Source organism: Arachis stenosperma, chromosome 2 (assembly GCF_014773155.1).
Source record: "Arachis stenosperma cultivar V10309 chromosome 2, arast.V10309.gnm1.PFL2, whole genome shotgun sequence".
Classification (NCBI taxonomy): domain Eukaryota; kingdom Viridiplantae; phylum Streptophyta; class Magnoliopsida; order Fabales; family Fabaceae; genus Arachis; species Arachis stenosperma.
In genome coordinates, this window is record NC_080378.1 from 99,045,259 (window position 1) to 99,189,437 (window position 144,179).

Genomic DNA, 144,179 nt, shown 5'->3' on the forward strand with positions numbered 1-144,179 from the left:
GCACTATAGGAGGGTATTGGACGATCTGCAAGAAGGACAAGTATGTGATATTCAGTTGTCTTTATATTTCTCATTAGAAGTATTATTATCTGGTGTGTAATACTCTGTTATCTTCAATGTGTTCAGTTTATTTGGGAGGCTTATGCAGTTGAGCGCATTGAGGCGGGTCTGATTCCGGCTGACATCCTCCACCACTCGGTTATTTGGAGTGCAACCGTGCCGCTGATCTCTTTTGAATGCATTGAGTGGCATGCGTCTGATAGGGTGAGGAGACAGTTTGGTTTGAGTCAGGGTGTGCCTCAGCAAGAGCAGAACCTAGGTCATGCACATGGCGAGGTGTTGACTGGACCTAAGAATGAAGATTGGTCCAATGTGCATTCATTATGGGTCATGCAATGGACGAATCGGTATAGTCACATTCTTTCTGATCCACTGGTTCCATTACATAGTCCCTTGGATATTTACATGCAATGGTATCGGGGGGCATATGGTGCCCACTTGCAACTGACAGATCTCGCATTTCAAGAGATTCTAGAGGGCCACCCAGCAGATCATCAGGAGAACCAACCGCCGCCTCCATCACCGCCCCCACCACCACCCCCAGTTTCTCAGCCAGAAACACAAGAGGCACCTCAGACATATATTCCTCAGAGTCAGCCCGCGGTTACTTTACTCCATCAGTTCCATTACATCAACAGTATTGGGGTGTTCCACATTTTGACTCAGGAGAACAAGCCTCATTTAGCCAGTTACTTGGATTCATGGCTCCGCAGGATCCGAGTGGTCTTGCTTCAGGTAGGATGTCGTTAGACTCGAGAGCTCGACACCACACATCCTCGTCACATTCTGGTGGTCGACATTCTATTGATTCGAGTCGGAGTGAAGTTGGCATGGGAGGTATCATACAGAGCGGGAACCCACGACATATTCCGATGAGTCTAATTCATGAGAGTAATAAGGCAGCTGCTGATGAGGCTGATGACTACCTAGTAGATCGTCTAGATGATGAGGATGATGATGATGACGATGATGACGATGAAAATGAGGATGATGATGAGGATGAGGAAGGTAATGCGGATGATACAAATGGTGACGATGACTCCGACGGCAACGATCCAGCGCCTAGTGCATGTATGATTATTTGAGAAGACTCGATGTAAGACACGGATGTCAGGAACCAAGTCATCACCCTGGTACGCAGGCATTGTTTCAAAGTGAACGACCGCTGATGGCTCTTTGTGACACATGGCCTCAAACCATATGGGCAAAGCTTCATACGAAGCTTCCCACCCGCCGAAAATTGACTCCACTGCCTTCTGCTTTGCTAACCAGGCTTTCCAATAACTTACAGTGTAATTAAACTTCGACTGTACCTCCGCAATGACTGATTTTACTTTTATAGATGGGTCAACTTCTACCAACGGCTTAATTGCTTCTGCAATTGTGTCGGAACCCAATTTGGAATGATCTTGAGAAATGCATGCTCGAGTACACGTGTGACTACCATTGTACCTCCTTACCTCCCAACAGTACTTTCGGGACATTTTACTCACCCTGATCAGCCAGTCACAACCGGAACCATACTGTGTATATTTAGCATAGAATGTTGTTGGCTCCGACTCGTACACCCGATAATCCACGCCTCGACGGATTGTATAATCTTTCATCGCCTTAATCACTGCCTCCCTAGAACTGAATTCCATCCCCACCATAAATTCACCATCCGCTACAACAGGAAGCTCTGCTACATTCACACCAAAAATTATGTACTCTAATTAATAACTATAAATTGGTCATAGAAATATAAATAAGTAATTAAATACATAAGAAATAAAAAATCAACCAAAAAACTAAACGCTAATTACCGCAGTTATCATAACCGAACCGGTCATCAACCAGGTCAAATGACCGGGTCACTGGTTTATCCGGTTGAACCGGTCATAATTAAATCAAATTATTAAATTATAAGAATAAAATTAAGCTGAACAAAAAAAATAAATAATAACACAATCAATATCAATATACCAATGTCGGAATCGGTTTGGTTTCAGCCGGACCGATTTGGTTCGAACCGGTCCGGTTTGGTTCGAAACGGTCCGACTTGGTTCGAACCGGTCCGGTTTGGTTTGAGCCGGTCCGGTTTGGTTTCAACCGGTCCGGTTTGAATCGGACTAATTTGAACCGAACCTAGCCTGTTCGTCATGCTAACTGATAAATCTGTCATATTATTCTATCATACATTGTATCAAAACTGCATACCTGCATTCATATACTCAGGAAATTTTGGTGTATGCATGGCCTCCAAGTCCAGTGAGCGCATGAAAGTAGGCTCCACAAACGGATGCTGGTTTACTAATGCATTTGCCACATCGGCCACATCTGCCTGCATAGTGTCCTCGGCCAGATCTCCATCTCCACCCGGATCAAGGCATTCATAATTACTTTCGAACTCCTCCTCACTATCACTATTATAATTTTCCATCTCAATATTCCGGTCTGTTTCCGACTGCTCAAACTCAATGTACAGCTCGATGAATGATATCTGTGAGCGAGTTTCCATGTACACTGAAAACATATCTTGCATGCTCGCTTCATCGGTTACATATTTGATTTGAAACTGAACGAACCCACCAAATACAGATACTGGGTTCCTGTACAAAATGCACGATATTCTCCTACATATTTGAGAATCCATCTTCTCACAAATTACACCTTTAAATTCTTCAAATGACAATGTAAATGGAATAATAATATCCAATGGATTTTCACACACAAATTTTACACCTTCAGCTGTTTGTAATAAATTCTGCCCATGATAATAAATCTTTAACAATACTCTATCATCCATTATGATGTACTCACAGAAAATACTCTCAAACTTGATGCAAATAAGATCTTCAAACAATAAACATGAAAGCTGCTGCCGAAACAATGAACAAGAAGAAGAAAGAACTAAAGGGGTTTCAGAAGAGAAATTTCAAAGACTAACAAAAAATGGAGACTTCGGGTAATGCTGAGGTATATATAAAACCATAAATCGGACGGTCCGACCGCATGCCAACAGTTAACTTTTGCTACGCCCTGAAATCGGACCATCCGATTTCAGTTAACTTAAACAAAAATATCTCAGCACCATGTAATCGGACGGTCCGATTACTATGCTCGAAATTTTCCCTCACCCACAAATCGGACCGTCCGATTTGTGCACCCCCTTCTCCAACAAAGAAACTGGACGGTCCGATTACTAGCCCCTGCTCAGCTAACTAACGCCGTCACATTACTGTATTATCTCCTCAAACCATCATAACGTTGAATAACACACGATACTTTCTCATATGAAAATTAATGAGCCAATATTATTGGTATTTTGTAGCTACTTTTGACAATGATTTTAACATCATTGTCTTTTATGACTTTTGACAATAATTTTTTTTGTAGTTATGTATTTCTTTATTTCTAATGATTTTCTCAGGTTGCATTAAAATTAGCATTCTAACTTTTTTTTCTAATTTAGTGTCAATAAATAACTTTAATTATTAAAATCAAATTACTAAAAAAAACTAATAGAACATTTACCATCAAATTCGATTCATAAAGCATTCTATAAAATTCACATACATTAAATTATTATTCTAAAATACCATAACACTAATCTAAGTCATAACAACCTTTAACTATATCATCTTTGCAAAATATTCAATAACAAAAAGAGTTGAAGTAATTAAGTAATATGTAGCTAAGTTTATTATTATGTCCATAATTTCATGACTTTTACTTTCTGACATTTGATCTTCAAATTTTATAACATTAATCAAGGTTTTTTTCTCTTTAAAATGATTTTTTTGAAAACAAAATAAAAAATAGTAAATCAAATATAAAACTACACCTTTTTAATGCTAATAATACTTGCTTAAAAAAAAGAAAAAATTATAACTTATGAAAATGAGATTAGGTGCATGCTTCAAGACATAGGATACAAATCACTAGATAAAAGGAACAAGTGTTTATGCATGAAAACAGGGGTGCTGCATATATTTAGTTATAAAGGAATTGACATCTACGGAAATTAATAGTAGAAATTAATTACAGTTTTATAAAGGCAATAACAGCAACAACATTAAAATTCAATCAAACTATATTAAAAGCAATGAAAAACAAGATATTAAAATGAAAAAGAAAGAGTTATCGGGATACTAAATTACTAATACATAATTAACAAAATAATAAATTCAATTTCAAAAAGGCATAACTCAAAGTCATAACACAATTATTAACACCAAAACAACTTGTTTTTCATACTTAATTTAGTCTAGATGTTCCTTACTTAATTATTTCAGTACTCAAATATTGAGAAAGGCCATATCTAATACTGCTGTTAATAAAAAAACCTTGATACCTAATACTGCTATTGCATCTTTTAACTAAATATACAACAAATCATGTAGTAGGTGTATGATCAATATGCCAAAATAAATATAGTGTGAAGTGAATTTAAAGGGATTTGGGATAATTCATTGCCTACTCTCTTCCTCGAGCTCTCTCTTTCACTGTCGCTCGACAATGACGGCAAGGCTGACTTCAACGGCATCGGCTAAGGCTCCTTCTCCTCTTCTCCGTCCGTCGCGTCTCTCCCTCTCGTGACAGTAGTGGTGACGACGCTCCTTGCCAACACCGCACCATCCTTTCCTTCCTCTCTTCTAATCTGCGCATATGTGTGGGTGGAGTGCGTTGTGTGTGAGCAGGGACGAATTTAAAGGGGCAAGTGATAGTTTGGCTGCCAACAAATTTTAAATTTATATTATTATAATAGATGTATTATATAGAGTAAAATTTAATAGTGTAATAATAATAAAAAGAGTTAATATTTTTTATGTATTAGAATTTAAATTTTTTTACATACATTTATATACATTTATATTATTTGTATTTTTTTATTTGATTTAAAGTTCTTTTTATATTTATTTTTTATAATTAATTTTAACTTTTATAATTATATAAAAAATACTTTAATATTATTTATAATAATATTATTTTTTTAGTTGGAAATTTAGTTGTTTCTTTTTTATTATTTTTCTATTACTACTTTTTACCTCTATTATTATATAAAAATGCTTTAGTATATTTTAAATTTACATAACAAAATTGTTAGTAAGATTAATTTATATTATTTTATGTCATATTTTATAATTATATAAAACATAAAAATTTAATTCGTGGCACATAAATACTTATTAAAGTAAATTAATTAACAAAATATTTTAAAATAGATAATTTTATATTTTATTAAATGTAAAATCATAAAAAATTATGAAAAAATTATAAAGATTGAGATCATTCTTTTTTATTTGACAAGTATTTATTAATTTTTTAATTAAAAATTAATTATAATTATATTTATTATCAAATATATAATATTATATTTGATTATAGAAAATTTTAATTTTCGACCCTCCATAATTAGATTCCTGAGTGGGTTCCTGTATGTAAGTGAATAGGAGTGAGTCTGGCAGCTGGGGTGGGTTAGGATTAGGGTGTATGAGAGAGAAGTTTAGGATTAGCGTTTTTAGGATTAGATAAAAAGAGTAATGTAGAGTAGTAATTAAAAATCAAATATAGTTCGATATAATTATTTTTGAAAATACTATTTATTTAAAAATTTGTCAATTAATTTTAAATAGCTATTCTAATTTTTAAATTAAAAATAACATAATTAATTTTTTTAGTACATAAAAATCAATTTAAATACTTTCAATAAAATAATTTTTCATAATAAAAAGTTCAATTTAATAAAATAAAACACAACTTATTCATAATTAAATTTTCCGAAAATAATGAGTGTTACACACTTTGCACGAAATTAAAATAAATTAATTGTTATATATAAAAAATATTTAATAAACAAATCTTAAAAATTAATATTAAATAAATATATTTTTATTAAATTATATAAAAAATTGTATTTAATTAGAATTACTATTATATAAATTAACTAATGGTTTATATTTGTAAAGTTAAAGGTAATAATTTATGCTATTGGCTTTTTGTAACGTAAAAATAATTATAATTAGTTAGATAAATATTATCAACTATGGTTACTCATATAAAAAATATTAATAATAATATCAATATATAAATGCAATTGAAAAAAGAAATAGAGTTGCATTTATATTTGTAATTATACATAAAAAAATTAAAGAATAAAGTATATCAATTACTGCATAAAATAAATAATTTGTGAATTTAAATATGATTTTAGTAAATATAAATGTGTATGTTAATAATGATTAGTTTTAAGAATTAGAAAAAAATACACTTTGTGAATAAAAAACTTTAGTGTTTATTAAAAATTATATATTTTTCTATAATGCTTCTAAATTGATTTTTCATTAAAGTTTTATTTTTCTATCTTGGTAAAATTTTGTATTTAAAATTTTAAAATATATTAGTAATTTTTATCAAAAGAACATACATATTAATAAATTGTGAATAATTTTTTGCCGAAAAATTTTAGAATCACAACTGTGTTAAATTGATGTCCTCTTGTTTAATTTGCGTCTTTATTTCTCATATTTTTATAATAAAATCCAGTTTAATTTTTCTAAAATAATGATCATTTTCAGCAAAGAAATGAATTAGCAATATAAACTTTCTTGTTATTTTTTAGTATCACTGAATAATTATCCTTTATATTAGATTTTAATAAGTATTGTTAATGTTAATTTTCTCATAACCTATTATCATCATCATTAAAATTCACCCTGCTAAAAAGAGTAAATGAAGTAAAAGGAATCTTAGTATCACTAATTAGAATCACGTTTTGAAAATATTAAAATTGAAAATGTATACATAGAATATATAAATTAATTTAAAATTCAATAATTTTAAATAAAAATTTATGCATAAATTGATCTATAAGTAAACTTTTGAAAATATTGAATAGTTTTTTACTCAGTTGACTTCGTATAATCTTTATCTTTGTTTGTTTTAAATAATTACTTTTATTTATTATTCTCTTTTGTCTTTTTAGCTTACATTTAAATACTACAGTACAAAAAATAAAAATATATATTAAACAAAATGCAAGTATAAATAATATTCAATTTCTAATTTTATTTTTCATAATTTATGACATTATATATTTTTAATAATATTATTATAATTAAAAAATATAAGTTATTGAAAAAAATTGTAATATATAGGTGACAACTGATAAAGATACGATTAGGCCAAAAATGGTAAAACAAAAAAAATAAAATTATAAGGAAATTATATATTTTAGTGCTTTAAAGAGTTTATTACTTAATATATATGTCTATTAAACTTAAATACTATAGTGCAAGAATAAAGTTATTAGATGTAATACAAATATAAATATAATATTTTAATAATTAAAAATAATATCTATTTTTTCATAAATCATGAAATTATGCATTTTTAATATTATTATTGCGATTAAATAATTTTAAACATATTAATTATTGAAAAAATGATATATAAGTGACAAAAACAATATATAATTGATAAACATAATTAGGTAAAAAAAGAACTTAAAAAATTATAAGGACATCATACAATATAGTATTTTAGGAATTCATTTTCCAACATATAGTGAATGTTAATTTATATAGTAACTATAAGAAGAAATGGAAATAAAAAAGAGAATGAATTTGGTTTTATTAACCAATTTATTTTATTAAAGAAAAATAACATTACTATTAAAGGCAAAAAGTAATTTACATAGAAATAAAGAATAAAAAGAAATAAAAATGTAAGACTAAACACTATGTAGGAGGAATAAAAAGTGATGTGATGATAAAAAAAATTATAAATGACAATTTTACTAAAATGTTTATATGAAAATATTAAAAGCTATTTATTATGTCAAGAGTTTATTGTGTCATTATTTGATTCTTATTATATATTATTCTTTAAATAAGATATATAGTATTAGAATTTATATCATTGATATGAATTAACATTGTTTATACTACAATTTTTTATAGAATTAGATAATTTAAGGTGTGAAATTATGAAATTAATGCTAGATTAATGATATAGATACTAATTTTTATGACAGTATAAATATAATTTTAAGATAGTTATTTTTTTTATGTTGTTGCAAACTAAGTTTATGGATGATATACGATAATTTTATGAGACTTAAAAATTTATATATTATTTACTTATTATAACACTATTTTAAATTTTTTTTATATAATTATATTAAGTGTATACTAAAATTAGTTATTATTAATATAAAATATAAGTTAAAATATAAAATATATATTAAAAATAATTAAATTATACATATATTTATTTATAAATACATGATGACTAATTTTGGTAATTAATTTTAATGTACAAAATAAATTTTCGCTTTTTATATATTATAATAGATAAATGATAGACGGATAAATAGATTCATAGTGCAGGTGCATGTACGTAGAAAATGTGAGAATGTAAAGAATTTAGTATGTTGGTCAATTATTGAGAAAATGTTGGTTTTGTAGAATTTCATAATCATATATATGTTGCCAATGCAAAGTGGTAAGTGTACCTCTTATATCTGGTTTATATTTTACAGAAACGAAAGTGAGGCTATTAAAAACATAACTAGAATGAGACCCGCGCATCGCGCGAGACGATAAATTAATGATAATATATAATAAATATTAAAAATTATTATATTTTGTAGAAATAAATTAAATAAATGTAAATTAAATTTAAATTTAAAAGATGTTTTATTTTAAATAATTTGTAGTACAAAAGATTTGGATGTTGAAGTTGTACAAAATGACATTTTTATTTGGTGGTTTGATTTTTGTATTTATTTTGGTTGATGGACTTAGTCATCTTATGTGGCGCTCGTCTTTCTTTTTTTTTGTTGTTTGTTAGAGTTGGTATTTTCTTCTTTTTGTCGTAGGTTCTTGCGAAGATATGTTCTTTAAGAATTGTTAAGTTTGATGTACTTTTTATTGTGTTATTTGGTTCCATGTTTGTATGTATGTTCTTCTTTCAAATATATGTTTTGAATTTGTATAGTTTTCTTTCTCCTTAATCTCTTGATGGGGTGGTACTTCAATGTCATTATTTTTCTGAAATGTCATTAGATTTGAAGCAGTTGTGCCCAATAAATTTTTTGCGTCGCCATCAAATAGTACAAAAGTTGTTGTAACACTTTGATTTAAAACCTTTAATTGAATTCTGAACCTAAAATAAGTATTGGACTAACAACTAATAATTTGATAGATGAGATTATGAAAAGTATATAGAGTTACCTTATTGTTGGATATTGTGGTGTTTGATTACATGTGCCACAAATGTAGTTGTTTCTTTTTTTTATATGCTTTCTTCTGACACTTTTTACATTTAACATAGTTCTATCCTAATTTGTCATCAATTTCGTTTATAGTTGCTAAAATTGTAAAGATCTTTTTCTATTCTAATATTTAATTTATGTTATCATTAGGTATATGGTATTTGAGTAAGTATGAATGTATGATGCATGTTGTGATTTTTTTTGTCATACCTGATCATCAGATTCTCATTGCATGGCCATTAGAACTTGGATAGTTATTCGATTTCTAATCGTTCTGCTCTGAAAGAATGATGCTTTATTGAGTAAGTTTGAGATGTGCAATTCGAAAATGATTTTTTTGTGCTAAATTTGATGTTATGTGAAGGAATAGTGATAAGAGACTTATATATGTAGTTTCAATGGTATGGAATTTAAATACTTATAACGTAAAATTTATTATGATTAATAATATTATTATGACATTTGTAATATGGATGTTTATTACCTTTAGTGAGTTATTTATAAAAATTAATAAATTAATTGTTGCGATTATAAATTTATTATATTGTTTATAACGATAAGATATAATAAATATAGGAATATGAATTCAATGTATTTGGAGGTTACAAATTTATTGGATTCTATTTTTTAGTTTTTTATTTGTATATTTTTTTTGCTAATTTAAAAATAATAGTTGATTTGACAAGAATTGAGTGGTTGATTCTAAAGTTGTGCCAAATAATAATTATTCTAAAGTTGGCAATGCAATTGACGTAGTCAATGACCTAAACTTATGGAGTTGCGGTCAACATAATTATTGTAATAATTATATATTTAGATTTGTATCCATGCATGATGCATCTTATATGTATAAATATATGCAACAAAAGCTAAAAGTTAAACATTTTTAGTAAAAAAAAAAGAAAATAGTTAATTAGTGTTTTGAGGTAAACATGCATGCATGATGCATTTTATATACTACGAATGTATCTAATATGAAAATGTATGTCTAATATCATATGTTTTTTGGTTTCGTTTTGATACTCTTTTAATAAATTTTTTTTAGTTTTCAAATATTCTTTTTAAAATTTATATTGGTAAAATAAAATAGAATTTGTTTTTAATAATAAGTAAAAACTACAATAATAATTCTTTGTACCTAGTGTTACTTCTAAAAATTAAAATGATTAATTTTTTACCAAAAATATAGAGACTCGAACTCGCGACCAATATGGGAGACTATGCCATTTGAGGTATAACTCATTGGCAAAAATTAAAATGATTATAATAATAAAATATAATTTTCATTTTTTAAATTTTTAATTTATAAATTAATTGTTGCGGTTATAAATTTATTGTATTGTTTATAATGGTAAGATATAATAAATATAGGAATATGAATTCAATATATTTGGAGGTTACAAATTTATTGGATTCTATTTTGTAGTTTTTTATTTGTATATTTTAATTTTTTGCTGACTTGAAAATAATTGTTGATTTGGCAAGAATTGAGTGATTGATTCTAAAGTTATGCCAAATAAGTAATATTGCTGACATGATATTAGTAGGAAAAAAGAAATGTATCAAAAGTAATGTAGTGCATGCTTATGTATTGAACAAGTCACTCGGATGCTAGACATGAAGGACCTGTTTGTTGCTAACCATCCAGTAGGGAGTAGAACTTCGGGTTGAAGAGGTGATTAAAATGTTGAGGAATCAAAACACAAAAGATCCTCTATTATTAGGGATATGGGGCATGGGAGGGATCGGTAAAACAACTATTGCCAAAGCAGTTTACAACAAAATTTGTCGTGAATTCGAGGGTCGATGCTTCCTCTTAAATATCAGGGAAGTTTGGGATCAAGATAATGGCGGAGTTCATTTACAGGAACAACTTCTCTCCAGTATATACCAAACAATGAAACTAAAGATACAAAACGTGGAATCTGGAAAAGTGATATTAGAGGAAAGACTTGGCCAAAAGAAGATACTCTTTGTACTTGATGACGTGGACAAATTGGAGCAACTGAATGCTTTGGCTGCAAATCGTAAATGGTTCTGCCCAGGGAGTGTAATAATCATCACAACAAGAGATCAACGTCTTCTTAATTGGCTTGGAGTTGACAAGGTATATAGGCTGGAAAAGTTGAGTGACAGAGAATCTGTTGAACTTTTTAGTTGGCATGCATTTAAGGAACCATTTCCTATTGAAAAATTTGTCGGGTTTACATGTAAAGTGGTCTCCTATTGTGGGAGATTACCGTTAGCACTTGAGGTTCTTGGATCACATTTGTTTAAAAGGGGAATACAAGAGTGGATAAGTGTTTTGGAGAAACTCAAAAACATTCCCAATGAGCAAATACAAAAGAAGCTGAAATAAGCTTTGATGGTTTAAATGATGATGAAGATAGGGAAATATTCCTTGATATAGCTTTTTTCTTTATCGGAATGGACAAAGACGAAGTAATTGATATATTGAATGGCTGTGGATATTCTACTGAAATTGGGATCAGTGTTCTCAGGGAACGATCTCTTGTAACAATTGACTCTAAGAACAAACTTAGAATGCATTATTTGTTGCGAGATATGGGAAGAGAAATCATTCGTGAGAATCTACCTTTACCCGAAGAACGCAGTAGATTATGGAATCCAGAAGAAGTGCTTGATGTCTTATCAAAAGACATGGTATGAATCTCATGGATTTTATTTGATTCTTGAATTGTATTTTGATTCGTCGAAAATCATTTCAACTCACTAGAGGCTACAAATAATTATCTAACCATGACATTTCGTTTTTCTGTTTATTTTATTTTAAAGGGAACAAAAGCTATTCAGGGACTTGCTTTGAAGTTGTCAAGGATGAAACCAATTCATTTGAAGACCAATGCTTTTAGGAAGATGAAGAGACTAAGATTGCTTCAACTTGGTGGTGTACAACTCGATGGAGACTTTAAATACCTCTCAACCGATCTTCGATGGTTGTCCTGGCATGGATGTTCTTCAGAATATACAACTATAGGTTTTGATCAAGGAAATTTAGTTGCCATTGACTTCAAATATAGCAATCTCCAGCTAGTATGGAAGAAGAGGCAGGTACGATTAATAAACAATTAGGCTAGGTGTATTTTAAAATCACCTATCAAAATCAGCCACCAGTGTAGTATAGAGCAGGTAGCTTCTTCATTTATTTATTTATTTATTATTGAAATTTTTGCAGATGCTAATGAAGTTGGAAATTCTCAATCTTAGTCATTCTCAATATTTGATAGAGACTCCTGATTTTTCAAACATTCCTAATCTTAAAAAGTTAATACTCAAATATTGTTCAAGGCTATCTTTGGTTTCCCATACCATTGGAGATCTTAAAAAAATTCTTCTAGTCAATCTGAAAGGTTGCACAAGCCTTCGTATACTTCCAAGAAGCATCTACAAGTTGAAATCTCTGAAAACTCTCATTCTTTCTGGATGTTCAGAAATTAAAAAGTTGGAAGAGGATTTAGAACAGATGGAATCTTTGACAACTTTGATGGCCAATAAAACTGCTATAACACAAGTGCCGAATGCATTGATAAGATTGAAAAGCATTGTATATGTTTCTTTGTGTGGCTTTGAAGGATTGTCCCGTGAAGTGTTTCCTTCAATCATTTGGTCATGGCCCTCCCCAACAAATAACCTCTCACCCCAAATGCAAACATATGCAAATGTTTCATGTCTTGTTTCTTTAACTATGCCAGATAACAGCTTCCATTGTACATCATCCATTATCGGAGAGCTCCCAAATATTCAGAGTATCAGGTTAGAAAGCGGTTCACAAATACAAACAACCGGAGAATTTACCTTGGATGCCATCAATATAAAAAATTGTAAGGAGCTGGAAGCACCACCAGCGATATCACATGTTTCAAATATGGATACCTCAGCCTTAGTTGATTTCAGTTTTATTTTAATTCAAATGGGAATGAAATGTCCTGTCACAAAAATACTCAGAGAAAGCATTTCACAGGTTTGTGATATCTGTCTTCATACTATCAAATTTTGTTTTTTTTTTTAATTTATTTCGTTTACTATATAGATTCAAAAGTAGTATTACAAGATATTTATAAGGCATTTCTCAACTCTTAAACTAACTCTTGGAATTAGTTAAGTAAACTCAATTATAAATTTATAATATATAGTAAAATTGGAATTAATCTAGAGAGTATTTAGAAAGAGAGAAAACAAGAGCAAACAAAAGACCTTAGGCACAAATATTATTTGCAGAAAACTAACCAATGAATTGTTTATATGAACAACTGCAAAGAGAAATTAACACTTAGATTTGCAAATCATTAAAATTTACTCTGTCATATCTTATACACTTATTACTTGAACAAGTGAAATTTGTATTCTTAACCAAGCATATGTTATTGTGAATCATTAATCATACAGAAACTGGCTGCCAGTACCAGTGATGTGGGAGAATGTTTGCTCCCTGGTGACAACAATACTGATTGGTTAAGTTTCAATGGTGAAGGTTCTTCTGTGATTTTCGATGTCCCTAAAGTGAAAGGGCATAATTTGAAGGCAGTGACATTGTGCATTGTTTATTCCTCCCCAGATATCATGATATATGAAGGCCTAATTCTTAAAAATCTGTTGATCATTAATCACACAAAGACCACTCCTTATCTATATGAGGGAGATACCTTGCTTTCACTTAGAGATGAAGATTGGCAGAGTGTCATATCAAATCTTGAAGCTGGTGACAAAGTTCAGGTGGTTGTTGTTTTGGGGGATGGAATCATTGCGAAGAACACTGCAGTTTACCTCATTCATGATGAGTCGATCGACCAAAACATTGATGAATGCCAAGAAGATGTCATTGTGAATAGCATGGTTGTTGGTAAGAAAGAAGATGCTTCTAATGTTGATGATATGAGAGATAAGAATTTCAGTGTCCCTGCTGTTGATGCTACACCTGCAATCAGTAATAAGATTCCTGTTTCCGGCACAGATAAAAAAGTAAGTGTCATGGATGTAAGTTTGTTACGTTCTATTTTATGATATAAGCATAATTGTTATCATTTTGGTTGTTGTAGTTCAAGTTGTTGGACAAATTGAATTGCTTCAACTGCAACAGAGCAAAATTGTTACAAGTTAAGATCTAATTTTCAAGGTATGATGGCCTTCCTATGCTGCTTTACTTCCCAGTTAGGCAAGCCCCTAGCCGAGCCTGGGTTCTCCTTGGGCTCCTTGCCTCATAGCCCTGCTGCGCGTACAGCGCGGTTCTTGTATCATGGATTTTCGCTATGAATCTAACAACAAGTAAATAAACAAGCTGTAGTTTAAAATGAGAACGATAACGATGATTTCAGGTGTCTTATCACCTTTCTCTATCCAGATGGAGCTCGTTACTTGTGTCTTGGCCTTCATGAATCTAATTCAGAAAAGACTTAATGTGGGTTGTGCTTATTTGACTATTTGATGATCATACTCCCTGGAATTTTCGTTTTCCAAGTGAGTTCAAATTTTTCTGAAAATAAGATATGAGCATTAGTTTTACGCAGAATCAGCAGAGGAAATGAACAAAATAAGTACCAAAACATAGAGAAAGTAAAAGAGGAGAGAACTAATGTGTAATTGAATATGAAGTTTCAACAATTACATACTTCTTTATAGTATAGGCGAGTGTGAGCATACTATATAAGGTGGCAAAATGAATAAATGTACTTTTACATTTTTAATGACAGCAGAAAAGAAAGGTAGTAGTAGCATAAAATATAGGAGTCAAATAAAAATGCAAATATAACCAGGTCCTTAAAGTGCAATTTTGCTTTAAAAACTCTATCAAATTTAGCCTGCAACATAACATGGACAAAATAAATTGTATACTTTAAAATAATGTTCCTAGATACTTAGACAATTAGCACTTACATTGTTATCTCCACCATGAACAGTGAAATTTGCATATGCTACCATATCATCAGCACAAACAATACCTCCAGCTTGTTGATCTGCATATACGAGATAAACTGCTGTCCTCTTCACTGTGAATCCTAACCCCGCAACAACAACAATCTGCACTTTGTCACCAGCTTCAAGGTTTGATGTTACCTTCTGCCACTCCTCATCTTTAAGTGAAGCCAGTGTATCTCCATCATAGACATAAGGGGTGGTTTTTGTGTGATTTATGATAAACAGATTTTTGACAATATGGGCTTCTGACGGTACATTGTTTGGGGAAGAAGAATAGACTATAGACAACAACACTGTCTTCAACTTACGCCCATTCACTTGAGGGACATGGAAAGTTACAGAAGAATCTTCGCTACTGTATGCTAACCAATCAGGATTCTTGTTGCCAGGAAGCAAACAATCTCCAGGTACTATGGCACTAAATTTCTGCACAATCAAAAAAACATACTTTAGAATTGGAATGTAAATATAAGGTGCAAATCTCATACAGTTAAAGTTTGAATCAAGTGAATGGGTTGACAATAGAGACAAACCTGAAAAATATTCTCTCTAAGTACCTCTGTGACAGCACAACTCATTCCCATTTGGATTAAAATTAAATTCAAGGAAATTTCAGCTTCAATAATGTCATGTTTGCTGCAACAACCAGCTAATGATAAGGTACTCCTTTTTGAGACATTTGAAGCACTTGATGTTACTATCATTTCATTGCAGTTTGTGACCTTAAAAGTATCAGAAGCTACATCTGCTATTTGAAGTTGTGAGCCACACTCCAGCCCAACATTATGAACCTGTGGAAGCCCTCTGATGATGGATGATAGGCCTTCAGAATTTCTATTTGGAACTATTAAGGAAACAATATTTGACAAGTCCAAAAATGTTTGCACTTGGGGTGAGAAATTATTTGTTGGAGAGGTCCATGACCAAATGATTGAAGGAAACACATTGCGCGATAATCCTTCAAAGTCGCACAAAGAAATATACACAATGCTCTTTAATCTTAGTAGTGCATGAGGCACTTGTGTTATGGCAGTTTTATCTGCCATCAAAGTTGCCAATGATTCCATCTGTTCTATGTCCTCCTCTAGCTTATCAATCAATGAACATCCTGAAAGAATGAGAGTTTTGAGAGATTTCAACTTGTAGATGCTTCTTGGAAGTACACAAAGCCCTGAACACCCTTTCAAATTGATTAGAAGAACTTGCTTGAGATGTTCAATGGTATGAGAAACCGAAGTCAACTTTGGGCAATATTTGAGTATTAACTTTTCAAGATTGGGCATATTTGAAAAGTCAGGAGTTTGTGTCAAATGTTGAGAATGACTAAGATTGAGAATTTTTAGATTCTTCATCATCTGCAAGAATTTTAAGGAGATGAATTCAAGAACTAAAAAAAACTAGATTTGAATATATGAAAATTCACTTGAATTGTTTTTAGAAATTTGTCAATAGGTATATACTTTTTTTATAAGAATTTCATTAATATGAGAAAACAGAAATACAGAAAAGGTGGGGGAATAGGGTTCCCATATAAAAAAACAAAACACAAAACAAACACCTATAAAAAATGCAAAGCTCTCCAATCTTTCAACATGTCTAAAAAGATCATGAACTTTGTTTTTCTCACTTGTTCTTGAAGTTTTCTTTGTTTGAGGTTTGCTATGTCCAACCACAAAAGTAAATAAAACTCAGAATTTATACCTGACCCTTCTTCCATACTAGGTTGAGTTTGCTATATTTGAAGTCAATGGCAACTAAATTTCCTTGATAAAAGTTTGCAGTTGTATATTCTGAAGGACATTCATGCCAGCACAACCATCGAAGATCTGTTGAAAGGTATTTAAAGTCTCCAACAAGTTGCACATTCGCAAACTGAAGCAATCTGAGTCTCTTCATCTCCTTAAATGCTTCTGTCTTTAAGTGGGTTGGATTCAGTGACTTTGGCAGGTTCAAAGCAAGTCCCTCAATAGCTTTTGTTCCCTATAAATTATAGGAATCAAAAAGTAAAATTGGATTAAGGGTAGCTAAAAGAGCACTAAAAACTTGAAAAGATAGTCAAATAACTAAAACTCCAATCAGGTGGAATGATAAAAATTCAAGAGAATAGAATAAAGTTCCACTCCCTTGTTTGAAAATATAATTGAAAAGGATGAAACAAAAGTTTTCACAATATATCATTGTAGTTATATGAATTTGAAAACATACTTGAAATTCTTACCATGTCTTTTGATAATACATTAAGCACTTCATCTGGATTCCACAACCTACTGCGTTTCTCAGGTTTCATTGGCAAACTCTCGCGAATAATTTCTCTTCCCATGTCTCGCAGCAAACCATGCATGCCAAGTTTCCTCTTAGTGTCCACAGTAATAAGGCATCGTTCCATAAGAACATTTATTCCAATTTCAGCAGAATGCCCACAGCCATTTAATATATCAATTACATCATTTTTGTCCATTCCAATAAAGAAAAATGCTACATCAAGAAATATTTCTCTATCCCTATCATCACTTAGACCATCAAAACTTATTTTAAGCTTCTTCTGTACATCATTGTTTGGAATAGTTTTGAGTTTGTTCAAAACACTCCTCCATTCATATACTTTCCTATTAAATAGATGTGACCCAATTACCTCAAGAGCCAGTGGCAATCTCTCACAATATGAAACAACTTCATTAGCAAGTGAAGCAAACTCTTCTTTTGGACATGGTTCTTTGAATGCATGCCAGCTAAAAAGTTCAATGGATTCTTTGTCATTTAACTCTTTCATACTATATAACTTGTCAATTCTAAGACAACGTAGAAGATGCTCGTCTCTTGTTGTGATGATTATTATGCTACCGGGACAGAACCATTTACGGCTTGCAGCTAAAGAATTTAGCTGCTCCAATTTGTCCACATCATCAAGTACAAGAAGAATCTTTTTCTGGCCAAGTCTTTTTTCCAATATTGACTTTCCAGATTCAATGTTTTCTACCTTTATTTTCGTTGTCTTGAAGATAGAAGAAAGAAGTTGCTGTTGTAAATAAAGAATTCCATTATCTTGATCCCAAACTTCTCTTATATTTAGGAGGAAACACCGACCTTCAAACTTGCGGAAAAGTTTATTATAAATCGCTTTGCTAATGGTTGTTTTACCACTCCCTCCCATGCCCCATATACCAAGTAGGAGAGGATTTTCTTGCTGCTGGTCTTTTAACAGTTCAATCACCTCTTCAACACGAGATTCAACTCCTACCGGATGATTAGCAACAAACAGTTCCTTCATGTCCAGCATATGAGTAATATGTTCAACAATGTTCTTAATATCCTCACTTTCATTCCTGCACCATAGGTACTAGAGATTATACAGACAGTAGGAGAAGATTTACAACTTTCTCAAGTTGTTTTAGTTTCATTGTAAGTATAATGTTGCTTAAAGTAAATAACATGCTAGTAGACAAAATTAAGTTGAATTATATCAGTAAGAATTTCATAGGCATTTATATAGAAGTTAAAGAAAAAGAATTTTAATATGCAATTCCAAAATTTAGAATTTATACAAACTTGCTAAAAAAAACTTTACATATTTAAACATCTGTTGAATAGAGATTTCTCCAAAATGTGAAGTATATTAATTAATTTACCTGGATTTTCGGATGACAAACCCTGCAATGCACCCGACTTCACGGAGTGCTTTCCTCCAACTCTGCTCCTTGCCTTTTATTTTATCCGGATATCTTTTCATAAGGTTATCAAAAGCTTGTCCAAACTTACCAGTTTGATTTCGCACTTCCGAGGGATCTATATGGTAGAATACTGGCAGCACCTTTTGAGTTTTGTTTTTACAACAGAGCATGATGTCTTCCAACTCTTGCAAGCACCATCTTGAAAATGCATAATTTGGTGACAAAATAATGATAGAAGTTTTAGACTCTCCAATTGCTTTCAGAAGCGAGATTGAGAGAGTTTCCCCTCTTGCTAGCCCGTTTTCATCCTTGAAAACATAGATACCAGCATTTTCAAGAGATGCATAAAGATGTGAGATGAACTTTGAGCGAGTTTCTTTGCCTCGAAAGCTCAAGAATACATCATATGGCCTTTGCTGCATAAGTTTTTAAATGTGAAAATAAAACACACTGAACTAACTTTTGGACAAGTATTAAATCTATGCAGCATACACTATAAACTGAATTAAAAGTTTTTTATTCCATAGTAGGATACATTCACCTTAATTAAAAGTTTTTTAACAATTTATTATATTAAAAAATTTATTTTTATTATTAATGAATTTATTTTGGTAAAACGGGTGGCTGATTCGTGGCTGATTTTCAGTACGCACCAGGATTAAGGGAGTTGCAATTCTTTTTCTTTCTTTGTTATGTTCCAAAAAGAGTTTCAAAAACAAATGGCAACTATAAATCAATTTATGTGCTCATAAACCATAACATCCTACAAACCTGAGGCTCAATCGATGATTCCTGCATATATATTTCTCTTCCGATGACTTGTAGTAAACGATTCATGCGAAGCTTGTCCTTGTCAAACCACACAAGACTATGCTCTTCAATCCCTTTAATTGCTCTCGATGCATCGTGATGTCCTGCTCCTTCTAATATCTGACATATATCATTTCGGTCCACTCCAATAAAGAGATGACTCAAATAAGCTAGTTCAATAAATATTTTCTTTTCTTCAGATCCAACAGAATCTATGTTTTCTTGTAAAACCTGCCATACATCTTCAAAGGGGAATCTTTTGAAGCTGTCCAATACATTCTCCCACTCTTCTATACCTTTTTCAGATACAGCAGAGCCAACACACACAAGAGCCAGTGGCAGTCCATCAGAATATTCAATTGCATAATTAATAAGACGAGACAAACTTCTTTCAGGAGTGGCTTTGTTGAATGCGCTCCAACTAAAAAGCTCAACACATTCGTTGTAGTCCATTTCTTTCACTCTATATATATGATTAACTCCAATCTCATGAAGTCGATCATGTTTAGTCCTTGTCGTGATGATTATTACACTCCCTGGACCAAAGCATTCACAAGTTACTGGCAAAACGTCCAGCTCTCTTTCACTTCTCACATTATCAAGGATAAGAAGTACCTTTAAGCAACTAAGTCGTTCCCACCATATTTTTCTTGTTGAGTCAAAGTTATGCGCTTTTGTTTTAACTTGGTCTCTCAAAAACAAAAGAAGCTCCCTCCTTATATAATCCTCCTCCCTATCCTGGATGTCTGGGACAAATTTCTTCACCTCGAAATTGTGGCTAATTTGATTGTAGAGGGCTTTGGCAATTGTAGTTTTACCTATTCCCGCCATTCCCCATATTGCTATTATGAGGACACCATCTGCTTTCTGATTGTTTAAGAGTTGAATCAAATCTTGTACACGAGAGTCTACTCCCACCAGATGCTTTGCAATGAATAATTTCGTTGAATCTAACAAGGATGTAACATGTCCAACTATATGGCTCATAACTTTACTGTTGTTCCTGAAAAAACATAAATATAAAGCATAATCATTAACCAATAATACAAATGATCAGGGATATTAGTTAAGGATTAATTCTCCACATCCAAGCAATTTTACATCCAAGTTTATCCAAAGTGATTTGAGTTAAGCGTTTTTTCCCCGTTTTCTTCCCCCTTGCGCTTCTTCTTCTTCTTTCAAATTCAGGCTTCTTCTTCACTCCGGATGCTACGTCTTCTTTTCTTCTCCTCTTTTTTATTATTTTTCAATTACATTACCGTCGTCACCAACAACACCACCTCTTCCTCTTCCTCCTACTCCTATTGGAATTTCATCTCTTCTTTCCTTTTCATCCTTCTCATCCATCATCATCATCGTCATCATCATAATTATCGTTATCGTCATTGTCTTCTTCTAATATGTATCGCGGTTGTCGTTATCATCGAATTCAAAATTATATAATGGACAATTTTCGGTTCATTTGGTATTATATAATGGTTTCGTTTTGAGTTAATTTTCGGTTCATTCGAGACGCAAATGTTTTTGAATTCGAATTTATATAATAGACAATTTTTTATTCATTTGGTATTATACAATTATTTTGTTTTGAAAGCAGGTGTTTCTGAATTCGAATGTATATAATGGACCATTTTCGGTTCATTTGGTATTATACAATGATTTTGTTTTGATAATATTTTCGGTTTATTCGATCACCACAGAGAGTCAGAATCAATAAAAGTGTTAGCAAAATGTTGGTGTTGTTGGTGATGACGATAATAATGATGGAGGAGGAAGAAGAAAAGGAAGGAAGAGATCAAATAAATTCAAATAAAAAAGAAACAGGATGAAGAGGAGAAGGAGATAAATATGGTAGTATGATGGTGGTGACGATAACGATAATGAAAAAAGATGAAAAAATAGAAGGAGAAGAAGAAGAAGCCCCCGACATAAACTAAATGACTTGGATGATTTTGGATGTAAAATTATTTGAATGTGTAGCGAGACTCTAAGTTAGAGAAAGTTTGTTAGAAATATTTATAGCTAGGTAGTTATGTCATTGTTAAGTTAGTGGAACCCTAATCCCTCTATAAATACTAACAACCCAACTTGTATCAATCACTTTCGAAAAAATATAGGTAGACAATGAAAATATTAAATAATGTGAACAATAGATATATTAGATGTTCAATTCACTAGGTGTGTAGATAGTTATCCTAATATTAAGATTTAGGTAAATAATTTAGAAATGTAGTGTGTTTTTATTTTATTGGACCAATTTTAAAGTCTATTATTCATATTGATTACAAAAATCATTGTCTACCTAACAAAGTCCATCACTTTTCATCATCATCATCCTTAAAATCAGATGAAAAATATTAAGGCCAACACTTTTTATGAATATTAGCCAACACTTTATTTTTATAAAATTAGAATGGACTATTTGTACAATGTGTACCTATTGAGTTATAAAATGAACATCCCCTATACTATCTGAGTACAAGGAATAATAAACATCTTCTCGAAAAATTTCGGATCTAGCGCTTTAATACCGTGTCATGATATCACTCATCCCAAAAACTTTAGCTGATAAAAACATGTAACACTAGTGATTATATCTCTAATACTCCATAAACCTCCATTGTACACATTGTATAAATATTTCATTGGCTCCTCATACTTTCCCAATTAGAATTTAGGATTTAAAATTTAATCTAAAATTAGTCAAATATTTGCAAAAAAAAAAAAAATAATTTTTTTTACGCATGTTTCTCTCCCAAGTCCCAACTCTCTCTCTCTCTTCGAACCCTCTCACTCTCTAGTACCTTCACAAACATTGATCAATATGCACATTTATCAGAGGAACAAGATAAGAATTGAATAAGAAAATCACGTTCCACTCTAGTCTCCAACAAGCCAAAGATACTCAAAAGGTCATGGCTGATCAAGAATAAAGATCAAAGCATTAAAAAACATGGGAGAATTTAATTACCAGATATCTGGAAGAAACCTGGGTAAAATGGAAGCAGCTTGTCGAAGGGCGGTCTCACAACTCAACATCCTGTTTTCATCCCTTGAGATTCCTTGCAGAGTTCGCGACAAAATCTCCCCAAAATAACCGCTCAGATTACATACTTCGAAGGGATCTAAGCCATAGAACACGGGCACAACCTTCTGATCTTTCCTCCGATGACACTCCATTATTTTCACGAGTTCTTGCAAGTACAAGGTTGATTCAGCATACTCTATTGTGAAAACTATGATAGAAACTCTGCATCGTTCGATTGCGCCAGATAATAAAAGTGTATTAGTCTTGGGCTCGGTGCGGTCTGCTAAAACATGCAGTCCAACACTTTCGAGTGCATCATAGAGATCTGAAATAAAAGGATGAAGGAACTCCAATCCGGAAATAATGTACGCATCATATTCTTGGTTTTGGGAAGGCATAGCAGCGATTGGTTAAAAGTGATGCTCTGACTCAAGTCATATACAAGCTGAGGCTTAGAAAGCTTATGGAGGAGGCTGGAAGATGTTTTGTCAGTTCGTAGGAAGTTAGAGAAGAAGTAAACAGACTTGATACCTTCTTTGTGAAGCAAATCAAGTCAATGATAGTAGTCACTACTCACTATGACACGGTTCGGACTCGGGAATGCGATGCTGACTTTATAACACATTAATATTATAGGAAAATTATCACGTGTACCAAGTACTTTTATGGAACATGGCTGTTCCAATAAGCAAAAGGTTTCCATATTAATTTTGTTGTTTAGTAACTTTTTAAAAGACTCTAAAATCCTCTAAATTAGACATTAAATGACATAAATGGGCAGCTATAAGAGGTTCGCTGCCCCTTGGATTAGGGGTGTGCATGGCCCGGTCCGGCCCGAAGATCCGGCCCGGTCCCGAACACTTTTGGAGCTAATTTGGTGTGATTTCATCGAGTCTAGGGTCGGGCATGGGTCTCAAAAATAGACCCGGTCATTATTTCGGGTCGGGTCCGGGCCATAGCTCGGGTCACCCGAAATCGGCCCGGTGACCCGGTCATCATACACAATTAATATTTTGTGTTATTAGTGATGGATAATGGCTATTATTATGTGAAATTTAAGTATTATAAACCTTAATATTTTGTATTACTAGTCATTATATATAAAGCTATAAGTTAATGTTTTATATTTAAAATGCATAAGACTTTAGACTAATGCATAATCTTGTGTTATTTGTATTGATTTAAATATTTGGTGTTATTAGGCAATATTTGTATTGATTATGGTTATGTTTTAATTTTAGAGAAAAGTTGGTTCTTATTATATTTTCCTAAGTGAATTTTACCATGTCAAATAATAGTTGGAATCTTGAAAATTTGGATATTTTTACATGCTAATTTACAAGAAGGTATTAAGGTAATATAATGTTAACGGCCCGGTTTTCACCCGATTTTTACCCGGTATAATCGTGGCCCGAAAGTGTATAGGTTTCATCGGGTCTAGAGTCGGGTTCGAGTCTAACAAATAGGCCCGGTATATATTTCGGGCCGGGTCTGAGTCACATCAAACCCGGTTTCACCCGGCCCATGCACACCCCTACCTTGGATTGCTGGCTTTCAATAACTGACTTAATTGTTTGTAAAAGTTATCAATAATATTTTATAAATAATAACTTTATAATTTTTTAAGACAATAAATAAATAAATTTCAACCTAGTAATGATTTAAAAAATATAAATTCTAATATTTAAAACATTTGTATCTATTTATGAGTATCATTTATCATCAATAATTTTAAAATTTGAATCCGTTATAATATACTAATTAATTAAATTTCATACTTATCATCTCAATTGAATTAAAATATGATAGTTAAATATAATTAATATTTAATTAAAATAGCTATAATAAAAACTTTTAATTATAAATATTCAGAATATATAATGTTAGATTTACTTAAACATATTCAATAACACTTTTATCAATATTACTCTATTTTATATCTTCTGGATCAAATAAATTATTTAAAATATCTCTAAGTATGTTTAGCTTTAACACAACAACAAATACTTATTTGGTATACATTCTAATATATTATGATTAATAAAGTTTATTTATACTTCTATATTATATTTTTTGTATTTTTATTCTTAATCATTTTTTCTTAACTCTTTTCTTTAATTATTTCTAAACATAAACTAAAAATATTATAATTAAAATTCAAAATTATACCATAGAATATCATCTTAAAAAAATATTCACACCAACAAATAAAAATAAATTTATCTGCTTATAATTGAGTATACTAGATAATTATATTATCTATTACATAAAAAAATACACATAAATCAATATGGGCCAAAATAACATTATGGGCAAAAATACTAATTTTGTAACTAAATTCTTACTGTGATAAAAATGTTGAAATTAACGGAATATTTTATTAAATTATATAAAATATTAAGTCAAATATTAGACATATTCGTTCTATTTAATAGAATATTATGTTAATTCTAGTATTTTTGTCATGACAAGAATTTAATTATAAAATCTGATATGGTATAATGACACAATCGAAAAGAAAAAACAATATATGGAATTGAAAATTCAAACTATAAGGATTGACAAAATAATTAAACCAATAAAATATAGAGTTTAATTTTTGATGTTCGAACAGTGTAAAATATTTTACACATTTATAACTACATCCATTTTTTTGGATAACCATTCATGTGATCAATAAAAATAGTAATTATTTTTTATGATGGATATTTGTGATTAGATGCACATGTAAAATTTTTTACGTATCAATTAAATTCTAAAATATATCCATAATTTAAAGTTATCTTTTTATATTTGAATATAAAAATTATTTGTTACATTATACACAAATTAACGTAAGCAAATATGTAAATATTTTTTATTTGAATTTAAATAAAATACTAATAATACTTTTATAATATTAGATAAAATATATGAAATCTTAAGTTCAAATTTCACCATTATCAGAATCTTGTTCTAATTGTTATATGTTACATTATTTTTAAAGGTTATTCGAAAACTAAATGAAGCAAAATATATAGTTTAAATTAGCATATTTTAATTTCACGCGATTTCACCGTCTTTTATATTAATATTTCATTTGAGTCAAATAGTATATGTTATTACTAATATTATAAAAGTTTTAAGACCTGTTTAGAAAAAGATTACGTAATACGCAATTTTGGCTCGTATAATTTATTTAGTAATGACTGAACTCAGAAAAGAGTCTTAAAAATATTTTATCAGAGAAGAATTGGATAAGAAAACTACCAATTAAAGACCACCTATAAATCACTCAAATTATACATCTACAACATATTTTCCACCTCCATCTTGTCCGTTAATATTTTTTATATTTAATCTGAATAATTAAATAAATTAGAACAAAAAAATTTCGGATTCGTAGAATGGAATAGGTGATAAGCTTCCAATATTATATGTCCGCATTATGTATGCTGAGTTTATAACACATTAATATTATATATCCGCATTATGTATGTATGCATTATTATTATTATTATTATTATTATTATTATTATTATTATTATTATTATTATTATTATTATTATTACATAGCATTCAGCATCAATATCTTAAATTCTCAATAAAATAATTTAGAATTACATCAATATTAGTATTTGTAGATTTTAAATACAATAATCTATTTATATAATATTTGATATTAATTTTTAAATATTTGTGTTTAAATATTATGATATACAATATATTAAATTATTTTATAAGGAGTAAGTCTTATTAATGGTCATCTTCAGTTATATATATATATATATATATATATATATAATTTTAATTAATTTTTTAATAATATATATAAAATTTTAATTAATTTTTTTATTAAAATAAAAAATAAAAAAAATATTGGCTTCCACTAGATCTCGTCAAGCTTCATCCCTGACTTTGTTCTTCTCTTTCTTTACCATGAGTTTTAATGGAACAATCTTAATGGTAGAAAAACAACAAACAAATATCTAAATTAAATTCTAAAAAAGTTGATGAACAAAAGTAAAACTTAGACTCGTTTGAAAAATTTTAAAAGTAATTTTTTTTAGTTGTTAACTTACAAAAAATAGTAATATTTCACGTTTAAAAAGTTTTTAAAGTAATTTTTTTTAGTTGTTAACTTATAAAATATAGTAATATTAATGTTTGGTATAATTTTTAAAACCAAATTGCAGTTTTCTAAAAAGCTATTTAAAATCTTATAGAAAAATTTAAAAAAAATGACTTCTCTCATAATAAAAATTTATTTTATCACATTTCTTTTAAAATAAGTACTTTTAAAACTAAAAATCCAAACACAAAATAATTTATTTATAAGCTACTTTTAATATAGTCATTTATTATTTAAGCTATTTTTTCAAAAAATTATTCTCCACATACAAAATTTTTTTCCATACAAGTCATTTATATTTACGCGCGCACGTTCTTCTTCTTCTTGCTGCACATTCCTCCTCCTTCTCCTCCTCGATTCTACTTGATTTTTTCGTTAGTATTTTATGATTCTGCAGTTGAATAATATTTCATTGTTGATTTAAATTGAATGTAATGTAAAAGTTTTGCATTAAAAAAAAAATATTTTTTTATATTTACAGCAAATTTTGGGTGTAACACGAAGATATTTGGATGTATGTGTGCTGGTAAATTCTGCGTAATTCAAAACTCTTCTTCTCCATCCTCCTCATCTTCTGCTTCTTCTTCTTCTTCTTTTTCATGCTCATCATCATCATCATCATCATCATCATCATCATCATCATCATCATCATCATCATCATCATATTCTTTATTTTTTTTATTCATCTTTTTTTTTTATTTTACTCTTTTAATAAGAATAAAAAAATTAAACAAAGAAGAAGAAACACATAATGGTAGAAAATTACTTAGAAGATGATGAACTTACATTCACTCAACTAAAAGAAAGAAAGAAATAAGGAAAAAAAGAAGAAGAACAAAATGCAGCATTAGAGAAAATATTTTTCTGTATTTGCAGCAAATTTTTGTGTAACACGAAGATATTTGGGTGTATTGTTTAAAAATTTTCGGTGTATGTGTGCTGATAAGTTCTACATAGTTCAAAACTTTTCCTCTTCCTCCTACGCATCTTGTAAGAACCGGCATAACCGTTTTAATAAAATAATAATTTTTAAGTGCCCGGAGTAGATTTAAAATTTAGAAGTTTTAATTTGAAAATTTAAAAGTGAAATTTGATTTCAATAAATTCTTCTGGGTTGGAAAATTTAGAATAATTGATTTATTAAAATTGAATAATTCATTTTTATGAAGTTTATACTTTTGGAACTATACATGAGACCATATATATTTTTGATGAAGTTTTGCATTATTTTAAATTGTTTGATCTTACTTGAATATCTATTTTTGAGACCATATATATTTTTGATGAAGTTTTGCATTATTCTAAAATGTTTGAATTTACTTGAATATCTGTTTTTGAAGTATTGAAGTATTTGTTGGTATTTACTTAGTTTAAAGATTGTGAAATATATTTGAAATGTATTATGATTGAAAAAGATTCTGATGAGAAAGTATAATATGATTTGATTTGATTTGATACCTTATATTTTAAAGATTAAAGATTTGTTGTATTTGAAATTATATGTTTTAAATTGGTTTGGGAGGCTTGTATTAGAAAATCGTAGTTAACGGCGGTTATGACGTTAACTTAGATGCATCTAACTCAGACCTCAGCTAGCAGGGGCGTTGCTAGCCTAACATATAGGCCACACGTCGGATCTGTTATTCCGTACGGACACACTAGAGGAAAGGACTGCCCAGAGAAGTGGAGCCGCCCAAGTGTGGACTTTTGATTTGATTTCTGTATGAGAACTTCCTTGTTAATTCACTTATTCATATAAATTATTATTTTCTAACTAAAATCATTTTTATAATAATGTTTATATGGTTTCATGTGAATTATAGAAGTACTGTCTAGTCATTGGGTTGCAAAACTCACTCCGTTTTTTTTTTAAATATTATTCAGGAATAAATATTTGATATGTGAGCATTTCTATCCAAGAGTAATGATCCGCAACGGGTATCTATTCTTTGTTGAGTTTTTAGACGTCATTTGCTCTATATGTTACAGGCAGGATCCAACTTTTTTTTATTTTATTATTTTAATTTTTGTTAAAAATGTATAACTATTTATTTTAGAACTTGTAAAATATTTGTAATATTCTTATTCAACTTATATTTGAGTATGTTAGACTTGTTATGAGATTATTCTCTTGAGCGTCGATCATGGTTCATTTTGGGCCGTGACAGAACTTCTACTAGCAACTAATGGATTTAGTGAGAGTAATTTAATTGAAAAGGATGGATTTGGATCTGTATATCAAGGGAAGCTCTCTGTGGGTTGACAGTTGCAATCAAAGTGCTTGATTTGGATTCAGAAGCAACAGCAAACAGTTTTGAAGTGGAATGCAATGCAAATGCTAAATCTACGCCATCGAAATCTTGTTAAGATTATTAGCAGTTGTTCAAATGATGATTCAAATCCTTGGTGATGGAGTTTATGCCAAATGGAAGTCTTGATAAATGGTTGTACTCACATGAGTATTGTTTAGATTTCACTAAATTTTTTATTTTTTAAGTAATTTTTGAATTTTTTAAGTTTAATTGAGTTTCATTTGAATTCAAAAATAAATTTGATGTGTTTTTGTTGATGATTGAATTTTTTGACTGCTTGTTTAAATTTAAACTAATTTCGGTTCATTTATGTATTGATTGAGGTTCATTTAATACTGCTGATATAACACCCATGTTCTTAAAATTAAATTTTATACTTTGAATTTAAAAATAAATTTAATTTAATTATGACTTATTCTATTATTTTAAATTATCTATTAGAAACTATATTGATAGTTACCGTCTAAATTAAATTTTATAAATATTATTATTATTATTATTATTATTATTATTATTATTATTATTTAGTTATATTTATTTGGCCGAAGCCATTAAGATTTGTATTATATTATTACAATATTATATTATTACTTGTTTATAACATGACACATGCTCTCTTTTTATATATAACCAAATGAAAGAATTAGAAACGTGGCTTATGTGCTCTTGTGCATATATATATATACATATATATAATTATTACACATGCCACTCTTAATTATTAATCAATGACACCTAATGAAGCATTAGCCACCACAATTATCCATTCATTCCTATCAGCCTTATCACTTTCATTTCTTTACTCTCACCACCGAATTGAACTTGGCAAAAAAAAGAAGAAAGAAAGGCCGAGAGAGAATGTGAGCTTTCATGGAAACCATGAGTTTTTAGTTTCAATTTCTTGAGATCCGTAACTCCAATAAAAAATCTAATCCGGTAAAAGTGTTCGTATCTTTCTCCTCTACGTGTTGACGTTATTTTTGTTCGGTGGAAGCTGACGGTAATATAGCTCTCCTTCCTCTTGAGTTCGGCCAATTGGAGTTCTAGGAGGCACAGACAATTCTTGACGTTTTTCTCTTCAGCAGCTCGGTCAGAAAGTTTTTCCGAAACTTTTGTTGATTTGATTTCATACAGAGGTAAAGGATTTCGTTTTGAAATTAACTGTTTTTAAACTATGAATGCCATGGAAGTCTAGTGGGTATTTGTAAATAATTTATGATTGTTTGAAATGACTGAATAATGAGTTTGAGTTGTGTTTGTGACTGAATTTGATGAATATGTATTTGATTTCTCGATTGAAAAGAGGTTGAAAATGGTTCAGTTGGGACCCGAAAAAGGGTGGCTAACCCCGAGTTTTAGGGGAAGTGCTGGCGAAATTTTATAAAAATCTGAGGTTTTATTTGAAAAGTTATTTTAAAAGATTTGGTTTTGGAAAATTAAATTATTTGAGATTTATTTAGTTGAGAAAATGTGTATTCTATTTTTAAACTAGATTTATTAAGAAAAACATAATGTTTTAAATCCAATTTTGTAAGGAGAGATTTTGTTCTAAGTGTTACTTTGAGCTTGGTTTTTTTAAGAAAAGGAATCTCTGTCACAGGAGAGCAGAGAACAAAGATTAAAGGAATATATTAGTTAATGAAGCGTCTGCCACAGGAGAGCAGATGTGACATTGTTTGGGCCTTAGTGCCAAATGTAAAGTGTGGACGCCCACACACTGAGAACTGTTTTCCAGATGTACGCTTATTGATTTGGAAAGTCACACTGATGCGGCCTAGCCGTACGACTTATAAGCACACTGATGCATCTGGAAAGCCATATCTGGGACTTGTGCCCGGATAATGTCGGGAGCGGGTAGGCAACCGACACATGAGCTCATGGCCTGCGTCAGGGATAGACATGCATCATGTTGTTTGCACATTTGCATTTGATTGCGCTTGCTTGTTTTATTACTTTGTGATTGTATTGTTTGTCTTGTTGTGACTTGCTTGTACATTGAATTGAATCTCTTGCTTGCACTATTTGTTTGTGAGTGTATTAAAGTGATTACGAGTTGACATTTGACTGAGGATTAACTATGTGACTGAGAGACAGAAAATGTGACTAGTTTTATATTTAAAATTTGTTTTGAGTTTAGAAATTTAAAGAAAAGTAATTATTTATCTAAAGTAGAAATAAAAGTATTTCCAAAGGGTTAACAAAATAGTTTTACTAAGTAAGTTAATTATTTGCATTAAATTCATTACTTTTACGGCATTCCCATTCCCTACTGAGAACGTGTGGTTTGTTCTCACCCCAAAATCTTCCACCCTTTCAGTGACACAGGTTCGAAGATTCAGTTAGAAGATGCAGACGACTAGTAGATTTACTTGTGATTCCTGTTATTTTTATAGAGTTCCCTCGTCCTTGTTGCTTTAAGTTTTATTTTATCCAGAGGGATAGGTATTGTATTTGAGTTTTATATTGAATTCATTTGTATAGCATTTATTATTATTAATAATTGTGTGATTTTAATTACTACAAATAATTTTCTGATATTTTCTTATAAACTGAAACGCGATATCGACCTAAAGGCTCAATATTAAATAGTAAATAAGGAGAACAGGTTAGTAACTCCTTACTTTTGGTACGATCATGACGTGCTAAAGGTTAAGGTGTTACATTATGGTATCAGAGCAGTTCGTTCCTATTAGAGCCTTGGGAATGGACTGATTATGCTTCACTGCATACTCTGAGTGTCTGTCATGCAATAGGACTTGTCCTAATGATAAGAGTTTGAGTTTTGAGATGCATGACTGTCTGTTGATTAATGCTGTTAGCTTACCATTACATACCTCATGGTAATAAGTCTGGCCAACTTAATACTAATGATTTATGTATATGAGAGTACTAACGGGTTATCATAGACGCAATAGAAGTAATAAGTAACGTAAATTACGGGGTTTGGGAACGTTAGAAGTTAAGTTTAGGGGTTAGCTCCGTTTCAACGCATAATCCTTATTCGTGCTAATGTGAATCTCTTCCTTGGTTGTTTGCCGTAAGACTTTTTGTTTCAAACTTCTTTCATCAGATATGGTTTCTTTCACATTTGCAAACTGAACATGCCACACTTCTCTATTTGTTCTCACCCCAAAATCTTCCACCCTTTCAGTGACACAGGTTCGAAGATTCAGTTAGAAGATGCAGACGACTAGTAGATTTACTTGTGATTCCTGTTATTTTTATAGAAGTAATTATTTATCTAAAGTAGAAATAAAAGTATTTCCAAAGGGTTAACAAAATAGTTTTACTAAGTAAGTTAATTATTTGCATTAAATTCATTACTTTTACGGCATTCCCATTCCCTACTGAGAACGTGTGGTTTGTTCTCACCCCAAAATCTTCCACCCTTTCAGTGACACAGGTTCGAAGATTCAGTTAGAAGATGCAGACGACTAGTATATTTACTTGTGATTCCTGTTATTTTTATAGAGTTCCCTCGTCCTTGTTGCTTTAAGTTTTATTTTATCCAGAGGGATAGGTATTGTATTTGAGTTTTATATTGAATTCATTTGTATAGCATTTATTATTATTAATAATTGTGTGATTTTAATTACTACAAATAATTTTCTGATATTTTCTTATAAACTGAAACGCGATATCGACCTAAAGGCTCAATATTAAATAGTAAATAAGGAGAACAGGTTAGTAACTCCTTACTTTTGGTACGATCATGACGTGCTAAAGGTTAGGGTGTTACATTATGGTATCAGAGCAGTTCGTTCCTATTAGAGCCTTGGGAATGGACTGATTATGCTTCACTGCATACTCTGAGTGTCTGTCATGCAATAGGACTTGTCCTAATGATAAGAGTTTGAGTTTTGAGATGCATGACTGTCTGTTGATTAATGCTGTTAGCTTACCATTACATACCTCATGGTAATAAGTCTGGCCAACTTAATACTAATGATTTATGTATATGAGAGTACTAACGGGTTATCATAGACGCAATAGAAGTAATAAGTAACGTAAATTACGGGGTTTGGGAATGTTAGAAGTTAAGTTTAGGGGTTAGCTCCGTTTCAACGCATAATCCTTATTCGTGCTAATGTGAATCTCTTCCTTGGTTGTTTGCCGTAAGACTTTTTGTTTCAAACTTCTTTCATCAGATATGGTTTCTTTCACATTTGCAAACTGAACATGCCACACTTCTCTATTTGTTCTCACCCCAAAATCTTCCACCCTTTCAGTGACACAGGTTCGAAGATTCAGTTAGAAGATGCAGACGACTAGTAGATTTACTTGTGATTCCTGTTATTTTTATAGAGTTCCCTCGTCCTTGTTGCTTTAAGTTTTATTTTATCCAGAGGGATAGGTATTGTATTTGAGTTTTATATTGAATTCATTTGTATAGCATTTATTATTATTAATAATTGTGTGATTTTAATTACTACAAATAATTTTCTGATATTTTCTTATAAACTGAAACGCGATATCGACCTAAAGGCTCAATATTAAATAGTAAATAAGGAGAACAGGTTAATAACTCCTTACTTTTGGTACGATCATGACGTGCTAAAGGTTAGGGTGTTACATTATGGTATCAGAGCAGTTCGTTCCTATTAGAGCCTTGGGAATGGACTGATTATGCTTCACTGCATACTCTGAGTGTCTGTCATGCAATAGGACTTGTCCTAATGATAAGAGTTTGAGTTTTGAGATGCATGACTGTCTGTTGATTAATGTTGTTAGCTTACCATTACATACCTCATGGTAATAAGTCTGGCCAACTTAATACTAATGATTTATGTATATGAGAGTACTAACGGGTTATCATAGACGCAATAGAAGTAATAAGTAACGTAAATTACGGGGTTTGGGAACGTTAGAAGTTAAGTTTAGGGGTTAGCTCCGTTTCAACGCATAATCCTTATTCGTGCTAATGTGAATCTCTTCCTTGGTTGTTTGCCGTAAGACTTTTTATTTCAAACTTCTTTTATCAGATATGGTTTCTTTCACATTTGCAAACTGAACATGCCACACTTCTCTATTTCTTTTCTTCGATATTTTTGAAAATGGAGTTGATATGAATCTTTTCCATCTTATATCAATTTTCGAGGGCGAAAATTTTTATAAGGTGGGTAGGATATAACACCCGAGTTTTTAAAATTAAATTTTACGCTTTGAATTTAAAAATAAAATTTAATTTAATTATGACTTATTCTATTATTTTAAATTATCTATCAGAAACTATATTGATAGTTACCGTCTAAATTAATTTTTATAAATATTATTATTATTATTATTATTATTATTATTTAGTTATATTTATTTGGCCGAAGCCATTAAGATTTGTATTATATTATTACAATATTGTATTATTACTTGTTTATAACATGACACATGCTCTCTTTTTATATATAACCAAATGAAAGAATTAGAAACGTGGCTTATGTGCTCTTGTGCATATATATATACATACATATAATTGTTACACATGCCACTCTTAATTATTAATCAATGACACCTAATGAAGTATTAGCCACCATAATTATCCATTCATTCCTATCAGCCTTATCACTTTCATTTCTTTACTCTCACCACCGAATTGAACTTGGCAAAAAAAAAAAGAAGAAAGAAAGGCCGAGAGAGAATGTGAGCTTTCATGGAAACCATGAGTTTTTAGTTTTAATTTTTTGAGATCCGTAACTCCAATAAAAGATCTAATCCGGTAAAAGTGTTCGTATCTTCCTCCTTTACGCGTTGACGTTATTTTTGTTCGGTGGAAGCTGACGGTAATATAGCTCCCCTTCCTCTTGAGTTCGGCCAATTGGAGTTCTAGGAGGCACAGACGATTCTTGACATTTTTTTCTTCAGCAGCTCGGTCAGAAAGTTTTTCCGAAACTTTTGTTGATTTTGACTTCATACGGAGGTAGGGGATTTTGTTTTGAAATTAACTGTTTTTAAACTATGAATGCCATGGAAGTCTAGTGGGTATTTGTAAATAATTTATGATTGTTTGAAATGACTGAATAATGAGTTTGAGTTGTGTTTGTGACTGAATTTGATGAATATGTATTTGATTTCTCGATTGAAAAGAGGTTGAAAATGGTTCAGTTGGGACCCGAAAAAGGGTGGCTAACCCCGAGTTTTAGGAAAAGTACTGCCGAAATTTTATAAAAATCTGAGATTTTATTTGAAAAGTTATTTTAAAAGATTTGGTTTTGGAAAATTAAATTATTTGAGATTTATTTAATTGAGAAAAGTTGTATTCTATTTTTAAACTAGATTTATTAAGAAAAACATATTGTTTTAAATCCAATTTTGTAAGGAGAGATTTTGTTCTAAGTGTTATTTTGAGCTTGGTTTTTTTAAGAAAAGGAATCTCTGTCACAGGAGAGCAGAGAACAAAGATTAAATGAATATATTAGTTAATGAAGCGTCTGCCACAGGAGAGCAGATGTGACATTGTTTGGGCCTTAGTGCCAAATGTAAAGTGGGGACGCCCACACACCGAGAACTGTTTTCCAGATGTACGCTTATTGATTTGGAAAGCCACACTGATGCGCCTAGCCATACGACTTATAAGCACACTGATGCATCTGGAAAGCCATATATGGGACTTGTGCCCGGGTAATGTCGGGAGCGGGTAGGCAACCGACACATGAGCTCATGGCCTGCGTTAGGGATAGACATGCATCATGTTGTTTGCACATTTGCATTTGATTGCGCTTGCTTGTTTTATTACTTTGTGATTGTATTGTTTGTCTTGTTGTGACTTGCTTGTACATTGAATTGAATCTCTTGCTTGCACTATTTGTTTGTGAGTGTATTAAAGTGATTACGAATTGACATTTGACTGAGGATTAACTATGTGGCTGAGAGACAGAAAATGTGACTAGTTTTATATTTAAAATTTGTTTTGAGTTTATAAATTTAAAAAAAAGTAATTATTTATCTTAAGTAGAAATAAAAGTATTTCCAAAGGGTTAACAAAATAGTTTTACTAAGTAAGTTAATTATTTGCATTAAATTCATTACTTTTACGGCATTCCCATTCCCTACTGAGAACGTGTGGTTTGTTCTCACCCCAAAATCTTCCACCCTTTCAGTGACACAGGTTCGAAGATTCAGTTAGAAGATGCAGACGACTAGTAGATTTACTTGTGATTCCTGTTATTTTTATAGAATTCCTTCGCCCTTGTTGCTTTAAGTTTTATTTTATCCAGAGGGATAGGTATTGTATTTGAGTTTTATATTGAATTCATTTGTATAGCATTTATTATTATTAATAATTGTGTGATTTTAATTACTACAAATAATTTTCTGGTATTTTCTTATAAACTGAAACGCGATATCGACCTAAAGGCTCAATATTAAATAGTAAATAAGGAGAAGAGGTTAGTAACTCCTTACTTTTGGTACGATCATAACGTGCTAAAGGTTAGGGTGTTACAGCTGATAAGTATTGATCAAATTTTTTTATTTTTTAAATAATTTCGGTTCTTTTCTTAATTTAATTTAAGTTTATTTGGGTTCAAAAATGAATTTGATGTGTTTTTGTTGATAATTGAGTCTTTTTTTTAGCAAAAAATAATGAAATTATTCATTATCACTTTATTCAATCGTATTAGATTCTATTTCATTCCATTCAATTTGTCTTGAAAGTCATCCCAACCATTGGAAAAAATTGTTCATTAACAACACATCTGATCTGCAAATGAATCGAGATATTATTGTAACAACACCATTGTGCAATAACAAATGAATAAAAAATTGTGATATTATTGTAACAATACCATTGTGCAATAACAAATGAATAAAAAATTGTGCATTCTATAAATTCAGAAACTATTACATTCTATTCAAATTCAAATTCATAAATAACATTGTTCTTAGCAAATAATGATAAAGTTATTCATTATCACTTTATTCAATTGTATTAGATTTTATTCTATTCCATTCAATTTAAAATTGTTGAAGATGACGATAACAAAAAGAGAAAGATAACAAAAAAAGAAAAGAAGAAGAAGAAGACACATCATCATCAAAGGAGGAGGAGGAGGAGGAGGAGAAGGAGGAGGAGAAGAAGGGAAGAAGAACCTATGTGTGCGAATTTGGAAGAAGAAAAAGAAGAAGCGACAACAGAAGCGCAAAAAAGCATGCGCGCTTGTACGTAAATAACATGCTTCGACTTGGTTGCTAATATAACTTAGATGCAAAGTATTATTATTATTATTATTATTATTATTACAAAAAATATTAGAGTCATTAGAATTTATTGATTTTAGTCATTATATAGCTATTAATTCAATTTTTTTAGTCTATTAATTTAACAATATATTCTATTTGATGAACTTTAGAGGATCTAATGCTAACGGGAGGTTTTTCCAGTAACTCGCGAATATTTTTATCCTTATTTAATATATTTTTTTGTTATTTACGATAATTTTTTAATTTTGTAGAATGAAGACTAATTTATTACAGATCTAAACTCTATTTAAAGATTTATTACAAAATAATGAGTTATTGCATATATAAAATGGAATTTAAATTTTTGACACTTCTTTAAGAAGATAAGTAAGCTGACCAATCAACCAATTCAAATTAATTCTCTATTTAATATTAATAATACAAAAACTGATGTAGAATTATATTTTATGACAAATAGATCATAAATAGATATTAAATAGAATTTTTTTAGTAGAAATACTCTAATTTTAAACTATAGATTATAAATTCTAAATTTTAAATTTTTTAAATTAAAAATTCATTTCCGATATTTATGTAGTAAAGCACTGATGACTCGTTTGAAAAGCTTCAAAAAAATTTTTTTTTTGAGTTTTTGACTTATGAAAAATAGTAGTATTAATATCTGATGCAATTTTCAAAATCAAATTGTAGTTTTCTAAGAAACTATTCAAGTGCTCATAGAGAAGTTAAAAAAATGGCTTCTCTCATAATAAAAAGATTTTTATCACATTTTTTTTAAAATAAATATTTTTAAAACTAAAAAATCAAACACAATAACTTATTTATAAACTACTTTTAATATAAATATTTATTATTTAAGTTATTTTTTTTTTAAAAATTAATTAAGCAATCTACTTAAATTGGACCTGAATCAGTTCACCCAACTTTTGTGTGTCTCGGCCGTGCAATCTACGCTCTAATAAGTCATTTGTGTATCCTATGAACCACGGACACTTCGTTAAATTGTCGTATTCGCGTGTCGGACACATTTTGGACACGACACTTACTGACACTAATCCGATACGCGTGTCTGCTGTGTCCAAACCGTGTCTTAATAAAAAATAAAAAATTCTTCATTGGACACGTTTGGACACACCTAAATACCATTACGTGTCAGCGTATCCAGTCTTATTCTTAACATATATTCTTGAAATAAATTTAGATATAGTATATATTATTATTTATTAAAATAAAAATATTTTAAATACTTGATATAATTAAAATAAGACATTAAAAAATAATTTATATTTTAATATCAATAAAATATCAAATACTATTATGATTTATCTAAAAAAATACTTCATATTTTATATATATGCGTATCCCTGTATCTTATAAAATTTTAAAATTTGAATGTCGGTGTGTCTCGTATTATGTTATGCATCATAAGTGGTATTTGATATGATTTAAATTAAATTCCTCAATTTACATATATATAGTCTAATCATTAATCAATGGAAAGGGAATTTTTCGTCGGGTTAGGTGGTAGAACCTGTTGTGATAAGATTTGTTATGTGGATGCCCATTTATGAAGGGCGGTGTAGTATTCTTAAGGAAGAATGCTTTTAATAAGCATTTGAAAATCTATCCTATGTTCATCTATAAATAGAGGTTCAAGCCTCTGAAAGTTATATATAACAACAGCAATAAAAATATTCTCTTTCTTTCTCTTACTATAAACAAATGCAATTCTCTCTCTTTTTACTTTTAATACTTCTTTCTATCTTTATATATATATTTATGCAATTCTCTCTCTCTTTACTTTTTATACTCCTTTCTATCTTTATATATATATTACACATTACAACATATAATATTATTATTATATATATAGATCATTATTGAACTAATTATTGTAATGCTAGAGTCTTCTATTTATACATCTTTATTTTATATTTAATATATCTTTTATTTATTTTATAACACATTATCAGCACGAGACTCTGATCAAATTTTTAGGAAGACTCAGGTAATATTTTCATTATGTTGAAGCTCTCTCATCTTGAATTCAATGCTTTTGATATATCTGGAAACAATTATTTATCATAGATATTAGATGCTGAAATCCATCTTGATTCAATGGATCTTGGAGATACCATTAAGGATGAAAATAATGCATTCCAGAAGGATAAAGCCAAAGCAATAATTTTTCTTCGTCGTCATCTTGACAAGGGATTGAAAAATGAATATCTCACATTAAAAGACCCTGCAGATCTTTGGAAAGACCTTGAAGAAAGGTACAATCATCAAAAAACGGTGATACTTCCTCAAGCTCGATATGAATGGACGCACTTGCGTCTACAAGATTTTAAATCTATAAATGAATATAATTTTGCAATGCTTCGAATCACCTCACGAATGAAATTATGTGGGGAAAAGATAACTGATCATGATATGTTGGAGAAAACTTTCTCAACCTTCCATGCCTCGAATGTGCTCCTGCAGCAGCAGTATCGAGAAAAAGGGTTTAAAAAATATTTTAAGTTAATTTCTTGCCTTCTTGTTGCTGAACGCAACAATGAGTTGCTCTTAAAAAATCATGAAGCGTGCCCAGCTAGTGCCGCCCCATTTCCTGAAGTAAATGGGGCAAATTACCCCAGAAGAGGTGAATGGCAAGGTTTTAATAACAAGAAAAATTATGGAAGGAAAAGAAATTATATTCAAAAGAGAGGATCTCACCAGAAGTGGAATAAAGAAAGAAATATCTGGCAGAATAAATCAACAGAGGATAAGTGTTTCCGTTATGGTGGAAAGGGCCATTGGTCACGTACCTGCCGTACCCCAAGGCACCTAGTCGATCTTTACCAGGCATCCTTGAAAAAGGACGACAAGGGAAAAGAATCGAATTTTGTTTCGAATAATGCTGAAAATTCCACCACTCATTATGATGTATCTGATTTCTTTGAGGATCCTGAAGGAAATATTGGTCATTTGATCAATGATGGAATAGTTTAATATGTGAGACTGTTAAGTATCCATGTAAATAAATAATGTAAAGTACTTATTATTAAGGTTTTTTTTTTTGAGTTTCGACTATGATGTATATAAATAATGAAATATTAATGTTTATGACTTTTAAAATCATTAAATGTGTCATGTTTTAAAATAAAATTTTAGTATATGACATTATTTTTATGTGCAGTATTTCTTAGAAAAAAAATTTCGATCAAGTATTCAATTCAACTGTACATGCTACTTATTTCATTATTATTTGTCTTTGAAGAGAATAGCAAGGATATGTAATGAAGATGTATGCCTTGCAGATAGTGCAAGTTCGCACACTATTCTCAAAAATGATATATATTTTACCCATCTGGTGCCAAAAGAAGAATGTGTTAATACTATTATTAGCTCAGGCAATGTGATAGAAGGCTCCAGAAGAGCTATAATTTTGTTTCCTGGAGGAACAAAATTCATAATAAATAATGCAGTATTGTCTACCAAGTCTCGAAGAAACTTGTTGAGCTTTAAATATATTCGCCGAAATGGATATCATATTGAGACTATGAATGAGGGAAGTCATGACTATTTATGTATCATAACTCATGATTTAAATAAGAAATTTATATTAGAAAAATTACCCTCACTTTCATCTGGGTTATATTATACCAAGATTAGTGCAATTGAATCACATGCCACTGTAAACCAGAAGTTTACTAGCCCAAATGAATTCATAACTTGGCACGACCGATTGGGTCATCCGGGAACAACCATGATGAGGAGATTTATTGAAAACTCTCATGGACATTCACTAAAGAACCAGAAGATTCTTAAATCTAGTGAATTTTGTTGTGCTGCATATTCTCAAGGAAAGTTAATTTTAAGGCCATCACCAGTAAAGATTGGATTTAAATCCCCTGAATTCCTGGAAAGGATTCAAGGTGATATATGTGGACCTATTCATCCACCATGTGGATCTTTTAGATATTTTATGGTCCTAATAGACACATCTTCGAGATGGTCACATGTGTGCTGATTATCTTCTCGCAACCTGGCGTTTGCGAGATTACTGGCTCAAATTATTCGATTAAAAGCACAATTTTCAGAAAATCCAATAAAAGCAATTCGTCTTGATAATGCTGGTGAATTTACTTCTCAAGCTTTTGATGCTTATTGTATGGCTAATGGAATAAGTGTTGAACATCCAGTAGCTTATGTTCACACACAAAATGGGTTAGCAGAATCACTTATTAAACGCCTCCAATTAATTGCTAGGCCCTTACTTATGAGAACAAATCTTCCAACCTCAGTTTGGGGACATGCTGTTTTACATGCCGCAGCACTTATCCGTTTGAGGCCAATGAGTTATCATCAGTTCTCTCTTATGCAATTAGCTTTTGGCCAGCAGCCAAATGTTTTTCATTTAAGAATATTTGGGTGTGCGATATATGTTCCCATCGCACCACCTAATCGCACCAAAATGGGACCCCAAAGAAAATTGGGGATATATGTTGGATATGATTCTCCCTCTATAGTGAGGTATCTTGAGATGCAAACTGGAGATGTATTTAAAGCCCGGTTTGCGGATTGTCATTTTGATGAATCAAAATTTCCAACATTAGGGGGAGAGAATAAGCTTCCTGAAAAGGAGCTTAACTGGAATGCATCATCGTTGATGCATTTAGATCCTCGATCAGGGCAATGTGAACTGGAAGTTTAAAAGATTATACATTTGCAAAGAATAGCAAATGATTTGCCTGATGCATTTTCCGATACAAAGAGGATAACTAAATCTTATATACCAGCGGAAAATGTCCCAATTCGAATTGATGTCCCAGTAGGACAAGTAGCCACTGAAGCAAATTCACACCAGAAGCGTGGCAGGCCTGTCGGTTCCAAAGACAAAAATCTTCGAAAGAGAAAAGAGGTAAATAATATTCCTGTTGAAAAAGACATAGTAGAGACACCTGCAGTTGTCCAAAATTCTGAAATAGTGTTAACGCCAGAAGACGTTCAGGTACCTGAAAATTGTGAAAATGACGAGATCTTGATAAATTATGTCTTTACAGGAGAGAAATGGGACCGAAATAAGACAATTGTCAATGAAATATTTGCATATAATGTGGCATTGAATATCATGCATGAAAATAAGGATCTTGAGCCAAGATTAGTCAAAGAATGTCGAAAAAAGAATGATTGGCCAAAATGGAAAGAAGCCATGAAAGCTGAATTAGACTCACTTGCAAAACGTGAAGTCTTTGGACCTGTAGTCCGTACACCTGAAGATGTAAAACCTGTTGGATACCGATGGGTATTTGTGAGAAAACGAAATGAGAAAAATGAAGTTGTGCGCTATAAAGCCCGACTTGTGGCACAAGGTTTTTCACAAAGGCCCGGTATAGATTATGAAGAAACGTATTCCCCTGTAGTGGATGCGATAACATTGCGTTATTTGGTTAGTTTATCTGCATATCATAAACTGCATATGCATTTAATGGATGTGGTAACAGCCTATTTATACGGCTCATTAGATCGGAATATTTATATGAAAGTCCCTGAAGGACTAAAGATATCTAAACCATCTAATGAATATTCGCAAGGGTTATACTCAGTCAAATTGCAAAGATCTTTATATGGTCTAAAGCAATCTGGACGAATGTGGTATAATCGTCTTACTGAGTATCTGGCCAAAAACGAATTCAAGAATGATGATATCTGCCCCTGTGTTTTCATAAAGAAATCTGCATCTGGATTCATTATAATTGCTGTGTACGTTGATGATTTAAATATCATTGGAACTCCTGAAGAGATTCCAACAATTATAAAAACTCTAAAAGAAGAGTTTGAAATGAAAGATCTTGGAAGAACTAAATTTTGTCTCAGCCTGCAGATCGAGCATATAAAAAATGGGATCTTTATTCATCAAACAACATACACAGAAAAAATCTTGAAGTGATTTTATATGGATAAGTCACATCCATTAAGTACCCCAATGATCGTAAGATCTTTGGATGTGAAAAAGGATCAATTCCGTCCTAAAGAAGAAAATGAAGATATCCTTGGTCCTGAAGTACCATATCTTAGTGCCATTGGAGCGCTAATGTATCTTGCTAACAATACAAGACCCGATATGTTATTTGCTATGAATTTACTAGCAAGATATAGTTCCTCTCCAACCAGAAGACATTGGAGTGGAATCAAGCAAATTTTTCGATATCTTCATGGAACGGTTGATATGGGATTGTTTTATCCCTATGGATCCAAGTCACAATTAGTTGGCTATGCAGATGCTGGATACTTGTTTGATCCACATAAAGGGAGATCTCAAACAGGATACCTGTTCACATATGGTGATACAACTATATCATGGAGGTCCACAAAACAGACGATAGCAGCAACCTCTTCTAATCATGCTGAAATACTAGCAATTCATGAAGCTAGTCGCGAGTGTTTTTGGCTAAGGAGCCTGATTCAATATATTCTGTCGTCATGTGGATTGATTGATCATAAGATAGCTCCAACTGTCCTGTTTGAAGATAATACAGCATGCATTGCTCAGCTTAAAGGTGGATACATCAAAGGTGATAGAACAAAGCATATTTCTCCCAAATTCTTCTTCACTCATGATCTTCAAAATCAAGGGACAATTGATATCCAACAGATCCGCTCAAGTGATAATCTGGCAGATTTGTTTACAAAGTCACTCCCAAAATCCTCTTTTGAAAGATTGGTAAATGAGATTGGGATGCGCCAATTTCGAGACATTAAATGATATCGGCAAAAGGGGGGAGACTGTACTCTTTTTTCCTTGGTCAGGTTTTTTTCCCATTGGGTTTTTCTTGACAAGATTTTTAATGAGGCAGTTCCCATCACAAAGGATATTGTACTATTTTTCCTTCACTAAGGTTTTTTCCCACTGGGTTTTTCTTTAGTAAGGTTTTAATGAGGCATATCCCTAAATGAGCATCCAAGGGGGGAGTGTTGTGATAAGATTTGTTACGTGGATGCCCATTTATGAAGGGCGGTGTATTATTCTCAAGGAAGAATGCTTTTAATAAGCATTTGAAAATCTATCCTATGTTCATCTATAAATAGAGGTTCAAGCCTCTGAAAGTTATATATAACAACAGCAATAAAAATATTCTCTTTCTTTCTCTTACTATAAACAAATGCAATTCTCTCTCTTTTTACTTTTAATACTTCTTTCTATCTTTATATATATATTTATGAAATTCTCTCTCTCTTTACTTTTTATACTCCTTTCTATCTTCATATATATATATATATATATATATACACATTACAATATATAATATTATATATATATATCATTATTGAGCTAATTATTTTAATGCTAGAGTCTTCTATTTATACATCTTTATTTTATATTTAATACATCTTTTATTTATTTTATAACAGAACTATATTAGTAGTCGAGAATGGATGTTTTTTATTTTTTTTAATTATTTAGTAAATACTTTATATTTTTTAAGTGAGTTTATAAAAAATATATAAAAAAATATTAAATAATAAAAAATTATATTTTATTAAATAATTTAAAAAAATTGAGAGAATTCACTCCAAAAAAAAAATAATCCATTATTTTTTGTTATAATTACATTTATTATTTTTAATAGTCTTTTAGTATGGACTGCTGCATAATTTTTCAATAAGAGTTAATTTTTATTATATTTAAAGTAATTAATTATTTAAATTTTAAAGTTTTTTAATAAAATATTTATCTTTATTTAATTTTATTTCATAATTTTTTAATTTTTAATTATAATACAATTAAAAAATAAAAAGGAGTAGCACATATAACAATTCATTCCATATTTATTCTTCATGTTATTTTTATCGACTCACTTTATTATAGCTTATTTTTCATAAAAAACACTACAATAAATAAGGATTTTTGCAACAGTAAAAAATCGTTGTTGTAGATCAGAAAACCATTCTTAAAACTTTAGGTAATGTTTTGACGACGGTTTTTGACCTGTGGTATATGCGACCGTTACCAATATTAATAGGTAACGGTTTTTTACTTAAAATGATGGCAAGAAAAAAACCTAAAAATCTGTTGTCCTTGTTACCCTACTAGACAACTATTTTTACAATAATTTTTGAACAACAGTTTATAACTGTAAAAGAAAAGACAATAGTTTTATGCCGTTGTAGTTTTATTACTAATTTGGACAACGGTTTGAAAACCGTTGCCTTTTGTGCTTTTTTTTAAGAACGACTTTAATATTATTGGCATATTGTAGCTGCTTTTGACAACGGTTTTAATACTATTATTTTGTTGTGACTTTTGACAATAATTTTTTGTAGTTATATATTTCTTTATTTTCAATGGTTTTCTCATGTTGTATTGAAATTAGTATTCACACTTTTTTTTTAATTTAGTGTCAATAAATAACCTTAATTATTTGAATCAAATTCTTAAAGAAAGCTAAAAGATCATTTATCATTAATTTGATTTATAAAGTATTCTATAAAATTCACATACATTAAATCATCATTGTAAAATATCATAATACTAATCTAAGTCATAATAACCTCTAATTATATCATCTTTGCAAAATACTCAATAACAAAAAGAATTGAAATAAGTAAGTAGCATGTAGGTATATTATTATGTCCACACCTTCATGACTTTTTTTTCTCTGGCATTTGATTTTCAAATTTTATAACATTAATTAAGTTCTTTTTCTTCTTTAAAATGATTTTTCTTTGAGCATGATAAAAAATAGTAAATCAAATATAAAATTACATCTTTCTAATATTAATACTGTTTGCTAAAAAAAAAAAAGAAGGAAAAGGAGCTTAGTTGCATTAATCAACAAACCAAATTATGACTTATGAAAATGAGATTAGGTGCATACTTCAAGACATATAATAGAAATCACTAGATAAAAAGGGGCAAGTGTTTATGCATGAAAACAGGGTACTGCATATATTTAGTTATAAAAGAATTGACATAGACCGAAATTGACAGCATAAATTAATTACAGTTTTTCAAAGGTAATAATAACAACAGTATTAAAATTCAATCAAGCTATGTTGAAAGCAATGAAAAACAAGATATTAAATTGGAAAAGAAAAAGTTATCGGGATACTAATACATAATTAACAAAATAGCAAGTTTAATTTCAAAAAAGCATAAACCAAAGTCACAACACAATTATTAACATCAAATTAAAATAACTTGTTTTTCTTACTTACTTTTGTCTAGATGCTCCTTACTCATTTCAATACTCAAAATATTGAGAAAGACCATATCTAATACTGCTATTAATAAAAAAACCTTGATACCTAATATTGCTATTGCATTTTTTAACTAAGTATACAACAAATCATGTAGTAGGTGTGTATGATCAATATTTTTAATTAATTATTTAATTTAAAATTTTAAAAATTAAGATTAATAATTAAATACATTCACATTACATACGGTTACTTCAAATTTCACCATAATCTCCTGATCTCCAGTCCACACCCAAAACTCGACGTCGTCGATCTCCGATCTACGTCCAAAACTCGCCGTCGGTGCTAAAGACAGTCGTTCCGACGCATCATAACGCCGTTGTTCCCCCTAACGCCGTTCAACCGCTGCTCGTGCACGCCGCCGCTGCCCGTGCCTGTGTCGACACCGCTGCACCCCCACGCCAATATCGCCGCAGCCTAACAGCGCGACGCTGCCCCTCCGTAGCCCGTGCAGCTGTGAAGAGAACCAATCCAATCCAATTGGCTTAGCGTAACTATAAGTTATCACATCTCTCCTTTTTCGCACTTCTTCCTACAATATCTAGGCAATGGAATTAGCAGAAAAAATATGTTTTTTGGTCCCTGAGATTCACGCAATTACTTAATTCAGGCCTCAAAATTCAAAATTGCCTATACTAGTCCTTTAGATTCAAGTCCGAGCACCAATATGGTCCCTCGACTCTTTCTGCCGATGATTAGGCAAACGGAGTGCTAAGATGACACCCTCCCTGCCACGCTGGATGATGAATAAACGACGTCGCTTACCCTTGGCGCCCAAACAAGTCAGAAATGAAGAATAGGGGAGGTAGAGAAGAAAAAGAATACTTTGTTTTGGGTCTCCATCGTTTCTTCTCCCTTCATATACAAAGAAACGACATTTCTGACTTGTTTGGGTGCCAAAGTTAAATAAAGTCATTTGCTTATCATCCAGCGTGGCAGGGAGAGTGCCATTTCAGCACTCCGTTTGTCTAGTCATCGCCGAAAAGAGTCGAGGGACCACATTGGTGCCCAGACTTAAATCTGGAGGACCACTATAGGTAATTTTGAATTTTAGGGACCAAAATGAGTAATCGCGTGAATCTCAGAGACCAAAATAGGGATTTAGTCCATTCAACATGTTCTCACTACTCATAGCCAATTTAAAGGAAGTAATTTTTCATAAAGCTGGTTTAATCTATCTCTATAACTTCCTTTTCTATTTAAAATTTCACATTCATTACAATTCAAATCATTTCAAAAACCATTATACTTTACAAACTCATCTCTATAACACCTTAATTCCTTGTATGCGGATGTTCATTTTACATACAAAAAAGATGGTTGTTCTTGTTGCAAATCCATTATTATATTTTATTTTATATACAAAAAAGATGGTTGTTCATTTTACATATAAAAAGGATAGTTGTTCTGGTTGCAAATTCATTATTATATTTTATTTTATATACAAAAGAGATGGATGTTCATTTTACATACAAAATAGATGATTGTTCGTGTTGCAAATCCAGTGAGGGACTGATGGAGTAACAATGACGCTGATAGAGTTTCCAGAAGAGGCAGCAGCGATAGATGGTTAAAATTTTGAAAAAATAAAGAAAAATATTTTTTTGTTACTTGATTGGAGTAGCTTTTTTTTTAAAATCTTGAGAAAATTTTACTTCCCTCCTCTAAAAGATGCTAAAATGACACTTTTCTCTCCCTATTTGTAAAATATACGTTCTCCTTCCTTATAACTTTTAAAAAATCTCCTCCTTAATCCATTTTAATTTTTTTGTGTTAACTAATGTTAACTTTATCCATTTTTCAAGAAAAAATAAATTACATTTTACCAAAATACCCTTTAGCAAAAATTTTATTTTTTTGTCATTAAATTTTGCTTACCAAAATATCCTTTAATAAATTATTTTTTATTAATTAAATTATATTTTTAAAAAAATATTTTTTTAAAAAATTTAATAATTAAATTATTTTTTCTAAGATACTCTTCAATGATTTTTTAATTATTGAATTGTGATTTTACCAAAATTTTTGTTAATAATTATTTTTATATTTTACTATTATTTTTTTATATTAATATATATTATTTTAACATTAAATAAAAAAATTCTTATGACTGTTAATATGTATAACAATTAATATATATTGATATCAGAAAATAATCTTACCAAGATTTTTTTATTTAATGTTAAAATAATATATATTGATATAAAAAATTAATATTAAAATATAACTATAATTGTTAATAAAAATTTTGGTAAAATTATAATTTAATAATTAAAAAATTATTGAAGGGTATCTTAGAAAAAATAATTTAATTATTAAATTTTTTAAAAAAATATTTTAGTAAAAATACAATATAGTCAATAAAAAAGTAATTTATTAAAGGATATTTTGGTAAGTAAAATTTAATGGCAAAAAATAAAATTTTTGCTAAAGGATATTTTAGTAAAAAATAATTTATTTTTTCTTGAAAAATGGATAAAATTAACATTAGTTAACACAAAAAAAATTAAAATGGATTAAAGAGGAGGTTTTTTAAAAGTTATAAAGGAGGAGAATGTACATTTTACAAATAAAGGGGAGGAGAGTATCATTTTAGCATCTTTCAGGGAAGGGGAGTAGAATTTTCTCTTAAATCTTTATGATAGGAATAAAATACACAATTTTCTACTTGCAAGAATTAGAGGAGCAACAATATCCACTCACAACAAGTATTAACTCCAACACAATAATACCCAATAGCAGCGGAAGAATCACATAAACTAAAAATTAAAGAGCAAGCTAACACACCAAGATTTTTAACGTGAAAAACCTCCTCAATGAGAGAAGTAAAAACCACGAGTCATCAAGACTAGGATATAGCTTCACTATGATGAAAAACAGGTTGCAAGAGAGTCACAAATTACTGCACAAAATGTGCATACAACAAGCCAAACAACCCAAGCTTCAAAACTTACAAAACAAGAACAAGAAGATGAAAATACCACAAAAATAGAGCTGATGTGCATGGCTAATATCTCTAGCTACAGATATCGAATTGAATATCCGAACGGTGAAAACAAAGAACTAACTGTGTAAAACACTCTGTCCAAATTTGAGCTCGATCAAACGGTTAACAAATCTGCAGTGACCAATTTATAGAGACAGCTTTATATATGTGCGAAAATAACTTTCTCTCTTCTCTTCTCTCTAGTATTTGGTGTTCTCTTTTCAAAATGACCTCTCTCACTCAATCCTAACTCACCTCATCTACTTCAACTATTCATGGGTTTGGATACTAGCATTTGGGTTTTTCTCCACATAGGAAGGGAGCCCAAAAACCCAACAAATCTTCCCCTCACGACTATGTGGAGGTAACCGCCAATCCGGTGATTAGGCAACAAATTTCAAACTTCCATCTTAGTCATCATATCAGAACCATTCTCATCATTATAAACCTTTTCAAATTCCAACAACTCAGCATCTAAAACATCACATATCCAATGATACCTCACATCAATATGTTTGGATCGAGAATGAAAAGTAGAGTTTTTACCAAGATGTATAGCACTTTGACTATCACAAAACAACACATACCTCTCTTGAGTAATCCCAAGTTCCTTCAAGAATTTTTTCATCCAAAGAATCTCCTTGCATGCTTCGGTAATGGCAATAAACTCGGTCTCGGTAGTAGACAAAGCAACACATTTTTGTAATCTCGATTGCCAAGACACAGCTCCACCCGCAAAGTTGATCAAGAAGCCTAAAATGGACCTTCTAGAATCAATATCTCCTACCATGTCTAAGTTAGTGTAACCAACTAGAATAGGCTTATCACTTCCATAACATAACTTCATGCTAGAAGTACCACCACGAAGATATCTCATTATCCATTTTACAGCATTCCAATGCTCTCTTTCTGGGTTTGAAACAAAACGGCTAACATAACCAACAGCATGAGCTATATCCGGTCTTATGCACACCATAGCATATATTAAACTACCCACAGCTGATGCATATGGAACTTTTTCCATGTCTTTCTTCTCTTCATCACTTGATGGACTTTGCTTGCAACTCAATTTGAAGTGTGTAGCAAGAGGAGTACTAACAACCTTTGCTTTCTTCATTTGAAACATGTGCAACATTGTCTCTATGTATTTCTCTTGTGACAACCAAAGTTTCTTCTCCTTTCTATCACGCTCGATTCTTATACCAAGAATTTCCTTTGCCGGCCCAAAGTCCTTCACTACAAATGACATTGCAAGTTGTTTTTTCAACATATCAATCCTAGAAGCATTCTGACCAACAATAAGCATGTCATCAACATATATCAAAAGGATAATAAAATCATTACTAGCAAACTGTTTAACAAATACACAATGATCAGAAGTAGTCTTCTTGTTGCCTTGTTCTGCCATCATAGCAAACTTCTTGTACCATTGTCTTGGAGCTTGCTTCAAGCCATACAAGCTCTTCTTCAGTTTGCAAACATGATCCTCTTTGCCTTTTACTATGAAACCTTCAAGTTGTTCCATGTAAATTTCATCCTTAAGACCACCATGAAGGAAAGCAGTTTTCACATCCATCTGCTCTATCTCTAAATCAAGACTTGTAGCCAAACTCAAAACAGTCCTAATAGAAGATCTTCTCACAACCGGTGAAAAAATTTCATTATAGTCAACTCTCTTTTTCTGCCTGTAACCCTTGACCACCAATCTAGCCTTGTACCTTGGACACTGAGAATTTTCTTTATGCTTCAACCTATAAACCCACCTGTTCTGCAAAGCTTTCTTCCCTTTTGGCAACTTCACAAGCTCAAATGTTTGATTATCATGCAAGAATTTCTTTCATCTTGCATTACATCAAACCATTTCTTATTGTCGTCACCTTTCATAGCTTCCTCATAACATTCAGGTTGTCCCCCATCAGTCAAGGTCACATATCCATCAGTAAATGTCACATACTCATTAGAAGGATACCTCGTTGAAGGTTGTCGCTCTCTAGCAGACCTCCTAGGATGGAAACCTGGTGGATCTTCAGGTAGTCCAGGTTGATTATCAACATCATCATCAACTAGAGCATCAATTGGATCTCCTATCTCCTAGTCATCAGGAACCAAAGGCTCATTTTGTTGCATATGCTCCTGATCTCGAATTTTTGCTAGTTTTGATGAAGGAGGCGGCTAAACTGGATCTGCATCAGTCATGTCACTATTCTCTTGTGATTGACTCTTCTCTGCCTTATCAATGACTTCAATGGTTTGGTCTTCAACAAACTCTACATCACGGCTTCTTACAAGCTTCTTTTCAACTGGATCATAAAGCCTGTAGCCAAACTCATCTTGACCATACCCAATAAAAATGCACTGCCTTGTCTTCACATCCAACTTGGACCTCTCATCCTTTGGAACATAAACAAATGCTTTGCATCCAAAGACTCTCAAGTGACCATATGAGACATCTTTGTCCGACCAAATATGATCCGGTACATCATTGTCCAAAGCAATTGTAGGAATCAGATTAATCACATTAGCCGCTGTAAGTAGCACTTCACCCCAAAAGACGTTAGGTAGCTTAGCTTTAGTAAGCATACACATAACTCTTTCAATCAGTGTTCTATTCATCCTTTCTGTCAAACCATTCAATTGAGGGTGTTTTAGGAGGTGTCTTTGCATGCCTAATGCCTTGCTGCTTGCAATACTCATCAAATGGTCTACAATACTCACCACCATTATCAGTGCGAATACATTTAAGCTTTTTACCTGTTTGCCTTTCAATCAAAGCTTGGAATTGTTTGAACTCTTCCAAAGCTTGGTTCTTTGTTTTTAAAGCATAAGTCCAAAACTTTCTTAAATGATCATCAATAAAAGTAATAAAGTAAATAGCTCCACTAAAAGACCGTACCTTCAAAGAACCACAAATATCGTAGTGCACCAATTCCAAGAAGTGATTTTCTTGAAGGTTGATGCTTCTTGAAGGATAATCTTCTTTGTTTTCCAGCCATGCAATGAGAACATTTCTCCAACTCTGCATTCTTCAAACCGAAAGAGCATCCTTTCGAACCAAACAATTAAGTCCTTTTTCACTAATATGACCAAGTCTTCTGTGCCACAAGCTACAAACTTCTTTACTTTCAATTATATTCACACTATCTTTTGCAATCATGGCATGCATCACATACAAACTTGAATTAAGTACATTTTTCTCGAGCCACCACTAAGTTGCCTTTAGTAAACTTCCATTGTCCAAAGCCGAAAGTGTTTACAAAGCCTTCATTATCAAGCCTTTTAACTGAAACCAAATTCAAGTGAACATCTGGAGCATATCTAACATCTTTGAGTAGCAGCTTCATTCCCATATTAGTCTCAAGACAAACATCTCCTACACCAATAACCTTGGCCAAGCCATCATTACCCATCTTAAGCACTCCAAAATTACCTGGAGTATAAGAAGTGAAGAACTCCTTCTTCGGTGTATTGAGGCGCCACTATCAATTACCCAGCTGAACTCATCATCAGAAACAAGATTGACCTTGTACTCATAATCAACAATATCAACAATAAGAAGATCATCTGAAATAGCAGTTACACGATCATTACTACCATCATCCTTCTTTTCTTGCTTACCTTTGTTCTCCTTTTTCCAAAGAAAGCAATATTTTTTAACATGACCCATTTTGTGACAATAATGACACCCAATATTCTTGTATCTTGATTTGGATTTGCTCCTGCTTTTACCTCTACCCTTTTTATCTCTATTCTGATTTCTCCCCCTGGTTTCAGTGACTAACATTTCAGAGTGTGATGAAGAATTCTGCGTCTTCCTTCTTATCTCTTCATTTAAAATACCACCTTTAACAAGTTGCATGCTCACTTTACCATTTAGAGCAGAATTAATAAGAGAGATACGAAATGTCTCCCAAGTATGTGGTAGAGTATTTAGCAACCACAATCCTTGAACCTTATCTTCAAATTTGATTCCCATGCTTGACAACTGATCCAGAACCCCTTGAAATTCATTCAAGTGATCTAATACCTGTGACCCCTCCTTGTATCTCAAATTCATCAACATATTCAACAAGTACAATTTATTATTGCCAGATTTGAAAGCATACAAGGATTCAATTTGATTCCACAAAACTCTAGCATGAGTCTCATTAGCAATGTCATTGTAAATATTATCATCCACCCATTGTCTAATAAAACCACAAGCTTGTTGGTGTTCAAACTCCCATTCTTCATCTGTTTCAGATTCTGGTTTTTGTGTAGAAAATATGGGTACATGTAGATTTTTGACAAACAAAAATCCTTCATTTTGCCCTTCCATAGATGGTAATTAGTGACATTCAAACTTATCATCCTAGTAGAATTATTTGCCTCCATCTTTCAAGCAAGTTATAACCAAATACCCAAAACTGAGCTCTGATACCAATTGATAGGAATAAAATACACAATTTCTTACTTGCAAGAATTAGAGGAGCAACAATATCCACTCACAACAAGTATTAACCTCAGCACAATAATACCCAATAGCAGCGAAAAAATCACATAAACCAGAAATTAAAGAGCAAGCTAACACACTAAGATTTTTAACGTGGAAAACCTCCTTAATAAGAGAAGTAAAAACCATGAGTCACCAAGACCAGGATATAACTTCACTATGATGAAAAATAGGATGCAAGAGAGTCACAAATTACTACACAAAACGTGCATACAACAAGCCAAATAATCCAAGCTTCAAAGCTTACAAAACAAGAATAAGAAGATGAAAATACACAACTAGAAAATGGATTAATACAAACAGATTTACAGACAAATTTAGTCTTTATTATAGACGGATTTTTTGTTACCGACGAAATTACCGACGGATTTTATCCCTCTGTAAAAGCCCCGTCGGAAATTATTTACCGACGGATTTTTTTCCGTCGAAAAATTACCGACAGATTTTTACCAGTTACCTACAGATTTTCCTTCTGTAAATTCTCCATCCATTTTTCGAAGGCGACAAACTTTCCGACGGATTTTCTGTCTGTAATTACAGACAGATTTTTTGCATGTAATTACAAACAGATTTTTTGTCTGTAACTACAGACGAATTTTCAGACAGATTTTTCATCTGTAATTACAGACGGATTTTTTGTCTGTAATTATAGACAAATTTTTCGACAGATTTTCTGTCTGTAATTTGAACTTTTGAAAATCATCTCACACTTTGATTACAGATAGAAAATTCGTCTGTAAATCCGTCAGTAAGGTAAAATAGAATTTTTTTTATTTTTCTAATTACAAAATAAACTTATTTTCATACAAAATAAATATAAATTTAATACAAATTTTTATCTAATTTGTATTTGAATATTTATAATATTTTAAAAAATAAACAAATTCATCGTATTATCAAACTAAAAGAAAAGTACTATAAACAAGCAAGTCAATATAATTCAAAACATAAACAAAATGTATTGATCATCAACTATAATTCCTAGTATATTGTTCAACCATACTAAAACTATCAGCTATAGTCTTTAATGTCATCTTCATCCTCATCATCATCATAGCCCTCATCCGAAGACATTGGGGGTGGCAGCGGTGGCGGTGGTAGTGGAACTGTACTAGAACTACTTGACGCTCTAACCTTCTCATAATAGCTAACATAAGCCTCATTCCATCTCTTCTGTTTCAGCTTTTCCTTCTTGACCTTTCCAATTATCCGTTCTAACTTTTCTAACTTCTTTTGAGTCTTTTCCAAAGGAGCCAAGCGTGTATCTAACAACTTACTAATACGCTCATCTGTTTGTTGAGTAATACGCTGAAAAAGCTCTTCATTGAGATTATGAATCTGTTCTTGCAAATCAGGAATAGAATTTTAATTTCTTGGTGCTCTTCCAGATACAGAATTGGCAGAAGTGGTTCCAGACTTGATAGAACTAGAAAAGAATGATCCTTTTCTGTAAATTCGATTCTTCTTTTGTCCACCACACACTTCTTCCTAAATCAAGTCTTCATCAATTGGTTGTAGCTCCATTCCTTGTGCTTTAGCCTCGGCATGTTGAGCCTGAACTTCTGCCAATTTTTTTATAAACTTCTCCTGTTGCACAATGATTATATCAATTATATTATTATTATTATTAAGACAAATAGCCATGCATATCACAGTGCAGCAAATGCAGATTATAGAAAACCAAGCTGATGATTCTGTTGACTTTTGTAATTGAGATAACCTTCTTCAACAAGGATTGATGAATATAATTATGGTTCTTGAAAAGATTTGTGAAAAAATGAATGAAATGCTAACTAGTATTCAGTATTGGAACATGGTTCATTCCTGAGTCTCATGCACGTACAATATATATATATATATATATATATATGCATAAGAGATACCAAAATAGAGTTGGTGAGTTGATCAATAAATCAAGCCTAACCAACATAACAGATTAGGTCCTAACTGCACTAACCCTTTTCTTTAATACAATATTGATTTTCTATATTAATCCTATCAGTTCTCTTAAACTTAATTTACATATAACGGGAAAAAGAAAAAAAAAAGGTCATTGAAATTGCAATAGTGGATGTGTCCGTCATTATTTTGAGTGTTAAAACCCAATTTAAAAAAATATCTTTTACTAAAATATTTTTTACTAACTATATATAAAAAATAAAATTAAAGATTATAGATAAATTTATTATTCTTGTGTAAAATCGTATTCAGCAAGTCAAAAATTTAAAAAAAGCAAGAAGAGAATGTGTATAGATTGCAGAATGGTGAATCTCAAAAAAATAGAATAATAAATAAAGTTATTAATTAAATATTTTAACATATTTAATTAAATTATTATTTAACGGTCTTAACTAATAACTTCTTTAATAATATAGGAAACGCTTGAGTACTTTCAATTTGTATATCAGCAAGTTCAATTCCTGGGGTCTAATAATTATGCATGCCTAATTAAGAAACCAAATTAAATTAAATAAACTAAGGTCAGGAATGCATGCATTTGGCAGTAGTTCAACCCGTTCTTGGTTAACTAACAAATGCTTAAAGAGTGATCAAATACTAAAAGCGATGTCATGGACTAATAATTTTTATTTACATTAGCCAACACTATGAGATGGCTGCAGGAAACATCATTTTTACATAACCTTTTCATCAATATCAAAGTTTTCATGAAAGTGAAGTCCTCTTTCCTGTTGACAAAATCCGTTTGGTTTGAGGATTTAAATAGACTAATAGATTTTTTTGGAATACATATATTAAACAGTATATAAAAACTCAAATAGGACAAAGAACTTAACAGTTGAAACAACACTAACCTCCGCAAGATGTAGATTTTGGGTTTTCTCACCCTCAATTTCTCGTTATTCTTAAGGCTTTTTTTTAGTTCTCTTGTCCGAGGCCCTTTGTCAAGCTTTGTTGTATATAGTTCCTCATTGAATGTACTTTTTACACCAAACAAGGCCTCATTTGTTTCAAACTGATCCCATCTCCTTGAAAAATATAGAAAAAAAAATAGCCAATTTAAAACCAAAATGGACAGCCTATGAAGAAATCAGAATAAACAAGAAAAATGGAAAAGAAAACATGTAGCTAAAATAACAAGATTATAGCAACAGCTGCATATGAATATACCATAAAAATTCTTTTCAAAACAATTAAAGATCTTAGAAGGAGTCTTGTTGACAGGTTCTGCACTAGACTTCTACTCTCTTAAAGAACCATCCTTAATTAAGCGAGCCGTTTTCAAAATAATTCTTAGATGAACAGTAATGATAATGTAAGCAGGAAAGAAAGTCAAATTATCCATGATCTACCTCACTAATAATGAAAAACACGAAGCAAGTATATATAAGAATTTTTTTATCCGATCAACGAAGGAAAATAACCAAAAAAGCCATCAGATCAATTAAGGACCTCATCAATATTGATTTTATCCATTGACATTAGGTAGCAAATTTAGCATTCTTATCTAAGAATCCAGTAAATATAGTAATTTTTAACGCAGAATTCCAGTTCTGTTCATAGCATATATTTCATCGAAAATTACCATGATAAATTACAAATCATTAGACAGGAATAAACAGATGGACTGACTTTGGAAAACAACAAGATCATAACAATACTCTTAAGTGTTTGCGTTCAATTCTGCTCCTTGTAATAATTGCACTCTTACTCATGCACATACCTTACTTATTAGGTGTTCTAATTCTCATATTTCAAAGCCAGTTACTATGAACTCAAATGATATGAAGTGTTTTTCCTCTAATTTTGATTCTAGTTTCTTTCTTAATTCTGCCTCTGCTAATATTGATAAGCATTTATTCAGCTAATTGTGGCAAATATAATACACTTGAATTATGGAGTTTATGTCTACAGCGTTTACTGATTTTTTTCAAAATCATGGTATTAAACACAGAATATCTTACCTTTATACATATTAACAACAATGATGTTTTTATAAAAGGCATAGAACAATCACTGAAATTGGTTTATCTTTTTAAGCCACGGCCTCTCTTCCCATGCAATTTTGGGAAGATGCATTCACTACAGCTGTGTTTTGCTTAATAGGTTGTCCACTGCTACTCTTGAGTTTTTATCACCATTTGAAAAACTATTTCAGAAGAAGCCAGATTATTCAATGCTAAAAATACCATACAATAAACAAAATTGAACTATAAATCTGAAATATATATATTTGTCAAGATATGTGATCTTTGATGAGAATATCTTCCCTTATTCAGATTTATTTCCCTCTAATACTCATTCTGTTATGACCTTGCCAATTGTTACTGAACAATCTATTCTTAATATATAAAAGTAGATACATAAGTATGCACCACATTACTTTTGAGACATTTTTTTCTCCTACTAATATCATGTCAGCAATATTGCTTACTTGGCACAATTTTAAAATCCACTCAATTCTTGCCAAATCAACTATTATTTCCAAATCAGTAAAAAAATAAAATATATAAATAAAAAACTAAAAAATAGAATCCAATAAATTTGTAACCTCCAAATATATTGAATTCATATTCCTATATTTATTATATCTTACCGTTATAAACAATACAATAAATTTATAACCGCAACAATTAATTTATAAATTAAAAGTTTAAAAAATAAAAATTATATTTTATTATTATAATTATATTTATTATAATCATTTTAATTTTTGCCAATGAGTTATACCTCAAATGGCATAGTCTCCTATATTGGTCGCGAGTTCGAGTCTCTGTATCTTTAGTAAAAAAAATAATCATTTTAATTTTTAGAAGTAACACTAGGTACAAAGAACTATTATTGTAGTTTTTACTTATTATTAAAAACAAATTCTATTTTATTTTACCAATATAAATTTTGAAAAGAATATTTGATAACTAAAAAAAAAATAAATTTATTAAAAGAGTATCAAAACGAAACCAAAAAATATATGATATTAGACATACATTTTCATATTAGATACAAATAAAAAACTAAAAAATAGAATCCAATAAATTTGTAACCTCCAAATACATTGAATTCATATTCCTATATTTATTATATCTTACCGTTATAAACAATACAATAAATTTATAACCGCAACAATTAATTTATTAATTTTTATAAATAACTCACTAAAGGTAATAAACGTCCATATTACAAATGTCATAATAATATTATTAATCATAATAAATTTTACGTTATAAGTATTTAAATTCCATACAATTTAAACTACATATATAAGTCTCTTATCACTATTCCTTCACATAACATCAAATTTAGCACAAAAAAAAATTATTTCCGAACTACAATGAGAATCTGATGATCAGGTATGACAAAAAAAATCACAACATGCATCATACATTCATACTTACTCAAATACCATATACCTAATGATAACATAAATTGAATATTGGAATAGGAAAAGATCTTCACAAATTTAGCAACTATAAACGAAATTGATGACAAATTAGGATGGAACTATGTTAAATGTAAAAAGTGTCAGAAGAAAGCATATAAAAAAAAGAAACAACTACATTTGTGGCACATGTAATCAAACACCACAATATCCAACAATAAGGTAACTCTATATACTTTTCATAATCTCATCTATCAAATTATTAGTTGCTAGCCCAATACTTATTTTAGGTTCAGAATTCAATTAAAAGTTTTAGATCAAAGTGTTACAACAACTTTTGTACTATTTGATGGCGACGCAAAAAACTTATTGGGCACAACTGCTTCAAATCTAATGACATTTCAGAAAAATAATGACATTGAAGCAACATCCCATCAAGAAATTAAGGAGAAAGAAAACTATACAAATTCAAGACACATCTTCTAAAGAAGAACATACATACAAAGATGGAACCAAATAACACAATAGAAAGTACATCAAACTTAACAATTCATAAAGAACATGTCTTCGCAAGAACCTATGACAAGAAGAAGAAAGCACCAACTCTAACAACCAACAAAAAAAAAGGAGGACAAGCGCCACATAAGATGACTAAGTCCATCAACTAAAGCAAATGCAAAAATCAAACCACCAAATAAAAATGTTGCTTTGTACAACTCCAACATCCAAATCTTTTGTACTACAAATTATTTAAAATAAAATACCTTTTAAATTTAGCTTCAATTTACACATATTTAATTTATTTCTACAAAACATGACAATTTTTAATATTATTATATACTATCATTAATTTACCATCCCGCCTATCGCGCAGGTCTCATTCTAGTTGACTACTAATATCTGAACCATTCACAGAACTTCCTAGTGGTTGTCCTTCTCATTCTTTAACAGGACTTGACTAGGCTCACACTCAGATAACTATTAGTGTATTGAGATTTGCTTACCTCCTATTCCTCATACAACTTCTAATTCACACTCTATTATCACAAGATCAGAATCAGGAAACCAAAAACCAAGAACCTTTACTATTGGCTATTATTCATTATTCCTCTTCTTACTGTTATTCTTTTCTACAAGCTTATCATCGTAGAAGAAAATATACTCCATCAAGCAAACAATACAAAAAATTAATATGAATAAAAAATAAAAAATAGTAATTATAACAATTAACAAAAGAATAAACAGAGAAATTAGGTTTGAAAAACTGAAAGCAGTGGTGATGAAGAGTGGCACCTAAAGCAAATTTTGAAGATATGAATCACCACATTTACCAAACTTCAAAGTAGGTCAATCGTCAACTCCTTTGCACCTAAGTGCTCTGTCATGTAAGGGAAAGGTTCGTAAAAGCGCTAAAAAGAATTAAAGGAAGCAGAAATTAAATCACAAAATCGGAAATGAAATCACAAAATCAAAGGTAAACGCTAGCTTAATCCTAAATCAAAAACGGCGAGGAGCAGAGAATCAGAAATAACACACGGTGAGGAGGGGAAGAACCCTTCGCGACGGCGACACCACGAGCTAAACTCAGAACTTCGTGCGACGGCGAGGAGAGGAGGAACGATGCGAAGAGGGCCAAGTAGAGCTGCCCTAGATGACGAAATCACCCACAGTCTGTCCCCGTTGGCGGCGACAGCACCTTCTACCGAAGGAGAAGAGTTCGAGGGATGAGGGCTGCTAGCAACGTTCGAATGGAGTGTAAATTGGTGGTGATAAAATTAGGGTTACCTCAATATTTTTGACGGAAAATTTAAATTTTTTGTCTGTAATAATTTAATAAAACGCAGCGTTACAGACGGATATTGTCGACGGATTCTGTTTTCCGTCTGTAATTTATGCTAATTCATTTTTTTTGTTTTCCGACAAAAAATCCTTCTGAAATTCCGTTTGTATTTCCGTGGGATAAAATCCGTCGGAAATATCCGTCTGTAATAACTAGTTTTCTAGTAGTGATACCACAAAAATAGAGCTACTGTACGTGGCTAATATCTCTAGCTACAGATATCGAATTGAAGATCTAAACGGTGAAAACAAAGAATCAGATGTGTAGAACACTCTCTCCAAATTTGAGTTTGATCCAACGGTTAACGAATTTGCAGCGACCAATTTACAGAGACAGCTTTGTATATGTGCGAAAATAACTTTCTCTCTTCTTTTCTCTCTAGTGTTTGGTGTTCTCTTTTCAAAATGACCTCTCTCACTCAATCCTAACTCACCTCGTCTACTTCAACTATTTATGGGTTTTGATACTAGCATTTGGGCTTCTTTTCACATAGGAAGGGAGCCCGAAAATCCAACACTTTAGTGAGCCAAAAAATTGGTCCGTTGTTCACATTGTTCAGTTCCATTATCTACCTAGTAGGGCTGATTTTAATTGCACTAGTGCATTACAGACATAAATGTATATGTAAAGTGAAAAACAAATTACCTGCAGCTTCAATATCATGAGATCTAGGGGTGCTATTCTGATATTCACTTAGCCATAATTTAAGTCTGAAAAATTGCAAAAAGTATTCCAACCAAGAATAAAAAACAAATTAGAAATTATAACAAAAATCATAATGCACACTATGTAACACACTAATTACCCTAAGCCTTACCCCATGCCGTAAAGAAAGAGAGAGAGAGAAAGAGAGAGAGAGAGAGAGAGAGAGAGAGAGAGAGAGAAAGAAATAATAATCTTGGAATGCATTGCTAGATCGGTCTGTAGCTGCAAAGAATGGTCTAAAAGTATCTCATGTTATTGATGGCTATGCCGGAGATGACATAGGAGTTGCTTTGTATCATTGTGGTGTATGCTCCACCAAGTGTGTTGAGCTTGTTTGACTTTCAAAAATAAAAAATAATAATCCTAGAAGCCCGATGAAGACATAAGCTCAAAAACAGAATTTCAAAAGCCTACAAAACGTTCACACGAAGCTACAAACTTAAGGCAAAAGATATAGATACCAAATAACAAAATATACATAGATATGAGAATATAATAGTCATAAGGAACTAGGTGCAATCCGTGGAATTTAAGCCGACTAGTTATATACAGACAATACAGAGTTTTTGAAAGGTAAAATAGCATATACAATATCCCTCTCAAAGTAAGCCTCTAAGGCAAATATAAATACAAAAGTGACAGTATTAAAAACACAAGAAATCAAAATGCAAAAGATACCCAAGATCCTCCCCTCTGTCACCATCACATAACTCACCGACGTGGGTTACGACCTGCATCTGAAAAGCAACAATAAAGTATGGAATGAGAATTAGAGATTCTCAGTATGGTAATAATGCCCAGTAATGTAAGATATAAGATTCCGAGACGTTAGAGGCAATCATAGAACTTCATATTAACATAAGATTCAACTTAAAGTATAACTAAAATTAAGACCATAACTTTAAAACCAAAACGAAATGGGGTAATCTAACTTAAGGAATTTCTAACTAACATTCACACCGCTATCCCACAGCATTCGCCAGCCTAACCGCCATGCGATCCCATCGCCACTGTCTACCGAGCCTCCTCAATCCTAGTAGAAAACACAAGTAATTCATACAAGTAAAACACAAGTAATTATCATGTATAGCAAGTAAATCAAGAAGCAGTTAAGTATGTTATACAATTAGGCATATTATGCAAGTAAACAAAGCAAGCAACTACGTAGAAGATGCACATGATGAATGCCTGCCCTATTGGCTGTGATATCACATTGTCAGTTCAACTGTCAACCAGACACATCTCTATGGAGATGTCGCCTTTTGGTCACGAATAAAATGGGTACCCCTTAGGGATATCGTGCCCCGGCCCACGATCCAGGGATATAGTGCCTGCGCACACTCTTGTGATTTTGAAAGGATGCGAGCGGGATACTCAGCCACGGACCTCACATCTCAACGTAAGTGGGACTAACCACCGCACTTATGCCACTGCCGCAACCTTGACAGGCGGGATTAAACCGCCATCCCTGCCAGGCACATAGCGTCTCAATAATATCAGTATAAAACAATATATCAGTGGTTTTCAAAAATCATTTTCAGTACTCAGTAAAGCCATCATTCCACTCCGAGTCCTAGACACGCCTCAAACTTCATCAATCCGTAATCCTACAGTTTATTATACTCATCATCAACATAGTACTCCAACAGTCCACTCACAAACTTCATGAATCCGCCTTCTAAACTTTTTACCAGAAAAAACCTAATTAAACTCACTTAAAGCATTCTTTAGATTGTAAAAAAACAAGTTAAAGAATCTTAGATAAGTGTTACAGAAGTTTACAAGCTTGCCGAGAAGGTAAAATGGTTAAAAAAACAAGTTTTTCATGGAATAACAGGGCATTGTGCGTAGCATAGGGGTGTGCGTACGCATGCCCAAACAAGTTTTCTCAACATGTGCGTACGCATAGAGGTGTGCATACGCACACGAAGCAAAATGTTCAATTGTGAGTGTACGCATGAATACATGCGGACGCCATCAACAGAAAGCACTTTTCAGCTTGTGCGTGCACACGATGTTGTGCGTACGTACCACTTGCAAATTTCGCAGGGTGTATATGCGCACCAGAGTGTGCGATCGCTCTCAACAGGAGGCATATCCCTGTGTGTGTGTGTGCGTACCAGAATGTGCGTACGCACGTTTTCAACAATTCATAGGGTGTGCGTGCGCACAAAGGTGTGCGTACGCACAACTCAAGACATAGCCCCACCCGCACAATAGTGTGTGTGGGCACACTAACCAGAACTCAATTTCTGCAATATCACAGAATTTTAGATTTTTTACACTAACTTCCAATGATCATATCTTTTTCTACAAATTTCGATTTTCACAAAATCTCTACCGTTTTAAAGATCTTTGAATTATCTTTAATTTGATACAAAACTCAATCAATTTTAAAAGCTGTAGCTCAACATATGATCCGCCAAAGTTGGCCTAAAATCTGTTTTTACCAAAGATCTTAAAAACTCAATTTTACCAAAATTCTCGATTCAAACCACCTATTCCACATCCAAAATAGTTCCAATGCACCTAATTTATATACATATACCTTCTCATCAATTCACAACTTAGCAATCTATAATATCATCCTTTTCATACACCAAATCCCACTTATAAAACTTAAATCTCAATCATTAACATCATCATCCATTAAAATCATCACAATCATCACAATCATCATACATCAACAATTATCAACAATAATCACACCAATTCAACTCCAAATGCTCCCAATATCACAATAATCAAACTATACACAATTAATTCATAAAATCAATACCTAGGGTTTACCAAAATCTTAAATCCATAAGGGTTTAAGACATTCTTATCTTACCCAACAGTTTTGGAGGCAAAACCCAATAGCAACCAAGTGCTAGAGTGTACCTAAACACCTAAAATCACAAAATCTCTCAAAAACTAAATCTAAAATTTCAAATTTTACAAGGGCAAAAAACTGGGCAGAAATTTTCGAGAAGCTTACTACAATACCTATCTAGAAGTGACAGGCTCGACGAAACCCTAATATTCAAATTCTTATGCTCGAGTCATAAGTCAATGATATTACGGTGGTACGACTCTCAGGTGGATTTTTAATATATAAATATAGGTAATTTCGAAAGGATTATTAATCGAGAAGCCTGAAAAGAGTAGAAATAAAATCGCGAAGACGCATCACTCACGTTTCGACAACGAAAAGTTAAAACGTGAAGCCGAAAGCGATATACGGACAAGGCATAAAGGAGATTAAGAGACAGATAACAGATAGATATATATAACATAAGTGAATAGCCACTAGTCGCGACCCGCGAAGTTTATGCCGGCTAGGGTACAGTATGAAAGTAGTTGACAACAATATATCCTAATCTCTCCCAAAGGAAACATAAGAGCCTCTATAGGCAAGTTCCAAAAGAGTTCAATACATAATATAATCTTTTCAAAACAAAGGTGGAGAGATTCTAAGCAAAACACAAAGTAGAGAAAATAAATATCTTCGCCGTCTCTCAGACGAACCGCAGCTCACTTCTGAGCACCTGAACCTGTATCTGAAAAATAAGAGATATATACGGAATGAGAACCCCGGGCCCATGGGTTCCCAATACGGTAAAAGTGCCAAATAAATACAATGCACTGCAATAAAAACTCACTAAGCATCCTAAACTCCTTTTCACCAAGTATCCAGCCTAGATTCTCACTAATCCATAAATAGGCATCTGACGTAAGGGGATACTAAATCTAGTTCATATTACACATGTTTCCCAATTCGCTGATTCTTCCACGAATCAGACTCAGAATCATAAGCAAAACCATTACCAATTGTCCTGCCTCAGCAACTCTATATCAATACATCATACCCTCGCCTAGAGCTAGTGAAATCACATCACTGCGTCTACCCAGGGGGCTCAAATGATCTCAGTCACAAATCATCATCATCATGCAATCGCATTATCAATTCATCTCATCAAGAACAGCCCCCAACATCCACTGACACCATCATGAGGGATCTCTCAGTTGTACAAACACAAGCAATACAGACAAGTAATACACAAATAAGGTACAAGTAGAACAAGTAGCACGTAATCAGGTAACATAGCATATATGATATAAAAATCCAAAACAAATAGGCAAACCCAAACAATTCAAACATATGCAAATGATGTATGCCTGCCCTATGGCTGATGATATCATCTGTCGGTTATATAGCCAACCCGACACGTCCTGGTAGCTAACCATGGACAGAAACACCCCTTGCGGAGCAAGTAGGTTTGAGCTACAACCCTCTTGCTACTACCCGCTCAACCCAGAGCCAGTGGAACAACCACTACTGCGGCTACTACCCAGGCGGGTGTTTAACAGCTCAACCTGGAGCGAGTGGATTCACCACTACTGTCGCTACTACCCAGGTGTCACAATCTCTGACCTGGAGCAAGTGGGATGAACCACAACCTTTGCTACTGCCCAGGTATCTTAAGCATTAACCCGGAGCAAGCGGGACGAACCACAACCCTTGCTACTGCCCAGGTATCTTAAGCATATATTCATTCAATCTCAATTCATACTATCAATCCTCATTGTTATCAAATCTCAAACACTAACCTGGAGCAAGTGGGACGAACCCCAACCCTTACTACTACCCAGGTATCAGAGTTACATTCATTCAAAACTCCATAATTAACTCATTTATCATAAACATCCTTTTCCGTCTCATACCCGGAGCAAGTGGACAACGCCACTGCCTACTACCCGGGGTTACACATCACATTTCAACATTTTCCATTATTATCCATTCAACACATTCATTCATTAATCATATATGCATTTATACTCAGCCATAATCAATAATGGCTTTGCCGTGACCCGGCAATAACTCAGCCATCCGGCTCATGGTTCAATCAAGAACCAGCCATTTATCAATAGATATAGCCCTTCGGCTCATGGCATACACGGTACTCCTACCGTCATCCTCCATATCTCTTATAATCATCGTTGATCACCATTGATCATAACGTTTCCCCTTGCTTCACTCGCAAGTTACCACATCCCCTAGTTCCTTTCTCATTACTAAGCATATCATAATGATTTAATACATAAGGGGTGAGATCGGAGGCTTAGAAGTATGAGATTTGGCTTTTAGAACTCAAAAATCAACTTTGGCATGAAAGCAGGGCCACGCGTACGGGTACTCCACGCGCACGTGTGGATGCCCACAAAGCTCATCGACGCGTATGCGTCATACACGCGGACGCGCGGATTGAAACACAGCCAGACGACGCGTAAGCGTCAGCCACGCGTACGCGTGGGTGCATTTGCGCCCCAGGCACAAAACTGGCACAACTCTCGGGAAAATGGCTGGGCATTGGGTGCAGCGCATCGACGCGCACGCGCACACCACGCGCTCGCGTGGATGGTGCCTTCTCGAAAAACGACGCGTACGCGCCAAGTGCGCCTACGCGTGGAGGGTCATTCTGCTAAAAAAATTTTCTAAGTTAAAAGCTGCAGAATTCACAAATTCAACCCCCAATCTTCCGACGGACATAACTTCCTCATTTTAAATCGTTTTTCACCCGTTCTTTGAACGACATGGACATCCCGGATCCAATTTCATTTCTAAACAGATTTGGCACAAAACAGAGATCCGTAGTCCAAGTTATGTCCCGTCAAAGTATGCCCAAAAACCATGTTTTCATATAAAACCACAAAGTGCCATTTTCAAAACAAGCCATTTTCAACTCTTTTCAAAATCAACCAAAACATTCCAATTTTAACCCTTTTTGAAACCAATCAAAATATACCAAAATCAACACCAAGCCTCCTCAACCCATACATTAACACCTTACCACAATTCACAAAACTGCCATATAACCATCTTTACCCATTTCAAACAAATGGCTAAATTACAAACATATCAACATGTCATACATCCTTCCTCATCCCAAATTCCAACAATACTATTTCCAATCAACCATCATTATACATAACCAATATCATACTCACTATCACGTGGTTTCACCCCCAAATCAACCTTAATCATTCCACAAGCATATATCACAACATACATATCTCTCATGCATTATCATACCATCAAGGCATCAATAATCATACTCACATATATGACCACATAATATATATCAACCAAAATCAAACATACTTCATCTATACAATTTCACCCAAAATTACCGATTTTCACACTTCAACTCCTCAAACCTCATTATTCAATAACCAACCCAATCATTCATATATTCATTATATGAAATTCATCCAATCACTTGTGTCATCATACAATGCACACATCAACTTACCTCCCTTACCTCTTTTCGGCCTCCAGCCCAAAATTTACGGCCTCCGGCCCAATTTCACAATTTAAATGCATAAACTACAAATTAATACTCATTACCCAATACATCAAATTTTCAATACACCAAGCATACAAGGCCACACAATTCTCAACCCAATCATCAATTCACATTACATACCAACTATGCATATTAGCATCAACTATTTACACAATCCAAACTTAATCCTAGGGGCATTTAGCCTAGGAATTCTCATCACACCACACGGTACTTAAATGAAACTTAAACCGTACCTCTTGTAGCCAAATCAATTGAGCCTCTTCTTTGGAAGTCTCCACCAACCTTAGCCCCAAGCCTCACCAAAGCTCCTCAAGCAACACCAATCTCCCAATTGTGCACCAAAACCATCAAATGCACTAACATAACCAATATTACATACATACATCAACCTAGGGCTCATAAAAATGACAAATCACAAGGGTTGGAGGGTTTTTTTTACCTTAACCCACTGAAGTTTGTGATGAATATCACCCATGGCTCATACTAGAGCACTCCTAAACAATCAAAATCACAAGGTTTCCTCAAAACCCAAACCAAATTCGAATTTGAAGAGGAAAATAAAAACTGGGCAGAGGACAGTAGATTACTCACCACAAAACTTAGATAGAATTGTAAAGGATGAGAAGAGCGACGTGTGGTCGCAAACGGCTCGTCAATCGGAACTCTGTAGCTCAAGTTATGGTGGTTTGAAGATCAAAGAGAGTTAGGTTTTCTCTCTTCTCTTCTCTCTTCTCTATTTCAGCGCCCCAACCTCTCTTTTAGGGTAAAATGAGCTGAAATGCTCATAACTAATATTTATATATGTTGGATCTTGGGCCCACTTAGGCCCAGTTCACTTATTTTTGTTAGTTGGCCCAATTTTGGACCAAAACCTTTAAGATTAGCGCTCTAAATCGCACTTCAAATATTTCTACCTCCCCTAATTATAATTCCTCATTTCTTAATCTTATTTACTCATAATCAATTTTCTCAGCTGCAGTACCAGACACGTCTCAGCCGGTACTGCCGATCAAAATTCCACTGCGCGCTTTTACGCAGAAAACTATGTCTTCCGACTCGGAAAAATTCACTAAATCCAAATATCATATTGAAATCATCAAATTCCAATTGCCAAATCTTCCAACCATATTTGCTCCTACTTAACTCATTATTTAATTAATTTCGGTTAGACCGGGTATTACATTCGCGTAGCTGCTGACGGCACGCAAATCGAAACACCATAACTCGAGTTATGATCGAAAGAGTGATGAAGTGAATAGTAACTTTCCGCTCCCCTTTTCACTCTTAACCTAGCAGATGGGATTTGTGTTTATGAGAGGTGAATGTGCTGAATGGCCTTCACTTATGGGTATTTATATGTTGGACTTGGGCTAAACTTGGGTCCAGTCTAATCCATTAGCGTTTTTGGCCCGTTTGCTCCAATTTTAGGCCAAATTTTTAAAATTAGTGACCGATTTTCAACTTTAAACCAGTACCGGACAGACTTAAACTAGTACTGCCGGCTAATTTACCAGTAAGCATTTTTACACAATTTCCTGCAAAAAATTATATTTTCTAACTCAGAAAAATCTACTGAGTCTAAATATCGTATTCAAAATTTCTAATTAATACTCTAAATTTTTGAACCTATTTCGAACAATTAAATTATCATTATTTTTTGTTAATTAATCGGTTAATTAATCGCGGTTCTTACACACTAAACTAAAAATTAAGAAATAAATATTAGAAAAATAAAAAAGAATCACAAAGAAAATAAATCAATCCTAAATTAGAATTAAAAATCAGAAATAGAAAAAATAATTCAGAATAAAAAATTATTGTCTAAAATTATTTAAGAGAACGATTTTAAAGCGTTGCAAATTTTGGTATTGCTAAAATCCATAGTTATTGTAGTCGAATCTCATCGTTCTTCTGATTAGCCTGTCTTTATAATACTTTTTCATTAAACATAAAACAAATGACAATCAAGTAAGAATAGAGCTTCATAATCATGTTTTACTCATTTGGGTATAAAAGAGCCACACAAAAAATAAAAAGGGGAGAGAACTGAGGAACCAAAGAAAATTACAGCATATTTGAAGGTTGATTTAAAATTTTTCATAGAAATGAAAATATCACTATAATATGTTAGAGTCAATTTTTTGTCAACTACAATCATGTATTTCTTTCTCTCAAGTCTCAATTTTAATTATAACTAGTGTATGTTCACATACTCTGGACGGAATAATACATAAAATTATATAAATTTAAAAAAAAATAAAATACATATAATAATAATTATTATAAATATTTTAAAAAGTTATAATTAAAATTAAACTCTCAAAATTTTTAATATTAAAATATTAAATATAATTAGTATTTGTATTAATCAATTTGAGTTTGTTGAGTGATCATCTCACTCGTCTACTTAAACAACTATTAGGAGTTAGAATCTCACCTTGTGTGTGTAGCAATTCATTGATTAGCGGTAAACTCTTAATAAATAGAGCATCAATACGTGGTTAGACTTGACAGGAGTACCAGAATATGTGGGTACCCAACCCGTCCATACCCGGTTGGAGAGGGTAATAACTTACCTGAGTCGGGGCAGATTTTACTCAGGACAGGGCATAGTCGGGTTTAGGGTGTACCTGCCCAGATATATACATATAAACACTTTTTAGGTATTAGGATTTGCCTCACATCACAGATTCAGTGATTCACAGCTTCAATCCATACTCTATAGACGTAAGAAAAACCCAGTCATCCTCACCCATAGTCTTCTTCTTCTCGACTTCTTCACAAAAAACCTCATAACTCCCGTCATCGTCGTTGCTGAGCCCACCGCTGCCTACCCCCTTCACAGCTCCTATCTTCCTTCACAGCTCATGTCGTTATCGCTGCTTATCCCGTTACCATCACTGTTGAGCCCATCGCCATCTTTCTTCTGTTAAGTCCCTTTTATCTGGGTAAATTCTCCCCTTTCCCCCTCTCTATGTGAGTCTGTTAAGTTCTTCTCTTCTTCTTCTGCAGACTCATCACTTAATCGCCGTCGCTATGATCTCGAGTATTGCCGTTGCAGTTTCATCTGAGTCTGTCACCGAATAAAATAGAATTTTTATTCAAGTTGGACCAGTTGGAAATAGGCATGCATGAGATCATTTTTGCATGTATTTCTAAATTTTCTCATCCAAATTTGATCTACGTGGTTGAGTATTTTAGTATGGCGATCGTCGTAGTTTTCATTGCGACATTAATGTGATAAAAACTATGGTAATTTTATAACAATATATGAGACAGACCAGATTATTAAAGTAATTAGGAAAATAATATTTAAATGTGTGCATAAAATTTATAAGATGTGATTATCTCAGAAAAATATATATGTATAGCCCAAGTGGAAGATTGTTAGGAAATTATTATTTCTTAATATATTTATGGATAATACATATATTAATTATAATTGCAAATTAAGTAATTTCACATTAAATGACTTATATAATGGTGATCTAATTTATTGTCATAAATATTAAATTAAATAAGTCATTATTACTTTTGATTTGGATAAATGAGATTAAAACCATATATACTATTTTATTTGAGTTTTAGGGTTTAATGAATGTCACACTCAAATATAAATAATGACTTCAAAATTTTAGTCTCCAATACATCAAACTCGCCTCCGTAACTCTTTTTCCACAGTGGAGTTGTGATTCAGCCCTATCAGGGATACAGAAGGTTTTGGTTGACGAAAATCAAAGAACCACAAGAGTCAAGTTCTTTGATCTCAATCATGCTCTCGAACGAAGGGACGCTTCCGCGCTGTCAGTTATATTTCTTAATGATTTAACATGGATGATCTTGAGATTGAGAAATCCTAAAATTTTTAAATAAAATAGAATTTCAATCAATCAAATGATGATAAATAATTTTATTAAATTAAATTAAATTAATGTGATCATTGAATGATAAAAAATGCTAAAAAAATAAATAAATAATATTTTAAGAGTATAGAAATATTAAATTGTTATTTCACTTTACTTTTTTAATAAACGAAAATAAATATCTTGAATTAATTAAATTTTTACAAAAAATTATATACATAAAATTATTTCATTTCTTCAAAAAATTTTTGAACATATAATGGTTCAATGAGAGGTTGACTATTGAGAATTGAATATAATATTTTTAAATTTGTATTTTTAATAAAAAGATGTACTTAGTTCTATCTATCCTAAATAATTCTATATTCACTATTACTTATTCATCTAAATAATTTTAACATTGATAGAATATTATTTTTAGATAAAAAAATTTAAATATATTTATTCTATTTCAAAAATAAATATTTATATTTAACTTGGAATTTCAACAAATATGGCAAAAATATTATATTTTTTAGTTAAAAAATTAAAATATCTATAAATATATTTTTGTTCTTTAGCTTTAAATTTTTCAAAAAAGTTTGGCAAGTTAATGGAATCAAATCATATTTCTATAACATATATAAGAATGTATATTACACATAAATAAAAAATGTTAGGTGTAATAAGCACAAATATATAAATTAAAATAAAATTTTAAAAAATAAGAACTAATAAAATATTGAAAAAAAGAAATATAAATAGAAGAGAAACAAAATTATCAGATGAAAGAGAAATAATTTAATAAATTTTATATGTATATAAAAGAGGAATAAAAAGAAGATATACAGTACTTTGTTTAATTTAGCAAGATTTATGAAAATAAACACATAGAAATAAGAAAATAAAAATTAATAATAAAAAGAAACTAAATATCTGAATTAATTTAAAAAATAAAAGGTAATAAAATAATAATCCATCATAATCTTAATCTTTTAATATAACTAATTAATAACAATATAATTAATCTACCATACTATTAATTCTAATTAAGTAATTAAATAAATTGAATATAAATATGTCTAATCTAATTGTATAAAAAAATAATAAATTTTCTATAATTAGACATATTATATATATAGAATAAAAAATTATTTTAAAATGAGATTATTATTATTATTAAAGTATAAATATTAAAATTATATTAATGCATTAATTAAAATATATTATTAGAATAAAAAGTTACAAGAATTAAAATAACTAAAATTTATTAACTTTAATTAGTTAAATTAGTATAAAATAAAAAAAATTATTAATCAGATTAAATAAATTAAAAAATATTACTGAGCAAAGCAAATGTCACAATAATTATATTATTAATTAAAAAAATCAATTTAATCAATTCAAATTTTTATTTTTTAATAGACAATTAAAGATTATCATTGAATAAAAACAAATAGGATATAATAAAGAATAATTTTGGTATTATAAATTAATTAATTAAATTATTATATACAATTTTTATTTTTTTACCTTATTATAATTTAAGTTAACATTAATGGTAAAAAACTAATTTTAAATAGTTCTAATTTATATTTTATAATATAATTAAAGCACAATTCATAATTTTTTATTTTGTGATTAATCAATATTTTTTAAATTTTTTGGTTATGTCTTTTGTATTTTATTATTGATAAATTTTTTTTACAAAACACAAATTTGTGATCAATTATTACATTCACAATTAATTAAGGAAATCAAGAAAAAATTATAAAAAATTAAATAAAAGATAAAAAATAGAGTAAAAATTTATTTTGAAACTAAAAATTTGTCAATTGTGCTAGAAATTCTAAAAATTTATATCTTATTATATAATTAATTTTGTTACTCACTTCAACTTTATTATTCTTTTGTATCCAAAAAAGTATATAATGTCACACCTATTTCAAAAAAGATGAAACTGTTCAAATACACGGTATAATGTATAATTTAAGAACAATAAAATAAAAAATATCTAATATTTTATAATAATATTTAAAATTTTCAATGACGATAATACAAAGAATTTAAATCTAACAAATGAATTCAATGGTTATCCTTTGCATATCTTATTTAAATTTGAATTTTAAAATTTAATTTATATCTTCTTTTTTTCTCTTAATATAAATTATTTTTGACGAAAAATAAGGAAAAAAATCTATTAGACTAAAAAAATAATTTATCAAAAAAGTATTACAAGGAAATCTATAATTAGAGAAGAAAATAATAAAAGTATTAATAATAATAAAGAAAAAAGAATGAATCTCATATTAAAGAATGCTAGAAAAGAAATAATAAAGTTCATATTGATAATAATAATACTAAGTAATGATATTGCTGTTTTAGACTTCTAACCTCCGCCTTTGGCCATCATTTTTTTTTCTTTGCTTTTTTTATTTAAATTATCACATCATAAAAAAATAAAGAACAATTCAAGAAAACGAAAATAGTAAGATTAATAGTAACTATATAATCAAAATACATATGAGAAAAATAAATTATTATATGATAGAATTAAAATGAATATATTTCATCATTAAATAAACAAAGTTAACAGAAAACAAAATTACACGTAGAGAAAAAAAAAAGAAAAAAGAATTAAAATAACTAAAGTGATAAAAAGATTATTTTTACAATTTTATTCTATCATGTTTATATATATATATATATATATATATATATATATATATAAAACTATAAAATAATAAACTTCTAATTAAATTAAATTGTATTTATTATTATTAGAAAGGGTAAGAGAGAGTAGTAGAGAAAAAGTTTATGTGTATTCAAGTTGCGTAGAATGATACAATATAAAAGGGTATTTATAGGTGTTAAGAGAATTGAAATAATAAAGACGTAATATCCTATAATAAATATTTAGATATGTTGAATAATGCTAATTGATCTAATTGATCCTAATTATACTCTAACAATTATATTCAATTAATTGATATACATAATATTAAATTGTGTGATACTTAAATATCTAATCAAATCAATTAGTTGATATAATTAATCTATTATAATAAATTGTATTTAATGAGTTAAAAAAATAAATCAAAAAACACTCTCACAAACATATCACACGTAAGCTTTATCATGAAGTGTAAAAATTCGATTTTTATCAATGTTTTGAAAATTAGACCGGACCGCCCAGTCAGACCGGTTCACCCGGAAACCAGCGTAAAAAATAGTCCGATCCTCCACCTAAAACCGTCATTCTCAAAACCGCTGAAAACCGTTGAACCGGCCAGTAACCGATCGGTTGGACCGGACCGAGAACTGACCGGTTCTTAAGAAACGACGCCAGTTTAATTTTTTTTTTAAAAAATTAAAAAACCACCCCCCACGCGAGTCCCTCACCCGCATACCCCCACCCCCCACACACACCAAACACCCACACACCCAAGCCCTAAGGTTCCCCAAACAGCCAAACCTAAAATCCAGCTTCGTCAATGGAACTGCCGCCGCCGTCCGTGGTTGTCGGCGTCTCCGTGCGCTCCTCCTTCCCCTGTCCCAAATCCATACGACCAGACCTTCTCTACTAGGCTTTCTAGCTCGGCACGTTGTCCTATCTTCGTCGGTGACTTCGCTGTTCAAGGCTTCCAGCTGCTGTGCCGTCGTGTCGCCGTCGTCGTCCTGCTGTCAGCGGAAGGTTAGTGAATTTGTTTTTGATTTTGAGCTGTCAAACCCAAAAAACCCCTAAGCTGCTTGAGGTTTCTTGGTTGTTTCCAATCCAGCACAGCCCTGGATGAGAGCGAAAGTGAACCTTGGATTTTGTTTTCCCCTGTTTCAATCAGCTTTTCATTTTTTTTTTAAATTTGTGTATTGGTCTTTTGTTATTCAGCTTGTGAAGTTGTGATTGCTTTTAAGCATTTATCGTAGATTCAAAGTTCTAGTACGTTGATGGAAATTCTGAATGGATATCAAAAGCTTATTACAAGGGACCCATAATCGCAAATCGTGATGGTGACTATTTGAATATTAGTTCATCCTTTATCATACCCTATATTTGTGATAATAATTATATTTGATTCGATTATTTGGTTGCAGCTCATTTTCATCTATATGTTTCTCGTATTTTCATTTTATTAAAGAAATTTGAGCTAATTTGATTTTAATCTTTACATTATCGGAATAATAACAAAATGAAGGATGATGGGAAGAGTGTTGTTTCCGCTATGGCCAATAATAAAAATCAATTTTATAATAAGATTCTTATTTTTTGTTCCTGAAATTTTAATTGAATTAAATTCATTTAGTCAAATATTCAAGTTGTAGCAGCACTTCATTGCTTCAAAGTTCAAACAAAACAAAGTTCCTGAAATTTCTTAAATTTTTGTTCAAATTTTCTTGTAATGTTTTGTAATATTTTGTATGTTTGTTGCTGTTTTGCAATTGCTGGTTGCTGGGTGCAAGTTTAGTGTCATCACTGATTTGAAATGTTTTATAATGTACAGTGTTTGTTACTGTTTTGTAATTGCTGTTTTGTAATTGCTGGTTGCAGGTTAAGTGTGATTATTGGTTAATGTTTTGTAATGTTTGGTGCTGAAGGCTGATTGTTGAGTTCAGATATAGTTGTTTATTTTGATTTGGGTAAAGAGACTTATGGTCATTTTTTTCTGCCTTGTACCAATTCAGATGATTATTTTCAGAGGATGAGCACTTATTTATGTATCTTGAGAAATTGTTTCTGTTTGTTATGAGCACTTATTAGTTTCACCAAATGGTTTTCAAAGCAACTCATCCAAAATGCTGCTGCACAAATCCAAGTCTATTGTCTCTTAAAGCATGCATGCTCCTTCATTTGGTGAAGTCTTTCTAGCACTAGTCCACTGCCAACTTTGTTATTAATAATGTTATCAAATTTGTTTATCCAAGTACTATGGTTATTTTTTTCAGTTAGATTTATGATAATTCATTTGATATTCTTCCTATTCTTGTGAGATATTTCTTTTGACATTTTGTGTACTGATGAGGAATTGTACTTACTTGGTATCATGCTTTCATCTGGCAATTTTGCATTTACTATAAAAAAAAGGAAATCCTAAAAGAGTAATTCACCATTCTCTTGGGAAAACTTTATAGAATAATTCACCATTCCATTGGAAAAACTTCATACTCTTAACTTAATACTTGCATATTTATAATTTATTCATTATTTTATTCTAAAATGATTTTTTCAGTTGAACCATCGGTTGAACCGGTTGGACCAATAAACCAATGAACCTGTAACTAGAACGGTTTGATGATCGATTCGATTTTCAGAACCTTGATTTTTATATAATAGAATAGATTTTCATTTCATTTTATTTTATTACGAACTAAATTTATTGGCTAGAACATTGATATAGCCTATTATATGAATTGATATTATTCAATGGTTTATGTTATGAAATTTTATGTGTTTATAATCGATCTTAATGCTTTTTAATATTTGATCACCATTTAAATGATATGTTGATTTACAATGTATTTATAATTTTTTAAAAAAAATTGTAAATGAAGTTACTAATTATAAACACCATAAGTAGTTGAACAACAACTAGAGATGGACAAATAAGATTTATGTAGTTATTATACAAATTTCACAAAAATATAATCCTTTTTCATTTACGTAAATTATAGTTAAAAGATTAGTACATCTATATGAATTTAACAGAATTTTTTTATCTTAAAAAAGACTAGAAATTATATTAAAAAATTGACCAATTTAAATTCACAACAAATAAATTAAATAGCACTAAATTCAGCATATTCAATAATTCTATAATGTGATGAAATCAAACATCTTAGCAATTGTGATTTATTGCATAAATTTTTTTTCTATTAATTGCTCTTTTACTATTTATATTTATTATATTCTCTAGCATATAATCAAATTAGCAATACAATTAAATTTTATCAATCTAAAATAATTAAAAAAATAAATTTTATAATTTACTCATCATTTTTATTACTTAAAATGACTAGTGCAATTTCTCTTTAGCGTTTTATCTACAGCACGCACGTCATAACTTCCTTTTAATAACATTCTTTTATTATTTTAGTAGTGTATCCGATCCTTTTATTATTTTTAAAATTTTTATTAATATGATATAAATAAATAATTTTACAGATGAAAATATAAAATAGTTTATAATGATATTTTTTGAGTCTTTAAGTGATTTAAAATCTTCAATAATTGAATTAAATCTAAATTTTTTAACAATTTCTTTTTCACTATAAATAATCAAACTTAAAGTCTTTTTTCAGCGCCTCCTTTCAAAAAATTAAGATCAAACTCATTAGATACAAATTCATTGAATTTTTAAAAGTTATATCTCACTTTCTTCATGATTTATTGGAGTAGAAGAATTATCTACGAGTATTAATATATTATATAAGTTATATTTTCTCCATCTTAAACATTAATCTTCCTCTTAAAAAATGCATTGATTCTTTGATTATTATCATTATGATTTTACAAATTTTGAATATATACTTGTAAATTATGTAAAAAAAATAATTAAAAAGATAAATATAAAATTTACAATAATACTTATTGAATATTTTTTTCTGACAAAAAAAATTCAATTAACAAATCAACAAATATAAAATAATACTAAATTAAATAAAGAAAAAGTTATCTAATTTTATAAAGATGACGGAAAAAATATAATTGCTTGAAATCAAAACTTAATTAATTTAAAAGATTGAAATTTCTTAAGTTATAATTTGCAAATTCTTCTATCAATCTATAAAAAATATAATACTATCAATACTTATTGAATATTCTAATATTTTTTATATAATATAAAATATTAAATTAAATAAATAGTATACATAAAATAATATTAAATTAAATAAATAAATACCTAATTTTACTATAAGTAATTTTATCATTAAAATAAAAAAAATTATTGTACTAAAAAATATTTGGTTCTATTTTTATTTGATTATAGAATCTTAAGAGTTAGTGTTTTTTTTTTTTTAGTTACAGATAATTTTTTTATTGGTGGACATACAGATTGTAGAAGTCAAAGTCTATTTCAGTCAAAATTCAAAAAGTCAATATAAATCAACATATTTGGGTTTGAAATTAAAAATAAGAGAGTAAATGTAAGTAGTGAATATTGAACACGACAGTTTAATAAGAGAGAAAAAGAACGATGACAGTTGAATTAAATTTCTATTATACACAAATACATACTACTAATTTTTTTATTAAAAATTTTGAGAAGCCCTGGTCCCCATTACCAAGCTAAAACTCCGCCAATATCTTCTTTTCCTTTAGTTCTTACTACAAGTAACTTTCTCTCTAAAGTTCTGTGCCCTTGGTTCTTAGTGGTTAGTGTTCATCTTCTCCATAAGAATTCCAGGAACTAGAGTGATTTATAACATGGTATCAAGAGCTAGGTTGTAAGCATCATGGCATTTCTTCTTGCAAATTCATCTACTTCCACCAAGAATGTATTGGTCCCAATCCAAGATAAAATTAAAGAGAATAATTTCTCAACTTGAAACATGATGTTCTTCTTACTTTGGAAAGTTTTAAGCTTGAAGATAATCTGGATCTCTTGGTGAGCAATGATGACCTTACCAGACACGCAAGTTACATCAGAATAACAGAATCCTTTTCTAATTACTTTTCACTGACTAACTTATTACTTAATTACATCTTTACCCTTGACACCATGCATAAACTTAAGTGTTCATAAAATAAAATATAAAAGATGGGAACGTGTAATAGCCAGCCATTGCCCAGCTTAGAATAATCCGTGGAAAGTGAAGTACAACTATAGGCCATTATTGAAAAGCATATATGCTTTTCATACAATGGGGTTGTATTAATTCCGCTAACCATAAATGGCACATTTTATTTTACTTTTGGTTTTCTGTTTCACCACTAGCTTGGAATATAATAATCCATTGTGATCCACTACTACTCCAATTCCAAGGATAGGAGGCACCGCGTATTCCGCGTTTGGCAAACATTCAAAGGAATCAACCAACCGACCCTCATCGCCTTTAACTTGCGCATGTTGGCGTCAAAACTTTCAACTCCTCCGCTGAATCCAATTTCAGTTGGAACTTTTTACTTTGTTTCAGTGTGGCTTCTCAAAATAAGTTTAATGGGCTATCGTCGGAAAAGCGGTATACATCAAAATCAGCCAGTTATGAGTATAAAATATATTAAAAAAAATAAATTATTTGTAGATTAGTAGCTAATTTTAGTATACGAATGGTATTTTTGTATTTAACAAATATATATTACAGATTGATTGAGTAGTTTACTCGTCCATTTAAAAAATATAAAAGATTATTCAAATTAAATGAAGTTTAACTTCGCCACGAATTAGTCATTGACTTATCGAATTATATCAAAGAATACCATAAAAAACACTTAATTGGATATTACTAACATGTCTTAAATTCATATGTTAAAAGTATGATAAAAAAATATTTTACTAAAATTTATTAAAAATATATTTTTATTTCAATATATTAAATATATTAGAAACTTAAAAAAATTCTTTTATTTTAACTTAATTGGTTTTTAAAAAGATTTGATGAATCAATTTGATTTTTAAATAAAACAAAAAATTACAAACGGACGATTCAGGTAATAGAGATAGTAGGAATGTGTAGAGGGTTTACAGTATATTTATTTAATTTATTTGAAAAATATTTGAGTCAACATTTTTTATTAATATTAGAATATATTTTGGTTAATATTTTATTTTTATAATATTATTATTTAAAATTTAAAATTTAGTCTTTAGTATTTAGTATTTAGAGTTATTAAAAATAATAAATTTTATTAGTGATATAATATTGTTCTACTTATATTTCATTGTTATCTCTAAATAGGGTGTCATATGAGATATGACATTTTTTTTTAAATTTTAATTAGTTTCTTTTAGAAAGGTAACTCTCTTCATTGTATGGAATATAATTCTTGCAGGAAAGTTACGTTCACGCTATTTTCTTGATTCTTTATTTGTGTTAAAGTTATCTTATTCTTCTTTTCCTTTTCCTCCCTAAGATAACTTATTCTTAGCTTATTCACTCATGACTAGGACATGTTATTCCATTTTTATTCATGTATGTAGATGTAACTATAAATCAATGATCGCTGCTGCACAAATTTCCCTGTAACTTTGCTTAAGGAAACGAAATCACACATAAAGAAAACAAAAAAAGAGGAGAAAGATAGTAGCAGCAGATCAGATCAACCAACATATAAAAAATTTTGGCTGATATTCTGAGGATGAATTTCAAAAAGCCTCATCACACCGCGGACCAGAATGCTATTGAGGAGAAGGTGAGTGCACTTTTTCAAATATATATAATTCAAAGTTTATTAGATAGATTTGATGTGCCAAGTAAGGAGATTTATTTTTCACCTAATATATACATATTATAATGAGAAATTGAGATTACGGAGACAAATGAAAATTATAACTATATATATATATATATATATATATATATATATATATATATATATATATATATATATATATATATATAATTTTTTTTTAAATCCTTTCAATATATTTTGTCTATTCCTATAATAACCACTTTTATATTTGGTCTATTTTGCACGTTATTTTATTTCATAAGTTGTTATCTTTTATAGATTTTATTAGAACTATTGACAAACATAAAACAATTATGTTATAGGTATATAAGAAATTAAATATTAATTATTTATCTTATAAGAATACATATTAGGTATTCATAATTTTCTTTTTTTAAATTATAACTGTTGTAAAAAGTTTGATTATTCAGCTATAACATGTGTTTAATTATTCTATTATAACATGTTTCATTATTCTTATAATTAATTACTTTGCTAAAAAAAATATATAAAAGAATATGTATGAATTAAACAAATATATATATGATAATTAATTTGTTGACTGATTTTTTAACATAAAATTCTAACTATATAATGAATTTAATTTTGATTACAACCATTTAAAAAGAGAAAGAAAAAAATGCGACTTACAGCCCCCTGCTAGCAGTTAAATAATAGACCTATAGAAGTGTACGTAAGGAGATGGCATCAATCAAATGAATCAAGGTTGTTTTCCTAAATCAAGGGAATAGTAGTGGTTTCATGAAAATAGTATTTAATTTTTAAATTTTTTTTTCATATTAAAGAACAATATTGTTTAGGTCAAGTTGAAAATTATCATATAATGCCGTAATGCATGCAGGATGCAGATAACTACACAATAAAACCAACTGGACTCAACATCGTCTGGGGAAATGATCCTCGATACTGGAAAGTAACCGAGTGAGTATCATAGTCACTTCAATTAAATTCTTTTCTCTTTTCCCAATTTTATCAAAATGAATATCGAATATTATATATCTTTCGGCCGGTGTGAACTGTTAGAGATAATTACTCCCTCTAACAATTTAAATTTTTGAATAAAATAGTGTCGTAATATAGTATTAGAGTTTGTATAATCTAAAAATCTAGAGTTTCGATTCTCGTTAATCCTAAAAAACGAATTTTAGCATAAGCTTAATAAGAAAAGAAAGAAAATTTATATAAAAAAATTCACGTAAATTTTAAAAAGAAAATTATGTTAGGATATTCAATGAGTTTCTGTAGTCGCATGTTCGATCTTCAATTGTATCTTAATAAAAAAAATTTTAGACACACTTAAATATATCTAAATATTATTATGTGTCTTTTTAAAAAAATACTTTATATATATATATATATATATATATATATGATGTCTTTGATTTTACAAAAAATTGAAATTAATATATTCGCGTGTTTTATGTTGTGTCGTGTCTGTACTAAATGCGTTCTTTTTATTGGAGAAGTGGTATCATAAATCCTTTCCATGCATTCTCATTATTACGCTCACATACACTATGATGACATGATTTCAGGACCAAGGCAGAGTTGATACAAGTATCATGGCTGGAAGTATCAGGAGTAGTGAAGTCGTTAAGGAAGGGGAAGAAATACAAAGTTGAATTTGAGTTGAATGTGAAGCCTGGTGCATTCGGTTGGGATGAGACTCAAGTACTTGTGATGGCCAAAGCAGGCAAATCAGGCAGCTATTCATTCAAAGTAGCGAAACTATCAGCATCAGGTAGTGAGGTTCGTCACGTGACCATTCCATCAAGTGAACCTCTTGAAGTGTCGTTCCCAGCAGGAATTCCAGATTCTGATGCCAATCAGCAGCCCAATCTCTACTTTGGATTGTATGAAGTGTGGAGCGGTAAATGGAAAGGTGGCATTGAAATTATCAAAGCCAATGTCACATGCATCGATTGAGAGTGCACTCCAAGTCTAGAGCAACATTAATATGCCCTTGGGCAGACATATAATTAATATATATAAAGCAATAAAGGGTTTGCGATATTGCCTTGCATGAAAATGATTGTAATAACTAATAAGTCAATTGAATTCTTATGTTTATGATGATATTTTATTTCTGTTTTTTGTTCGGTATGTGTGTGACCCACGCCATAATGTAATAATGTAAAGAATAATGCTATGCATCTAAGTCTATTTGTTAATCAAGTTCAACTAAGTTGATCTAATATAACAAAAATTAGTTATAACTAACAGTATTCCAAATTTTATTCTTTAGTTTAGTTGGACTTAATTCATAAAAAGACTTAGCTGTGTAGCATTATTTTGAGATGTTCTCTTCCTCTTCAACCTATTGGTTGCTTTTTCTCTCTTTTACGGGCCACTACTTTGTTCTTACTCTCTTTTGTTTGCAATCACACACACTTGATGTACGAATTGGAGGCACAATCACGTTCTCACGCTTATCTCACTTTGTCTCCCTCAAATCTCTGATATTCCATACATCTTTTTGAATTAGGAGAGTGAAAACACCTATTCTATTGATGTACATAATCCTCTTTGATTTTCAATGACATCTTCAATTGATATTAACATTTTTGCATGGGATTTCTATTCAAATGTTGTAATTATTGGGACGAGTAATGATGCTGCTGAAATGATCATGAGGTGTGAATTTTTTTTATTGTGTAATTTATATTCTCAAAAAAAAAAAAATCTAAGTATCAAATTAAAACATCTAAAACTCCACTATATAAAACATCTAAAAGTCATACAAGCATTTTCTTTAATAAATTAGAATGGAGCATTAATGATGTCTACATTGAAGGGTTATTTGAACAATATTTGGTTATTTTGATTCAAAGAATATTCAAATTTCAATTGATTTGAACAATCATACTACTAAAGTGATATATGAGGCATGTTTCTATATTTAGAAAAAGGTATCTAAGATAATTAGCATTCAAAAGTCATCTAAGAATTAGCATGCATAATATGCCCAATATAAAGGTTAGTTGAGATTTAATGTAAAAATTGGTTGGTGTTGTTTCTCCTAGTAGAATTGTAATACTATATAAGTGATATTAATTTTTTCTGGTGTCTAAATATAAAATAAAAGAAAAAAGAAACATGAGTGAAAAAAAGAAGAAGAGAAAAACCAAAGCTAAGTTAATTGACTTGTTTGGTATCTAAAGATATAAAATGATGTAAATCATTCTAAGGTTGAAATCATTCCACATGCTCTTTTGCCTTTGAGTAAGTTTATTAGCCATAAAATTAGCTATATAATTGGTTGTTCTTTAAATTAAGGTGATATTAATCTTTTGAATTTAACTTAGAGTCTCTTAAATCTTTTTTATTAGGTCACTTTTTAAAATAATATCGTCAAACTTTTTTTTTATGTACTATAAATAAAGCGTCTAAACAATCTGCCTTCCAAAAAAGATCGCAAAAATCACATTCCCAAATAAGGATTAAATTCCTCTAAATAGCATGAAGCTCACCTTGAAGAACACTAGCATTATCTAACTTCCGAGAACAACCTTTAACATAGCACTCATCATAGTTACAGATAATGCATCATCTAAACTCTAATGATTCCACTAAGAAGATTCTAACTAGCATCACAATGAGATAAGTGATATACTATAAAAATACAATTTTTTCTTAAAAGTGTACAAATCCATAAAAATAAAATTTATCTTATTTATTTAAAAAATATAAAAAACAATTGTAAAATCTTAAGATAATTATTTCTAGAGGTTAGAATTTTAGACTGCAGTAAAACACAGGTAATTTTGAATGTATGTCACAAATTAAAAAGTTCTGCTAATTCGTGTGCTATGTGGGAATGGCAAAATACTGCTATGAATATTATTAAAAATATTATAAAAAAACATTTCACTAAAATTTATTAAAAAGATAATCATTTTATATTTTTAATACATTGAATATATAAAAGTTTAAAAATTGTCTATCATTATATTCTTAGAATGTGCCTTTAGGACATAAAACAAATAAATCCCAGATTAAATTTTATTTCTTAACCTACGGTTAATCTACAGCTTCAGCTCAAACTAACAAGCTAAGTGGTAATACTTCTTGATGATCATCTAAACATCTCCCACTCTGTCATCTTCACTAGATGTATCATCATACTCTTGGAATTTTCTCTTTCTAAGGAGTTTAAATTCTTCCTGAAAATAAGATATTAATATTAGTTTTATAGTAGATAAAAGAATTAGAATAGGAAATGGAGAACAAATATAAGATAGAACAGTAGTGCAATTTTGTTTTTTAAGGAATGTTATGGACCATAATGGTCTGAGTTTTCAATGATGTAAATATAAATAAAAGAGAGGATAAAAGAAATTTTTCTCAACTTAATTTTCAAGAACAATCACTTTGATCATGAATGCTTAAAGTTCTTTTAAAATCTATATCAAATCCAGCATGCATCATAATATGAACAGAAGTAATAAATGTCTATTAGAAAATGAGTACTTACTTTTTCATCTCCACCATGGACAATTACATTTTCATCTGCTACCATATCATTACCAGAAACAATACCTTCATCCTGTTGCTTCATGGTTTGGTCAATTGGATCATCATATATGAGATAAACTGTTGTTTCCTTCACTGTGAATCCATACCCCAAAACAACAGCAACAACCTGCACTTTGTCACTGGCATCAAGATTTGATAAGACACTCTGCCAGTCTTCACCTTTAAGTGAAGACAAGGTATCTCCCTCATAGACATGAGTGGTGGCTTTTGTGTAATTTATGATCATCATATTCTTTAGACTTATTCCTTCAGATGGAATGATGTTTGAGGAAGAAGAGTAAGCAATGCACAATATCACCGCCTTCAAGCTGCGGCCATTAACTTTTGGAACTTCAAAACTCACAGAAGAACCTTCACTGCTGAAGGTTAACCAATCAGGATTGTTGTTTCCAGGAAGCAAAAAATCTCCAGCTAAATTGCTAGTAAGCTTCTGCAAAATCAAAATATAAAACCAAGAGAAAAAGAGATGAACTCTTTTGGTGATTAGCATTGTTTCTCTCAACATTTTTCTGTCTTAAGAATTACAGAGACCAACAAAAGATGTATAGAAAAAAGATTGAGACAAACCTGTGAAATTCTCTGAATGAGTGCTTTTGTGATTAAGCAATTCATTCCCATTCGGATTAAAATGATATTCAAGGAGTTCTCTGATCTAGAAATGTAACCTTCACTGCAACAACCACCTAATGCTGAGGTATTCATATTTGAGACATGTGATGTTCTTGATGGTGCTTCCAGTTCCTTAAAATTTGTGACATTAGAAGAAACTAAATTTACATTTCCTGATATGTTTAGTTGTGAGCCACATTCCAATTGAAGATTCTGAACCTTTGGAAGCTCTTTAATGATGGATGATAGGCCTGCATGGGAACTACTGCTATTGGATACCATTATGGAAACAAGATTTGACAGGTCCAAATTTGTATGCATTTGGGGTGAGAGATTATTTGTTGGAGAGGTCCATGACCAGATGATTGAAGGAAACACATTACGACACAATCCTTCGAACCCACACAAAGAAATGTAAACAATGTTGTTTAATCTTGGTAGTGCAAAGGGAACTTTGGTTATAGCAGTGTTATCTGCCATCAATGTTGTCAAAGATTTCATTTGTTCTAAGTCCTCTTCCAATTTGTCAATCTTTGTACATCCAGATAGAATGAGAGTTTTGAGAGATTTTAATTTGTAGATGCTTTTCGGAAGCACTCGAAGGCTTGTACAATCTTTCAAGTTGATTAGAAGAATTCGTTTGAGATGTCCAATGGTGTGGGAGATTGAACACAATCTTGGACAATCTTTGAGTATTAACTTTTTAAGATTGGGCAAGTATGAAAAGTCTGGAGTATGTGTCAAGTGTTCGGAATGACTAAGATTGAGAATCTTCAGTTTCTTCATCATCTGCAGGAATTTTGGAAAAAAAAACAAAACAATGAAAGAGATACCTTATTTCTAATTGAAATAAGAATTAAAAAGAAAATAAAAACTATATATACCTGGCCCTTCTTCCATACATGTTGGAGGTAGCTATATTTTAAGTCAATGGCAACTAAATTTCTTTGATCAAAGTTTGCTTCTGTATATCTTGAAGGGCATCCATGCCAGCATAGCCATCGAAGGTCTGTCGAAAGGTGTTTGAAGTTTCCTTTAAGTTGCACACCAGCAAGTTGAAGCAATCTGAGTCTCCTCATGTACTTAAATGCTTTGGTCTTCAAACAAATTGGATTCATTCTTGATAACTTCAAAGCAATTCCCTCGGTAGTTTTTGTTCCCTTCAAAATAAAATTAACAAAGAAGTACAAAATCTCAGTTAGATAACAAATGGCAGCTAAAAACCTTATGGGGTAAACAACTTCAATTGAGTTAATAAAACTATGTTAGATAACAAATAGCAGTGTCAATAAAACTAAAACTAACAACTTTAGGAAGAAAAATTATGTTTGGAATTCTTACCAATTCTTTTGATAATACATCAAGCACATCCTCTGAATACCATAACCTACTACGTTCTTCAGGTGTTGTTGGAGAACTCTCGCGAATGATTTCTCTTCCCATGTCTCTCAGCAAACCATGCATTCGAAGTTTATTCTTAGTGTCAACAGTTACAAGACATCGCTCCAAAAGAATACTTATTCCAATTCCAGCAGAATGTCCACAACCATTTAGTATATCAGTGACATCACTTTTGTCCATTCCAATAAAGAAAAAAGCTATATCAAGGAATATTTCTCTATCTTTGTCATCACTTAAACCATCAAAGCTTATCTTAAGCTTCTTTTGCACTTCTTTATTGGGAATGCTTTTGAGTTTGTTCAAGACACTCTTCCACTCTTTTATTCCTCTTTCAAACAAATGTGACCCAATGACCTCAAGAGCTAATGGCAAATTCCCACAATAGGAAATAACTTCACCACAAAGTGTAGCAAATTTTTTCCTAGGACGTGGTTCTTTGAATGCATGCCAACTGAAAAGTTCAATAGATTCTTCCTCATTCAACCCTTCCATTTTATATCTTTTGTCAATTTCAAGCCAACTAAGAAGTCTTTCATCTCTTGTTGTGATGATTATTATACTCCCTGGACAGAACCATTTATAGCTTGCAGCCAAAGCATTAAGTTGCTCCAATTTATCCACATCATCAAGTACAACAAGTATCCTTTTCTGTCCAAGCCTTTTCTCTAATATTGATTTTCCAGATTCCATGTTCTGTATCTTTATTTTTGTTGTCTTATAGACAGAAGAAAGAAGTTGCTGCTGCAAATGAAGGCCTCCATTATCTTGATCCCAAACTTCCCTGATATTTAAGAGGAAACATCGACCATCAAACTGACGGCAAATTTTATTATAAACTGCTTTGGCAATGGTTGTTTTACCAATCCCTCCCATGCCCCATATGCCTAATAGTAGAGGATCTTCTGAATGATGGCTTTTTAGTAGTTCAATCAGCTCTTTTACACGAGATTCTACTCCTACTGGATGATTAGCAATGAACAATTCATTCATGTCTAGCATATGAGTAACATGTTCAACAATCTTCTTAATATCCTCACTTTCATTCCTGTACAGAATGAAGTGGAGATTAGATACACAATTGGTTAGATGAGTATATAACCATTTTCCATCAAGAGAAAGAACCAAGGAAAAAATGTTGAACTTTTGGGATTTTTGGATTTCAAACAGAAAAAACATATTAAATTACCTCCAATTTTGAACAACAAATCCAGCAGTGGAGCCTACATCACGGAGTGCTTTCCTCCAATCCTGCTCTTTGACTTTATTTTGGGGGTTTTTCTTTATAAATTCTTCAAAAGCCTCTCCAAATCTACCAGCTTGATTTCGCACTTCTGATGGATCAACATGGTGGAACACTGGCAACACCTTTTGAGTTTGATTATTATAACATCTCATTATGTCTTCCAACTCCTGCAAGCACCATTTTGAATCTGCATAATTTGGTGACAAAATGATGATAGAAATTCTAGACTCTCCAATTGCTTTTAGAAGTGAAAGTGAGATATTTTCCCCTCTTGCTTCCTCATCATCATCCTTGAAAACATAGATACTAGCATTTTCAAGAGATGCATGAAGATGTGACATGAAATTGGAACGAGTGTCTTTGCCTCGAAAGCTCAAGAATACATCATAAGGCCTTTGCTGAAATAGACAAGAGGGAAAAAAATCAGTTACACTAACAACAATCAGTGCATTATGTTTCAATTTTCAAATGCACAATTTGATAGTATACTAGGATTTAGAAATCACAATACATTTGAAAATCAACGATGTAAGATACTTCGGACGGATTATTACATATTCAAAGTATGCAACTGCTTTGATGTAGTACTAGTCAAGGCATTAAATTTTCTTTTACAACAGCAGAATTTTGTTTTGTTTTCCATAACATGTATGCATACACCTTGATTAAAAGTTTTGTTGATATATTTATAATATATAGAAGCTAATTCCTAAATGGTAAGTATATTTCAATTTCTGTTCTGAGAAACCATAACATCCTACCAACCTGAGGCTTAATAGATGATTCTTTCAGATACATTTCTCTTCCGATGTCTTGTATCAAACGATGCATGCGAAACTTGTCCTTCTCAAAGGACACAAGACTATGATCTTCAAGCCCTTTGATTGCGTTTAGTGCCACTACCACATCACATCCAGCTTTTTGTAATATTTGAGTAACATCATTTCGGTCCATTCCAATAAAGAAATGACTCAAATAAGCTAGCACAAGAAACATTTGCTTCATATCATATCCCAAAGAATCAATGCTTTTTCTTAAAACTTGCCATACATCTTGAAGGGGAAATCTTTTAAGCCTTTCCAATACACTCTCCCACTCTACTCTACTTCTTTCAAATAATACAGATCCAACTGCGACAAGAGCTAGCGGCAATCCATCAGAATATTCAAGTGCACGATTAATCAGATCAGCATAAGTCCTTTCAGGAGTTGCTTTCTTGAAAGCACTCTGGCTAAAAAGCTCAACACATTCGTTGTAATCCATTTCTTTCAGTCTGTAAACATGATTAATTCCAATCTCATTAAACAGATCATGTTTAGTCCTTGTGGTGATGATTATTATACTCCCAGGACCAAAGCATTCACAAGTTACAGGCAAAACCTCCAGCTCTTTTTCACTTCTCACATTGTCAAGTACAAGCAATACCTTTACACAACGAATTCCTTCCCACCATATAACACTTGTTGAGTCGAAATTGCAAGCTTTTGTTGCAACTTGTTCTTTGAGAAACAAAAGAAGCTCCTCTTCTATAATGCCCAAAGGCCACCTTCTTGGGAAATCCTCCATCCTTTCATCTATGTCTGGGACAAACTTCCTCACATCGAAATTGTGACTAATTTGATTGTAGAGGATTTTGGCAACTGTTGTTTTACCTATTCCTCCCATACCCCATATTGCCATAATGAAAACACTATCTGATTTCTTATTATCTAACAGTTGAATCAAATCTTGCACGTGAGAGTTTATTCCCACTGGATGTTCTGCAACGAATAAGGCTGTTGAATCTAGCAAAGAGGTAACATGTCCAACGATACTATCTATGGTTTTGCTTCTATCCCTGCAAAATGTGAATCACACAAGGTACACAATTACACAAATGTCGTCCAATATGCACATTTATCACAAGAACATGGCTCATAAGGAATGAAGTTTCTCAAAGCATGAAATTTAAAAGTATATAGTATATACTCTTCCCATTTCATATCAAGTGATTCTTTTCATTTTTATTTTTGTTACAAATTAAGTGTCTTTTTCTAATTTCAAAATGTAGCTAATTAACTTTTTACTTATCATGCTCTCTACTATTAAACAGAAAAAGAAATTTAACAGATTAAAATATAGAGAAAAAAAAGGAGTAAATGGTTAAATTAGTCCTTGAAAAATTATCGTTCTTTAAATTGGTCCCTAAAAGATTTTTTTAATCAAATTCATCCTTTAAAAATTCTAAATTAGTCATGTTAGTCCTGTTTGTTCATGGTGTTAAAATTTACTAATGTGACACGTTAAATGACACTCCAACACACACTTAGAAGTCTTAATTGATTATTAACATGATTAGTTTATAAAATTAGATCAAATCAATCACCAATCAAGAAATTCTAATGTCTCAAGTTCTCTCCATAAATTAGGTTTTGATTTGATCTAATTTCATAAACTTATTATGTTGGTAGTCAATTAAAACTCTTTGATGTGTATTAGGGTGTCACTTAACGTGTTATATTAGCAAATTTTGATACCATCAATAAACAAAGAGACGGAAGGACTAACATGACTAATTTAAAATCTTTAAAAGACGAATTTGATTAAAAAAAATTTTCGAGAACCAATTTAAAGAATGAATAATCTTTTAGGGACTAATTTTATTATTTATTCGAAAAAAAAAGTATTGAAATTAATAAATAAAATAAAACCGATTTCACCTTGGAGAGGCAATATCATTTTGATAGGAACCAATAAAATTTTGATGTAGTTAATATGTGCCCTAAAATTTACAAATAAAAAAATTATTGAAAATATAAAAAATTTAAATTTCTAATACATTTGTTTTACATTTAAATAAAAATATTTAAAATTTTTCACTAATAAGAAATTTATTATGTACCTAAGAACACATATTAGTCCTAAAAATCCATAAAATTTTATATACAACTATTTTGCATGACATATGGTTCCACAACTCTTGATACCACATATTGTGGAATAAAAAATGAAATTGAAATGAAAACTAGCATTATAGTTGCTCTAACGATACTTTATTCCTTTCCTTTTGATTGTTTATATTTTCAACAAAATTTAATTGTGCACAACCAAAAAGAGACTTGTAATTACCGAAAATTGGTGAGAAACCTTGGTGAAATGGCAGCAGCTTCTTTTAGCGCGGTCATATAACTCACCACCTTGGCTTGATTGGTTGAAGTTCTTGCCAGAGTAGCCAACAAAGCTTCTCCGAAATGGCCACTCTGATTAAACACTTCCTTGGGATCAACCTCATAGAACACAGGCACAACTTGCTGACCTCTGCTGCTGCGATACTCCATTATTTTCTCAAGCTCTTTCAAACTCCAGGTTGTACAAGCAAAATCGGTAGTGAAAACTACGATAGAAACTCTGGATCCTTTGATTACGCTAGATAGTATGAGGTCTTTACTTTTTGGCTTCATGTAGTTGTCCAGAAAAAGATGCACTCCAGCACGTTTGAGAGCGCCAGAGAGAAGTGAAATGAAAGGATGGGAAGGGTAATGGGGTTCGAAACTTATGTACACGTCATACATGATTGTTCTGTGGGGATTGAATGTGAATTCGGGGTCCTGGTTTTGGGAAAACATGGCAGGCTCAGCGACTGGAGCGATGAGGAGGATGAAGGGAGCTAGGGGAGAAGTAAACAGAGAGCTGATAGCTTTCAAGTCAAGTCATCAAAGCGAAAATGGGGGGAAGATGGTGGGAACTAGAGGGGAAATAAACATGGTGGGGTGGCGGACTTTAACTTAAACATTATTAAATGGTTTAATAAAAAACAATAGAATAATCAAATTCGTGCGAAGATGAAGATGATGATTTTATTTGAGAAAGCGAGCGGACTAAAATGAATTTAATCAAACAATTTACGACATTATTTTCATCATACTTATATAATATCAACATATTTCACCATTAAGATATTATGTTGACATTTAACGGTCTAAGTATTATATTAAAGTTTCGGCTAAAAAATGAAAATTCACAAAAAATAAATTTAAGAAATTCAATTAATCATGGATAAAAATATAAGACTTTTAATTTACGTTCAAAATGAGAAAATAGAAAATAAATTCTCTCCATTTTTTTCAATTATTTAATAAAATGTAATTTTTTATTTTACAAAAGTATAAAATTTTATTTATTTATTTATTATGTTAAAACTATTTTTTGAGTATAATTTTTTTTAAAAGAATTTATGTAAATTATAATTTTTAAAAATAGATTTTTTTTAGTATTTTTATTTTTAGTACTAAAATTTTATCAAACACACTAAAAAATAAAAAATATTTTTATATTTTTAAAAATTTAATAATATCCAAAAAAACTCGTAATAAATAAAGAAATAAATAAATTTTATTATTATACTCAAACACAACTGTTAAATAAAAAAATTTACATGAGATAATTAAATTTAAAATTATTTTTATTCTTTTAAAAAATCTTTGAAAAATATCATTTTTCTAAAAATTTACTCAAACGAGTCTTTAAAACTGTATTTGTTTATATGCATGAGACACTACAGAAACGTAAAATCATATTTGGTAGATAAGACATACACAAAGATATTATGTGTAAAGATACTAAATTAATGTATTTTGTATCCATTCTGACAGGAAGAACACAAAGACACTAACAAGAGACATAATTTATTTTTTTTTATTATTCTTATTATTTTTTATATTTATTTTTTATTATTATTTTTTTTCTTTAATTGTTAAATAAAAAAATAAAAATAAATTAAATTTTTATAATTTAATTTAATTTATCACAAATAAAATACAAAAATACTAATTTTTTACTTTTGTTCTTTATATTTTATTCTCAATATTTTATCTTGTTTTATTTTCAAAATCAAAATACGGTCTAAGTAACTTCAAAGTTCTCTACCCTATAGGTGATGTTCAAGTTTAACTTAACTAACATATCATTTAACGTGGTTATTCTAACGAAAATTTTATAATTATCATCATATGAAGATATTTTATTTTGACCATTAGATGATAAATTATAACACTTGATTTTTATATGTTATAAAAATGTTATTTTTATATATTTAAAATATAACTAAACAATTAAATCATATTTTTTAAATAAAAATTATCATAAAAAAATATTTTTAACATTTTTATTAAAGTAGTTACCATCATTTTAATGACATCTAGTCTTTTTAATAATAAAATATGTCCGATTTAAGAAAACAAGACATGTTTTGCATTCACTTGTTCTTTAGTAGATACATTCATATATAATTTTATTAATTTTTAATTAAGATTTTATAATTTTTTTTAAATTTGCCTATAATGTAATCATATGTTTTACATGTTTTACATGCATGTTTGATTTGATAAATAGATAAAAGCTTTATAAAAATTAGTCATTAGGTATTGACTTAGTTTAATAAAATTTTTTGAAGAAATATTTGTATTTATCAGTCATTAGGTATTGGTTTGTGTTTTGTATTTAGTAAACTAAAAAATTAACGTGTTTGTGCTTCCAGTTTTTAAAAATTATGAATATTTTTAAAAGTACATAAATTTTTTTGTAAGTTGTGCTTATCAAAATTAAAAAATCTAATATAACTTCATACATTAATTAATATCAAAATTTAATTCTTATATTAATGTCTATTATAGTATTTTAAAATTTTAAAAGCTATTTTATCAAACGCATTTGTAGTTAATTGTGTTCATTAAAAACTATTTTTAGTTTAGTTTACCAAATACAAATGTTATAACTTTTAAAAAACTACTTTTTAAAAACTAACTTTTATAAGCTATTTTTGAAAAAATAAAAACTTTACCAAACTAAATCTTAATGTGATTCATTGTTATTGAGAAGACAACTACTTAAATTACCTAATTAACTAGTAATAATTATACAAACCAAAAGATTTATTAGATGTATTTGTTGGAAAAATTGAAGTTCAATAAGAGTTTGTTTAAGAGCAGAAATACCAAAAATAATTTTTTCACAACCTGTACGATTAAATAGACAATATTAAAGATACTCCAAGTAGCAAATATAATGGATGAAATTAAATAATCAAACACCAAAATTTTATCATGAAACCTCCCCCCTCCTCCAAAAGATGGACAAAAAATTTATGGGACCTAATCCAGTAAAATCTTCCACTATCAAAATAATGGGTACACAACCAGTCTTTCTAGTAGCACTAGGGCATCTCAAACAATCAATAAGATACATCATCAAAATTGATGGAATCAACATAAATCTTCCATAAAGTGGGTATCTCAAATCAGACAAAAGAGAAGGCAATACAACTAGCATGTTATATCCTAATGTTCATCTCTACACCAGGAATAACATATTAAAATTTTATAAGAAATGGAACGAATTTACTAGGTCAATGAGATCAAAATGATACCACCATTTTTCTCCAATTCTTCTTCTCTTTGTCAAAACCACGCTGCTTCGTTTCCTTTCATTCAAAATGAATGAAGCTTCTCTCTATCTCTCTCGTGGCTTTTGCCACTTCTTTATTTATTTATTTATTTATTTTTGTTTTAAAGTTGTGTGGGCCACACTTGAGGTTGGAGATCCACAACAAATCTCTCCCTTACCAACTCAAGTGGGGTTAGGCTGTTCTACCAAGTTTGCCTTCTTTTTGCAAGAATCAAACTTTACTGTAAATAAAATTTTAATCATCATATCTGAATTATTATCATCAGTATGGATCTTCTCAAGTGCATATGACTTCATCTCAAGCGCTTGATGTATTCAATGATATCTCACCTCTATGTGCTTTGATCTGGAATTAAATGTCAAATTTTTGCTGAGATGGATAGCACTCTAACTGTCACAAAATAACACAAACTTCTCTTGATTGATGCCTAATTCTTGTAGAAATTTCTTTATCCACAAGAGTTCCTTAGAAGTTTCAACAACAGCAATGTATTCTGCCTCTGTAGTAGACAAAGCAAATATTTCTAAAGTCGAGATTGCCACGACACAGCTCTTCCTGCAAAATTCATCATATAACTAGAAGTAGATTTCTGTGAATCAAGATCCCCAGCCATATCTGCATCTGTGTAACCATCCAACACAGGTTGGCCACTCCCAAAGCATAAATAAACTCTGAAAGTACCATTAAGGTATCTGAGAATTCACTTCATTGCTTTGCCAGTGTTCCTTGCTAGGATTAGAGAGAAACCGACTAACAACTCCAATGGCATGAGTAATATCCGACCTAGTGCAAACCATAGCATACATCAAACTGCCAACTGTAGATGCATACAGAATCTTCTTAATTTATGTTTTCTCTTTCTCACTTGTAGGACATTGTCGCGAACTCAGATTGAAATGACTAGCAAGTGGAGTACTAACAGATTTGGAATTACTCATGCTAAACCTCTCTAAAACCTTCTCAATATACTTCTGTTGTGACAACTACAGTTTCTCATTCTTCCTGTCACGAGTGATACTCATGCCAAAGATTTTCTTTGCAGGACCCAAATCCTTCATAGCAAAGGATTTGTTCAAGTCTTTCTTAAGACTTTCAATCTTCTTAGTGTCATGACCAACAATCAATATGTCATCAATATAAAACAACAGAATTATAAAATCGCCATCAGAGAATTTCTTAACATATACACAATGATCAGAAGAAGTCTTACTATATCCATGACCTTTCATAAAGGAATTCAACTTCATGTACCACTGCCTTGGCGCTTGCTTCAACCCATATAAGCTCTTCTTCAACTTGCATACAATGTGCTCCTTTCCTTTAACCTCAAAACTCTCTGGCTGCTCCATATAAATTTCTTTATCTATGTCACCGTGAAAGAATACAGTCTTCATATCAAGCTGCTCAACCTCTAAATTCAAACTAGCCGCCAATCCAAGCACAACTCGAATAGAGGACATCTTCACAACTGGAGAGAAAATCTCCTCAAAATCAATACCTTTCTTTTGCTCAAAGCCTTTCACAACCAATCGAGCTTTGTACCTTGGTCGTGAGACATTTTCATCTGCTTTCAATTTGAACTCCCATTTAGTCTTGAATGCTCTCTTACCCTTCGGTAGCATCACCAATTCAAACGTATAATTCTCATGCAAGAATTTCATTTCTTCTCGCATGGCCTTCAACCAATCTTCCTTATACTCATAGACATAGCTTCTTGGTAGTTCTCTGGTTCTCCAGTCTCAGTGTTCATCACATACTCATGAAGAGAGTATTTCTGAGAAGGATGACACTCTCTAGTAGATCTTCTCAATTCAGGCTCAACTGGTGGTTCAGGTGAGACTTTAACATCTGGTGGAACTTCTGCATCTGTCACCTCAGGTTGAGGTATAGGTTCATCATGCAAATCATCACTATCATTATCAACTTATACATCTCTCCCATTAACAGGAGGTCTAGTGGAAGGACCAGGTTCATCATCAGCAGAACGTCTAATAGTTATTGTTGGCTTATCTGTCTTCTCATGATCTTCAATAGTTTGGTCTTCAAAAAGAATCACATCTCGGACTCTAATTATTTTCTTGCTCACCGGATCCCATAATATGTAACCAATGTCTTCGTGACCATAACTCATGAAGATACACTACTTTGACTTTCCATCAAGTTTGGACCTTTCATCTCTTGGAACATGAACAAAAGCCCTACAACCGAACACTCGCAAGTGACTATAGGAGACATCTTTTCCTCTCCAAACTTTTTCTAGAATATCACCATTTAGTGGAACTGAAGGAGAAAGGTTTATCAAATCTACCGCAGACCTCATTGCTTCACCCCAAAAGGATTTAGGTAACTTTGCATCAGAGAGCATACATCTCACTCTGTCATTGATAGTGCGATTCATTTTCTCTACAACTCCATTATGTTGAGGAGTCTTAGGAATCGTCTTCTCAAACTTGATCCCATATCCTTTACAATACTCTTCAAATGGACCCCTGTATTCACCACCATTATCTGCTCAAACACATTTCAGTTTCCTTCCTGTTTCTCTTTCAACACTTGCATGAAAGTGTTTGAAGATACCGAGCACCTGATCTTTAGATTTCAAAACAAAAGCCCACACTTTTTGAGAATAATTATCAATAAAAGTAACAAAATATGATGTACAACTTAGTGTCTTTGCATCTATAGTGCAAACATTAGTGTGAACTAAATCTAGAATATGTGATCTCCTATGAGGTCCAGAACTATGAAATAATACTCTAGCATGCTTTCCAACAAAACAATGAGTACAAGTATTTAAAGTTGTACCTTTCATTGAAAGTGAGTGCTTCTTGGCTAAGACGTTTAGTCCTATCTCGCTCAAGTGACCAAGACGTATATGCCACAAATCAGAAGAGGAATCATCAGCTACATTCTCCTCTTCTTTGCACAACTTTACTTGCAATCGGTAGAGAGTAGTGAGACTATTGTCTTCTTTAGCAACAATGAGAGCTCCTTTGATAATCTTACATTTTTCACTACCAAAGAAAGTGCAATACCCCTCTTGATCCAATGCCTTCACTGAAATAAGGTTGAATCGCATATCTAGCACATGCCTAGCATTCTTCAACTGCAACTTGCATCCCATATTGGTTTCAAGCCACATATCACCCATACCAATGATATCATACACTCCTTTATCTGTCAATTTGATCTTGCCAAAATTTCCAGCAGTATATGAAGTGAAAAATTCACGCCTTAGAGTGACATGACATGAGGCACCAGAGTCCATAATCCAAGTGGAATCATCACAGACAAGATTCACATAATTTTCATCATATGTGATAAGAACATCTTCATAAACAATAACATCAGTTTTTTTTATCACTATCTTTACTTTTGTCTTTGTTTTTTCCCCTTGATTATTTTCTTTTCAAGAACTTACAATATCTCTTGATATGCCCCGACTTGCCACAATGGTAACAAATGAACTCATTTTTTGGCTTGTACTTTTCTCTTAACTTGCTTCGACTCTCTGACTTGTCAGAACTATGAGGTTTTCCACTTTGACTTCTTCCCCGTGACTTTGAAACAAGTGCTTCTGACTGGGACGAGGCATTAGTCAAACCCCGCTCTCTTCTTCTGGCTTCTTCATTCAACATGCTCTCTTTAACCATTGATAACGTCAACTTTTCTTTTGGAGTTGAGTTAGTCAGTGTCACAACCAAAACTTCTCAACTATCAGGCAAAGAGCTCAACAACAACAAGCTTGCAACTCATCATTCAAAGTGATTTCATTATTTGTTAGTTGGTTCACCGTCTCCTGAAAAATGTTCAAGTGCTCCGGCATTAATTTACCTTCAATATACTTCATATTGACAAGTGATGCGTGCGCATCATGTTGTGTTTTTCTATACTTTTTCATATAAGAAATAAATGCATAATGCTTAATTATGAAGATTTTTGGTGCTCAAATTGGATATTGCTTTAATCCTTTTGGTTTCATGATTCTTGTAGGAAATATTTAGAAAAAAAAAGCAAAAGAACAAGGAGGAACCAAGAATTAAAGACAAGTACGAAGAGAATTCGTGGATGCTGTCAACCCTGACCTCTTCACACTCAAACGAGCATAACTAGAGCTACAGAGATCCAATTGACATGATTTTAGTGGCATTGGAAAGCTAACTTTCAAAGCTTTCCAACGATGTATAATAATATGCACTTCTTTTCCAGCATGCTCGGCCTTAGTGGCGCCTAACTTGGGATTCTCCAAGTTAGGCGCCAAAGGAGAACTTACACGCCACAAGCTTGCTGCCATAGTGGTGCCTAACTTGGGATTTTCCAAGTTAGGCGCTAGCTCAATGATTCACAATGGTTGTCACGTCTCAATTGAAGCTGCACGAAGATCCTATTTAATTTTGATTAAAACTTTATTTTATTTACAAATAGGAAAAGATATTATTTAGTTTTAGAAAATATATTTTACATTAATTAGGATTAGATATAAAAGGGAAAAGAATCAGCCCTTCGGGCTACATCTCTTCTCTCTTACCTTATAGTGTTTCAGAATCCTTGTTTTCTCTCTGAACCATGAGCAACTAAACCTCCACTGTTAAGGTTAGGAGCTCTTTTATTCTATGGATTAATACTATTAATTTTCTATTTTAATTCATGTATTGATTTCAATTGCAAGAATTATTTTTGTTCTTTATCTTATGAATTTGGGTGGAACAGAAGTATGACCCTTATTCTATTTGAGTTCTTGTAAAACTTGGAAAAGCTCTTTGCTTGAACAACAGCTTGAAAACAAATTCTCCTAAATCACTAATTATCTAAACTTAATGGGATACGTGACATATAATCCTCTTATATTTGGGTAATTAGGGTTTCTATGGCACATAAACTAGATTTGAACTTAACCCTCTAATTGAAATCAAGTGACCAAGGAATTGACGGTTGATGAAGGTTAGAAGAGACTAAAAAGGTCTACGAAATTAGGGTTCAGTCACATATAGTTTGCCATGAATTGAATCTTGCATGATTAAAATAGTTAGTATGAAAAGTTAATCCGAAAAATAAATATCTGTAAAACCTTAACTGTTTTACTCATATATTTCACAACCCGTTTACTGCTTACTTTCTGATTTCCTGAATTTACTAATGCTTTTGAACATTCAAATACTATTCTCTTCTTGTTTAACTAAAAAAATCACTCAATCATTGTTGCTTAGTCCATCAATCCTCATGAGATCGACCCTCATTCACTTGAGGTACTACTTAGTACGACCTCGTGCACTTGCCGATTAGTTTGTGGGTTATAAATTCTGCACCAACAAGCTTTCTAATTAAGAATGCTTTATTTTGCACATTCTTTCTCTCATATAACTCCTTTAAGTTCTTCTACATCTTCTCAACATTCGTTTCGGTGTCAACATGTGGATACACGCTAAGATCAAGCTAGTCTAATCAAAAGAACTGTTTCAGTGTCAACATGTGGATACACTCTAAAATCAATCCATTGTCTAATCAAAGCAACTGTCTTCCAATTCAGCTGCTTCCATTCAGCTGCTTCCATTCAGCATCGGATTTGGTATCTTTGGATTTATCCCCCTCTACAGGATCATACATGTCCTTGCTATACAACATATCTTTCATGAGGGTCTTCCAAGGATCTTCTAAATCGAATAATTTTGGAAATTCAATTTGACCATATTTGGCCTATGAGTATTTTCCTTTATTTAATCAGCAAAGAGATAAACAACCAAGACTCTAGATACCACTTTGTTGGGCCACAACCAAGACTTTAGATACCACTTTGTTGGGTCACCGTGTGGAGCTTTCGACCACCAGGAAGATTTTGGGGAGAAATCAAGTGAGAGAAAATATAAGATGGCAAGACACCACATCCAACTCAAAAACCTTAAGGTAGTTAGTTAATGGATCTCTCATCTTATAAAATTCGCACTCTTCTTTGCTTTCTTTGATGTAGGACACTTCCCAAACTTGTAACATTAACAATCTCCCACTCAAGTGTGAGCCTCCACATTAAACATCAACTCCCCCTCTTTCTAATTCCTCCACCACGAGTATTCATCCATCACACCACCACAACCACACCGTGGGAGACGCCGTGTCGGACCACCTTTGCTGGGAAGACTTTCGATACTTCACCTTGAATACTCCTTAAACCAGACCGATTAACTATCGGCGCTAATACCACTTTGTTGGGAAGATTGAGGTTCAATAAGAACCTGTCTAACAGCAGAAGCACCAAAAATAATTTTTTCACAACCTGTGCGATTGAATAGGCAATACTAAAGATACTCCAAGCAACAAATATAATGACAGAAATTAAATAATGAAATACCAAAATTTTATTGTGGAAACCTCCCCTCCCAAAAGAGGGACAAAAAACTCACAGGACCTAGTCCAGTAAAATATTCCACTATCAAAATAATGAGTACACAGTCAATCTTTCTAGTGGCACTAGGGCATCTCAACAATCAACAAGATTCATCATCAAAACTGACGGAATCAATATAAATCCTCCACAAAGTGGGTATCTCAAATCAGACAAAAGAGAAGGCAATACAACTAGTAAGTTATATCCTAATATTCATCTCTACACCAAGAACAACATACTAAAATTTCATAAGAAATAAAACGAGTTTACCAAGTCAATGAAATCAAAATGATACAACTATTTTTCTCCAATTCTTCTTCTCTTCATCGAAACCACGCTGCTTCGTTTCCTTTCATTCAAAATGAATGAAGCTTCTCTCTATCTCTCTCATGGCTTTTGTCATTTATTTATTTATTTATTTATTTATTTTTGTTTTAAAATTGTGTAGACTCCACTTGAAGTTAGAGATCCACCAACAGTATTGAACAAATTGGGTTTTATTGATAGGTGTGCTTCCTAAAATCACGAAAAAGATTGAAAAAATAAAGATTTAGTAAAAAGGAGCAATGATAGTTGGACTGTTCGAACTTCGTAATGTGGTGTTGACCAATAGAAGTGGCAATATATATTCTATTTATGAGTATTTAATTCAACCCAATCTAATTTGTTGTCAGTAGAATTGAGTACGAAGCGAATTTGAGAGATGATTGAGTCTTAATTCTATTCGACTAACTCGTACTCTATATATGTATATGTAATATTATATAAAAATAGATTTCAGTAAAAAAAATTTTAATTTAACTACTGAGCCAATATTATAATTTGATAATTTGGTACTTTTATTTATATAAAAGCCAATTATATTTAGTGATATATAAATACTCAATTTTAACACATCCCTAATCTTTTCACTTATATCACCCCTATCCCGTGACAAGTCACAATTTCTCCTCTCAATCTCTCTGCATCTCTCTGCCGAAAATTCGTGCTCCTTACTCCAGCACTTCATGTCCATGCTCGTGTTTAATGCTGTGGTCGTCGCTGTGCTCCGTTTGGTGCCGTGGTTGTGTGCTCTGTTGTCGCCATGGTCAAAACTGTTCGTAGAAGCTGCCCTCCCCCTGTAGTTGAAGTATTTGGTGCTACTTTGATTTTATTAAAAAGATAAGCTAGATTTACTCTCAAATGTCCATCAAATCTTTAAAACGAGTTCAAATTGTCGTTAAAGTTTTTGTTCTTGCTAAATTATGTTGTGTTACTGATTATTATTATTGCGTGCTTGAGTTTTCTTTTGGATTTTTCCTTGATTATTTATTGATATATGAAATTACGTTGTATTATTATTATTATTATTATTATTATTATTATTATTATTATTATTAGGTTATTTTTACTTATTAGTGATGATGTTGTTGTAGCAAATGTAATGTTTATAGACTTACAATATGTATTTATGTTATTAATTTAAACAAAGAATTTTATGTAAAATTAATTGAATATTTGATAATTATATTATTTATAGAATAATTGTGTTATTTGTATTAATTTTTAATTTATATTTTCATTAGGTTATATAATAATAATATTATATTACATTTTTTTGTTAAAACGACAAATAAGATCAGGTACCTGCGACTCGAGAACAAATAGAATTAAAATTGTCATATTCTGATCTTAACTTGCCAATAACATTAAGGTTGAGTTTAAATTCTATTATTTTAATAATAAAATACACCCGATTTTAAAAAATAAGACAAGACATTTTATTTTCACTTGTTTTTTTAGTATATACATCTATATATAATTTTATCTAATTTTTAATTAAGATTTTATATTATTTTTTAAAAATTTGCCTATAATGTAATCAAGTTTGATTTGATAAAAAGGTAAAGGCTTTGTAAAAATCAGTCATTAGTAGGTGTTGTGTGGTTCTTTGTTGTTGAGAAGACAACTAGTTATATTACCTAGCTAATAATTAACTAGTAATAATTATACAAACCAAAAGATTTATTAGATGTATTGAACAACTTGGTTCTATTGATAGGCGTGCTTCCTAAAAAAATCACGAAGGGGATTGAAAAAAAAAAGATTTAGTAAAAAAGAGCAATGATAATTGGACTGTTCAGCCTTCCAAAGGTGGTGTTGACTAAATAGTAGAGGAGGCTGAGGAGCAAACTTTTTTTTTACCATAAATTCAGAGAATTATTAATTTTTACACAGAACCACTATTGATAAATAACGTGATACCTGAGTAATTATTATTATCGAAAAGTTACTCATATATGACAGAAGAGAAAAAAAATGACTAATAAAATTTAATATTAATCTATACATATGATTCATTAAAATATTAAAAAATTTATATTAGTCTACAATATAAAAATTTATATGTATTTTTGTTTATTTTTTATTTTTTTTACTCATAAATTAAGAGAATTATTAATTTCAAATTCATCAACAAAGATTAACTGTAAAGTATTTATTACAGATTATTTAATAAGAATAATATAATAATTATATCAGTATTTATGGAAAATCCAAATCCTTCTTACCATGGCTTATCATACTAATGTAACGTGGCTACCGCCCCGTAAATAGGGGGGAAAGAAAAGAGAGGAGGGGGGCTCTGGAATTTTTTTATTTCGGAATCAAGGGTCGTTTGTCATTTCAATCAATTTTAAGGAGATTGAGTGTTTTTTTAATCTTGTCATAAGTTTTGTACGATAGCATGGTCACAATACCTATACCTATTTAAGTAAGAAATTTTATTTTTAAGAGTAAACTAATATCTTTATTCCCAATATTTAATTTAAATTAATCAACTTTTAATTTGATCTTTAGTATTTTAAATAAATTTAATATTATGTTATTCTACAGTTAAACTTGATGCAAATAATTAGCATATTTAATAATCAATAAAATGTTCGATCTTAGTACATAAATAAATTTAATCTACTAACAATTATTAATGTATAAATTTTTTTGTTAACTATTCAAATCAAATTTAACCATGAAATAATATTGAATATATTTGAATTTTTTGAGATTAAAATAGAACATTTGAAATATTAGACATTAAATTAAAATTTAATCCAAATACCAAAATAGTACTTTATCGTAGTTTTAATTAGCAACTAATGGATTTTTTTCTTTAAATTTCTTTTCTTCTTTTTAATCTTTATTTATTTATTTATTATTTTGTTATCCCTATCCCTAAGACCCTAACACACACCGTTTATCTTTCGCTAGGTACACATTGAGAAGATCCAAAAGTCCAATAATACTTATTACTAATAATCAATATCTTCTTCCTGTTAGCTTTGATCTTCTCTACAAAATCCAACGGTGTTGCATGCAATTCAAACACCTTTATCCATTATTATGCCTTCAAAATCCACAAGTAGTTCATCATCAGAGCGAAGATGGATCTACGATGTGTTCTTGAGTTTCAGAGGAACCGACACTCGCACTATCTTCATTTCTCATCTCTACAACTCCCTCACAAACGCAGGAATCTACGTTTTCAAGGACAACGAGGAGCTTCGCAAAGGAGGCCAGGTTTCATCGTTACTCATGCAAGCAATCCAAGTTTCTAGAATCTCCATCATTGTTTTCTCGAAGAACTACGCGAACTCCAAGAGTTGTCTGAAAGAGCTGCAGAGAATCATGGATTGTCGAAGAAGCATAGGCCAAGTTGTTGTTCCTGTTTTCTACAACGTAGAACCCTCTCATGTGCGTCATCAGAGAGGTGCCTTTGGAAGAAGCTTTCAGGATCTGAAGAAAACAATTTCAAAGAACAAAGCTCAACTTTGGGGTACTGCGCTTCGCGATGCTGCTAGTTTGACCGGATTTCATCTCAATAATTCCAGGTATATTTATTTATTTTTGAATAGAATTCTATGGAAGGAGATTGAAGAAGAGCAAGTTATATTGTATTATGATTGAATGAACATATACAAGTAAAACGAGTCTCTAATAAAATAACTGAGTAACTGTTATTAACTGAAACGTAAGGTAGTTATTCTGTTTTAAGTAACTTGATCTCTAAGCAAAAGATTCTGTTTTAAATTTTAATGCAACAGATTCTGTTATCATATGCCTCTTATTATTTTTTGTCTGATTTTTCATGCATTATATATGTAAGTTAATCTTCATGTCCCCCTCTTATAATTTTAACGTATAGCTCGATGTCTTCCTTGTTTTATTTGAGTTTTGGATCCATGTATTCAACTCTCGTTGAATCAAGAAAATATTTTGAAGTATTAGATACACAACACTCCTTCTGTTTCAAAATAAGTGTCGCTTTTATTTTTTAGATTCATTGAAAAATTAAAGTTAATTTTCGTAAATTTTCAATTAAATTTCTGTACTTTTATTATTTTTTATTAAATTTTATATCATAATAGATTTTATAATTAAGTCTATACTTAAATGAATATTCTATATAATTTAATAAAATATTTTATTAATTTTCATATTTTTATCATGATATAAACTTAGTTACAAAATTTAATATGGTATAGAAACTCAATTAAAAAAATATATATAAAAATTTAATTAAAAATTTAATAAAATAATAAAGATCAACAAAATAATTAAATAAAATATTAATGTATTAGATAAACCACTTGTTTAGATACATTACTTTCAATTAACCAAAAAATGAAAGCGATATTTATTTTAAAACCGATGGAGTATTAATTAAGCACATAAATAATAAAATAAACACACTAAAAAAGGGGTTTACATATCAAATTTTGATACAATTCTTTTTTATTTTAAATATTATTAATAAAAAATAAAATATTTTTATTTTCACTGTTTGTTGATTTTATATCAAATAATTTTTACTTAGTCACTTATCATAATCATATATTTATTAGTACATTAAATAAAAAAATTTAAAAATATACAAATTATTTTTATATAATAAAAGGTAATACACTTTAAAAAACATTTTTATATAATTTAATAAAAGTATATGCAGTATTAACCATAATTTTTTATTTTTATTTGTAATAAAAAGTATTATTGTATTAGACTTAATAACAATAAAAGTTATATGATTTAAAAGTATTATCAATATATTTTTATTTAAAAAAAATTACTAACTTATACATATTATTTTTATACTCAACATTTATATTTCATTTTAATTTTATCTTTAAGGTTTAGTTTTAATTTTATCATTGACGTTTCAATATGTTTCAATTATACTCTTAGATGAGATAACATATGATGTGATAATCTTATACTAACGTGTATTACTGTCACATTATTATCAATAGTTACCACAAACACAACATCATATAATTGCCATGTCAATATTTTTGTCAGTGATATTAACACTTAAAAATATAATTAAAACACACTTAAAATTTTCGGCTCAAAATTAAAACAAATTACATATTAAAAATATTAAAATTTTTTTTAATAATATTAAAAATAAAAAATATACTTTATTCTTTTAATAACTAAATATTAATATTATTTAAATAGAAAAACATTTTTTGTATATTTTAAAAAATAATTATAGTAATTTAAATACTACTTTGTAATCAATTTGACTATAATATTGTATATATTTATTTTATCATTTTTTTATAATCAATTTGACTATTATGTTGTATATTTATTTTATCTTTTTTTCACTTATTTATTTTTCTCCATCCATGTAAGGAGAATTAAAATTTTTTAAAGTGAGAAAGTTGGTAAAGTAATAAGGTGAGGAGTTAATTATTTTTAAATTAAGACAGTATGACATATATTTTATGAAAATCACAAAATTAATGGTAATTAATCCTTCACTTTATCACTTTATCAACTTCCTCACCTTAAAAGATTTAAATTCATATAAAAAAACTTTTCTTTTCCGATCCAACCTACTAGATTTTATTTAGGTATTGTCATAGCTAGGAATGACAAAAAAAAAAAAAATTGCACTTGCTGATATTTACGAGAATTATCCACGACAAGAAGACTAACAGCAATTCACAAAATTTTTACATAGATGAAAATCCATTCCAGCGAATAAATGGAGACGGGGCAGGGATTAAGAAACTCGCAAAATCTTTTGCAAAAAGAAATTTACTTAAATATTCTTATATATATAAGTTATGTAAGTAATTTTAACTTATATATTAAAAATTTTATGTGTAGGTTATTATGTTGAATTTATGTTTAAATTGTGTTTAATTTAATATATTTAATTAAATTGTATAGAATTTTGTTACAATTGTGTTAATTTTTTTAAGAAAAATTTAAAACTTAATAACATCCATAGATATCTACAGTATCCGACTCTCCCCACTAAAAAAATAAGCAAGAACCTAGGATGGGAATAAGACAGAAATAGGGGGCATTTTATTTAACAGAGACCGAGAAAGGGGATGGGATTCCCACCCCATGGAATCCCTAGCTAGCCACAGCAACGATAGCATGCATGCCTAGATAGAAGAATACCATGTCACATCTTTAGAAGATTTTGCACAGAATGAGTTAGTTGAGCTCTCATAACACTGAATTGTTACGACCAATAAACTAATTAACTAAATAAAACAAACCACTATAACTAACTACCAATTATTCCTTAATTACAGGAATGAAAGTGAAGATATCAATAAAATCATTGAAACCATCACTGAGTCGCTGGACAATACAGTCTTGTTTGTTGCACAACATCCAGTTGGAGTACAACCTCGTGCTCAACATGTGATTAAACTATTAAACTACCAAAAATCAAAAGATGTTATGCTGTTGGGGATCTTGGGAATCGGAGGGATTGGGAAAACAACCATTGCCAAAGCCATTTACAATCAGATTCACCGCCATTTTGAGTCTTATTGCTTTCTTTCAAACATCAGAGAATTGTGGGAGCAGAGTACTACCAGTCAAGTGTATTTACAAGAAAGGCTTCTTTCCGATATTTACAAAACAACAAAGATCAAAATACATAACATTGAATCAGGCATATTCATTTTGCAACAAAGGCTTCGTCATAAACAAGCACTCCTCATACTCGATGATGTTGATAAGATAGAGCAACTAAAAGCCTTGTGTGGAAGCCGCGAATGGTTCGGTCCTGGAAGTAGAATAATCATCACAACAAGAGATGAACATTTACTCAAACTGCTTCAGGTTGATCACATATCTAGAATGCCCGAAATGGACCAAGATGAATCTATTCAACATTTCAGCTGGCATGCTTTCAAACAACCATGTCCTAGAGAAGATTTCGATGAACTTTCTAGAAATGTGGTTGCATATTGTGGAGGACTACCTTTAGCTCTTGAGGTTATTGGGTCATTTTTGTTTGATAAGAAAGTAAGAGAATGGGGAAGTGTGGTGGATAAGCTGAAAAGAATTCCCAATGATCAAGTACAGAGAAAGTTGAGAATAAGCTTTGATAGTTTGAATGATGATACAGAGAAAGAAATATTTCTTGACATTGCGTTTTTCTTTATTGGGATGGACCGAAATGATGTAATATATATTTTAGATGAATATGATGCTGCGATTGGAATCAGTGTTCTTGTAGATCGAAGCCTTGTCACCATTGACAATAATAACAAGCTTGGAATGCATGATTTGCTACGAGATATGGGGAGAGAAATTGTTCGCGAGAAATCACCAAAGGAGCCAGAGGAACGTAGCAGATTATGGTTGCAAAAAGATGTGTACCATGTATTGTCAAATCATATGGTACGATAAAAAATACACAAGTTCTTTTTACGTATTCTCTCAATTTTATTAATATGTCTCTACCTAACAATTTAAAAATATTTAAAATAAATAATTCTATGACATAATATCATATCAGAATTTTTATTACTATAAAATTTAGACATTGATTCTTTGTATTTCCTTTTTTGTTTTATTTATAGGGGACAAAAGCTATCGAGGGATTGACTTTAAAGTTGACCAATTCGGTTAGTTTGGAGGCAAAAATGTTTAAGATGATGAAGAGACTTAGATTACTTCAACTTGCTGGTGTGCAACTAGATGGAAATTTTGAAGATCTTCCGAAACATCTAAGATGGCTTCATTGGCATGAATGCGATTTGAAGTACATACCTTCCAACTTTGATCAAGCAAGTTTAGTTGCCATTGAATTAGAATTCAGCAATCTCAAATTAGTGTGGAAAGAGGCCAAGGTATAACTGTTGAGTATTGTTCTTAACAAATTAAACTATTTAATACATGCAAAAATTAAATTAATTATCGGGCTTCTCAAAGAAATAACAAAAATTGACTAATAATTAACCAATAGAAATTTCATGCATTTAAAAAATTAAAAAGTTATATATCCAAAATTTAAAAATTTTTTCATTTCAAATTTATGTTAATTGGATATTGACTAATTTTTATTGTTTTTCCATATTATTGGGCATATTTTTTACGGACAATAACATAGTATTTTGGTCATGCTGTATATATATATATAAAAAATTTGCCACTAATCAGCCACTCATATATAATATATACTAAAATACGAAATATATATTAAAAATATGTTGAAGAACATATATAAATAACAAAAATACTTATTTACTGATAATAACATTTTTGAACTTTTAAGGTTAGTGTCCTTACAAATTAAATTCCCTAATTTTTATTTTTTTGTTCCAGTTCATGGAGAAGTTGAAAGTTCTAAATCTTAATCACTCTCATAACTTGACACAAACACCTGACTTTTCATACTTGCCAAATCTTGAAAAGCTGCTACTCAAAGATTGTTCCAGGTTGTCTACAATTTCAGACACAATAGGACATCTGAAAAAGATTCTTGTAATAAATTTGGAAGACTGCACAAGCCTTGGCAACCTGCCAAGAAGCCTTTATAAGTTGAAATCTGTAACCACTCTCATCATTTCCGGATGCTCAATGATTGACAAATTGGAAGAGGACTTAGAACAAATGGAGTCATTAGTAACTTTAATTGCAGATAAGACTGCAATAACACAAGTGCCATTTTCAATAGTAAGATCAAAAAGCATTGGATATGTTTCTCTGTGTGGTTATGAAGGATTCTCACGTGATGTGTTTCCTTCTCTCATTTGGTCATGGATGTCACCAACAAGTAAATATAACCTCTCATCCATGGTTCAAGCATCTTCTTCAGCACTTATTCCATTAGATTTACCAAAGCTTAGAAGTCTCTGGGTGAAGTGTGACTCTGATCTTCAATTAAATGGAGGTGTAGCAAGAATTTTGGCTACCTTGTTTGCTACATACAACAAGGAACTAGAAGCAACACCAACTACGTCACTAGTCATGGAGAATATCAAAGGTTCAGAACTATTTGATTTGAGCAATCAATCTCACAATTCTGAATCACTCAAGTGTCTTATAATTGAAGTTGGAATGAAGAGTCATGCCACCAACGCCCTTAAGGACAAAATTTTACAGGTTTTTCTCTCAAATTATTTCTACTGAAATTAATTTAATCAATTTGGTGGTTTTAAAAATGCTCAATTAATTAGGCTAGTGGCAAAGAGATTAATGTGATTTATGGTTATAATATTCAGGTACTAGTACTAGGGGAACATTTGGTTTGAGTTTTTTATTTTGAATATTTAAAAAGAAAAAAGAGAAAATAAAAAATATTTTTTTAATATTTTCTCTTTTTTTTAACAAAATCTTGAAAATAAAAAATACCAAAAAATAAAAACACAAACCAAACTTATTCAAAATTGTGCATTTTTTTTAAAGAAAATTTTTTGGAAACTAGTAATTTTTAGAATTTTTTGTCATCATTTAATCAGTACAAATATTAAATTATCTTTAACACATTATACTAATGAGTTATACTATGTGTATATTAAAATTAATCATTAAAGTCAACCACCAGTTTAAAATATATGTTAGAATATAAATGTACATTGAAAATAAATTAAACCACACATATATTTATACATAAATACATTAATGGCTTATTTTAGTGGCTAATTTTAGTGTACAAATAGTATTTTTGTATACTAATTTATATCTGTAAACTCTAAAAAAATATAGATACAAACTATATTGATTTATGTGTGTAAAGCTCTATTAAATATAAGTGCAAATTATATGATTAATTCTTGTGTGCAAAATTTCTGTAAATATGAGTGTAAATTATTGTTGGCTAAGTATTAACAAAAAATAATAATATTTACTGATCATGTAACTTTAATATTTTTAAAACTTAGGAACTTAGTTAGCTATTTGGTAAATTTAAAAATCAAATTAAACATAAATAAATTAGTTTCTATACATTATTGTCAAAATAAATTTTATACTGTTAACCAATTGAATAATAATTTCTTGAAACATTTATGATGGTTTCAGTAGCTAAGAGAAGGGGGGGTTGAATCTTAGCCCCCTTTTTAAAACAAGAGGACACTAGCTGACCTTCAGAAGAAACTTTTCTGTTTTTGCTCGTCACTGGACACGAGCAACTCAGTTTTGTCTCGTCCCTTACCACGAGACTTTTTGTTTTGTCTCGTCACTTGGCACGAGATAATTCTGGCTATTGCTCCTGTGTATTTGAAAACAGAAATGGAGTAGAAGGAGAAGAAGATTGCACCAAGATGTATCCTGGTTCGGCTGCTAAGTGCAGTGCAGCCTACATCCAGTCTCCATCACAAACATGATGGAATTTCACTATAATCAATCCGATTACAACTTGTAAAGTGCTAACCCAACTTACAAGGGGATTCCCACAGAATCATGATACACAACATAGATGAACAAAGGACCTCTAAGACATCTATGGCTTTTCTTTTAATTTTACACTCTCTGCCTTTTTCCGCTCTATGGCTTTTTCATTACAAACCTCACTGTTTGCCTTTTTCCATGAGACTCAAGACATGACAAAATTAAACAGAAAAATAACAAACAGAATACATTGAAGGAGAAGAGAAATCTGTTAGCTCAGGTAGCTCTGAGAACTCTGTGCCTTGCACTCTCAAATTTTCTCCTTGCTTCAAACAGTGGTTGTTCCCCCTTTTTAAAACAAGAGGAAAGCCACCACACTTGAAGCCAAAACCGAACCAACTTTCTTCCTCCTTCAACAAACCGGTTCGGCCATGCAGAGAGAGAAGAGATAACCATGCATTAACCAACATGCAATTACCTCTAGTCCTTTCTTGATCACCACCCTTCATCAATCCGGACTCTCCATCCTTGGCTTGCTCTCCAAGATGGATTTCTGGCCCTTGATGCCTCATGATGATGATGACTTCATCTGCTTCAAACTCTGCCTCCAACCATCACTTCGTCACTCTAGCTACTCCCTGTGGTGGTTGATCAGATTCGAAGACAAGCCATGCTTCAAGAATCTCCCTCTTGGCCGAATCTTCTTCTTCCATTTTTGAGCATGAAAGGCTCAAGATAGCTTCACCAAATCTAACCACATTTAGTAAGCATCTTAGCCACAGCTCATCTTTCTTTTGGTATGTTTTCTTGCCATCATTAGCTTGATGGTCTTGAAGCATGCTACTCTTTCCTTTTCTTCGTTGAAGAGCACGGCGTCCATGGTTTACTGGACAAAGACCAAAGAGAAAAGAAGAAAGAGATGAGAGAGAACTAAAGAATCTGAAAGAAAAGCAATACAAAGTGGTTGATCAAATTAATTAGGCATAGCTTGCTTTTACTTCCCTATTGAGTGGTGTGTAAGTCATAATAACCATCAATCACATCAGCTGAATTTTTCTCTCTCATGTTCCCCATGCATTAATTAACAATGTAATAGATTTTGAAATCCATCACATGGTTAACACCTTAGTTCCGTTGGAAGCACTTAGCTTTCCTTTTTTTTTTTTTTGTTTCGGACCAAGAATGGAAACATTCATCATTTGTGAGACTTGGGCTTGTAGTGTTGAAATTAAAAGCTGGCCCAATTAGTAAGCATTTGCTTTCCTGATAAGTTGTGTAGCGGATCAAACATAGGAAGCAAACAAGAAAGCATTTGTTTTGGGCTTGCAACATTAACATTTATTCTGGCCCAATTATAACTAGCTTTTAAACACAAAGCTGAATTAATAATGCAACAGTTGGGCTTTGTTAATTTTTCTTTTGTTTCGGCCCAAACAAAATCTGCACAACAAAATTATTTTAATCAGCACATTAATCAAAATTAGCTTAATAATTTTACAGTTAATAATGTTTGATCATCATCAAATTGGTTTAGAGTTTTCCAAACTCATCAATTTATAATTAGAAAATGCATTAAAATTATCCGCAAGCTAGTAACTAACTCTTTATTGTTGCTAAAGTATGTATTATATAGGAATAGCATAACAGCAAGATGGCAGATTTTCACCCTATCCAATTCCACCTTACTTATACTTGTCAAAAACTCACTTCGATATTAATGGTAGGTAGTAAAAAAGTGAAAGTTCAAAATTTATTATAAAAGTGATAAAAATAAAATGCAAGATTCAAATAATCCATTCAAAAAAATAAAAAACAAGGTCTTCTTGAATATTGTGTTAGTTTGTTCAGTAACCAGAGATTTTTTTTTAAATGTCATTTGAATCTTAATTTTTATTATTATTATTATTATTATTATTATTATTATTATACCGAGACAAATAGAGGTGAATCCACTTTAAACTTAAATCTGTCTCACTCTATAAGAGAATCTATTAAAAAAAAACCCGTAACAAAACAGGATTAATAATTACCCGTCCCCAACACATAGGAGTGGAGCAGGTACTCACAAATTTGGATAGGAATATAATGCCTTCCCTAACATATGATGGATATTCAATATCTTTTATTAACGGTCAACGACTTTTTAGTTTGTAATCAAATAAAATTAATCATTTATTTGTACACAGGGGTTGATGACAACAACCAATGAGTTCAGTGACAAGTATTGGTTAACATTCGGTTCCAAAGGTTCTTCTGTGATATTCGAAGTCCCTCAAATGAATGGGTGTAACTTGAAGGCAGTGACATTGCGTATTCTTTATTCTTCTTCCCCAGAAACCATCTTATCAGAATGTCTTAAAAACGTGTTAATCATAAATTACACAAAGTCCACCATTCAAGTCTATAAACAAGACACACTAGCCTCTCTTGAAGATGAGGAGGGAAAAACCATAACTTCACATATAGAACCAGGTAACAAAGTGGAAATTCTTCTTGTTGGTTACAAATTCATTGTGAAGAGAACAACAGTTTATCTGATATATGATGAACCGGTTGACCACTATGCGGAGCACTATCAAGCGGATGTTATTGTTTCAAGTGATAATTACATTATTTCTAGTGATAATAATGATATGGAAATTGATGAATGTTCTAGTGTTTCTGGTGGTGGTCATGATAGGTCAAAGAAGAAATATTCATGTTTCTATTGGTGTTGGAGATAATATGTTTGTTAGTACATCAACATATCTATCTTAGTGAGATGACCTAACAAACCTTGCTTAAGATTCTTAATTTTTTAATTTATTCTCACAATTTCTTGTGAGTCTCTATTTTGATTCTAATGCTCGACTTTCATTCCATGTATTTCAATACATAGTATTCTAGGATTCATCAATACAAACACGAATATGTTTGGGCTCACTAAAATTGTGTTGATTATAATGGATATCAGCAACTTAAAAAAAAGGGGTTGAATCTAGATTTTTTTTAATTTTATTTGTTTTTTCTTTAAATTAGATGGATTTGATAGTATTTATTGAGTCACCTCAAATTGAAAAATAGGAGATATTTTTAATTTGTCTTTAGTCAATGAAGGAATTAAAATAGAATTGTGAGAAGGGATAAATGCTATGAAGTATTTCTAATTATGAAAAGCAAGAGACAATTTTATTTTGTTTCTTACCAAAATTAGAACAAAGAGAGAGAGAAATAATACAGCGATACATCCTGATTCAGCTACCTTGTGCAATGTAGCCTATATCCAGTCTTCATCACAACTATGATGAAATTTCACTATCTTTAACCAAGATTACATATACCAATTTTCCTAGTATTCAACCCAATCCTATCTGGGACAAACCCAGCTTCTACCTAACATAGATTTGACTAGGACCTAACCCTAAATTTACAATCACTAAGTGCTCACCTAACTTAGTACAAGAATTTTCTCAGGATCATAATAACAAAACAGAAATATATACAAAGAATTTTTGAAATAAATATTTAGCTTTTCTCCAAGTCTAACTCTCTCTGTTTTTTTTTCACTCAATGACTTTTTATTACATTCCTCATTGTAATGTCTTTTTTCATTAAAACAAAAAAAGATTAAATTGAGAAAACAGAATATTCAATTGAGAATCATGAAGAAGAAAAAGCTATCGTTTTGTAAGTTATGAGAACTCAAACTTTGTGCTCCCACTCCTTGCTCCAATCATTGGCCATTTATTCCTTTAATAGAGGAGTAAAACTTCCAAAGTTTGAAACTTATCTTCAACAACTTGTTTGAGTTCTTCTTCCCCAATATCAACAGCAGCAGTGGCGTAGAAGAGAGATAGGGTAGTCGCAGTGATTCAACAACACATACATCCATACCTTTTATCTTCTCTTTCATCATTTTTCATATTGCTTCTTGAATTTGAGCTGTGTATCAAAATTTTGACTCCAAATTTGTTTCTTATCCGTTGATTGTTGTAAAGTTTCATAACCTCCATTTGAATAAGATATTTCATTCAATGTATGCAAAAGGAAGATTTCATAAACTTTCTTTGACGAAGCATAAATGAGAAAATATTTCTCTACTGTAGCCTTAAAATGTGATCTTTTTTTGAAATTCTAACTTCTTTGATTTTTTTCTTCTTTGCTTGAAAACGATAATCTACTTTTTTGTTTCTGATTTGAGCCCTAATCATATTTCTTCTTTCTTGCTTTCTTTTTTTTATCTTCACGTGGGTGAGAGAAAAGAGAAAAGAGAAAAGAGAAAGAAGAGATAATTTAGTTCATTGGCTTATGTTTAGTTCTGATGCAAATGGAGTTACCAATCTTAATTAAAAACCAAGTTGAGTGAATAATGGACTTGGATTACCGGTTGACCCTGTGCTTCTGTTTGGTCCAAATTCATTTTTACACACTAGCTATTCAGATTTCTTATCACTTTGGACTTCATTAGTTTGTTGTTGGGCCAGCCAAGATTTTTTCTTTTCTTTCTCCTTCGAGATTAGCCGTTATTTCTTTGAATGAGTGAAGCGGACTTTGAACCCAATTGGGTCTAATGCTTTCCATTAAGCAAACTAAATTATATTTAATTAGGTTATTAACTCACTAATAATATTTAGTTATCATTAATTAATTTTTTATTAGTTTTTTAAACTCAATAATCTTTCTTTTGATGGTAAACATTAAAAATGAATTAGAAAGAACTAAGAAGAGTTTTAAAAATTTTTCTTTGATGATTACATTTGATGTTAAACTCCTCCTTTCTTTTATTTACTTGCCTTTCCCTAAATATCGGCATTATTCAATCTATGATTAAAAAAAATTATACAAAAATAATGTCAAACATCCATAAATTATTTCAAACAGTTTTATACTTAAGAGAACCAATCTTATCACTAGCCAATATTTGCAAGTTTGCTATTAAAAAAATTATTAATCAATCTTATTCAATCAAAAATAAATACTAATAAGAACTATGTTCAAGTTTCACAATCAGAGTTACAAAATATTAAATATCTTCGAAACAATCATCCTCAAATAATCAGTATCAATAACAATCAAAATAACCTAAGAACAATTCAAAATAATTCATTTTCATTCATTTTTCTTTCACTTACTCTCCCTTTTGTTATTAAAGAAGATAAGTAAACTTGCACAAAAAATATTAAGTGTTCAATAGTCAATCCATCAATGCAAAACAGTTTAGAGTGGGTTTCAAAGAACCAATATTATAGCCATCCAATAAGAGTATTCAAAAACCAGAATTAAAAAAAAATAGTATTTCAGAATTCAACAACTTCAACATGTAACTAGACATCAAATTTCTCATCCTCGATTCTCAAAATGTTTTCTTCTTCAAACTCGGACATTATTTAATCATCTTTCAACGATTCAAGATATTTTAAAAGTGCCTCAACCTTGCTTTGAGACTTTCTTAAGAAATTTTCATTTTGAATTGTAAGTCTTTTAGTTTGTTAGCTAGAATTGATCATTTGCTTTGTAAGATTAACAAACTCTTGTAACACATCCTTGATAATGTCATTAATCAAATATTTATTGAAATTTGATGTGCCTGCAGCAAAAAGAGGAAGAATATTCTCATTTTCTTCTTCCTCCATAATCGTATCTCTAGCAGCCTTAGTTCCTCTTTTATCCGTTTGACTGCACCACCGCTCTTAATGGATAAAATTCTATTCTTTTAGTGTTTATTGGTCAGATCAACAGCAAAATTTTTAAATATACAAATTAAAAACATGTCATATAATAGAAAAATATTTTTATCACTTTTGATATAATCATGTATAAGACCTCAAATTTTTAAAAATTAAATAATTAATTATTTATGAGTCATTATATTTGAGATTTTATTTTTAAAAAATTATTTTATTAAAAATAATTAAATAAAATTTAAAAATTATTAAAATTTAATTTAATTATAATTTATTTTATTAGTTTAAATTATTTATTAAAATTTATTTTAATAAGCAAAAATTTAAATTAATTTTTATAATTGTTAATATTAATATTATTATTATTTAATTATATTATCATTGTTATCATTATTATTACTATATTATCATTATTATCTTATTATTTATTTTTCGGAAACAAAAAGAAAGAAAAGCCACAACGTGGCTTATATACGCATTATATATATATATATATATATATAATGAATCCTTAATCACCACGTATCTTCTTTTAATATTATCAACCCCATTTAATCCTCATGCATAACCGAATTACTTTGAAAAACAAAAGGGAGGGACTGAATGCTTGCATGAGGAAAATCGTGACCCACACAAAAAATTCCGCTTTCGATTTGTTGTGATTCGTAAGTTCGATAAAAAATCTAATTCAGTAAAAATATTTGTATTGTCTTTTTTTATACGTTGACATTAATTTTGTTCAGTAAAAATTAATAATAACGTAATTTTTCTTTTTTTTTTTTGAATTTGGCCAATTAGAATTCTAGAAGATATAGATAATTTTTGACATTTTTTTTTTAGCAGCTCGATTAGAAAGCTTCTTTAGAAGTTTTGTTGTTGTGATTTATGTACAGAGGTAGGGTTTGATAACTTTATAATAATTAAATGTGAATTTAATAAATGAATGTTAAATTATTACTGTTGTTTGTGATTTGTTAGTTTGACTATGAAAAACAGTTCAACTGTGGTTATTTTAATAGTTTTGGGACTGTTGTAAAGTGGTATTTTGAAAAAATTGATGAAATTTAGTGACTGAAAGATTAAATTAAAAGTTGAGAAAAATCAGTAACCGAAAGACTCGAAAACAAATTAAAATACAAGTAATATTTTGAAAAGGAATGGCTAAGGGTTTCGTCGATTTTGGGTATAAGAGGAAGATTAATATTTAAACTTTATTTTTTAAAGGGTAACATTGAATTTGTACATAAAAATCGAGGTATAATTTGTAATTATATAAGTTTTTGGGTATTTTGGATAATAAATAAAGTACGGGAGTAAAAATGGGTATTTTATAAAAATTCAAGGTTATTTTTATAAATATGAAAATAAGTTAGGGTGTTACATTATGGTATCAGAACAGTTCGTTCTTGTTAGAGCCTTGGAAATTGACTAATTATGCTTCATTGCATACTCTGAGTGTCTGTCATTAGGAGTGGAAACAGGTCAGGCTTTACTCTTAACAGGCCAGGCCTGTAATAGAGTATATTGGCATAAGCATAACCTGTAGTCTAGTATAAGCTTTTTAATGAGTATTGAACCTGGTCTGTTGTTAAATCTGGCCTGATCTAAAGCCTATCAATATGTCTTGTTTTTAATAATAATTAAATTTAAGATATAATTTAATTTTTAAAATTATAAAATAATAAATTTATGGACAATATTAATATAAATAAAGATAAAATATCGATAAATAAATATTACTGATTAAAAAAATAATATATTCACTTGGCTACTTCCAAAATATATAATATATTAAAATAAAAGACTTCATCAATATCAAAAATTGTAACAAACCAACTACACATAACATCAAATAAAAGCTAATAACTACTTAAATCAAAACAAAGTAAAAAGAATGTTGGACAATTAATCGATTAACCCTCCAAGCTTGAAAGTGATTTAATCTTCGTGTTCCAACATCTTGAAAAAAAAAAGCAAACATACACATATCACTAAATTTTTAAATAATATAAATATAACAAATACTTTTTTTATTAGTACAAAAGAGAATGTTCAAAATAAAATTGTGGTCATAATCTTAATATAAATTATATGATACCTCATTTATATATCATGAAATTTTTTTTATTATTCTAACTATTCACATCATACCAATATCAATGTTCTCACATTTAAAAAGAGAAATAGTTTTTATAACATGAATACTTAGTCAAAAAGAGAAATATTAGAAAGTTGATTTTTATCTTTGGTTTTCTTCAAATCATACTTGTTGCGAAGTCAATCTCCTCCATAAATGAGAGCTTCAATTGACTCTTGATTTAGTCGAGAACGATATTCATCAATAACTTTTCCTCCAGCACTAAATGAAGACTCTAAAGCCACCGTTGAGACAGGAATTGCTAATATGTTTGCTGCAATTTTAGATAAAATCTTGAATTTCAGGCTATTGTTTTTTCCCCATTCCAAAGCACTACAAGATTTAGAATTGCCTTCCAGAATGTAATTTAAGCACTCTCATCAAGATAAACTTCTAATTCTGATTTTGTTGGATGAATGGCTTCTTTTTTCCGAATCATATTCAACATTTCATCGATTCTACTGATTTTAGAACTAACCACATTAGAAGAAGCAACTAAACCATTAGTGTTAACTCCCCATATTATTGTTTCACCATGACACATTCTAGCATATTTATCATATATTTCTTACAATGTATTCTTCACTTTTCAACATTTTTAGCAGCCACATGCTCAGGTTTATAAATTAGTGAAAAGCAGAATTTAATAACATGTAATTTGCACCTAGGATTCAAAACACAAACTAGATACATTACCATATTGCATTCTCCCCAATATTTGTCAAACTTTTTTTTCATTGAGGTTGTCATCGTAAAAGAATCTCTATCCTCAATAGCATCATCAATTACTTGTTTCACTTTTCAAACTTTGGAAAGGTACAAATTTGCAGTAGGATACTCACTACCAGAAATGACATACATGAGTAGCAAGATTAAAAATTTTTAAAAGTTTGCAAATCTTCTCAACTTTTCTCCAATCCTCTGATGATGGTTCGTAACTGTAGTGGGGTTCTCTTTTCTTATACACAGGAAACACATATTTAAACTTCAAAGCCACAGATAACATGTTGTAAGTAGAATTCTATCTTGTGGGACAATCAATGATGAGTTTTTTCTCCTTCAAACGCTTATTCTCAGCAATCTCAACAAAATATTTTAAATCATGTATCATTAAAATTGACATACTTAATACTCTCACGAACTTTGTGAATAATACCTTTAATTTTACCTAGCCCATCTTATACCAACAAATTCAGAATGTGTACACAACACCTAACATGAAACAAACTACCACTAACAGATAATGAGTTGTTATCTAAAATAGTATCCTTAAGAGCCCTTAGACATGAATTATTATAGAAAGCATTATCAAGAGATACTGAGAAGATTTTGTTTTTCAATTCTCCAAGTCTTCAAACACTTGAAAATAGCATCCGCAATATCGATGCTACGTCTAGGAGCAGGTACCTGAGCAAAACTTAAAACCTTTTTTTGAAGATTCCATCCCGCATCAATAAAGTAACATGTGATAACCATATATTCAACAATTTGATGACTTGATCTTCACATGTCAGTTGTCAAACTTATCTTTCTAACACCTTATAACAAATTCTTCAATTGTTTCTTTTTTGCCTCATATATTACCAAGCAATCACTTCGTGCAGTTTTGCAGAAAATTTTATGAAATTAAGAATTAGCGTATTGAAAGCCCCACATCCAAACTTCATCCTCAATAATGCTGAAAAGATGCTCACTAACCATAATTGCTGTAGCAATTATTTGTCTCATCTTCTCTTGAGAATATCTTGCACCTATTGTTACAAAGGGATTAACACTTGAATTGGAAGGTTGAAATGGAATTAATGGTTGCTTCTTTTGTGCAGCAACAGACAATCTCCTTTGTAAGCAACTACTAGAATTTCTCTATAAATATAAAGTACCAGCTCCTTTTCCAGCGTAAGAAAACATAAATGTGCAATACTTACAAATAGCTTTGGTACCTTTAGAATTTTCAACTTGATCAAAATTGTCCCAAATTGGTGAAGTCTTCTTTTTTTTTGTAATAATGATTTTATTACTAGCATTTTTATCCGTGACTAGTTGATTTGTAATAGTTGTTGTCTGTGTTTGTTGGTGCTAATGTAGTTGTTGGTGTTTGTAATGGTACAATGCCAGTATCTGTTATTGGCATTATTGGTACGGATTAATTTCTTCTCCATTTAAAGAAATAGAATTGGCCAATAGATCACTTAGAATTATAGATTCAACTATTTCTAAAGCCTATTCTAATGCCTAAACAAAAATTAACAGACAACATTATCTTATGATTTTTTTACTTTCATTATACTAATGGCATAAAGTAAGAACCTTTTAATAAAAAAAATTGATAAAATTTTATGTTAAAAAAAAGTAGAAACAATATCACAACACAAACAAAAAAAATTGAACTTAAAAAAAGATCTTTGACAGAATAAAACTCTAATTGATGAAAAAATAATAAACATTATAACAACAAATATAAAAAATAATAAAATAATGACATGAGAAAGAAGAAGAAGTACGTACAGTCAAAGGAAGAGAAGATGAAGAGGATGGTAGTCTGGTAGAAGAGCGTGTAGAGTGGAGACTGGAAAAGAGAAGAGAAAATGACCGTGTGTATGTTTGTTTTTTTTATTAATGTGAAAGTTTTTAAAATAATTTTAGTTGATTGACTTTTGATATTCCAACATCAAAAAATAAAGATATTGAGAAAATAAAAATACACATGTATAATTAAAGAGACAAATGGCTTAGTAGATAAAGGTATTTTAATATGATAGAAGACCTAAGTTTAAATCCTTCCAAAAGCATTTTTACTAGTATAATAAAACTTTTAGGAAAATTATTATTCATATATTGTATTATTTTATTTTTGTTATTTAGAAAAAAATTTATTAAAAATATTTTAGGAATAAATAAGTTTAAAAGTGTGAAATAAATATTTTTATTGAATTTTTTACATAAAAATATGATTAAAAAGAGAAGGTTTAATTATTCAGATATCCGATCCGATACTCAAAAGTGCGGATATCATATCTGATCCGATCCGATGGAAATTGTGCGGATCGGATCGAATTTTCGGCCATATCTGATCCGATCTACGTACACCCCTATTTGCAAGCTCAGGCCAAAGGAAACAAGAGTCATAAACAATAAAGTAAACAAATACAAGAAATAACAAATAAAGATAAAAGAGACAAGATGCTAGAACAAGAAATAGTAAAGAAAACTAAATCAAAACAATAATTAAAACCTAAATTTAAGAGAAATTAACCTAAATCTAACCTAATTTTAGAGAGAAGAGAGAGCTTCTCTCTCTAGAAATCTAACCTAAAGTTGGTCACGTGCCTTTTATCACGCGTACGCATGGGTCACGCGTACGTATCGCCATGAATCTTTCAAATGCTCATTTCTTCATGGACACTTTACATGCTTTTCTTCTCACTTCTTCCACCCAATCCTTGCCTTATGAACCTGAAATCACTCAACAAACATATTAAGGCATTGAATGAGGTTAAAGTGAATTAAAATTAGCTAATTAAAGGCCTAAAAAGCATGTTTTTAACCATTAAGCACAATTAGGAGAAATTCATGAAATCATGATATTTTGTTGAATAAATGGAAGAAAAGTTGACAAAACTCATAAAATACAATACAAAATAAACCATAAAATTGTGGTTTATTAACCTCCCCACACTTAAACAATAGCATGTCCTCATGCTAAACCAAGAAAGACAAGAAAGGAGGTATGAACATTTATTCGATGCAAACTATCTAAATGCAAACTACCTAAATGCATTCTATCTAAATGCAATGCATGCAATTACTTGGTCAAAATAAATCAATTCCCAAAAATACATATATGAACATAAGGGCTAAGGCAATCATAATTAAATCAAGTCCACAATTGAATTGAGTTATTAAAAAGAATTTTAAAATTGCAAGATAGGAAATAATAATAGGTGGAAGCATAGAATTGAGCAATCGAACCCTCACCGGATATGTATCCGCTCTAGTTGCTCAAGTGTATAGGGTTGATTCACTCAATTCTCTTCTAATCATGCTTTCTAAGATTTATTTTTTATCTAGCAATTAACAATTATTCAATGCATGCATATAAATATTATGAGGACTTATTCAAGGTTGTAATGGGACTAAGGTCAAGGTAAGATTGTATTTGGTCAATTGAGCTTGAAATTTGAATCTTTGATTAACTTAAACTCTCACCTAACACATATAACAACCTATTTAAATATTCTCAGTTTTTATTGGGTTTGGCTTAAGTGACAAATAAAGAATATAATAGCCTGAGGCTGGGCCTATTTTCTATCAGGTCAGGCCAAACATAGGCCAGACTGCAGGCCGACTGGCCTATTTTCACCCCTATCTGTCCTGCAGTAGGACTTGTCCTAATGACAAGGGTTTGAGTTTCAGATGCATGACTGTCTATCGACTATTGTTGTTAGTTGACCGTTGCATTCTTCATGGTATTAGGTCTGGTCAACTTAATACTGATGATTTTGTATACAGAAACACTAATGGATTATTATATACGAAATAGAAATAATAGGTTATGCGAATCACGGGATTTGGAAACGTTTCGACGTAAACTCTTTAATTCATGCTATGTGATTGGTGTCATCTCTTCTTTCATTATTTTCATTGGAATCCTTTGTTTCGGATTCCATCCTTAAAGTCCCTATGTACCTCTGTTTACCTGTACTTCTCTTCGTGGACCCTATTTTCTTTGATTTAAGTTTGAACTTATTTCAATGTAACAATTTTCGAGAACGAAAATTTTTATAAGTGGGGTAGGATGTAAGACCCCAAATTTTTGAAAATTAAATAATTAGTTATTTATGAGTCATTATATTTGTTAAGATTTTATTTTTAAAAATTATTTTACCAAAAATAATTAACTAAAATTTAAAAACTATTTAACTTTAATTTAATTAGGGTTAAGTATGATTTTGGTCCCTAACATAGAGACTGAAAATTTATTTCGTTCCCGATCTTTTTTCGCTACAAAATGATCCCAAAGGTTACAATTTGTTTTAAAACCGTACTTTTTACCAATTTCATTTTTTTATTACCAAATTATCCCTCATTAAAAAATTATAAAATAAAATAAATAAATAAATAAGAAAAAAAGGCCATGAGAGGGGAGAAAGAGAATGGGAGGGGGAGAAACGGGGGGCGTGAGAAACTAGAGGGGAAGAAGGGGGAGGGAAGCTGCACCGCCGCAACGCCTGTGATCCGCCACTGCTCCGCTCGCTGTTTCGCAGAAAGAGAATCGGGGGGAGGGAGAAAGAAAGGGGAGCGTGAGAAACCGAGGGGGAGGGGAGGGAAGAAGGGGGGAGGAAAGCCGCACTGCCACACTGCCGCACTGCCGCAACGTCGCCCCGTCGCCTGTGATCCGCCATTGCTCCACTCCCCGTTTTGCCGTTTTTGCTTCTGCTTTGGCTTCTGCTTCTGCTTCCGATTTACTTCTGCATCTGCATCTGGATCTGCTTCTTCTTCTACATATGCATCTATATCTGGATCTGCTTCTTCTTCTGCTTCTGTTTTGCTTCAACTTCTGATTCTGTTTTTTATTTTGATTTTGATTTGTTATTTTTCTGATTTCATTATTTTTGTGTGTTAATTTTGTTGTTGAATTTGATGTTAATTTCTATATTTGAATGATCTTGAATCTGATTATTGGAATTTGGTGGGAGTAAGGGTGGTAGTGGTGGTGGTTCTGCTTTCGGTGGATTTTGGGAAAGAAGGGGGAAGAGTATTTTCGTCCGAAAGACGATTTTAAAACTAAGTTAAACCTTTGGGACCATTTTATAGCGAAAAAATGCCAAAGACAAATAAATTTTCAGCTTTTACATTAGACACCAAAATCGTACTTAACCTATTTAATTATGACTTATTCTATTAGTTTGAATTATTTATACAAAACTATTTTGATAAACAAAAATTTAAATTTATTATTATTATTATTTATTTTTTGGAAACATATATAATATAACCTTGACACCTCATGAAGCCTTAATCACCACACATCTTCCTTTAACATTATCAACCCATTTAATCCTCATGCATAACCGAATTACTTTGGAAAAAAAAAGAGAGACTGAATGCTTGTACGAGGAAAATCGTGACCCACACCAAAAATTTCGTCTTTCATTTCTTGTGATCCGTAATTTTAATAAAAAATTCGATAAAAATATTCGTATTCTCCTTCTCTATATATTGGCATTATTTTTGTTTAGTAGAAGTTAACAGTGACGTAATTTTTCTTTCTCTTGAGTTCTGCCAATTAAAATTCTAGAAGACATAAACAATTTTTGACTTTTTTCTCTTTAGCAGCTCGGTCAAAAAGTTTTTTCAAAGATTTCGTTATTGTGATTTATGTATGAAGGTAAGATTTGGTAACTTTATAATAATTAAATGTGAATTTAATAAATAAATGCTAAATTATTATTGTTTCTTGTGATTTGTTGGTTTGGATATGAGGAACAGTTTAGCTGTGGTTGTTTTAATGGTTTTGGCACTGTTGTGAAGTTGTATTTTGAGAAAATTAATGAGAAAGATTAATATTTAAACTTTATTTTTTAAAGGGTGACATTGTATTTGTACATAAAAATCGAGGTACAATTTGTAATTATACCAGTTTCCAGATATTTTGGATAATAAATAAAGTACGGGGATAAAAATTGGTATTTTATAAAAATTCAGGATTATTTTTATAAATATGAAAATAAGTTAGGGTGTTACATTATGATATCAGAACAGTTTATTTCTGTTAGAGCCTTGGGAATGGACTAGCTATATTTCACTGCATACTCTGAGTGTCTGTCATGCAATAGGACTTGTCCTAATGACAAAGGTTTGAGTTTTAGATGCATGACTGTCTATCGATTAATGTTGTTAGTCGACCGTTGCATTCTTCATGGTATTAGGTCTGGCCAACTTAATACTGATGACTTTTGTATACGGAAACACTAATAGATTATTATAGACGAAATAGAAATAATAAGTTATGCGAATCACGGAGTTTGAAAACGTTTCGACGTAAATTCTTTATTCGTGCTATGTGATTTGGTGTCATCTCTTCTTTCATTATTTTTATTGGAATCCTTTGTTTCATATTTCCTCTTTAAAATGTGATTTGATTATTCCCCAACCAAATCTTATTGTCCTTATATACCTCTGCTTACTTGTACTTCCCTTTATGGACCCTGTTTTCTTTAATTTGAGTTTGAACTTATTTTAACGTAATAATTTTCGAGGACGAAAATTTTTATAAGTAGGATAAGACCCCAAATTTTTAAAAGTTAAATAATTAATTATTTATGAGTCATTATAGTTGTTGAGATTTTTTTTAAGAAAATTATTTTATCAAAAATAATTAATTAAAATTAAAAATTATTGAAATTTAATTTAATTATGATTTATTTTATTAATTTAAATTATCTATTAAAAATTATTTTGATAAGCAAAAATTTAAATTGATTATTATTATTATTATTATTATTATTATTATTATTATTATTATTTTTCGAAAAAAAAAAAGAAAAGCCACAACGCGGCTTATATACGCATTACATATATATATGAATATATATATATATATAATCAAAGGTAAAGAAATGAAAACATGGCTTTAATGTATATATGTATAATATAACTTTAACACCTCATGAAACTTTAATCACCACACATCTTCCTTTAACATTATCAACCCCATTTAATCCTCATGCATCACCGAATTACTTTGGAAAAAGAAAAAAAGACTGAATGCTTGCACGAGGAAAATTGTGACCCACACAAAAAATTTTGTATTTGATTTCTTGTGATCCGTAACTTCAATAAAAAATTTAATCTGATAAAAATGTTCGTATCTTTTTCCTTTACACGTTGGTATTACTTTTGTTCGGTAGAAGCTGACGGTGACATAGCTCCCCTTCTTCTTGAGTTCGGCCAATTGGAGTTCTAGGTGGCATAGACGATTTCTGATGTTTTTCTCTTCAGCAGTTCGGTCAGAAAGTTTCTTCGAAAATTCCGTTGTTGTGATTTATGCATGGAGGTAGGATTTGGTAACTTTATAATAATTAAATGTGAATTTGATAAATAAATGTTGAATTATTATTATTGCTTGTGATTTGTTAGTTTGGCTATAAGGAACCGTTTAACTATGGTTGTTTTAATGGTTTTGGGACTATTGTGAAGTGGTATTTTGAGAAAATTGATGAGATTTAGTGGTTGAAAGATTAAATTAAAAGTTGAGAAAAATTGGTAACCAAAAGACTCGAAAATGGATTAAAATACAAGTAATATTTTGAAGAGGAAGGACTAAGGGTTTTGGTTTTGGGTATAAAAGAAAGATTAATATTTAAACTTTATTTTTTAAAGGGTAACATTGTATTTGTATATAAAAATCGAGATACAATTTGTACTTATATAAGTTTTCGAGTATTTTGGATAATAAATAAAGTATGGGAGATAAAAATAGATATTTTATAAAAATTCAGGGTTATTTTTATAAATATGAAAATAAATTAGGATGTTACATCATGCATATGACGCACAATTAAGTAAACAAATGAAATTTCAGTTTTGTTAAGAATTGCATAGAGAATCAGGGTGTTACAAAGGATAACTCGTTGATATAAACTGCTTTTAGGTATGAAAATGTGGGTAATGAGGCGGTGAAGTTGGATTTTGACAGGACCTAGGATTTTGTGGTTTGGAGTCATACTATCCATGAGAAAAATGTTCTCACAAATATTAGTTAGTACATCCTTCTGTGATATATCCAGATCATTATTCTATCTTTTAGAGATATAGGCATTGTCACCAACATCATAATTATCTAGGGCATCACCAATAGGTTTTTTGTTTAAATGTATTTCATGGCCTTTAATATAAGAGTGAACACTTTCTTCATGATAATACATGTCGGCATAAAATTATCTAATTAAATCAGGGTAAACTGATTTTCTAATTTCAAAAATTTTCTCCAATCCAAATAAATAAATTTTTCTTTAAAATCAATCCATTTATCAGTCAGAGCATTCAAATCAGCCACAAATATATAATATAGAGGTCTTTTAAAAATAACAGCTTTATGAAATTCATAGTTCATACTAGATGAAAATCGATGAGGATCATAGTGAAAATGAGAACGACGACTGAAATGTGATTTAAAATCAACAGGATCAAAATTTGTGGGTTCTTTCACAGAGTTGAAAAAAAGTCTTCGTTTACCTTTGGAGGAGTGAGTAGAAGGTGCCGAACGTCCTTGAGGACGAGAAGATGAACGAGGAGGTGGAGACATAGGACTTTCTTCGTCATTCATGGATCTCTTTCCTTTTGCCCTAGAAGGTCCAGCATCGGTTGGCGTCGAGAATGGACATCAAGAAGTGTTCTTGGCCCTTGCCATTGGTTTGGGGACAGAAGATGCATGTGAGGAAGAATGTTAGTGAATATGAGTATGAGTATGAGCTTGGCCTTTAGGAAGGAGATTTCGTGGGCGCGATATATTCCTGTGTGTAAACCCCGCAAAATTAGTGAATAATTGTAACACCCTACCACACAAAGACTTATGCTTAAGTCATCAAGTTGAGGTGGCAAGGTATTACGACATCTAAAAGTAAAAATATATATATAATAATAATAGTTGAAAGGAATTTATACCGAGGAGTCTTTGAAGAAAAGTTTAAAACAAAAGTCGTAACGCTCACGTAAACAAAAAACTTGCATGCGATGAGACGCCTAGCGATGAGACGGAAAACTTACAACAAGGGTAGAGGACCAAGGATGCTGAATAATCAAGCTCCAAGCTCAGCCTATGAAGCTAAGGCTGGCTGGGAGTACTTACATATATACATATAATCCCAATTTCCAAATCCAAAGTTCTCAAAATAAACCCAAGTTCTCCAAAAAAAAAAAGCCTCTATGAGGCACCCAAGTATAATACATAAAAGGAGAAGTCTAAGCATAAACATATGCATAACAAAATATAAAAGCCCAAACTCCCGTCTTTGCTGTAAGAGAACATCAAACGCCTAGCGAAGCGCATCTCGACCTGCATCTGAAAAATAACAATATTGTGTGGGGTGAGAACCAGGGGTTCTCAGTATGGTTAAGGTGTCCACATATATAATAAATAAGGTCTCGGAAAAGTCAGAGGCAATCCTAGAATGCCGACACTCAGATTATAACACCTAAAGGACTAAAACAGAAACCATGAATCAGGGTGGTTCTCTAAGGCTTTCTAAACTTAACCAATTCCTTAAATCTAACTAAAACTTAACTAGAACCCTAAATCTCTCTGCCTTTCCTCCGTTCCTCCATTTTCGGTGAAATTACATAGACAAACAAGCAGACAATGACAAACACAAGTAGATTACAGATACAGCAGATAGCAAATATAGCAAGTAAGCATAGATATACAAATAGGCAAACCCAAGAAAATACAAACCTAAACAAGTCATATAGATGCATATGACGAATGTCTATCCTACTAGCCGTGTGCTCACATGTCGATTATATTGCTAGAACCTGACACATCCGATAGCTAACCCGGACATCTGTCTCTAGGTTGCGCATCTCCAAGAGGATCATAAATGAAGGAGAGTGCCTTTCCACATCGAAGGAGTGTGCCTTTCCACCTTCTCCTAGAGGATATACGAAGGAGAATGCCTTTCCACATCGAAGGAGCGTGCCTTTCCACAGTGCAACCAGAGAAGAATGTGGGGAAAACCATACGAAGGAGAATGCCTTTCTACTTTTTCCACACCCTCATCATGACAAGAGAGGAAACTTCCGTCCTCAACTTGCCATCTGAACACATTTTTAAGTTAACACGGAAGTGGGATCGCACCCAGGCCTTGCCATCTCGACCATTTCGGCCACACACAAATCTCGACCATTCTGGCCACACACAATCATCCCCAATCTCATCATTAACATTCAGCAAAACAATTCCTATAACAAACTCAACAAGTTCACAATCAATTCATCACTAACCACTTTTATAACAATTCCAACCAAGTCCTTATTACCAATTACGTCTCAATCTTTCCTTAGTCGTTCCATACCTAGTTACACAATTCAATTCTCATTTCACTATTCATAAATATCACAAACCCTCATATACAAATCATATATAACATGTCAACATATCAACATTCAACAATTCTCATAATTAATCACTAATCATAAACAATTTACATAGTTCAACTTATCCTACGGTCAACTAACCTAAGTTTTCATGCGACATTACATATTATCTACGAGAAACTAACACCATACCTTGGCCGATTCCTTCCTAAGCCTAGAACACCTCAATTATCCACCATTTCTCAAATTCCAAAGCTCCAACTCCTCACCAATTAAATTTTCAGCTCCCAGGGTTTAATTCCAAGCTTCCAATATCCACCAATTTAACTCCAATTCAACAAGATACACGATCTAATTCATACAATATCACAACAATCATCATTGAAATCACTAAATTACCAATTTACAAGGGTTAGGATTTCCTTACCGTTACTCACAAGTCAAATGAACAAAATCTAGTAATTATCTACCGCTAGAGTATCCCTAAACCATCAAAATCACAAAATCTCACAATTTTCAAAACTTAAATCATGAAACTAAAAGAAAAGAACTGCGTACAAAATCTTAAATTTCTTACCAACTTGTTCGATGGGTTTGTAGAGAATTTCGAGACGAACGTGTGGCTGTTGACGACTTGTCAATCGGAGCTCCGGATTGAAAGTTACGACGAATTGAAATCAAGACAAGGGTTAGGTTTTAGAGTTCATTATTCTTCCCTTCCCCCAATTCAGTTTCTGTTTGTTTCCCATTAAAGAAGGGAAGAGAAGGCTGGTCTTATAATACTTAGTGGGTTTTGGTTGGGCCTTGGGCCCAATACAGGCCCGATTCATTTGGTTTGGTCCATTCGACTCAATTTTGCGCCAAATTCTTTAAAATTAATGTCAAAATTCTTGTTTTAATTAGCTCTTTCACATTAAATTATAAAATTTTATTTTCTAATTTCTTTGATTAATAATTAATTTACTGACTAATTATTTACTAATTTCTCAGGTTTTACATCCTACCCCCCTAACAGAAATTTTCGCCCTCGAAAATTCGCTCTCAAATCTTCATATACACTTTTTCATATTCCACCGACCTCTATTCATCTTACCATTCTTTAACATCAATGTAATATCCTATTCCCAATTCAAGCCTAAGCTAAACTCATTTGTCTCACTCTTAGCTTCGTCTAACTCTCTTAACGAGTACACATTCCTTATCCTTCAAGGGTTCTCCCTAAATGAAATTAATCTTAATTCTTTCTCAGCTGTCTCAATCACTAAATAATTTTCTTAATCTCTTCATCTGATTCAACCCATTATAACTTAAACCACACATTCACGCTTTTCACTCCTCGAGCCTATGCCAATCCTCAAATCATTCTCATATCCTAAGACTTCTTCCTCCCATTACTACAACTCTAGAGTCACCAAAAATCATCGCGCTTCCGTAGAGCCACTCTGATTCTAAACCACTAAGAACTTAATCCTTCACTCGCTTCCACCAAACATCTTCTTGTATTCTTTTACCCCTCTAACTAATGCCATTGACTTTTACTCTAGCTGCACGAGTTCTAATCCCTTAGTTCTTTCTACTATGAGGTCCATTACCGCCTCTATCACTATTTCTAGCTTGTTTGTTCCACGCTCTCACCCGTAGCTTGCACAGCAGCAGCCTTTTACTTAGTCGTATTACCTCACTCGTATCCACGAGACGCCCTTTGGGTCTTGTCCACACCAAAGAATTGATATTAAGGTGATCAGTCTTAATATCTCAAGTCTAGTGCTTCAATTTTTCAAAAGTATGCTCATGAACATTCATGCTATATATGTCAAGCAGACATCCTAAATAGCATGTACACACACCCAGAGTATGCTCATAAGCATAGTCAGTCCATTCCCCAGGCACTACGGAAACGAACTGCTCTGATACCATAATGTAACACCCTACCACACAAAGACTTATGCTTAAGTCATAAAGTTAAGGCGGCAGTGTATTATGACCTCTAAAAGTAAATAAATAAATATATAATAATAATAATAATAATAATAATAATAATAATAATAATAATAATAATAATAATAATAATAGTAGTAGTAGTAGTAGTAGTAGTAGTAGTAGTAGTTGAAAGGAATTTATACCGAGAAGCCTTTGAAGAAAAGTTTAAAATAAAAGTTGTGACGCTCACGTAAATGGAAAACTTGCATGCGATGAGACGTAAGATATATATATATATATACACAACAAGGGTAGAGGACCAAGGATGCATAATAATCAAGCTCCAAGCTCAGCCTGTGAAGCTAAGGCTGGATGGGAGTACTTACATATATACATATAATCCCAAATCCAAAGTTCTCAAAATAAACCCTAGTTCTCCAAACAAAGGCCTCTATGAGGCACCCAAGTATAATACATAAAAGGAGAAGTCTAAGCATAAACATATACATAACAAAATATAAAAGCCCATACTCCCGTCTTCATTGTAAGAGAACTTCAGACGCCTAGCGAGGTGCATCTCGACCTGCATATGAAAAATAGCAATATTATATGGGGTGAGAATCAGGGGTTCTCAGTATGGTTAAGGTACCCACATATATAATAAATAAGGTCCCAGGAAAGCCAGAGGCAATCCTAGAATGCTGACACTTAGATTATAACACCTAAAGGACTAAAACAGAAACCATGAATCAGGGTGGTTCTCTAAGGCTTTCTAAACTTAACCAATTCCTTAAATCTAACTAAAACTTAACTAGAACCCTAAATCTCTCTGCCTTTCCTCCGCTCCTCCATCTTCAGTGAAATTACATAGACAAACAAGCAGACAATGACAAACACAAGTAGATTACAGATATAGCAGGTAGCAAATATAGCAAGTAAGCATAGATATTCAAATAGGCAAACCCAAGAAAATACAAACCCAAACAAGTCATATAGATGCATATGATGAATGTCTATCCTACTGGCTGTGAGCTCACGTGTCGGTTATATTGCCAAAACCCGACACATCCGATAGCTAACCCGGACATCTATCACTAGGTTGCGCATCTCCAAGATGATCATAAACGAAGGAGAGTGCCTTTCCACATCGTAGAAGTATGCCTTTCCATCTTCTCCTGGAGGATATACAAAGGAAAATACCTTTCCACATCGAAGGAGCGTGCCTTTCCACCTTGTAACCAGAGAAGAATGTATGGGAAACAATACGAAGGAGAGTGCCTTTTCACTTTTTCCACACCCTCATCATGACAAGAGAGGAAACTTTCGTCCTCAACTTGCCATCCAAACACATTTTCAAGTTAACACGCAAGTGAAATCGCACCCAGGCCTTGCCATCTTGACCATTTCGGCCACAAACAAATCTCAACTATTCTGGCTATAAACAGTCATCCCCAATCTCATCATTAACATTCATCAACAAATTCCTATAACAATCTCAACAAGTTCACAATTAATTCATCACTAACCACTTTTATAACAATTCCAACCAATTCCTCATTACCAATTACGTCTCTATCCTTCCTCAATCATTTCACACCTAGTTATACAATTCAATTCTTAATTCACTATTCATAAATATCACAAACCCTCATATACAAATCATATATAACATGTCAACATCAACATTCAACAATTCTCATCATTAATCACTAATCATAAACAATTTACATAGTTCAACTTATCCTACGGTCAACTAGCCTAAGTTTTCACGAGACATTACATATTATCTACGAGAAACCAAAATCATACCTTGGCCGATTCCTCCCTAAGCCCGGAACACCTCAATTATCCACCGTTCCTCAAATTTCAAAGCTCCAACTCCTCACCAATTGAAGTTTCAGCTCCCAGGGTTTAATTCCAAGCTTCCAATATCCACCAATTTAACTCCAATTCAACAAGATACACGATCTAATTCATACAATATCACAATAATCATCATTGAGCTCACTAAATCACCAATTTACAAAGGTTAGGAATTTCCTACCATTACTCACAAGTCAAATGGACAAAATCCAGTGATTATCTACCGCTAAAGTATCCCTAAACCATCAAAATCACAAAATCTCTCAATTTTCAAAACCTAAATCATGAAACTAAAAGAGAAGAAATGGGCATGAAATCTCAAATTTCTTACCAAATTGTTCGATGGGTTTTGTAAAGAATTTTGAGACGAACGCATGGCTGCTGATGACATGTCAATCGGAGCTCTGGATTGAAAGTCACGACGAATTGAAATCAAGACAAGGATTAGGCTTTTGATTTCATTGTTCTTCCCTTCCCCCAATTCAATTTCTGCGTGTTTCCCATTAAAGAAGGGAAGAGAAGGCTGATCTTATAATACTTAGTGGGTTTTGGTTGGGCCTTGGGCCCAATATGGGCCCAATTCATTTGGTTTGGTCCGTTCGGCCCAGTCTTGAGCCGAATTCTTTAAAATTAGTGTCAAAATTCTTGTTTTAATTAGCTCTTTAACATTAAATTATAAAATTTTATTTTCTAATTTCTTAGATTAATAATTAATTTATTGACTAATTATTAACTACTTTCTCAGGTTTAATTAATCAATAAATTATTTTTTAATAAAAGAAATTAGAAATACAAATTTTATAGTTTGATTGGATAGATCTAACTAAAACAAGAATTTTGACACCAATTTCAAAGAATTCCGAAGATTGAGCTGAACGGGCCAAACTGGTCGAACCAGATCTGAACTAGGCCTGTGGGCCCAACTGACTCATTCTTTCTCTCCCACATGCAAGAAACTGGTGCACAAAATTGTGATCTCAATGGCGCCAACAACTTGGTACGCACAATTGTAATCTCAACTCTTTTTCACAACTTCGCAGAACTAACTAGCAAGTGTACTGGTCGTCCAAGTAATAAACCTTATGTGAGTATGGGTCGATCCCACGAAGATTGTCGGCTTGAAGCAAGATATCGTCATCTTGTAAATCTCAGTCAGGCGGATTCAAATGGTTATGAAGTTTTGATAATTAAAAGATAAATAAAACATAAAATAAGATAGAGATACTTATGTAATTAATTGGTGGGAATTTCAGATAAGTGTATGGAGATGCTTTATCCCCTTTGAATCTCTGCTTTCCTATTGCCTTCATCCAATCCTTCATACTCCTTTCTATGGCAAGCTGTATGTTCGGGTATCACCGTTGTCAATGGCTACCTCCCGTCCTCTCAGTGAAAATGGTCCAGCTACGGGTTACGTAGGGCTAATCATCTGTCGGTTCTCACTTGTGTTGGAATAGGATCCAGTGATCCTTTTGCGTCTGTCACTACGCCCAACAATCATGAGTTTGAAGCTGGTCACAGTCATCTCATCCCATATCCTACTCGGAATACCACAGACAAGGTTTAGACTTTTCAGATCTCAAGAATGCTGCCTATTGGTTCTACTTATACCACGAAGACTCTGATCTCAAGGAATTGAAGGATCTGTTGTCAGGAGAGGCAATCAAACGCATGGACCAGGAATCCAAGAGATATGCATTCAAGCTTGTTTTCATGTAGAACGGAAGTTTTTATCAGGCACGCGTTCATAAGTTGAGAATGGTGATGAGTGTCACATAATCATCACATTCATCATATTCTTGTGTGTGAATGGATATCTTAGAACAAGAATAAGCATGAATTCAATAGAAAATAGTAGTAATTGCATTAATACTCGAGGAACAGCAGAGCTCCACACCTTAATCTATGGTGTATAGAAACTCCACCGTTGAAAATACATAAGTAAAAATAGTCTAGGCATGGCCGAGTGGCCAGCCTCCATAAAAGTCTAAGATAGCATAAAACTGATCAAAGATCAAAGATGATCAAAAGATGTGAGTACAATAGTAAAAAGTTCTATTTATACTAAACTAGTTACTAGGGTTACAGAATTAAGTAAATGATGCAGAAATCTACTTCCGGGCCTACTTGGTGTGTGCTTGGGCTAAGCATTGAAGCTTTCATATGTAAAGATTTTTCTTGGAGTTAAACGCCAGTTTTTATGCCAGTTTGGGCGTTTAACTGCAGCTTCTATCCTGTTTCTGGCGTTTAACGCCAGAATAGGGCAGGAAGTTGGTGTTTGAACGCCAGTTTTTGTCGTCAAAACTCGAGCAAAGTATGGACTATTGTATATTGCTGGAAAGCCCAGGATGTCTACTTTCCAACGCAATTAAGAGCGCGCCATTTGGGTTTCTGTAGCTCCAAAAAATTCATTTCGAGTGCAGGGAGGTCAGAATCCAACAGCATTAGCAGTCCTTTTTCAGCCTCTGAATCAGATTTTTGCTCAGATCCCTCAATTTCAGCTAGAAAATATCTGAAATCACAGAAAAATACACAAACTCATAGTAAATTCCAGAAATGTAAATTTTGCTTAAAAACTAATAAAAATATACTAAAAACTAACTAATTAATACTAAAATCTACCTAAAAACAATGCCAAAAAGCGTATAAATTATCCGCTCATCACAATACCAAACTTAAATTGTTGCTTGTCCCCAAGCAACTGAAAATCAAATAGGATAAAAAGAAGAGAATATACAATGAATCTCACAATATCAGTAAAACTTAGTCCCAATTAGATGAGCGGGGCTAGTAGCTTTTTGCTTCTGAACAGTTTTGGCATCTCACTTTATCCTTTGAAATTCAGAATGATTGGCATCTATAGGAACTCAAAATTTTAGATAGTGTTATTGATTCTCCTAGTTCAGTATGTTGATTCTTGAACATAGCTACTGGTGCACGAAATTGTGATCTCTAACAATGGCATTCAACTTGGTATGCGCATCTACTAACTCAACACTTTCTTCACAACTTCGCATCACTAACCAGCAAGTGTACTGGGTCGTCCAAGTAATATACCTTACGTGAGTAAGGGTCAATCCCATAGAGATTGTTGATATGAAGCAAGCTATGGTCATCTTGTAAATCTCAGTTAGGCGGATAATAAATGGTTATGGAGGTTTTCGAAAATTATAATAAATAAACAGAAAATAAAGATAGAGTTACTTATGTAAATCATTGGTAGGAATTTCAGATAAGTGTATGGAGATGTTGTGTTCCTTCTGAATCTCTGCTTTCCTGCTGCTTTCATCCAATCCTTCTTACTCCTTTCCATGGCAAGCTGTATGTAGGGCATCACCGTTGTCAATGGCTACATCCCATCCTCTCAGTGAAAATGGTCCAAATGCTCTGTCACAGCTCGGCTAATCATCTGTCGGTTCTCGATCATGTCAGAATAGAATCCATTGATTCTTTTGCGTCTGTCACCACGCCCAACAATCGCGAGTTTGAAGCTCGTCACAGTCATTCAATCCCTGAATCCTACTCAGAATACCACAGACAAGATTTAGACTTTCTAAATTCTCAAGAATGACCACCAATAATTCTATCTTATACCACGAAGATTCTGGTTAAGGAATCCAAGAGATATTCGCTCGTTCTAAGGTAGAACGGAAGTGGTTGTCAGTCACGCGTTCATAGGTGAGAATGATGATGAGTGTCACGGATCATCACATTCATCATGTTGAAGTGCAACGAATATCTTAGAATAAGAATAAGCTTAATTGAATAGAAAATAGTAGGAATTGCATTAATACTCGAGGTACAGCAGAGCTCGATACCCTTAATCTAGGTGTGTAGAAACTCCACCGTTGAAAATACATAAGTGATGGTCCAGGCATGGCCGAATGGCCAGCCCCCATGAAGGTCTAAAATCGAATGGTAAAAGACTAGACAATCCAAGACCGGACACTAGTACAATAGTAAAAAGTTCTATTTATACTAAATTAGCTACTAAGGTTTACAGAAGTAAGTAATTGATGCAGAATTCCACTTCCGGGGCCCACTTGATGTGTGGTTGGGCTGAGCTTAAGCTTTGCACGTGCAGAGGCTTCTCTTGGAGTTAAACGCCAAGTTGTAACGTATTTTTGGCGTTTAACTCTGGTTTGTGACGTGTTTCTGGCGTTTTACTCCAGAATGCAGCATGGAACTGGCGTTGAACGCCAGTTTGCGTCATCTAAACTGAAACAAGGTATGAACTATTATATATTGCTGGAAATCCCTGGATGTCTACTTTCCAACGCCATTGAGAGTGCGCCATTTGGAGTTCTGTAGCTCCAGAAAATCCATTTCGAGTGCAGGGAGGTCAGAATCCAATAGCATCAGCAGTCCTTTTTCAACCTGAATCAGATTTTTGCTCAACTCCCTCAATTTCAGCCAGAAAATACCTGAAATCACAGAAAAACACACAAACTCATAGTAAAATCCAGAAATGTGAATTTTGCATAAAAACTAATAAAAACATCCCTAAAAGTAGCTAGATCTTACTAAAAGCTACCTAAAAATAATGCCAAAAAGCATATAAATTATCCGCTCATCAGCTACTTTATGAATCTTGGCCGTGCCCTAAGCACTTTGTTTTCCAGTATTACCACCGGATACATAAATACCACAGACACATAACTGGGTGAACCTTTTCAGATTGTGATTTAGCTTTGCTAAAGTCCCCAATTAGAGGTGTCCAGAGTTCTTAAGCACACTCTTTTTGTTTTGGATCACGACTTTAACCACTCAGTCTCAAGCTTTTCACTTAAACTTTCATGACACAAGCACATGATTAGGGACAACTTGATTTAGCCGCTTAGGCCAGGATTTTATTCCTTTGGGCCCTCCTATCCACTGATGCTCAAAGCCTTAGATCCTCTTTACCCTTGCCTTTTGGTTTAAAGGGCTATTGGCTTTTTCTGCTTGCTTTTTCTTTTTCTTTCTTTTTTTTTCGCCATTTTTTCTCTCTTTTTTTTTCTTTTTTTTTCACCGCTTTTTCTTGCTTCAAGAATCAATTTCATGATTTTTCAGATTATCAATAACATTTCTCTTTGTTCATCATTCTTTCAAGAGCCAACAATTTTAACATTCATAAACTTCACTATAAAAAATATGCACTGTTCAAGCATTCATTCAGAAAACAAAAAGTATTGCCACCACATCAAAATAATTAAACTAATTTCAAGATAAAATTTGAAATCCAAGTACTTCTTGTTCTTTTGTAATTAGGCACATTTTTCATTTAAGAGAGGTGAATGATTCATAGAGTTATTCATAGCTTTAAGACATAGACACTAGACACTAATGATCATGTAATGAAGGCACAAACATAGACAAACATAAAGCATCAAATTCAAAAAATAGAAAAATAAGAACAAGGAAATCAAAGAATGAGTCCACCTTAGTGATGGCAACTAGTTCTTCCTCTTGATGATCCAATGGAACGCCCGAGCTCCTCTATGTCTCTTCCTTGCCTTTGTTGCTCCTCCCTCATAGCTCTTCGATCTTCTCTAATCTCATGGAGAATGATGGAGTGCTCTTGGTGCTCCACCCTTAGTGCTTTTGGTGCTCCTATCCTTAGTTGCTCCCAATAGTTGTGTGGAGGAAAATGTATCCCTTGAGGCATCTCAGGGATTTCTTGATGAGGGAATTCCTCATGCTCTTGTTGAGGTCCATGAGTGGGTTCTCTTGTTTGCTCCATCCTCTTTCTAGTGATGGGCTTTTGAGATGAATCTCTCCATCTCTTATGACTCGAAGTTGGAAGCAACTGCCTTCCCTTTTCCTCTTTCTAGAGGTTTCTCCGGCCTTAGGTGCCATAAATAGTTATGGAAAAATAAAAAGCAATGCTTTTTCCATACTAAACTTAAAAAGTTTGCTCGTCCTCGAGCAAAAGAAGAAAGAAAGAAGGGGAAGAAGAAGAAAATGGAGGAGATGGAGGTGATTGGTGAAGAGAATAGGATTTGATAGGTGAGTGATGTTTGGGGTAGAGTGTTATAGAGATGTGTGAGGGGGAGAGAGAGAGGTGGGATAGATGGGGATCCTGTGGGGCCCACAGATCCTGAGGGGTCAAGGACTTCTCATCCCTGCTCTATTTAGGTGTGCAAACACGCCTTTAGAGTGCAATTCTGGCGTTTAACGCCAGATTACTGCCTGTTTCTGGCGTTAAACGCCAGCTTTTATACCTTTCCTGGTGTTTAACGCCAAGCTGTTGCTTGTTTCTGGCGTTTAACGCCAGTCTGGTGCTTCTTTCTGGCGTTAAACGCCAGTCTGATTCCCATTTCTGGCATTAAATACCCAGAATGGTGCCAGACTGGGCATTTAACGCCCATCCTACTACCCTTACTGGCGTTTGAACGCGAGTAAGTTTTTCCTCCAAGGTGTGCTATTTTTAATGCTGTTTTTGAATTTGCTTGGATTTTTGCAGTTGTTTTTGTGACTCTACATGATCATCAACCTAAAGAAAACATGAAATAACATAGATAAATAAAAATTGGGTTGCCTCCCAATAAGCGCTTCTTTAATGTCAATAGCTTCACAGTGGACTCTCATGGAGCCTCACAGATAATCAGAGCATGGTTGTGGCCTCTCAACACCAAACTTAGAGTTTGGTTGTGGCCTCCCAACACCAAACTTAGAGTTTGAATATGGGAGCTTTGTTTGACTCTGTATTGAGAAAAGCTTTTCATGCTTCCTCTCCATGTGTACAGAAGGAGAACCCTGAGTCTTGAATACAAGGTAGTCCTCATTCAATTGAAGGACCAACTCTCCTTTGTCAACATCAATCACAACTTTTGCTATGGCTAGGAAAGATCTGCCAAGGATGATAGATTCATCCTCATCTTTCCCAGTGTCTAGGATTATGAAATCAGCAGCGATGTAAAGGCCTTCAACCTTCACTAGAACGTCCTCTACTAGTCCTTAAGCCTGTTTCATTGATTTTTCTACCATCTCTAGTGAGATTCTTACAGCTTGAACCTCAAAGATTCCCAGTTTCTCCATTACAGAGAGTGGCATGAGGTTTATGCCTGACTCTAGGTCACACAGAGCCTTCTCAAAGATCATGGTGCCTATCGTACAAGGTATTAAGAACCTTTCGGGATCCTCTTTCTTTTGAGGTAATGTCTGCCTAATCAAGTTATTCAGTTCATTGGTGAGCAAGGGGGGTTCGTCCACCCAAGTCTCATTACCAAATAACTTGGCATTCAGCTTCATGATTGCTCCAAAGTACTTAGCAACTTGCTCTTCAGTAATATCTTCATCCTCTTCAGAGGAGGAATAGTCATCAGAGCTCATGAATGGCAAAAGTAGGTTCAATGGAATCTCTATGGTCTCTAGATGAACCTCAGATTCCTTAGGTTCCTCAATTGGGAACTCCTTTTTGTCCAGAGGACGTCCCATAAGGTCTTCCTCACTGGGATTCATGTCCTCCTCTTCCTCTCTAGGTTTGGCCACACCAAGTAAGGTTATGGCCTTGCACTCTTTTTTTGGATTCTCTTCTATATTGCTTAGGAGAGTACTAGGAGGAGTTTCAGTGACTCTTTTACTCACCTGGCGCACTTGTGCCTCCAAATTTCTAATGGAGGACCTTGTTTCATTCATGAAACTGAGAGTGACCTTAGATAGATCAGAGACTATATTTGCTAAGCTAGATGGGTTCTGCTCAAAATTCTCTGTCTGTTGCTGAGAGGATGATGGAAAAGGCTTGCTATTGCTAAACCTATTTCTTCCACCATTATTAAAGCCTTGTTGAGGCTTTTGTTGATCCTTCTATGAGAAATTTGGATGATTTCTCCATGAGAGATTATAGGTGTTTCCATAGGCTTCACCCATGTAATTCACCTCTGCCATTGCAGGGTTCTTAGGATCATAAGCTTCTTCTTCAAAAGATGCTTCTTTAGTACTGTTGAATGCATTTTGCAAACCATTCAGACTCTCAGAAATCATATTGACTTGCTGAGTCAACATTTTGTTCTGAGCCAATATGGCATTCAGAGCATCAATTTTGAGAACTCCCTTCCTCTGAGGCATCCCATTACTCACAGGATTCCTTTCAGAGGTGTACATGAACTGGTTATTTGCAACCATTTCAATGGGTTTCTGAGCTTCTGCAAGTGTTTTCTTTAGGTGAATAGATCCACCTAAAGAATGGTCCAATGACATCTTAAACAATTCAGACATACCATCATAGAATATATCCAGGATGGTCCATTCTGAGAGCATGTCAGAAGGACACTTTTTGGTCAGTTGCTTGTATCTTTCCCAAGCTTCATAGAGGGATTCACCTTCTTTCTGCCTGAAGGTTTGAACATCCACTCTAAGCTTGCTCAGCTTTTGAAGAGGAAATAATTTGGCTAAGAAAGCCGTGACCAGCTTATCCCAAGAGTTCAGGCTATCTCTAGGTTGAGAGTCCAACCATATTCTAGCTTTGTCTCTTACAGCAAAAGGGAAAAGCATAAACTTATAAACCTCGAGATCAACTCCATTGGTCTTAATAGTATCACATATCTGCAAGAATTCAGTTAAGAACTGAAAAGGATCTTCTAATGGAAGTCCATCAAACTTGCAATTCTATTGCATCAGAGAAACTAATTGAGGCTTTAGCTCAAAGTAGTTAATTGAAAAAGATTTGAAAATCAATTTTTGGAAAGATAAGAAGTTAGAA

The 144,179-nt window shown here is 31.5% G+C and overlaps 3 protein-coding genes and 1 pseudogene across 4 annotated transcripts; 2 read left to right on the forward strand and 2 right to left on the reverse strand.

Moving 5' to 3' along the window:
• The first annotated feature begins 3,010 nt into the window (after nucleotides 1-3,010).
• LOC130963260 (disease resistance protein RUN1-like) lies at nucleotides 3,011-113,787 on the forward strand (annotated as a pseudogene).
• LOC130962288 (disease resistance protein Roq1-like) lies at nucleotides 14,040-23,324 on the reverse strand. 2 transcript variants are annotated; one of them, XR_009079777.1, is made up of 9 exons: nucleotides 22,703-23,324; nucleotides 19,693-20,734; nucleotides 18,880-19,337; nucleotides 17,472-18,576; nucleotides 16,955-17,233; nucleotides 15,787-16,608; nucleotides 15,212-15,679; nucleotides 14,665-14,810; nucleotides 14,040-14,276 (listed from the first exon to the last, which is right to left on the reverse strand). XR_009079777.1 is itself a non-coding variant. In XM_057888487.1 (8 exons), exons 1-8 carry the CDS (start codon nucleotides 23,155-23,157, stop codon nucleotides 14,766-14,768), a joined length of 4,674 nt encoding a protein of 1,557 aa, XP_057744470.1. In that variant the 5' UTR covers nucleotides 23,158-23,324; the 3' UTR covers nucleotides 14,298-14,765. The 2 variants fall into 2 exon arrangements, 1 of the variants encoding a protein (XP_057744470.1); XM_057888487.1 differs by lacking the exon at nucleotides 14,040-14,276 and having other exon boundaries at nucleotides 14,298-14,810.
• LOC130962290 (protein PHLOEM PROTEIN 2-LIKE A9) lies at nucleotides 81,298-83,675 on the forward strand. The gene is made up of 3 exons (XM_057888489.1): nucleotides 81,298-81,517; nucleotides 82,419-82,498; nucleotides 83,113-83,675. The coding sequence occupies exons 1-3, from the start codon at nucleotides 81,464-81,466 to the stop codon at nucleotides 83,501-83,503; spliced, it is 525 nt and encodes a 174-aa protein (XP_057744472.1). The 5' UTR covers nucleotides 81,298-81,463; the 3' UTR covers nucleotides 83,504-83,675.
• LOC130962289 (disease resistance protein RPV1-like) lies at nucleotides 85,515-92,868 on the reverse strand. The gene is made up of 8 exons (XM_057888488.1): nucleotides 92,475-92,868; nucleotides 90,132-91,203; nucleotides 89,310-89,764; nucleotides 88,064-89,168; nucleotides 87,607-87,882; nucleotides 86,681-87,511; nucleotides 86,052-86,543; nucleotides 85,515-85,740 (listed from the first exon to the last, which is right to left on the reverse strand). The coding sequence occupies exons 1-8, from the start codon at nucleotides 92,804-92,806 to the stop codon at nucleotides 85,657-85,659; spliced, it is 4,647 nt and encodes a 1,548-aa protein (XP_057744471.1). The 5' UTR covers nucleotides 92,807-92,868; the 3' UTR covers nucleotides 85,515-85,656.
• Nucleotides 113,788-144,179: the final 30,392 nt, after the last annotated feature.

Coding starts and splice junctions, on each gene's coding strand:
- LOC130962289 (XM_057888488.1), bottom strand. CDS start 92,806: ATGAAGCCAAAAAGTAAAGACCTCATACTATCTAGCGTAATCAAAGGA. Junction 91,204..92,474: donor AGGTTTCTCACCAATTTTCG/GTAATTACAAGT, acceptor CACATTTTGCAG/GGATAGAAGCAAAACCATAG. Junction 87,512..87,606: donor ATGTATGGAAGAAGGGCCAG/GTATATATAGTT, acceptor AAATTCCTGCAG/ATGATGAAGAAACTGAAGAT.
- LOC130962288 (XM_057888487.1), bottom strand. CDS start 23,157: ATGCCTTCCCAAAACCAAGAATATGATGCGTACATTATTTCCGGATTG. Junction 20,735..22,702: donor AGGTTTCTTCCAGATATCTG/GTAATTAAATTC, acceptor ATGTTTTTTCAG/GAACAACAGTAAAGTTATGA. Junction 14,811..15,211: donor TTCATGGTGGAGATAACAAT/GTAAGTGCTAAT, acceptor TCTTATTTTCAG/AAAAATTTGAACTCACTTGG.
- LOC130962290 (XM_057888489.1), top strand. CDS start 81,464: ATGAATTTCAAAAAGCCTCATCACACCGCGGACCAGAATGCTATTGAG. Junction 81,518..82,418: donor AGAATGCTATTGAGGAGAAG/GTGAGTGCACTT, acceptor TAATGCATGCAG/GATGCAGATAACTACACAAT. Junction 82,499..83,112: donor CGATACTGGAAAGTAACCGA/GTGAGTATCATA, acceptor ACATGATTTCAG/GACCAAGGCAGAGTTGATAC.